This window comes from Syngnathus leptorhynchus, chromosome 1 (assembly GCF_054491065.1).
Source record: "Syngnathus leptorhynchus isolate UIUO chromosome 1, UIUO_Slep, whole genome shotgun sequence".
In the NCBI taxonomy this organism is placed as follows: Eukaryota; Metazoa; Chordata; class Actinopteri; order Syngnathiformes; family Syngnathidae; genus Syngnathus; species Syngnathus leptorhynchus.
Window position 1 is genome coordinate 18,175,859 of NC_141195.1, and position 142,148 is coordinate 18,318,006.

At 40.4% G+C, this 142,148-nt stretch overlaps 7 protein-coding genes across 12 annotated transcripts; 4 read left to right on the forward strand and 3 right to left on the reverse strand.

The window, feature by feature from the left end:
* Positions 1-253: 253 nt before the first annotated feature.
* On the reverse strand, positions 254-2,369 carry LOC147062463 (gametocyte-specific factor 1-like). Of its 3 annotated transcripts, none has more exons than XM_085916034.1 (7): positions 2,176-2,369; positions 1,556-1,652; positions 1,367-1,473; positions 994-1,120; positions 856-933; positions 562-625; positions 254-488 (listed from the first exon to the last, which is right to left on the reverse strand). In XM_085916034.1, exons 2-7 carry the CDS (start codon positions 1,635-1,637, stop codon positions 428-430), a joined length of 519 nt encoding a protein of 172 aa, XP_085772160.1. In that variant the 5' UTR covers positions 1,638-1,652; positions 2,176-2,369; the 3' UTR covers positions 254-427. The 3 variants fall into 3 exon arrangements, with proteins under 3 accessions (XP_085772160.1, XP_085772168.1, XP_085772153.1); XM_085916042.1 differs by having other exon boundaries at positions 1,556-1,668; XM_085916027.1 differs by having other exon boundaries at positions 1,556-1,708; positions 2,176-2,367.
* A 407-nt stretch (positions 2,370-2,776) lies between these two features.
* LOC147062464 (uncharacterized) lies at positions 2,777-12,293 on the reverse strand. Of its 3 annotated transcripts, XM_085919044.1 has the most exons (10): positions 12,083-12,293; positions 10,514-11,250; positions 9,434-9,658; positions 9,137-9,295; positions 7,770-7,841; positions 6,472-7,563; positions 6,047-6,139; positions 5,258-5,295; positions 3,673-4,798; positions 2,777-3,609 (listed from the first exon to the last, which is right to left on the reverse strand). In XM_085919044.1, exons 2-10 carry the CDS (start codon positions 11,141-11,143, stop codon positions 3,475-3,477), a joined length of 3,570 nt encoding a protein of 1,189 aa, XP_085775170.1. In that variant the 5' UTR covers positions 11,144-11,250; positions 12,083-12,293; the 3' UTR covers positions 2,777-3,474. The 3 variants fall into 3 exon arrangements, with proteins under 3 accessions (XP_085775170.1, XP_085775246.1, XP_085775326.1); XM_085919120.1 differs by lacking the exon at positions 12,083-12,293 and having other exon boundaries at positions 3,708-4,798; positions 10,514-11,614; XM_085919200.1 differs by lacking the exons at positions 10,514-11,250; positions 12,083-12,293 and adding an exon at positions 9,737-9,825.
* Positions 11,865-19,700, forward strand: LOC147062465 (oxysterol-binding protein-related protein 2-like). Its single transcript, XM_085919329.1, has 14 exons — positions 11,865-11,967; positions 12,201-12,336; positions 12,971-13,085; positions 13,213-13,288; positions 13,721-13,855; positions 14,321-14,418; positions 14,524-14,706; positions 14,921-15,028; positions 15,113-15,202; positions 15,286-15,412; positions 16,760-16,864; positions 16,935-17,058; positions 17,131-17,221; positions 17,534-19,700. Exons 2-14 carry the CDS (start codon positions 12,300-12,302, stop codon positions 17,634-17,636), a joined length of 1,392 nt encoding a protein of 463 aa, XP_085775455.1. The 5' UTR covers positions 11,865-11,967; positions 12,201-12,299; the 3' UTR covers positions 17,637-19,700.
* A 139-nt stretch (positions 19,701-19,839) lies between these two features.
* adrm1 (ADRM1 26S proteasome ubiquitin receptor) lies at positions 19,840-24,498 on the forward strand. Its single transcript, XM_085919452.1, has 10 exons — positions 19,840-19,948; positions 20,282-20,528; positions 20,713-20,829; positions 20,905-21,028; positions 21,222-21,308; positions 21,390-21,492; positions 21,584-21,843; positions 22,418-22,575; positions 23,372-23,474; positions 23,687-24,498. The coding sequence occupies exons 2-10, from the start codon at positions 20,319-20,321 to the stop codon at positions 23,788-23,790; spliced, it is 1,266 nt and encodes a 421-aa protein (XP_085775578.1). The 5' UTR covers positions 19,840-19,948; positions 20,282-20,318; the 3' UTR covers positions 23,791-24,498.
* A 419-nt stretch (positions 24,499-24,917) lies between these two features.
* Positions 24,918-67,837, forward strand: dock3 (dedicator of cytokinesis 3). 2 transcript variants are annotated; one of them, XM_085919558.1, is made up of 54 exons: positions 24,918-25,545; positions 32,996-33,079; positions 33,614-33,654; positions 35,441-35,496; positions 37,626-37,722; positions 40,668-40,816; positions 42,838-42,922; positions 44,355-44,396; positions 45,155-45,309; positions 45,370-45,451; positions 45,545-45,605; positions 45,885-46,032; positions 47,060-47,148; positions 48,425-48,550; positions 49,075-49,199; positions 49,318-49,480; positions 49,596-49,702; positions 49,875-50,046; positions 50,136-50,233; positions 51,352-51,435; positions 51,531-51,631; positions 51,702-51,783; positions 52,683-52,853; positions 53,404-53,596; positions 53,717-53,844; positions 54,590-54,736; positions 54,812-54,910; positions 54,982-55,076; positions 55,271-55,346; positions 55,424-55,524; positions 55,691-55,749; positions 55,832-55,980; positions 56,058-56,143; positions 57,057-57,083; positions 57,161-57,256; positions 57,624-57,684; positions 57,765-57,858; positions 58,304-58,452; positions 59,023-59,109; positions 59,199-59,303; positions 60,026-60,167; positions 60,397-60,563; positions 61,544-61,630; positions 61,747-61,926; positions 61,992-62,075; positions 62,421-62,537; positions 63,124-63,266; positions 63,862-64,003; positions 64,096-64,177; positions 64,339-64,454; positions 64,550-64,634; positions 64,701-64,823; positions 64,916-64,998; positions 65,375-67,837. In XM_085919558.1, exons 1-54 carry the CDS (start codon positions 25,509-25,511, stop codon positions 65,975-65,977), a joined length of 6,261 nt encoding a protein of 2,086 aa, XP_085775684.1. In that variant the 5' UTR covers positions 24,918-25,508; the 3' UTR covers positions 65,978-67,837. The 2 variants fall into 2 exon arrangements, with proteins under 2 accessions (XP_085775684.1, XP_085775693.1); XM_085919567.1 differs by having other exon boundaries at positions 63,142-63,266.
* A 1,015-nt stretch (positions 67,838-68,852) lies between these two features.
* Positions 68,853-97,462, reverse strand: pcbp4 (poly(rC) binding protein 4). Its single transcript, XM_085922077.1, has 14 exons — positions 97,407-97,462; positions 93,399-93,588; positions 92,101-92,124; positions 90,772-90,804; positions 88,800-88,916; positions 84,427-84,558; positions 82,960-83,088; positions 81,537-81,611; positions 79,595-79,666; positions 77,492-77,533; positions 77,346-77,421; positions 76,637-76,686; positions 71,616-71,785; positions 68,853-69,770 (listed from the first exon to the last, which is right to left on the reverse strand). The coding sequence occupies exons 2-14, from the start codon at positions 93,504-93,506 to the stop codon at positions 69,425-69,427; spliced, it is 1,374 nt and encodes a 457-aa protein (XP_085778203.1). The 5' UTR covers positions 93,507-93,588; positions 97,407-97,462; the 3' UTR covers positions 68,853-69,424.
* A 26,015-nt stretch (positions 97,463-123,477) lies between these two features.
* Positions 123,478-134,486, forward strand: LOC147062469 (dystroglycan 1-like). The gene is made up of 3 exons (XM_085913183.1): positions 123,478-123,843; positions 129,272-129,796; positions 131,645-134,486. The coding sequence occupies exons 2-3, from the start codon at positions 129,473-129,475 to the stop codon at positions 133,955-133,957; spliced, it is 2,637 nt and encodes an 878-aa protein (XP_085769309.1). The 5' UTR covers positions 123,478-123,843; positions 129,272-129,472; the 3' UTR covers positions 133,958-134,486.
* The last annotated feature ends 7,662 nt before the right edge of the window (positions 134,487-142,148 follow it).

Consider the following 142,148-nt stretch of genomic DNA (forward strand, 5'->3'; position numbering starts at 1 on the left):
CTGTAAGTCTGTTCCTGTTTTATTTAGATTTTTACCGATTTGAGTTTTAATCAATTGTTTTTAATGCTTTTAACTGTACCCTGATGCTTTTAATGTTGTTTTTTTAAATGCATTTCATGTTTTGTTCAAAGCACTTTGAACTACCTTGTTGTTGAAATGTGCTATACAAATACACTTGCCTTAGAATATTTTTTTGGCCCCCCTGTTATGGCAGCAATTAGCATCTGTACATAAACATCTCGTAGTCATTGAGCATTAATCAACAAATGCCATGCAAGATATTTATTTTGTGGAAAACGAACAAAACAAAAAACACAACACTTGTGCAAGAGAACAAAACTTTAAGAGCAAACACTTAAAATGAAAATGGAAACAAGGTGAAAAGTCCACCAACTGGTCTCAACAGAAACCGATAAAACATTTCAAACTACCACGGAAGGGAATAGGGTCCACGGAACTGGGATCCAAGAGCGTTGAAGGCTTGGGATCTGTTGGAGAGAGACGAATGACTGACAAATAGAAAGCACGATTTTCCCACAACCAGTCGTGCAAATGACTTACTCCTTGAGGGCACTGGCCACTGGAGTCACACCCCAAACAAATGGAATGGGTGCTTCCTCCACCTCTGCAAAACAATTAGGATAAAGTGAAAGTCTGAGTGAAGTAGCAGAGCATACGCAGAAAAGCAAAGATGGGCATTTATCCTTGTTGTAAAAGCCAATTACTTCCAAGTCTGGTCACTCTTACCTCGAGGCACCGCTCTAACTTGAAAAACTCTTAGGTTGGGGCGCTCTGTATGTCAGTCACAGTACAACTACAGTTTACAAACGTTATCGGAACTGGTTTCAATCTCACCCGCTTCCCAGTCTTCAGTTGTAGCAGCAGTGGTGAATTGGGGCCTGATGGGAACCTTCAACTTCTCATCAGCTCCAGCTGCAAGCAGAAAGGACATCAACTCAAGGCACAGATCAAAAGACACACTTGTCATCTTACCATCCTTGACACCCACTGAAATTCTGTTGGGACAGGTTTCAGTGTGGCTGGCCAGTTTATCCCTCGGGACCAGGTGGCAGGCATTGAAGGGGCAGGTTTTAAGTGTCTGGGCCAGTTGCGGATGGTTCTGCATCAGTAAAAGATAACTTGTACTTATGGATGCATTCAGGTTGATGGGGTAAAATAATCACGTTTGTTAAAACTGGATTTACAAAGCTCCGTTCAATTGTAAAGACCAAAAGAAATATCCATTTTTTTAGGCTCAACACAGATCGAGTGATGTGGCCAACTTTTCAGAGGACAACTAATGTCGATTTATCGGTGAAAATTAATCGAGCTTTAGTATTAAAAATAAAAATGAAGCAACACCCACCTTTTTGCATTTCAAAAGGTGATAGGAAAGGCGACAAGCTCGGATCTGGTGACTTTTATCAAATGGGCACTGGCAAAGTTTATCAGGATCAATGTTGCTTTTCTCATCTTGAAAACAAGACAACAAATGATAACATTAAGTCACCGTTCGCTGGGAATGACGCAGTCGAAGATGCGTTATGTTATTTACCATTGTCTATGTCCAAAGTTTTGATTGCAGAGCGGGCAAGCAGAGATGATTCGATGCTGCTCCCAAACTTGATGGTTGTCATTTTTTTACAGATGGCCTTGAAATTGTAACACCTCGTGCATGTCAAGTATTTTAAAGTCAAAGTCTGCTTTACTTCTCATGCCAAGACACACAAAGAGATCGAAATTGCGTTACCCACTATCCCACGGTGACAAGACACAAAACATCCAACAACAAAAAAAACAACACAAAAAGTAAAAACAAGAAGGCACATACAATGAATAAACAAGAACGATGAATAAAAAATAAATAAATAAATAAATAGCTAGCTAGCAAAAATGGAGCAAGTGTCCATACAGCACAGACAGAATATAGCGCGAGAGCAGTAATTGAACAACCGAGGTCAATTTATGCAATTACTTCAAATGAAGTGTTAAATGCATCTTAATACTTTTAAACTTATCATTTAATTTATGTCGTCATTCGCAAAATTGATTCGTGAGCAAAGTTTCACCAAATTGTGACGACTGCGAAATAGTACGAACCCGGCACATGACGTAGCTATTTCTCCGTAGTTAACCATTTTAAACTCTTGAAGTCGCTTAAGGTGCAATACTTACAATTTGGCTGAAGATGGGCGAATGCGGCCAGAGGACAAAGTTGACGCCTAACCCAACTATACGCGACGTCCTTGGTTTATTGTTGAAATAAATTATTTGAACAAAAGCAGCGTGGTCTAATTTGCAGGACGGAGAAGGTGCGACAGATGTATCCGCTGAATATTCATGAGCAAACGTGACGTCATTTGAGAGCAACCCCTTAGTTCTGCCTGTCTGTCACTATACGTCACCACTTGCATCGATAGATGGATGAAAATTGCAATATAATTTTTCAAACAATTCAGTGAAATTTAATATGTTCCCAGTGTAGTGTATGGACAGTAAAAAACAATCATCTTTGTTGTATTGTATATAGGATCTTATGGACTTAATGATTTTCAGGTATTGTAGTATATTTGATCATTAAAAAAAAACTTGTGCTGCATGTTTATGTGACAGATGAAGGAGTCAGGCAGCCATAAGAGGTTAAAGCGATTTGGTGTTAAGCAGGTCATATCCAATTAACTACTTAGCATTTGCTTTTTCTTTTTTTAACATGACACAACAAATTGGAGATTCCAGTGAGCTGATGATTGTGAAGCACAGACATATTTTCTCTTGTGTTTATTAAATAGAACAAATTGTTTCATCTCTACAAAAAACCCCAAAACAAAACAAAAATCACAGTGTGTATGTGCATTACACTTTGTGAATCCAAATATACGTTTTCAAAAGTGATTGACTCATTTGAATTGGCATTTAATAGTGTGCTTGAATTAGGTCAGCAGAAAACTGCCAGAGGTAGAAAAAAAAAAAGTAAGGAATCATTGCAAGTGTGATGGCTGCATTGCGGGAAAACAAATATATTTCTAAATGATTCACGTCCACTCCTTGCTACAGAAAAAAATGAAACAAAGCTCTCAGAAAGTACAATGAGCTTTTTTTCTGCTTACTTAAGAAGACAGTACTATAATTTGTCTCGTTCACTGATATTGTCTTCATTTGTATTTAGTTTTCACCATGTTTGATGGAAGCAAAATGGTGTCTGATGGTAGCCATCTCCGTTTCAAGTGTTTGAAGTGGTCTCACGAACGACTAAAATATTTGTTGATAAAATGGACTTTTTTAAAGTGTATTAAATTGCTCATCTAATAAAATAGCCCTCCTACTAAAAACTCATATTGGACCTCATTGGCCATTGTGAATCAAAAGACACAGTAGAAAGACTTGCACCACAAACCAAATCCACCTACACACACTCACATCAATTCCACCACTTCATCACTATTCTGTCCTCTTAGTTGTGCAGCTGATTGTCCTTCACTCACAATTGGGCTCCGCAGTTTGGCATCTTGTGACTTTGCTCCGGCTGGACGTTTCCTTCTGGTTGGATCGAAACGAACGAGCAAAGCAGAAGGTCAGGGTGCTGCCGGAGCTGCATTCGTAATTTCCATCCTGGTTCGAGACACGAAGAGAGCATTGAAGGAATGCAGTAAGGGACTATTGTGCTCAACTCACCTCTGCCACGGGAGTTCTCAGGCCGTATGACGCACCATTACTTCCGTTCTTCTGTTTCTCCTCCCTTTCGGCTCGGCTGACCTCCTCTCTCTGCCTCATGAACCTGTGGTTGACGATCCCGGTCACGCTGTCGTTCCTCGGCAACGAGGACGCGGGGGTCCTCACGGGAAGGCGTTCCAGACCGCTTTTCGGCTTCTGGGCCGACCCCGGTCTTTCCGCCCGACCGCTCACTCGGCGTAGAAACTCAGTGACCAAACCACCTGCAGATTTGTTTGGTGGCTTGAGATTCGGACCCGGAGGTTCTCGATGAGGGCTGAGGTTATGTCTCGCGGCAGATCTGTGAGTCGTTTGGCGAGAGGGGCTTTGGTGAGTCCACATCGTTCGATCGCGAGTGTTGGCTGTAGATGAGGAGCTCAAATTAGATGATGCAGCAGATGCAGATTGACTTCGATAAAGTTTCGGGGAGGAGGCTGTGAGTCTGGACCTCTCTGTTCTAGTTGTTAGTCTGTCTAGTGAGGTGGAGATGCAGCGAGAGCGGGAAGAGACCAGACAGGAGTTGACTGCCCGAGAGGAGCTGTTCTTCACTGCCACGGGGACTTCTGTCTGCACTCCAACACTCACCATCAGTGGCCTGATATGAGTTTGCGTACCACAGCAGGCCACATCCACTCCGCAGCCCGCTAATCTTCTTCTGTTCACCTGCGAGCCACCCTGTCTCCAACCGGCGGCCATCTCCTTCATATCATCGCTCAGGTTGGCCGAAGAGCCGACGCAAAGCATTGAAAAGGAGGTCGGCGGCGTCCACCACGGAGACTGCGTGTCCACAGATTCTCTGTCACTTTCGGGACTTTGCTTCAGCTGAGCCAGCCGGACTCTACGCTTGGACGGGGGGCTGTAGTAAATGCGCAGAGTTGACTTCTCTGGAGCAGTGTGGCTTCTCTCCATGAACATCTGCTCAAAGTCAAGATCGGGGAAGCTAAATGGCATGATTTGATGGTCCCATGTCTTAATCGGTGGTTCCTGGTCCAGTAGGGCAGCCTGCTGGCTCAGATAACACCAGTTCTTCCTCTTATAGGCGTGTGGAGAAAGTTGGTGCTGAAGTTTCTGCCTTATGGAGCTGCGTATTCTGCAAATACAGTCGGGACAACAAGTGTCTTCAAACTACTGCCCTCTGTCTGTTAAGAATCGCATTTGTTGTTTTAAAAAAATGGGTGTTGCGACTTGACTCATTTCTATTCATAACGCCTTGATGGAAAAAAGGATCATTTAGTTTGTTTACTCATCTTTCTACCCTAATGTCAAGATCTAAAAGATATCCAAATGAGGTAAATCCTCCTTTTATGACACTGTAAAGTTAATTCACAGATTTGTTTGTTTTATTTTCCCTTCACACTGAGTTTCACAGAAAGTGATGCTGTAAAATACAGTAGAAAACAAAAATCAATACATATTACAATTCTTTTGTATATCTTAACTGATGTGCTGCTTTTGTTTTATTAACAGTAATTGAAAACGCAAATGCCAAGTGGCCCTTTTTCTGTTCGCCACGATTTGGATATAAATGTACAAATCAAACACCACCAACCTGTCAGCGTCAGCGCGTCCCTCATCAGCGACAGCACACTGATGTTGAAGAGAAAAATACATCCGCATGAATGAAAATTGATACAATGTTTTTATCTGAGACAATTTGATTTCCACAGATGACACTTTTGCCACATACTGTCAGATTACAAATCATTTTGTTTTCATTTTTCATTGCATGTAGCATTCAAGCAGTAGAAGACACCAAAAGGGGTCATATTATGCAATACGTACAAAAATGGCAAAATTAAGCATTTGGATCAGTGCCTTGATTGACAGGACAACAAGGTCTCTTCTTTATTTATTCTTCTTTATCCTAAGAACCATGAGACCTTACGATATGACCTGAATTTGGTCTATAACTATGCTTGTATCTCAAATAATAAAATCAACGTGAATGCCATTCATCTATTTCATGTTACCCAAAAGCCCCTTAACATTTATTTTTTTTAAAGTTGAAGTAAGATCAAGAAGGGTAGATTTGTAGTGTGTTTTGTGCATGCTGCATACTGTTGAAACTCAAATGTTCCGATTACAAGTGCACAAACACAATAACAGGATATGTCAAAATGTAGGTTTCAACCTCCAGGAGTGTTTTTCCACAGAGCAGATTGTGTTCGAACTCTGCTGGCCTTTTTGGCTTCAGCCCCGACAGCTTAGCCCCAATACCCTGGCACCAGTTTGCTAATGGTTCCTGCTGTACTGTCTGTCAAGGGGGCGTGCAGCCAAACCCATGGATCATCAGCAGAGCTTCCCGCTGCATCCCACAAACGGAAGAACACGTTCTCACCTCACTTGCCTGGCTGTCGGGTGTTTCCTCCTGGATTTGGCCATCCATGCTTTGCAGCAAACCTCGCAACATAGTCATGTATTTGTCCTTGGCCTGAATCAAATGTAGGAGAGCTTTAGCTTATGCTGGACATTTTTAAAAAGGGATAAAAGCATTTCTTTTTTTAAAGCAAGGTATGTAATCAAAACATGATGCTCTAATTAATATTGCGTTTGTGGAATAAAAATTCAATCGAATATTTAATGAAAGGGCGACATGATGCTGGGTGAAATTATTCGGATGTGCACCATGCTCGCGACCTTGGTGAGGATGGTCGATTCCGAGAATGGATTGATGGATGCGCTTGGTAGATTCATGTCAATGGCGGGTAATAAAAAAGTTTGAATATTTTGATGGTGAACGCCATATTGAAAAAGCATACCAACCTCTTTTGCATCCTGTACAGAATCTTGACACCACAAATGAAGGATCCACAGAATTTGCATGGACAGCTGAACTCTCAGGTCCCATTTGGACAAAAGCCTTTGTGTTGTTTGTTTTGTTCTCTCATCCACATCGACGTAAAGAACTTGAACGCATTCCTGCTTTTTTGCCAATTCTATGAAACCTTGACTGATAGTATCCTGATCCACATATTCTCCACTGAGAGAGGAAAACACGTCACCTTCCTGGTGAGGGGAATTGTTGTCACTGAGAAGGACCTCCATCCTCATGATAAAAGCTTGCAGCATGGCCTGTAGAAGCTCCAGTGTCTCGTTCAAAGGCCCCGGCAAGAAGAATGACTTTGTTATACCATTTGTTGGGGAGGTGAGCACACCACTGGATGGAGAAGAGCAATGGCCGTTTTTGGGTGGTGTTTTCACAAGCTGGATGGCGGAACTCAAAATGTAGGAATGATCTCGGAGGGCGGCGAGACTTGCAAAATCCGTCTGAGTCATTTGTTTCGGGCTGCTGTCAGGTGAGCTCTTGCCAAGGCTCTCTGATGGGTCCCACTCACCCCCTACGGGACCTTCTCTTGTGACGTGACAAGAGGGAAGCTGCCCTTCGGTATCCACTGCCGCCTTTTCGTCATGCGAGGCGCTTGACATTTTGAAACCTCTTTCCTTTCTGTTCTTCCTCACAGTGGAAGGCGACAAGCGCTCGTCCAGAACGTTCCGATTCTTTTCCTCCTCCTCCTCCTCGTCTTCCCGTCCGCCATCTCTCTCTTTCAAGTCGTTCATTTCCGTTCGCAGCCCGCGATTCTCCACCTCCAGCTCCACGATGCGGCGGCTCAGAAGCATGGCCTCCTCTTCCACTAGTTTCAAGTGAACTTTGACCTCCGCCTCCCTGGCGAAGGCGGACTTTTGTTTACGATCAGACAATTGGGAGGCGTCGAGGTCGCCGTAAGCCGAATGGTAACCGGCCAGCTGCTCGTGCATGACTTCACTCTCGGAAACCATCTTGGTGAGCTTCTTGCACATGAGAGCCAACTCTTCTTTGGCAAAGTGGAGTTGGCACTTGAGATCGTTGTCATCCTGCTGTAAAGTCAAGGACCATGATGGAGGGTTAGCGAAATCTACCGTGGGTCAGTACATACCATAAATGGGCAAGATTTTAAAAATAATAATATACTGTCAATGTGAGGAAGAGGATAAAATATCAAAAGACATTGAGATGTGGCCTAACCCTAAACTGTCCTTGTATTTCCTGAATGTATTGAAAGAAGACAATAACAAAAACCAACCTCAAGCTGTTGAGACAGCCTCCGCTCAGTTTTACTGGTTGTCGATCTGGTACTTCGCTTCTTTAAAAAGCTCTAAGATATAAAATAAGACAGGGATGTGTTTTTATTATGATTATTTGATTGATAACATAAAAATAAGGTATTAGTTCACATTTTTAATTCTGCATTCCAAGTGATGCAAACCCTTCTCAGTGGCCTAATTCCTGTTACACCCATATACTTAATGTCTTGTCCATTCTCCAACGGTCTCAACTACTAAAGTTTGACTTATCAATAACAGTTTACGTCACATCCAACTGTCGTGAATTGACAAGTTAGCCAGCTCCGGTTGCTGGAATGAAACTCCCCACCCTGGTCCTATCTATTACATGGTGGAAGAGCAACTTCTCACATTCAATTATTTGCGAGCGATTTCTCTGCCCCCAGATCAGAAATCAGCCACGAGAAATGAACGAATCATCAATAAATGTATTCTATTAACGGCGTTTGCATAAAAATAGATATAAATGTTTACTGTCAGACAACAGCTCAATTGTCTCATTATGCCTGCGCTACTTTTGTATCTACAGTCAACTGACGACACGAATGTTGGAGTATATTTCAATTTACAGAAAAAATGTACCACATTGATTTCTTTCAAGACTTTTCATTTGGATGCTCATTATGATGTGACAAAAATGGTCACACACTATCAATCCAGGTGAAATGCGAGGGTTGCCAATGCTCAAACCGTGTTTTAGGCTTCTGGGTGAGCTAATCTAAGTGGATTCTCCCTGCATGCAGCTGCCCCAGACTGAGCTCAGGCTAAAGTACAGAATCCTGGATTAAAAGAAGACACGTGCCACAAGTGAATCATGTCTGCTAGCCTCGAGGATAACGTCAGAGTGAAAACTGTGACACTTTAAGGGTGTACCCCATCAGTTTTGGAACATTCTTTGATGGCTGTAGGTCACTGTGTCGGCACGGCATGCCAACTCCCGCCTTGCTGGATGCCATAATACATGCTGATCCTGATTTAGCCAGGCTTAATAGAAGCAGAAAAGCTTGGGTCTATTTTGGTAATCTCTCACTTGCTCGCACCCTCTGCTCGTTTTTCTCTGTCTTCTGGTTTGAGGATGTCAGCTGCCCAGGGAGGTCAGACTCCAGCATACCGGGAGGCTGCACCCAGGCAGCTGCCGGCCCGGCCCTTGAGCTCATATCAGGGTGTCGTCTCATGTGCTTTGAATGGGGAGGGGTGCAGCCGGCTGGGATGGGTTGCAGCTGTGAGGGGTCACCATGGGTTTGTGGTGGTGCTACTTTAGGACTTGGACTGTACACGTCCATCCAACGCATTGGTTTTGTTGTGTGAAAGGCAAAAAAGCTCTCACCTCTCGGGCTTTCTCCAACTCAGCCTGCAAGACGTGCTTGGCCACCTCCAGCTCTTGTGTCTTCTCGCGAAGCATCTCATTCTCCCAGTCCAACTGGCTGTTCTTCTTCTGCACCACCTCCAGCTCATTGTACAGTCGCAGAGACACACTCTTTGCAACCTGTGTGCAAAACCAATGAAGAAAGATTTGGTGCTCCATCAAATAGATACAATATATAGAAAAAAATTAAGCGCAGGTAGATCGGGGTCACCACTCCTTGTTGAGTGAGCCCCCCACCAGAACACACACAAAAATAACCTTAATATCATGCTCAAGTGTCCTGACCAGCTCCCCATCCACCTGCCCGGTCTGGGCCACTCTGATGCTACGTCGCTCGGCCTTGCGGAGACGGTACTGAAGGATGCGGCATGTCTTGTTGGCCTGCTCCAGCTGCTGCCGTAGATCCTGCACCTGGCGCATCTCCTCCTCCTGGAACATGTCACGCATCTCCAACATCTCACAGCGCAGCTCCTCTACCTCATCCTGGGATGTACATCACAGCGTGTTTATGAAGCTACAGTAATTGTTGAGAATTTGTCCTGTCAGAGTAGAAAAAATAACCTTTTTCTGTGAAAGATATGGTCCATTTTATATTCATCCAGAATCTTGAGTTTTTGTGAGGATATTAGAGCAATACTTCTTAATTGGTGGATTATGAACCATTGTAAACATTTTTAGAAAATATAAGATCCAACTTGTTAGAGGCTATTTTGAAACTATATATCATATTCTTTATTGTTCTTAACATCTGTAAAAGTGGGCTGCAACAAAAGGAACAAAATAAAATGCAACAAAAGGAAAATATTGCTCCTTGGATAACAACATTTGAGAACCACAGTATAAGAAGTGTAACAATTAATCGACAACTAATCGATTATCAAATTCATCTCTGACTATTTTGATAATCAATAAATCATTTAGAGACACTGTTTAACATAAAATTGTCCAACTCTTCAAAATTTCACCCTCTCATCAGTAAATGCTCGATAGGACATCTGGAGTCCTCGCAGAGTGATTCTCTTTGTGGTGAATTAAAATAAGAACATTGTAAAGCATCTGCTTTTACCTTGGAAAACAATGATCAACATTTTTACCAATTTTGTGGACAAAAACAATAAGTAAATCAAAATAAATTCATGTTTGAGCAATTCCTGGACTGTTTGGATTTGAAATACGTCTTGTCTTTGAATGCAGACAGACATCTAAAAAAAAAAAAAGGTGGCATTACTCGACTCATCAATCAATAATAAAAAATATCAACAACTAATTTGCAGCCCTTGAAAATATTGAAGTTGATTCAAGGCTGTCATTCAATTAAGCGGAACTGAAGAGCCTTACCCTCAAATACTCATTCTCCGACCTCAAATCTTCAACCTCCCTGACCAGGTCATCGGTTGTCTCTACCATCATGAGATCCATAAATGTCCCCGAGGAGTTGACCAAAGTGAGGGCTCGTTCAACAGCATCCAGCGGGGGAGAGCGAGCGCTGTGCGCTGCTTTCACGCGCTCTTTGCCGTCGTCTTTGCCTCCACCGACGGGTCCCTTGTAAGCTCTCCCGTCTGTCCATCTTAATTCATTGTCGCTAATGGGAGAGTCGCGCTTGTTGCCCTCCCACGTACAATCGGATATTTCCGAGCTGCTGTCAGAGGAGGGTTTCCCTGAAAAGCAACCGGAGTCTTTGCTCAGGTCCTCCGAAGTGTTGCTGGCGTCGGAGAGTTTCCTCTGGGCATCGGGTCGCCTCTGGCCTTCTGTCACGGCGCTCATCGTGCGTTTCCCCGTTGTTTTCGCCTCTTTCCCGGAGCCACGATGACCTGCCGCCGATGTTCCTCTTGTCTGGCTGCCGTTTTGGCTCTCTTTAGATGTAGACTCCTTTTTCCTTCTCTGTTGGGACACCATGGATGGCTTCTGGGTCTGGGGCGCACTCTTTACGCATCTGTCTCCTCTGTTCATTGTGCGAGCGTTTTCCATTTTTGTTTTGTTTTATATCAACAAGAGCAAACAATTTGGCTTCTTCACTCCAGGCTGACCATGACTTGTTTAGAAACATCTGTTGACCAAAATCCTTTACGACTCTTCTGTAGACAGATAGCACTGGATTTTTGACACCCAAAACTGGAACCCATAAGACATGCCGTTGTACATGAACAGTATTGGTCAAATCCGTTTCCGGTTATTGCTTCAAAATAAAACCCCAACCAATTTTAGCTTTTAACATAATGTATCATATATTTTTATATCGATTGACGACTGACTTTGCCCCCATGATAATCTGTGTTTAGCGCCCAGGAAGCGCCCAGGAGAGTGATTTGATTTATCGTTTTGTTTTCGGTTTTCTTTTCCACTGACTTCGACTACAAACTTGATGGCGCTGCAACTACCCAAGTACAAATAGTTTCATACAGTTTCATATTCTGGTGAAACTCATATGACACAGAGTGACTGAATTAAAAAATAAATAAAACGGAGGTCAATTTGTCGATAGTTGCTCCATCTATTATCAATATATTTAGGTTTTTTCTCAACTGTAATTATTAATGATATCATGAAATTTCCACTGTGTAGAGAATCTCATATATAAATTTTGACTTTTGAATCAAATAATTGATGTCAAGTTTTTTTACCTGTACAAAAATAACTCACATTTATGAGCGCTCAATCTGCGCACTGCGCTGTGATTGGCCATTGCACACGTCAATCATGGTGTCCTTGCCACCCACTTCCGCCTGTCAGCAGACGCTGAATTGAACTGTCCTCGATTGTTTACCTTAGTGGCACACTGATTGGCTTCCCAGGTATATTTCAGTAAACTCGTTTTACAATCAGATGTCAGCATCTCGATTGCTTTTTACCTGTTTGGTAGTGCGCTGCTAACGTTAGTTTATGTCTCGTGCGTACGTTTTAACTCACCAGCTAGCTTCGCTAAGTAATGTTCGCTAGCTTGTCCGCGTAACATGCAAGTGGCAGACAGCTGTCGCCCGCACGCCGTCGGTAACAAAAGCATCCTCATCCTTGCGTGTGTTTACAGTGCCGTGTTTTGGCTCCTTGCGATGGTTGGAGGGGATCCAGACTTGGGAGCTCGCTGCTTTCAACATGACTCTTGACTGACTGTCCCACACGACTCACGATGAACAGCGAGGAGGAGTTTTACGACGCCGAGACAGGTGAGGCAGGCTAAATGAACAGCTGTCGAGTCGTCAGGTGTCTTCAGCATTCTGCACGATGTAATGTTCGTAAATTTGAGGTGGCACATTTCATGTTGATTTGCACAAAATGGTTACAGTTCAAAAAAAGGTCATCGGATTATTTGTAGGGAAATCTTCATTTCATAACTTGAGGCTTTTAAATGTTCTATGTGTTGTGAAACTGAAAAGAGGATTTTAAATACGTTTTTAAAACAATGAAATGCCAGAGAATATTCAACAATGCCTTAATAATAATAAAAAAAACAATTATTCTTTTTGGCGTCTCAACTAATTCCATTAGACAGAATCGCTCTAAAGTCTTACTGTATTTCATTAAAAGAAACTAAATTGTGGGCCGAACACGAGAATTTAAGCAATTTAAATGATTTTAAAATCTAAAATAATAAAGAGCCCCGACATAAAAAATATTACTGTATTATGTACGTATGTATTACTGTATACTGTATGTATCTCCTCCACTGGCATTATTTTAGTTAATATTTCTTCCAATGTGCCAGCGAATTTGTTTTTGTGCAATCTTCCTGAATCAAATCTTGTGAGTGTATACAATATATCTTGACATGCTCAAATCAAAAGTATTCTTTTGACTCAGGGCTCGAGTCGGATGATTCCTTGGATGTTAGTTTCAAGGACGCTCTGGTGTTCGATAGCAGCAACCAGGTCACCGATGGCTCCGCTGCAGAGTACAATGGAGTGTGGCAGCGTAGGTGAGGAATCTCGCATCCGCTTCCTTATTGGTCATTTGGCAGATGTGATGGGGCCATTTGTTATGTATGTGATTTCCAATTAAAGGAAAACAAAGCAAAACGTTTTTTCTGTTGTTCTTTTTACCAGAAAAACCCTGCCTGCTGAAATGATCACCAGAAGCAATTTCAGTGTGACAAGCATACTGAAGAAATGCATCGGGATGGTGAGTCATAACGAATTTTCAAAAAAACAATTAAAAGTTGTCATGTTTTGAATTTTCAACAAGACCAACAGAATAACGGAACACATATTTTTAGGGTATCGTCAACAAGCAGTTCATTCATTTTGCGAAAAGCTGTCTCACAACCCAGCATATCAAACACATCGTTGATACATAATTAAATTTTATGTCCTCCAGTGACCTTGCAACTTTTTCTGATTTTGTTTCCTCTTGTTTGTATTGTTGCAAATGCCTCTTCTCCACTCACTTAGCTATATTTGGTTTGGCGATCACATTTTTGGATCATCACAAGACCCAAAATAACTCGAGTATAATTTCCAACTGCTCTTTTCTTGTTTGTGTTTTTTTTTCCCAATAACGTAGGCATCATTTCAAAATACTGTAATGTCAATGTTTTATGTTGTGTTGCTATAGGAGCTGTCCAAAATAGCCATGCCAATTGTGTTTAATGAGCCACTGAGCTTCCTCCAGAGACTCTCGGAGTACATGGAACATACTCATCTTATCCACAAAGCCTGCACTTTGCCTGATTCCATAGAGCGCATGCAGGTATGATCAACGAATGACTCTTGAGACTTTTAGTATGTCAACAGTGGTAGGAAAAAAACCAAAACAAAAACCACCTGAATTATTAATATGCCTTCAAATATGAGTGCCCCGACGTTTTTGTGATAGGAGTCGTTGAGGTGAGGCGTTTGGTGACGATGTACGCAATACAAGCCCGAGGACAGTTGTGATATTACTCTTGATGGACAGACATTTTATTATTGTTGTTGATCTGCTCTTATTTTTTTTTTTTAAATGAGGAAGGCCTTGTCTGAGTGAGGCAATAAAAAAAAAAAATGCTGCTTTCACTTGTGATTTCTGGTGTTAGGCACAAATATGTAAACAGAGGCCCTAGGAAGTCCATTGTGCCACTGGCTGTAAATTTCACACTATAGTGAGGGATGTCTGGTAGGGATGGGTTATTCTTTAAAATGAAGTGAAAATGATCTTTGCTTTTTTTCTTAACAGGTTGTTGCTGCTTTTGCTGTTTCAGCTGTAGCATCTCAATGGGAACGGACTGGAAAGCCATTTAATCCGTTACTGGGGGAGACTTTTGAACTCACAAGGTATTAAAGAATGTTGGTAAAGTCCATAAACAAATTTGTGTTAATTAGATTTTTGAAATCATTTGTCTTTCTTTTCTTTTTTTTTCTTTTTTTCTTTTCTTAAAGAGAGGAAGATGGCTACAGATTGATCTCAGAGCAGGTGAGCCATCACCCTCCCGTCAGTGCCTTCCATGCAGAGTCCCTGAAGCAAGAATTTGCATTCCATGGATCAGTCTACCCCAAACTCACATTCTGGGGCAAAAGTGTGGAGGCCGTACCAAAAGGCACTATGACGCTGGAGTTATTGAAGTGAGCCCTCGTTAAGATTTGGTTATACTGCTTTCAGAATGTTAGATGTAAGGATGGTCACCATTAATCAGCACAACACATTAAAATAATCAGAAAATTAGAGGGTTATACAACATGATGGACATTTTTTATAAAATACTACATATAGTGTTTGTCTTAGACTGGTTAGTCAAACTAACAAAGTAATCTTGATGATTTTTTCAATTTCTTTCAGACATAAAGAAGCATACACATGGACCAATCCAATGTGCTGCGTGCATAACGTTATCATAGGAAAGATTTGGATCGAGCAGTACGGAACAGTGGAGATTGTAAACCACAGGTACCGCGACAGATGTTTTTCTTGTCGCCGTGGAAGCATTTTAAATGATAGACGTCTGACATTGTGCTCACGGTGATACTTCAGCACAGGAGAAAAGTGTGTGTTGAACTTCAAACCAGGTGGAATGTTTGGAAAAGAGCTACACAAAGTGGAGGGACACATACAAGACAGCAGGTAAGAGCAGTGCAACGTAATCATCAGAAATACAATGCTAAATCTTTTACGGAATCAAGTTTACGTCTCTGCTGTTGAAACAGGAAGAAGAAACGTCGCGTGATTTATGGCAAGTGGACCGAGTGTATGTACAGCGTGGAGCCCAAGATTTATGAGGCATATAAGAAGTCTGATAAGAAGGCGGGAGCAGACTCAAAAAAGCTGAAGCAGGTGAGTCAATGATCTTTTTGCACATTCATCTTTTCAATATTTGAGGGTTTTCTTTGCCAAAACCCAGATCTTTTAGTTCCTGACATAGATTCAAGTTGGGTTACCCGTTGTTGTCGATATTCTTGATGTATTATCCATTTGCTCAAAAATATCCACAAATGATTAGGTTCCCATCACCATGTTTGACAGTAGGGCTGGTTTGTTCCTAGAATTGAAGGCTTTCTTTCCTTTTTTTTTTACACCAAGTGAAGGGTCATCAAACACAAACAATTCAGTTTTTCTTTCATCTGTCCAAATGAGCATTTACTGTACAAAGTGGGTTTAGTGTGCAAGTTGAGTCCTCTTTGGTCCTAGATTCACCAAGATGGAGTTCCTCCTTCGATTTTATTTTATTTTTTCCACCTCTCTCACCATCCTTCTGGACAGCAGTGGTGTTGCTTGTGATATTTTCTTTCCAGTCTCGTGTTTTTAAATAATACTTTACACTGTTGCCACTGGGACTTGAAAAGATTTACATCAGGCCTTATAGCCCTTTCCTGACTCGTGATCAGACACAATACACAGTCTTCATTTTGAGCATTTCACACACTAACTGCAGAAAGCTGCTGATTTTTCTATCTTTTGAAATCATTAAAACCTCTTTCCAGTCAACCAAGGTAATTGGGATGCTTTGGAACAGTTTAGACTATTAGAAATAGTGTAAAACTTTGGATTTTCCCATCGACTTCAAGAGTTTGCAAAGGGTTTGACTAATTTTGAACGTGACACTTTTTTGTTTTGTAAATCAAAATAGAAATATTCTAAAATAAATGTTGAAAAAAATAAATGTTTTGGTCATAATTTGCCAGCGGTATGCATCGCAAATATCCACACCTGTCCTGTTTTTCTCACCAGCTTCCTTTTTTTTGTATTATTATACTATAGCTACAGTGGCCAAGGAAATTTTCCGTTGTGTCTGACCGTATCGCTCGTGTAGTGTAGAACTTTGGGAGCCAATGACTGTCGCTTGGCTCCTCAAATGATAACATTACCAAAACACACATGTTTTTCAGTCTTCTACTATGACTTGTTTGTATTCATTTTTCTTTCCTTTCACAATAACAAGCAGTGGCATGCGTAGCAGGTAAGGTTAAACATTTGTATTTGGTATCTGTAGTGTGCTGCTCCAGCTGTTATGTCCAAAGTGTACTGTGCTCATTGCTAGCACTAATCTACAATGCCTTGCAAAGACCATGCATTGTTGCTTGAGATGTGTATAATTTGTGGCAAGTGGATGTCTGTGACTCTCCTGTTTGCATCAAGTTCAGTCCTCCCACGTACGATAGTGATGTGTGTGTGTTTGTGTAGGAACATAGTAGTGAAGATAAGAATGCTGTTCAAGAGACTGTGACTGTGATACCAGGAAGTGCCTTACTCTGGAGGATATCGCCACTGCCTGCTCACTCGGCACAGGTTAGCGTCACGCAAATGTTTACGCTATGTAGAGTTCGTGGCTCGTGCTAAGCCTCGTCGTCCTGTTCAGATGTACAACTTTACCAACTTTGCCGTGACGCTGAACGAGCTGGAGCCCGGCATGGAGCGACTATTGGCGCCGAGCGATTGCCGACAGAGGCCCGACATCCGAGCCATGGAGAGAGGAGACATAGGTAGCGACGGTCTAGAACATTGGCACGCTTGCGACTTCTCTTCTAGTCTCCTGATGTGGTCTACTTACACAGACATGGCAAGTGCAGAGAAAGAGCGCCTCGAGGAGAAACAGAGGACCGCACGCAGAGAGCGATCCAAGGATGAGGAGGAATGGTCGACCAGGTATAAAACCGTGTGCACTGTTTGCAAAGCCTGTTAGCTAATGGATTCTCAAACCAAGCAGATCGTTAATTATTTGGCATTCATTTAAAATGTGCTAATTTTGCACCTGTCCTTGCCATTTTGGGAACAAACTCAGAGGGCCGCCACTGCACAACAGTTTTTCATGATTGATAAATGCACCGTATTTATCAAGGCTTCCTCCATTGTCATCGTGTCTTAATCTGTAAATTCTCCCCCCCAAATAGCAGTAAATTGTGTCACCAGCCCCTCAACAAAAATAATTCCAAAACCTTTTTGCTCATGCCCCGTCAGGTGGTTCCAGCTCGGAGCCAACCCTCACACTGGCGCAGAGGATTGGCTATACAAGGGTGGATACTTTGACAGGAACTTTGCCGACTGTCCCGACATTTATTGACAATAAAAGAGGTTCGCTCTTGATTCCTCGCGGCATCTTAAAGATTGGTGTGACGTATAGGACACGTCTGTGGTAGCGTTTGAACTCATCAAATGAAAAATGCTGCCCATGGGAAAGGTTCTACTCCGTTTACTTACTCTAGATGTTGATCCTAATATGCTCTATCCTCACCTTTGATGTGCTTTACTAATATTCACAGTCTACACATATGGTCAGTGTTACATAGCTGGAAAAAGATTTAGATCACCCGTAAGAGCACAGTCTGGTCTCTGTTTAAGTTCAGGTGGTAACTCCAATGTTACATGTAGACAGGGTTCTAAACTACTTGAGTTTGATCACCAGCCACAGGCTACTTTCTAAAGAAATCATAATTTCCACTAGCCATTTTTTTTGAAAACTTTAGCTCTTTTTAAACTTAGGTAAGCAAATATTTGCAACCTTGATTGAACTCAGATGAGTACGCAATACTTGCTGCCTTCGAACATACTCCCAATTGGCTTTAAGCCCCTATTCCACTAAGTGGCCAACATGTTCTAAATTTCCTTGACAAAAGAAACTTCCCTAAAAGTGTTGGCGAAGGTTTTGCGATCATTCGACCTTGAATGAACCCTGACAAACTCCAACGCGAGCGCATTGTCTCTGTGGCTTGAGTTGCCAAACAAGGTTATTATCCCCCTACATATAAAAGCTCATTTCCAGTGTGTCTAGCTAGGTTTTCTCTTGGAAGTCTAAGAAAACCTGGCACCCTCTTGAACAAAAATCAACTGCCTTTTAAAAACCCTTCACAGATACCAGAATGACGCACGTTCACAACAACATTCATCAGGGGGAAATGCCAACACAATTGCAAATTGATACATGTATCACTGACCAAACTGGCTAGTCATTTTTCTATTGTCCGCACCTGTCAAGCTGAATTTCAACCCACTTTGCTGTTTTTGTGGGTGTAAATTTAAAACCCTGCCAAATTGTGTTCAAATATCAGGGTTTATTTAAAAGCTTTTTTTATTATACATAAAAGCCGACTAATCTGCTCTGAAGGCATTGTGTTTTCTCCCACTAGCAGCAAACATGCAAAAAAAAAAAAAAAGGCTGCTCTCCAACAAATTTACTTGCATAATAAAATGCTATTGTTGGGCCCCGATGTAGTCGCCAATGGGTACAATTTTTAGCAGGCATTCAAAGCTGATCTTTTACACACGTTAAAGCCATAAATTGTCTTCTGCGCTGAGGGGAAATGCTGTATATGTATTCAGACTGACGTTCAAAGCAAAGGATTCTGAGCATTTTCCGTTTAACCGAAAGCTGTGACTATATTCTAAACTTATGTACACACAAGAACTGTTAATTCCGATTTGAGCGTGAAGACTTTATCATTTTCTTCCAGCAACCAAAGTCCTGTGTCAGAACAGGGCCTGAACCTATGCAAGCTGATCCATACAGTCAACCCTTCTGAAATGTGAAAAATGTAAACATTTATTTCCTCTTGAGCTTTGCACCCAACTGAGTGAACGTGTATGGAATGTGATATAGCACGGTTATTGTTTATTTTATTTTATTATTATTATTATAAGCACTAACATTGCATCAAACTGCACAGTAGGCTCATTGTCCTGTGCACATACAGTTGGTTGGGTGAACAATGCCTACAAGTCAAGTCAAGTCAAGTTTATTTGTATAGCCCTAAATCACAAGCAGTCTCAAAGGGTTGCGAACTACTTGAGTTCCAAGCATTTTCAACCCTGCAGGCATTAAAGGTGCAGGATTCATTTTGCTTTTTGTTTATGATGTCGTCCTAGTTGAGTCGTGATATTGTCTGTTCAGTGATCATCCCTAACATGAGACACATCCACACACGAACCTGGTATACATTAAAATATGGACTATGAAAACATACTGGTCCTGTCACGTTATTTGATTACTCTGTAGTACCATAGAAAATCCTTAGATGAAAATGAGATACATTTATGAACCACTTAATGTTTTCAGGTACACATAATTTCACTTGACTTATATAAAACATTATATATCTGCACTTTGTTATCTAAGTGGTGTATTTATTGGAATACCTTACAATAAAACCGATACCATTTTGATTACGGTGCATTGATTGTGGCGACCTAAACTGTCCGCCTATCATGAAATGAGATGAGCAAAGCCAATCACAGTTAAGCACGTGACCATATTATCCAATCGCAATCGTTCTTGCTCAATGGCGTCTCCACCATTCACACTGAAGACCGTCTAAACCCAATCATAATCGAGCTTGTTCACAACTGCCACACTTCCGTTTTCGATAACGCACAAGAACCGTAAGTACAAATCTCTTACTTTTTAACGTTTAAAAAAAAAAAAAAATCATTTCCCCCTCTCAACAATGTCGTTTGTTACACTTTTTAGAATGTGACACGAATATCATACTTTACGTTGTAAACACTGAGCAGAGAACAGTCGTCTGGTTTCAAAGATGCAGCGTCATCCTGTAAGAGTAGACGACAATTAGCCAGAATATTGGAAAGCAAACGGGATATCAGTACAATATGTGGTAAAGAAAGGGAAATTACATTTATTTTTATTATCAATTATTTTTAATGTCATTTCTGATAACCACGTAAGAGCATTTTCCCGTCTTCTGTACCCCGCAGAAGTCGTCGTCTTGTCTTCAACATCACCATCATCATTATGGCTTCTGGAGCTTTGTTCCCCAGCATGGTGTCTGGCACTCGTGGCTCCTCCAGCAAGTACCTGGTGGAGTTTCGAGCTGGAAAGATGACCATGAAGGGCAGCACGGTGACGCCCGACAAGCGCAAAGGTCAAGTCTACATCCAGCAGACGGATGACTCCCTCATCCATTTCTGCTGGAAGGATCGCACTACCGGCAATGTGGACGATGTACGTAGGTGCTCTTTGGGAACATGTTTTCAAGATTTATCTTTCAATTTACTTTTACTGCTACTTGATCATCCACTGTAGTGAGCAACGGAAAGATTCACGTATACCAAACACCGCTTTTGAACGACTGTCTTCTGTTGTAGCTAATCCAGTAAAGGATTTTCATTTTGGTGTTCAAATGCAGGACCTGATCATCTTCCCCGATGACTGCGAGTTCAAACGGGTCAGCCAGTGCACCACCGGACGTGTCTACGTACTAAAGTTCAAAGCTGGCTCCAAAAGACTTTTCTTCTGGATGCAGGTATACTGCCTGGTGGTTTGAAGCCCCCCCCCCCCCCCCCCCAACACATTACATACAAGTCTGTTTGGATTTCAGGAGGCTAAGACTGACAAGGATGAGGAGTACTGTCGCAAAGTGAACGAGTATCTCAACAACCCGCCCATGCCTGGAGCACTGGGTAGCGGGAGCAGTGGAGGACATGATCTGTCCGCTCTTGGAGGTAACACACATGCATTAGCATGTTAACGTCATCTTTATTGTTGTGCAATGTCCAATTAAAAAAAATACTCATATAAAGTTGTAGGAGTGGGTGTTATGGCAAAAAAGGGAAAAAGATACATTTGATATCGTCAGGTCCTCATATATTTTGGCAGTTTAAAAACATTTGTGTCATTCTCTGCTCTTGTGTAAAGGCGAGGGAGGTCTGCAGAGCCTTCTGGGTAATATGAGCCACAACCAGCTCATGCAACTGATCGGACCAGCCGGACTCGGCGGTATCGGTACGTATGATGACGCTTGAGTGATGCCGGGAGTATTTTGTGATGTTAATTGACAAACGGCGCTGTCGGTCCCAATCGCAGGCGGCCTTGGCGCACTCGCCGGCCCAGGGTTAGCCAACCTCTTGGGCAGCAGCAGTAGCAGCAGCAGCAGTAGCGTTCCAGCTGCCAGCAACTCCTCCACGAGGTACCCAAACTTTATATCCAAATATATTTTTTAGAATGGGATTATGTGGATTAAAGGATGCTGAAAGACCTCTTTTTGCTCCATCTGGCAGCCAATCTACTGTGGTCACGCCCACCTCGACTTCCACCGCCAGTCGCCTCGGCTCCTCTCAGACATCTACCGTGCCTGTCAACCCGTCCGCCGCCACTGCAGCCTCCCCGCCTGCGAGCACCCCGCCCACGCCCACACCTGCTGCGTCGTCCTTGGCCGCAGCAGCGGGGGCTGCAGCAAGTAACCCCACGCAGCCCATCCAGCTGAGAGACCTGCAGAGCATCCTGGCGACCATGAATGTGCCTGCCGGTGGCACAGGAGGTAGGAAGGTCAACGTTGTACCTGAATTGCATCATGGCAGAGGGCGTGTGCGTATGCTGCAAAACCCCACTAATCAAACCCAAATTTGTTTTCATGAAATAAGAGATCAACTTTATTGCCCCAGTTGGGAAAACAATGTGATACGTTTGATTGTTGTTTAACTCTTTGACTGACATCCCTTTTCAAAGCAAAGGTCCCCTTGTTGTTTTAGATCGTTTTGACAGACACCATTTTTTTTCTTCTGTGACAATATAAGCACATATTCAGGCGAAAGAAGACACTCTTCTTTTACCTGAAATAATATTGTTACAAGTATTTTCTTCTCTTTTGTAATCTGCTGTAGAACATGGATTGGTTTCAGCAAAAACAGCAGTTTCTTACCAAACAAGCCGAGACAATACAATACGTTATTTATATCGTGCTTTCACAACAGCTGTCACCGTAACAAAGCGCTTTACAGAATATGTAAGGTAACAACACAATTCAAAAAAACAAGCTAGAAGATAGAAGAAATGCAAGTGGCCGTCAGACTGGGAAAGCCAATGCGATTCTAAGCCCAGATTGTTTCCCACAGTGGACCTAGCTACTGCCCTGACACCAGAGGTGATGGCTCCCATCCTGGCCAACCCTGAGGTGCAGCAGAGGTTGCTTCCCTTCCTCCCCAGTGGGGAGTCACTGCTCCAGAGCTCAGACGAGCTCCACAACACACTCAGCTCACCGCAGTTTCAGCAGGCAAGTTCACTTTATAATTTTGCTTTTAGAGTCTTACGCAGTTCAAGACCCACTTATAGGCATTTTAAGTTACACCTGAGCAATTTTAATCTTTTTAAACTGGGGACAATGCAAGCATCCAGTGGAACAACCTGCAAGCAAACTTTAATTGACAATGTGAACATTTTTACAAGAATTAAAGAAAAGCATTTTCATTTTGGTGTCTTTCAAATTTTAACAAAAGAAATATAACTATAATCGGACAGGTTGGTTGTAGTTGGTGGGAGGGGGGTGTTAACATTTTAAGGCCCACCAACTTGGCTTGTGCAATCACAAAACTTGAAAACAAAAAAAAATCCTAGCTTTGCACAAAATTGACAGCAGAGGGCAGTGTATCACTTTTCAGTTGGTCGACTCAATAGTGTCCCAAAAAGACCTACATTTGCTGGGAATACTCTGAGGTTCTTATTTGGAGACCGCCACATACTATGGCATTATGTTGAGACTTTCCAAACATTCTAAAGCTGAGCAGACGTTCTCCCTGGGGAAAACTTCTTTCACTTTCTTGCCGCGTCATAAATGAGAGGCTAACGGCAGAGTTTTCATAATTCATAATAATAAACATTTTAACTTCACTTACTAGAATTTACTATTCACATCCACTCCGGGTTGACGTTCACATTCAGTCTAAACGTAGTGTTTTTTTCCCTCTCCTTTATTAATTAAGAAATAGTTTTAAATAAATAATAAAGTTGTTAAATATCAGAATGAAAACCAAGTTAAATGGTCATGTCCTCTATGTATTTGTTTCCTTCAGGCCATGAGCATGTTTAGCAGTGCTCTGGCATCAGGGCAGTTGGGGCCACTGATGAACCAGTTCGGGTTACCCACAGAGGCTGTAGATGCTGCCAACAATGGAGGTCAGTGATTTACACGCACTTCACACTTGATCACTGCTAGGGATTAGTAGTAACACGCTTCCATCAGCAGTATTAACAGAGTGTAGTTAGGGAAGAAATATTTTTTTCCCCCCTCTCTTTAGAATAATACAGCCTTGACACTGTCAACCAAAAGGAACATTAGCAATTTAAACAGCATTTTTTGAAAATGTTGTCTTCTACCTTGTCTGCAGATCTGGAAGCATTTGCAAAAGCAATGGAGACAGAAACAAAGTCCGAGCAGGACGGAGACTCCAAAGACAAAAAGGATGACGATGAGGACATGAGCTTGGATTAAAAAAAATGATACTTATGTATTTATTTAGCTGATGGTATTAGAGTATTAGCTTCTTCAATACATTCAATAAAGATACTTACAAGGACTACAATCAGCGTTCTACTTTTATCCTACCCACAAAGCACAGGGTGGTGGGGGTGGTGCTAGTCAACTAGTCAACCAGTCAACCTACAAATTCTTTTGGTGGCATGTGCTAAGACATCCACAAAGTATTTTATGAAGCCTTTATTGAAGTGTTATTTGTTGTAACCCAATGGTGTCAGTAATGACTTATGAAGCCTTGCTGTTTCCTCAAGTGCTTTGTGTGCTTGTGTGATTAATGAAATGGATACTCGCAGAATTTGCAGAATTTGCCCGTTAGTTGACACTTTGCTATTGCCTGTGACCAATATGACGGTTTAGTTATAGTCATTTTTAGTTAAAAAAAAAAAAAAAAAAAGACCATCAACCAGTGCTGACAGACAGGTTCATATATATGCTTGTGAATTTACCAGTTAATCCACAGTATATTCCCACTAGGGCTGTCACTAACAAATATTTTTTGAAATGATTATCCTATCGATAAATATTGCATTGATTATTCTGTAATGGTTATTCAATGCTAGTTTATATGTAAAAAAAATAAAATAAAAAAAAAACAGCTATGGTTGTGACCAAAACAAGATTCTGTTACAAGTGAAATGAGTTTCTGTCATAGGGCACTGAAGCTTGGTCATCAGTTAAACCACTTCTCCTCTGCATCAAGAGGAGCCATATGAGGTGGCTCAGGCAATTTCATCAGGATGCCATTCTAGTGTGGCGTTCTGCCATATATTTACATATATATCACTTCCTTTATCTGTCTCTCTCTTTGCGCATGTATATGCTATTCAAAGATAGGAGTGAAGGTGCTTTGCACCAATGTCCAAATCACATTACAGCATGACAAAGCATTGTACTGATGGCACGTTGCAATGACTCAACTGGGAGGTAACCCCCCCCCACTCCATACACACATGAGCCTGGCATGTAGCACCCCAGGGGGGCCATGGAGTGGGCGGTGCATCTTGGCCTACGCACACTGGCAGCGGGGAGGCAGGGCAGGCAAGCGGGAGGAGGATTTTCAGTTTGTGAGAGAGGAAGGAAGGGAGAGACAGCACATTCGCCTCCGCTTGACACATCGGTGTTGACAAAACGAGTCACGTGACCCGCAGGAAGATGGCGCATCTTACGCTACATTGCAGCCTCCTCTCGATTCCTCTTGCGCCAAATCGGACCTATCTAAACTGCGACCTCGACGCAAATTAACATCTCATTTTTATTCCCTCTCGTCTCATCCGTGGACTGCAGAAGATTGTTTTTCTTTCTTGAGAAAAAAAAAACATACCGGATGAGTAGATTTTTAAAAGCTACCTGCGCTTGACTCGAAATGCGGCTGGAATAACACCTTTGTGGAGACTGCGAAGCGCGTGCACGTGTGCGCGTCCCCTCCAGCTGGTCACGGAGACTGCATCAGATTGGCGATACACGCCGGGAAATAATAATAATAATATTTGAAGACCAAAAGCAGTGATTTTTCATGCTCCTTCCTCCCGGCCACCATTACTGCGCACACCAACGTCAGAATTCCAGTGGAGTCATGTAGTCCGAACAACCCTCTCGTCCACTTCATCTCATTTTTTTTTTTCAAGCCGACATCATCTGATTTCATCGAAACAATGTGGCACAAATAACCAAATATGTGGATCCCTACCGAAGAGGAAAAAATCGGAGTTGGTGAGTCAACTGCATCTTTTTATTGTTCATTATAGCTAGCGTTTGTTGTTCTCTATTAGCCTCGGAATAAGGTAAACCCTTTTGACATAAATCAATCAGTCCATTTTAATCTATTGTGATCAAGAAACACATTAGACCCAATGAAAAACAACATCCACTTCTAATGGCTGCATAGCAGGGAGGAGGGGAGGGCGGACGGGTTGATGAGATTGCGTGGGATGATGCAGCCTCCAGCCCGAACCACCACCTCAGAGATGAGATCTCAGTGTGCTCAGGTGTTGATGGAATGAATCACACCTATACCCGCCGCAGAAATGGAAATGCGTCAATTTGGCATTTTCTACACTGTTCTAAGTGGAGGGTGATGGAGCTAGGGGGGAGGGGGGGGAGGCGATTGGCGTTGCAACAACCACCAGGGGGCACTCTGACCCCAACAGGTGTAAGCCGGGTCCACCTGTGGACTTCTCTGCATGGGGGGGGTCGGGGGGGCTTGCGCACATACACGTGTGTGAGAGGAAATACGGACTGCTACACGCACGCGCGCACACGCGCGCGCGCACACACACGCTTATATAGCGAGAGACAGATTGATAGATAGTTAGATAGATAGATAGATAGATAGATAGATAGATAGATAGATAGATAGATAGATAGATAGATAGATAGATAGATAGATAGATAGATAGATAGATAGATAGATAGATAGATAGATAGATAGATAGATAGATAGATAGATGGATGGATGGATGGATGGATGGATGGATGGATGGATGGATGGATGGATGGATGGATGGATATATCTCCACCCACACCCACCAATGCTTGCTCACTTTGTTTGAGCTCATTTTTAACTACAGTTGAAGTACATAAATAAATCGTCTTTCATATTTTTCCGTGCTTCATTTCCTTTTATTTTAGTGGAACCCTAACCTGCAAAGATCAAAACACTTATGAATAATAAATCAGTTTTTTATTATTGTAAAACAAATTAACATATTGCTTGAGTTTTTAAAAAAAATGCATGGAAAGGGGACCTTTAAAATCCATTTGCATATTAAATCTAAAATGCAATATTGAGGGAAAAATAGCAATTTGATTATTTTTCAAAATGTTTCAAACCTAAACTTAACATAACAGCCTTGAATTGCGTCCCCACAGACTTTTTACGTTGAACTTTTTTCACTGAAACAAGGCCGTGAATCAAATGGCTGCATACACTTTGTGGCTCTGCGCATGTGGTTCACGTGTCCGGTTATGTCATTGCACATTAAGTAATCAAGTCGACTAATGGTGCTAGGTCATCACAATTCGTAATGGACATTTCTAGGATCTGATGTAATCCAATGGCAGCTGCTGGTGATTCAATCGAGGGGAAACTCAAAACATCACATGACCGATGACAAACGAGGCCTTGGTTTTTGTGGAATATGTCATTGGTTCATTCCATGTTGCCGCATAACACTGGAAACCCCGCGCCACTTTGCAGGTGTTGTCGGCGTTCGTAGCGATTTTAACCTTAGTTGGCAAGTTAGAAAAGAATACTTTATTCTATTTTATTTATTATCTATTTGTTAAGAGTGCATTTGGTACAGTGGGTTCGAGGATTGGCTCGTTGTGATGTTAGAAACTTGTATTTATTCAGGGTGGTTCACAAACGATGTCAATTTTATTCCATATTTGCACTAGACACTTACTGCTAAAACTGGCAAGCTGTCACCCCTGAAATTTAACAACTGGGTCTTGCGCTTTGTTTTGCATTTCTAAAATACAAAACATCCAAATGTGTGGGTTAAATATTGCTGTCGATTACTAAATACCTACGTATGCGCAGATAGCAAATTTTTGGGTGACACAGCCGAGACTGACTTGTTTCTTTTGTTCAGACCGAAGCATTGTGATTTTTACTTTTTTTTGCCTTGACCCGTAGGTGCACGAGCATTTGATGCCATGAGAAATGAATCACTCCTCAACACATTTGCTTGAAATGCTTCAAGTGTGTTAAGAAGCTTCATCTCGCCATATGTAAAATTTTGCGCTTTGACTGATGTAAATAATTCGTTTCGTGCACTTGCAGGGGTAGGTAACTCTTTGGGAGCCTACCTGTTTTAAAAGTATCCCGACTCAACACAACTGATTAAAATGATCAGCTCTGTAGAAGCTTGCTAATGACCCTGATCATTTGAATCAGGTACGTATGTGAGCGAGGGAAAGTTTGAAAACAGGCAGGAGAGCGGCTCCCTAGAACCGGAATTGCCTACCCCTGGTTTGTCCAATCTAAAAATTTGAACTGTATGTAAAAGTAATTCTTAAGCGAAACAGACTTTCACATTTCTGGCATTGTTTGAATACAAACGGATCAGACGAGGACAGTGGAATGAAAGGAACCAAGAAAGAAATCAACTGGTTTCAATAATACACTTTGGGTGAAGACGTTGTAGGTAATGTCTTTTCAAATCAAATGTTCTCAAACCACAACATTCCATTTCTAAGCTCAAAAAGTTTTCAATGTTGTACGTGTAACTTTTTGATGATATCTCACCTTTCTCTGTATTCCTCCCTCGAGGGCTTTTGTACATTCAGGTAGGAATGTGCCTCATCGGTCCCTCAAACAAGGTCGTTCAGCCGCACGTGTTATATTTTCACGAGTAAGAGCTGGAAAGCATTTTCATGGCTCTCTCCTCTGATATATGCAATACAAAACAAATGGTAAACTTGCTCGATTCATGGATGAAGTGACGTACATACACTGTAAAGAGTTTAAGCGTAAAATAATCGTCAATGAATGGCAGCCGAGACGCCATTTCGATATCCAAGTAGCTGCACATTTACCACTCGGACATGCCGGGATTCGAACAGCACACACTTCAGTGGCTGGATGACCCGCTCTGTCTTCTGAACCACGGCCGCCAAAGTAGTTTAATGTCTCTTTTATATTTCTTGTGTACCTTCTTTTGTTTCTGGGCAGACAATATGACAAGCCCAACTGTAATGTGCCTGTCAAACTGTAAATAAGTGTTTGGTTAAAATGGCCCCTTTCGAAGTATTGATAAGGATTGATTATTCATGTCTGGTTTTTCCATCTTTAGGTTTAGACTGTCTGGCCAAAATAGAGCCCCCACGATCCCTGTGGTTAATATTAATGCAAGGCGATTTATGAAGAAAGGGTATTTGTATGTATTTACTGTCAAGCAGTCAAGATGGAAATGTGATGCCTAGCTTCACTGCTTGACAGAAAATAGCGTTTCATACTGTCAAATGACAGTTTATTTTTCTTACTCAAGCATTAACATGAATTTCCATGAGAGGATGAAGATCAATGGGAAATTAGTTATTTGTTGTTATTGTGAATTGACTGATTTATCTGTTCATTTACAGGCTATGGGTAAATATTCAAGAGTATTTAGAAGTAAAACAATATTTAGTGTATCAATACAGCACATGGTTTCTTGAGGCAGTACTGTGGAACACAAAACTGAAAAGTGTTCTCAGAGAAAGGCCAACATGGACCCATTAAGGTCCCGTAAGTTCAAATGCATACTAAATGTGACACGAAGAGATTTCAAACTTGCATTCATGTTGTTGTTTGCTAATGCGTCTCAGTTGCACGCTTGCTTAAAACTATGACGCACCTGGTGCAATATTCTTCTCAATTACCTGCAATCATCTCATAAAAGGCCCATTACAACACTGGGGTGTTTTTCGTCACTAATGGATTTGTATACCCAAAAGCAAACAAAACACACACACACACAACTGTGATTCTATTGAATTAAGCCTCTTTCTTGCGTCCAAGCAAGTTTCAAAATCACACGTCGTCCATTTTCGTAAGACTTTAATTCCTCTTGCTCGACATTTGATGGCTAAAATTGAAACATTTAGCAGGGACGTAGCCAGAATTTTTTTCTTGGGGTGGCCAATGTGACACAACACCTCAGTGAGGGGTGGCCGGGCATGCGTGTCTCATTCTTTATCATACCGTCCTGTTATCAGACACATTTTGGGACCTCGGAGACTTGACACTGATCGTCTCCCTGCGAAATTCTGTTTGCCTGAATAACATTCACTTGAATTTTTTATAAAAATCTTTCTTATTTATTTGCCTGACAGGAATTGCATACCTGATTTAGTCTCTGATTAGCTGAATGTCATCACCGACTGAGAGGGCTCTATTTTATTATGCACCATTTTCTTGCTGCTAAAAAAGGAAATAGCGACATAATCAGACTTTGAATCGATATATCAACGCAGTGTCAAAGTGTTCAAATGACACTTTTTCGTCTCTTAGCAATCGAGACAGTCAAACCAATTTAATTTCCATAGGACCAATTCATAACTCTACATCCCTCTACATATTAAGTCAAGAATACTACATTTACTTGGATACACATCCCTGTAAAATGAAAATGAATGTCTTCTACATCTGACAAACCACAGAGAAAAATATCGATTGGGCCCTATTTTGGTAGACTGGCGGCTAGTTTTCTGAAGCTGAGCTGTGATTGGTTGTGACCTAAGACCTGGGAGCTGTGATGTCATTTTCCGTTGACAGCAAGCGGCAAAATGGTACCCGCCTTGAGGTGGATAAAAACGGGTAAATTTTGCTGCATATCTCGCATTCCACAAATGGAATATCAAGACTCGTGTGGGCATATACAGCATATAATTGTAAATAATTTAATACGTTAATACCTAATACCTATACCAGAAAGTAATTCGAACGCAACGTGTTTTGTGCTGAGGGTGATAGAATGTCATATCCTTTTCAATCTTGCTTTTTCAAGCAAAATAAATCTCATAATGTTTGCCTATGATTATTGATTGTAAATTTGGAAAAAAGTTGATTTGTCTAGTGTGAACAGGTCGATCGATATAACACTGGAACGTAACCCCTGAAATAAATAAAGAATGACTAATTACTGTATTTGATCATCAACATTTAAATATAATGCAATAGAATTCCTATTATTGGACCAAATTTCTGGTTTAGTGATGAAATCCTGGTTGAACGCAACAGGATAGTCTGAACTAAATCTTTCAATGCTATTCACATACACATGACCATGCAAGTCAACTCAACACAACATTGTGTCATGTATTAAAAGCTATGTGGATTTGCTAACATTCTGCACTCCCAGCATCCTTTATTCAGCATGTTTTGCATGGGACCTTTAGTGGTCATGTTTAGAGGATATGCTAATGCACTGCAGCCTTAGACACAGTGAAAGCGTGTTTGCACAGAGTGTGAGTTTTCTGAGGTAGGACTCCGAAAACATGAATTTTTCATCCCTCTCCAACATGACAACTCCGCCCTCATTGATTTTCATCTTTTATAAATCAAACAAACCTGTAATTTAGGCATTTTTAAGGTTTTATTTTTTTCATAGGCCTACCTTTTTAAACATGACATGAAGTACTGGTATGGTCCATAGTGGTGCGCAGCAGCTGTTTGCTTGCCATTTTAAAATACAGTGCCCACATCCTCCAAGCAGTTACGGTGAAAAGAGTGCTGCAGTTTGTCGCTGGTCTGTTGCCATAGTAACCCTCACAGAGGAACTGAGCACCCGTTACTCCGAAACAAGCAGCAGATCCGAGCCAGAGCCCCCCCTTATTTTCCTCCCCCTCACTGGGTCCCATGGCTAGTTCATTAGCATAATGATTCACAGCAAGCGGACCTTCAAGGGCCACCATTTGTGGGTTTTTAACATTGTCAACGGAGTGCTGTCATTATTAAACAAGTTTGTTTTCACCGAAGACTGTCTTCTGTATGTAGCGTGCTTCCTTTTGCTTCTTTAATGTGGCAGTTGATCCCTGAAGAAAAAACATGCCCTTAATTTGGGTTGAGTCAAATACTGTATCATGTTGCACATTACAATCAGGTGACACGGAAGATGTATGCAAATGCCTACTTGCTATTAGGGATAGACCGATTTTTTTTTCAAGGCCGATCGATACCTGTACCGATTATTAGTGGTTGAGTAGGCCGATGTTTTAAGCCAATATTCGTTTGCAGTAAAAAGGAACATTTTGGCACCATTTTTAAAATTTGAATTCATTTAAATGCCAAAAGGGCATATGTTTATTCAACAAAAGTTTTTCAAATTTACATTGTTTTCTTCTTTTTTTTAAAAAGAACAAAAACAAAACAAATGACATCTTCATAAAAAAGAAATATAATATCCTATCATGTAAAAAGAATCAGGATCTGTCTTGGTGAGCCAAACTACAACAAATTTTCTCTTGATTAAAGTTTGAAAACTAAGTCTGGCATCGCTTAGAAAGTTAATTGAAAGTGAAACTATGTGAAAGTCAAATGTAAATATATATTTCTATATTTTAACAACTTGTGATAGCAAGGATTCTCTCATTCAAAACTAATATGCAGCATTAATTATATACTTCATATAAAAAAAGCACAATAGGCATAGGGGAAACTATTAATGTAATCCCTGACCCAGTTTTAAATTGATCACTTATCGGCCGTTGGATTAATAAAAAAGGCTGATTCCGATGATCAGCAAAATATCGCTTCAGATAATCGGCTCAGACATAATCGGCCCATTCACCTTTTTCTTCAGTCCCATGAGCCTTTGCGTGAATTATGGGTGCGACTTTCAGTATTATTAACTGGGAGTTTCTTTTATGGGAATAAATATCAACTCAACAAATGAAATATCTGTAGGAAGCGAAAGCCGTTGTAACAAATGGCTCACTGCTACTTCCGGTGTCTTTCAGGAACTTTGGCCTTCTGCATCAGAGCCCTCAGAAAAAAAAGTGAATAAAGCTGTTTGGCAACCCTCCCTGTGTGGGCTCCAATCCGCCAGCTCGAATTAGCTAAATATTGCTCACATTACAGGCTGCTTAAAGATTAATTAGTTATTAAAATGACAACCCACATTGGAGGTGAGGTGTGTGTGTGGAGTGTGGGGGGGGGGTGTAATACTTGCCTAAACTCTTAAAAGTATTTATTTATTTAAACCCTGTAAAGTGAAATCAAAGATTTATTTCTAAATACACTAAACATGTTTAAAGATAAATGCTGAAAAGACGACAAACTCTGTTGTACTCAGTTGTGGTGAAACATAAAACCCTATTTTAATTTTGCTAAATTGTATTTATTTTTTGGGTGTGGCCAAAACGGTGCTCGGTGACGGACGCGCTTGAGCGTCCAGCAGAAGTTTCCCCTATCCACTACGAAACCTGAGTCAAAAAAACAAAATGTCACAATTCACAATCAATAACTTTGAAAGGACTTCATTGCTTAGGCAAATCAATCACCGCCACTGAGTGGAGGACAGGTCAGGTGGGACTCGATGCTCCTCTTATGCTTCATTGTGTCTTTTTCAATCCCCCCTTCTCCGATCAGCTCAAGCACCCTCGTCACTGAGCTCTGTCACCTGACCTGAACGCAGCATTGCGGGCTCATTGTTTTGTTTTCTTCATTTGTGTACAGTTATCTGCAACTTCCGGTCACCAATATGTCAGGCCCTTGTCCTGGAGATTGGGGAGACAGTCCAGATTCTGGAGAAGAGTGAAGGTATGGTCTTTCCTAAACAATAGCTAAACTATTATTTTTGATTATACTGTAAATAGTAATGAATTTAATCATAGTGAGTATCCTAAGATGCTGAAAAAAAATCAACACACAGAAAAAATCAACACATTAACAGAATCCAAAAACTTTGGATTCTTCACATTATAAAACATTTGCTCACGTGCTTCTGGGAGACTTTGTGTACCGTTTGTCACCTTATAGTCTAGACAAGTGCGGGTATGGTAGATTCTTTACATAAAGGACACAAGCAGTAGTCGCCAGGAATTCCTGCAGCTGTATTGTTGCTGTTGTCATCTTCACAGCCTCTATCCCTGCTTTTCTTCTCACCAAGTCATATTTGAACAGCTAAACTTAATCAATATCACATTAAATGATGATGATGGCTGGAGTGTTTTTAGGGGTATTGCTATCCTATATCTTGAGAATCGATTATTCCATCAATTAATCGAGTAATTGGATAAACATTTGCTGTGATTTAACGTCAAAGATACAATTGTTGCTTTTGATGTCCTTTAGGTTGGTACAGAGGCTTTTCGAGCAAGAAGCCTTCAATCAAGGTAATGTAGTGTTTTGATGGTACACTTAGTCTTCTAACAAAACTGTCTTTATACATAAGCCATTTCATAGACATTGAAACCGAAATTATGAAGCCCAAATTTTGCTTAATTCATCATTTTCTGCAGTGACTTGTGCAATGGCTTAGCTTTGATCAGAGCCAAATCCGAAAGACGTTTCTTTTATACAGAGAACTCAATTCCGACATCATATTTTATTTCCCCATAGAAGCTTCTTTTTATGGAACATCATTATTAAAACTGAGAAATAGAAAGAAGTAGTAGACCAATAAAATATTATCACAGTGGACTGAAATCACTGTAATGCACTGCAGAAAATGCCCAAACCATACGATAGTGTTTTTGACAGATACAATACAGCACAATAGAATGGAAACAAGAATAACAAGTTGACACTTATATTGGAAGAGAGAGTTGGGTGCTTTTCAGACATATCCACACTGCTTTTAACATGGTCTAAAGTATTATGGGATGCAACATTTTTATTTTTTTTGAAAGCCAGCACAAGAGCTGTCCATTTCCTGTGAATGTGCTGTAGGTGTTCGTGACTGCATGTTGTCCCTTATCCAGCCAGTCCCATCAGCTATTTACAGTTCTTCCCAACAACCCACCATTTTGTTTCGCGCTCCGCTGCCCACACTGGTTCGCCCCCATATACTCTCTGAGTGCTCACAGACTTAATTTCACTGGCGGTGGCTAATTGTTCACATCTGGCAGATTGGAAAGACGAGCTACACAAGTGACATTTGGCACCCAAGCTCTCTGTGCTATGCTTCTGCATGTTCATCTTCTGCTTTATTACCACTTGAAATTGACAGGGAGCCTTATGAAAGGTTTCTAAATGGTTGATTAACAGTTTGTTGTGACCTAATAAACTCACATGACATAAGAGCGAGAGGGATCCCCTGATTGACATGGAACTCTGCTGCATGCTATTATTTGTACTTTTACCGATTAAATAAATGTTGACATGTTTTATATTTAACAGCAATTCTTCCTTTCTCTATTATAAATGGTCTCAATTTACTATACCAATCATAGGAACTGAGATTTAACAATAATACCACTCTCTTTGAAACTGTTGTGTAATATATAAGAGTTTACGTTTATTTAAAAGCAATTTGAAGAGTAGCTATATGGTTTTAATACATTAAAAAAATCCTCACTAGATTTTTTTAGTTAAACATATCACTTTTTTCTGTGTGGAAAGTGTGTTTAAGTTTTGATGTGATGATAGTATACTCTTTATTGTATTCACAATTATCAGGGCGAGACTGATTAATCGTCCGTACAATTTAACTGGCTGATACTAGCTCTATCAACATCAACATCAACAAAAAAAATCTGGCTATTTTGACTGATTGTTTAATTCTTCATTTTTTTTAAACGCAGCATAACAAAGTCCGAAATTATGACATTTAAACATTCTCAACCCCCACCCCCCCAAAAAACGACAATAAAAAGCAGCAGATTTTTTTTCCCCTCTTGTAAAGTCAAACATATACCAAAGGTCAAATGTTCTCCATGTAGTCATGTCTTTATCGGTGCAAACATTAAGGGACCAAAAAAAAGTTATTTAACTTCTAGCTTTTTTTTTAGTCCGATCCTGATTGTCACTATACATTCCCTATACATTTAATGCTTGGAACATTATATAATACCGTATAATATATTGCATGTAAATTTTAATGTGTTTAAAGCATATGGGAGAGGTCATTAACTCAATCCTGTCAGTGTGTAACATCTCTGTACCTGTGTCTGTCCTCAGGGTATTTTCCCAGTCAGCTACGTTCACTTGAAGAAATCTACAGTGACCAACAGAGGGTAAGCTGTATATATTATTATTTAGTATATATTATTTAACACGAGCAGCAAAATTCTACACACATGCGGTACCTAGTTGAGAATTAGTTGAAGTTTTGCTCAGTTTCATAAATTTAGCTTGAGTTTGGTGATCTGCCCCAAATATGTTATTACACCAACAATTGGACAAGAACTCAAAACAACAACAAGAGCAAAACAACGAGGACACAGCTGCTGGCATGCAAGTTATGATGAGAACCGGCCCGACCCAATGTGTTGCCCCAGGGAAGATTTTGCTCCCCCCTCCATTTTCAAGTTACATGCTGTATGTATGGCTACAAAATGAATTGAATAGGAAGTTAACATGTCACCGAGTATAAAATTTAAAACTTTATATATAGTAATTGAATTATTTCAATTTAAAATGTGAAAATGCCAAAATATGATGATGATGATTCTTTCGTATTGTTACTTTGGAATAATTATGACTCAAGTGATAGTAAAAAGTAGTCCTTCCAATAGTACATAGTTAAAAAGAATAATTGGTGTGTAAGTTTGGACTTCTTTTTTTTTTTTTAAATCAGACCATGAATGTCAAATAGATAAACATATAAAATAAGACCGTGTAGCTTCAATTATTTCCCAACAATATCATTCCAACTAAAACAAGTTTATAAAACAAGAATTTGTCTTACATTAACTTTATTTGTTTGAACCTATTATTGAATGTCGCAATACTCTCCCAAACTGCATTATTGGGACACAGAAACCAACAGCTTTAAGTTTATTTTGTAATACACGTCCTTGGGATTGGTGTATCTTGTGAGAGGATAAGTTTTTATTCTTTGGAAAAAATTAGATATGTTTTGAGACTGGTACATTGTTACAATGTTTGTCCAATAATTTTGTTTTATCAGTTGGTGTTGACAAAGCATGTTTTTAAACTAAGCCTTATTTCAAGGTATCTGTACTCGCGACGGTAGCCGATACTAATTTCAGTCACCCTCTTCCCTTTACAATCATGAACTTGAAATCGTAAATTGAAGACAAGAAAATCTCTATTGAGTTCATGGAATTCTAAGGAAATTGTAGTGGTATTGGCGCTTGGTATCGGTGACTACTCAACATTTCAGTATTCGCACTAGTATCTGTTGTAAAAAAAAGTGGTATTGATCATTCTTAGTTTAAATGTATTTGGATTATTTATAAAATGTGTACTGTGTGAAGACCTTAAAAATGCCGTGTGTGTGCTTGACAAAAGAGAGAGTATTTCAATATGGTGTTTCTATATCAGGAATTTCACTGATTGCATGGGTGGTCTAAAACATAATCCTGTGATGGAGGACTTAGTGTACCGCTGAACTATACTGTACAGATTCTTTCACATAATATGAAAAGCAGTGTGACACGAGAATAATGGGCAGTGGAGCGCTTTAGCTGCAAAAAATCGTGGAATTTACCAGGACTTCACCCACCAGCTGAGTTTCCTCATGTTCGCACTCAAACAATTAAAAAGTACGAACTTTGAAATCAACATGATTCTACTTCCTCGCTCCAGGAGCTGCAATCTGGGGACTCTCTTTTGCTCTCTTGTGGAGTTAATGATGTGATGCATCTATTGCATTTTCCCAAAGCGTTCCCTGCATTGACAACAACTTAGATTCATGGAGCGAGTGGCTTAATTCCTCCTTGTCATGACAGTAGTTGATACACAGGCAAGCTCCATACATTTTGCTGTTGCTGTTGTTACAGTGGAGCACTGCAAAAAGTTTCAAGTTCAAATCTCAAGCCTTGCTTTCTTGTTGTAGTCGAAATTCCGAGTTACTCCAGGATTACAACAACATATATGTTAGGTAATATTTTATGCAATCTTAACAGAACAGTATTCGTTACATTGCAAAGGTGGCGCAGCACTTTATAGACAGGCAAGTAGTCAGCAAGTCAAGCACAAGAAAAAAAAAAAAAAGATTCCCACCACTACTCCTTATAACCACAAACAGCACAAGTGAAATAGAAAACAAGATGGAAGATTTTGTGAGAGGGGAACAATCCCAATGCTTCTGTATTTAGTCTTAAATCACACTCATTCATAAATGTGTTTTCCGGTGATGTGCACTGCACCCTCGTGTTTATGCAAGTCTTTGTGCCAGGCTGTGCGAGACGGTGGTGCCCCTTGAGGACCCCATCATCACCGAGACCACCTCGACACTGCAGGAGTGGGGTGTCTTATGGAAGCAGCTTTATGTGGTGAGTAGCTCTCTATTCCAGCACACATTTTCACAAATAGGACAACAAATATCCTTCTGTTTGAAGTGGGTCCCAAAAATACAACTCAAAACTGGTCAGGCCGACAATCTGAAATATTAAACATGTTCAGCGGTTAGGACCGAGAAGCCTCTTCTCTCAATTTGTTCGACTCCGTGGAGTGGGATGTAGCCAATCAGAGAAGAGTCGGTAAATAAAACAAAATAAAACCCAATGTCTGCCTCAGAGGACCTTTTTTCAACATGGGTGGTGCAAAATAATCTCAAGGTGTGTGGTGCTCTCCCTTAAAATAATCGGAGCAGACCACACATAACAAGACCAAAACTGTCAGATGCTTGATTTATTATCTCTATGTGTAGGATCTATCACAGATAATCTTTTAAATTCTGAAAAGTCTTTACGCGTGTCGCAGGTCTTAGCGATAATCACCAGAGCGACTCTAACATTGCTGAGCTTTTCTGAGGTGACTTGAAAGCAGAACGGATGTTTCATTCGCATCCTCCCGAATGATTTAACGCTTTCCCATCATGGTTTTCCCCACGCACCAAATTCAACACACATTAACCAAACTCCTGGAAAAAAAAAAGATATAGCCTGAAAGTACAGTACACCTCATTTAGATCAGTCATGACTGTTGCCCTACTTTTTTCTTAGGCTATCTATGTGGGAGCAGAAATGGGTGCTGGACACAGATAATGGCCCACAGACCTGTCACACCCAATTTCATACTCTGTCTTTCAGCCCTTGATTGATTTTGACCTGCCTCTCTTTCTGTATCATCTTCACTTGCCGGGCAAAAGTGATTACTGGAAAGCCAAAAGCATTCTTAATCCAGCTCCAGGGTAGGCAAAGTGGGTTGAGTGGATATGTTGCTGGGCTGGCGTTGATTCTTGTTATTTATTTCTTTTTCATGTATTTATTTATTTTTAATGCATGTATTTATTTCTTTTTTTATTTTTACCTAAATTTCGCCGAGGGCTTCTCATACACTGAGCAACTCAGGGGTCCAACCTAAGGCATCACTGCAGTGACCTAACTTCCTGTGATGCTCGACTAATGTGAAGCAGTGGTTTAAAGGCGCTTGTTTGGGCGCTCACCTCCTGTGAGGTGATAACTTGCCGAGATAATAATAGGACTGAATGTTGATAGACTTTATCCCACTGTTGCCAGTTTGAATTCGCTACATTAGCTTCAGCAATGGGCTAAAGATAACTTTGGAGAATGGACATAATTAGACCTGCAGAATAAATGCCTGCAAAGGCTCATCAAGCTCGAACGAAATCCTCGATCCTTGAAGAACAAGGAGTGGATCATTTGTGTCTAGAAGAAAATATGTTTTTTTTGCAGTGTAAAATATAACTTAATATTTGTATAGCATTGGACATTTTCTTGGCTTTCTCGCCTTTATATCTTGTTCAACTTATTCCAAAAGTCACTGATGATTGATCAATTGAAGGGTATAAAATATTGAATAATATATACATAAAGAAAACAAGAATGTGTTGATTTCATGGTATTTATTGACTGGCCGTGTTGGACCAGTGTCCGCAATCTTCGGGTGTGCCTGACACAGTCACGTAGTCCGGGACATTGTTATCGTAGAACCCTGCAGGGTTATTGTGGCTCCACTTAATCTTTGCATTTATGTAAACAAACCAAAGAAGTACTGCGGCTGTTTCATATCATTAGGGACAACAGCGACTGTCTTTATATTTTGTGTTGTCCTTGGTCTGCAAGAAATTAGCGCAAGGAGCACAGAAATATTTGTGTTTCAACCTCCAGGCTGGAATCTTAATGGGAACACATGGCAAGATCTTGATAATGTGGTGCTTTTCTACCTTCAGGCTTCTGAGACCATTTGCACTTCTTACTCACACGAGGATTAGGTATGCTACTGACATGGAGGGGGAAAGTACGGAAATCAGATCATTCATCGGATGATGATGGAGAAATCGAACTGTGTACAATGAACAGTGTAAAAAATATTAGATGGCCCCCTCATAAACCATGGAGGCTCTTTGAAACAAAAAAAGGAGGGCAAAGTCGACACAAGCCTGCCAAATCATTTTGATTCATTGTATTGGCAATTATTCATTAGGGGCAAGTGGAGTATTTACTTACCAGATGCAGCAAATGGTTCTGTAGTGAAAAAAAGCATCTACATTCTTCGACTTGTGATATGTATTGGAATTTTATGATAGAGTATAAATAAATAATGTTACAAATCATGAATTTTCTCTTTTTAATTTAGTTCTGAAGTTCTTGTGGGAGCAGGGGAGCCCTTTGCCTCATATTTTCCCAGTAGATATTATTTTTTTATTTTTCTTTGGCTTTTGAATTCTGCTTAGCAACAAGTGGCCAAGCAAGCAGGAAAAAGAAGTTGGGTAAATTTGTTGCTATCAATTGTGCCTCACATGTGAAGTTTTATGCTGAATCGATAAGCAGTCCAAATTCTGCTAATGAAAACTTGTTTTGGTTTGTGACCTACTTTAGTACATGGTTCCCCAATGGATAATGAATGCATGCATCATGCATTTGGGTTGTTTTTCTTCACTTGAAACTGGTGCCTAAGGCACTCTGGAGAGAATTAAGAACTGTTTGAAATAGCAGTCAGCCATTTAACATTTTAGTTTTCTGCTGGAAAGCAAAAAAAGCAGGAAAAGCAACCATAGTTTTGAATGTGATTGGCTAAATGTGTGCAACAATGTTGTCTCGGTTGGATATTTTTACTTTCCCACGTAAAAAGATGAAGGAACAAAAGTTTAATTTATAGACCACATGGTGCAAAAAATGGCAAAATGATTTATCATGACCTGTTTTGTTTTTTTCATGACAAAACCTGGCTTTTGAACATTTAATATCTCCAGGCAACATATCAACGATTCTTGTAATGTGTGCTAATCAAGGATTTGTGGCTGATTTCACAGAAGCATAAGGTGGATCTGTTCCACAAGCTGCGTCATGTGATGAACGAGCTCATCGACTTACGTCGGCAGCTCATCCAAGGTCACCTCGCTCAGGACCAGACCCGTGAGATCAAGCGGCACATCACTGTACGCCTCGACTGGGGCAATGAGTGAGTTTCTCCTTTACTTAGTAGATGATTATCATATGTCTTACATCAATGGATACTTTAATCATCTCGTGAGGGAAATGACATTGTCACAGCAGCGATAGCCACAATTAGACCAATTATAAAAGCAGCCATCATAGAAGCGAGAGGGAGAAAAAAAGAAAACCACAGCAGGCTGACCGTAGGGCTGGAATCCTAAATTTTTGGCTCCTCAAAATCATAAAACATTATAATCAAAGAAAAACTACAAATGTGTATGCCCTCTGCAAGTTTGCTTTGAATTGTTTATTAACTCAATTAGAGCTGACTTTACACCTAAATACAAAAACAAAAAGATTTACACACAATTTATATATACAACATGTACTTTGTTTTACAGTTTATAGCATGGCAGCAACAGCAAGTATTTATTTATTGTTTTTTTTCTTTGCTATCGTTTTAATATATTATTGTACTTGTTACTAATTTATTTTCGGGTGGTTCTTTCAAGTTAGATTTGTGTTTTGGTAGTTGCATAAATACTAAGGTTTTCAAAAAAAAATCATCAATTGTGGTTTCAGGACCAATCAAAAATAATCATGATTATTATTTTGTTATATTGTTGCCCAGCCTTAACTGACAGTTTGTTGTTGTCCCAATTTTTTACAGATCTATATTACTGTGGTTCAGTGATTCAGTTTTAGGTTATTTAGAGAAGCAAGAATATGAAAAAGTGAAGATGATATATATGCATCATAGATGATTTCTTCTCCACTGTAATTATATTCATCATCTTGAAGTTATTCTCACACTCTGTGATGAAGAATTAGTCAGAGTACGTTTCGACTGATTTAGCATTTTCCTTACTGTCTGTCCAAGTACGTTTTCAAGTTGTGCTTGTTGATGAGTGTGTGTCAAGCGGATTCAAGTCACTGCACTCCTCCCTGGAGGAACTGTAAGGCCATATTCCCTCTGCTGCCACTTCTCAAATCTAACAGAGCAGTGACAGACATCCGTAGAGCAGATAAAGACAAAGTGCAGCTCGATTGAGGCGGAGCTTGATTTGCCAATGCTGGCATTACGATTTGCTACGTCGTAAAATAGAGACAATTTGAATTGTTAGTATGGATTTGGAAACATAAACTCGGTAATAAAACGAGCTAACTGGTTGTTGAGGTCAGTGCACTGCAGGGCGCACTTAGCATTTCATGGCCAACGTATCACAGCTGTTCTTTGAGGCTGTACATTATGTACAGAAAAGAGTCAGCGATGGTGTGGTGCATGCGCCACTGGCGTGGAGCATTTAAAGGCGGCAGTTTGCAATTGAAATAAATCATCCCCGTTTGCCACATTTTGGAAATAACTTGTAGTTAGCAAAAAGTAACAAAATAAATCAAACTAAAATTGAAGAAAAGGTAATGAAATAAAATCAAAATGAAATGTCTTTGAAAGAAACAATGAAAATTAACTGAAAATACATTTTAGGTTAATAAAGCAAACTTAACCTAACTACAATTATAGCAAAAATGTCCTTTATTTTCATCTTTGTAATTTAATTTATTATAAAAGCATTTGTGATTTATTATACAAGTAAATGCAATTCTTTTGGTGTTACTGCTTGGCCTATTTTTTTCTTTTTAAAAAAGAACTTGCACACAACAAATAGTTTATGAGACAGTATTTATATAAAAACCTAAAGTTAATATTGAAACTAAGAACTGAACTAAAAGAGTGCATTTTTGTAAAAATACAAAAACAGTCGTCTAATTTGATTATATTCATATGGAGTGACCAGAAAAACAAGCAATCAGTGACAGAAGCCTTGCAAGGTGTCATCATTTGTTGCATACTCGTGGGTAGACTCATGGCGGACACACACACACACACACACACACACACACACACACACACACACACACACACACACACACACACACACACACACACACACATGGGCTTACAAAGAATCAAACTTCAAAACGTTTGTCAGACGTGGTGGTTTCTTGTACTGCACAGCTTAACTTCAATCATTTTTCTCACACCAGGCACCTTGGCATAGACCTTGTACCCAGGAAAGAGTTTGAAATGGTGGACCCGGACCAGATCAGCATATCTGAGCTTTACAAATTGGTATGTTGCCCGCAATTATTCTTGAGCCATTGCATTCTCCACAAACCCACCCCATAAATTAGTGAATGCAATAAATTAAACATGTGAATTAGTGGTCTCTAAATTATAAAGTATTCCTTGCCTGTGGAATGTATGTAGTACTACATCTGCAGCAATAAAAGGGATTTTTGGCATGCTTGGAACTCTGTAGCCAGATTTTACTGTATGTGTTTGTTGGCTGTGTAAATAAGTGTACCAATTATCAAATCATCCGTAAGAAGGTGACTCACGAGACAGAGCACATTCTGCTTGCTGTTGGATCAGCCTGCTGTGATCTGTCCTGCATGGTCCTTCCACCGCCATATTGAGTGTGTCCTTTCACTTGCAGGCACGTGACCCTTGCAAGCCAGCAATGCAGATGTAATGTAAACTGACAGGTGATGGGAAAAGACTAGAGCTGAACCATTTGGAAATGCGAACATTTGTCATAGACATCCATTATTGCCATTGCTATTTAATAAGCCTTTTTTTTCCTCAAGGTCCTCTTCCTATATTGTTTCTTTAACAAACATATACAATACATTCATTAATAAACAATAGCAGATTTACTATGCAAAAACGTTTTGGTTTTAGAAATTAATATTGATGACAGTTTAGTTATCTACTTTAATTGGAGTTGCTAACTAAACACTTTGACTTGCGGTCTTGCGTTCACTATAACAACGTCACAAATTTCCATCAAACAAGGATGGCATAAATAGAAGTCAATAAGGCATAAATCGGATTACAACAATAATGCTCGTAAATCTGTGGTTTTATATGTAATCCTGTGGACTGCACTACTTAAGCACTCAATTTATCTTGACACTATAGAAATAAATACATGAAATATACATATACTGTATATGCAAATAAAGGTTACACACGAACCAAAAGGATCATGGGTTTTTGCTCGATTGTGTACATTATGTTGGATTTACAGTATCGGATTAAACAACGGAATAATAATGGAACAAAAAACCTTCCATGATGTTTCTTAGATTTTTTTTTCCACCTCACAAACTATTCATGAATCGCAAGGAGGTTTGCGGTTTGTCCCTGCAAAAAATGTACTTGATGAGCACAAGCTTGTTTTTGGCAGGGCTCCGGCTCTGGCACCTTTTCAGGTAGGTTGAGGAGAGGAGCTCTTTTGGGCTGCTGTGATGCGTGTGGGCGGTAGCGGCTTTGTCCTCGTCCTTCCCACGCGTGGCTCCTTTTAGTGCTTGTAGCCGCTCTGCACCATACGTAGGTGAAAGTGAAACGTTGTCCCATTTCGAGTATAGGCAAAGGCATGAGCTAGTGCTTGTCTGAAGCTACGCTGAGGTAAATAAGTTCAAAGCTTTTGTGGGAGGAGGCAGCAATGACTTGACTGGTCTCTCTTGTGACCTTCATGTTTTTTTTTCTTTTCTTTTAGCATGTTTCCAGCAGACACTGTGGTCAGCAAAGCACAACCCAGGTACATTTGACTCAACATTTTTTTCATTTGTTGTCCAGGATTCAGATAGATATAGCTGATTACATAATATATGGATGTTATGATTTTGATTTAGTCTTTCTGTCCGGGGTGGTCAAACTACGGCCTTGGGCCCATTTGCAATATTCAGGTCCCCCTTATTCAGGCAAACGACGCCACAATGTTCCAGTAATTTTAATTCTAATAATCAAGTTAATCATTGTTTTATTCTAATTTGAAGGTGTGTTTTTTTTTAAACCAGATTAAAAAGACAATATCACACAAAAGTGTTGCCTCAACAGTGCATTTTTCCTCCACAAAAAATAAATCTTTCCGGAACCCCTCATGTGATTCTCAAAACCAATGCCAACCAGATTTACCCTTTTGACAGACTGTCGTCATTTTTGTACATTCTTGTCACGTTGCTTCTTTAGTGTTTTTTAGTAAATCAATGTTGAAAAGTGTCAAAGCAGCCTTGGCATCGTTTTTTTTTCCTGGAGCCCCCAGCTTCATGTATATCTCATTTACATACTAGATCGGGATCACTAGTTGTCCAAACAGCTATACAAAGAACAAGTCAACTCTCCTTTTTTCATTGATGAAATTCCGGGATATTTCCCAAAATGACCTTGTAATGTTCAAACAAACAAAAAACAAAGAAACCTCCGCATCAAAATTGAATGGGCCCCCTCTGTTGATCGACTGTAACGCTGAATAATGAGTTTGAATTTGCCGGCAATTTTGGTTCCCTTCGCTGTTAGGCTGACAACGTGAGACCACGTCACGGCGACAGTTGCCGTGTCCCGGTGTCACACCATCTCTTCATCAATCTGAAGAGCTTCACTTACAACAGCATCAGCGAGGACGCTGACGTCTTCTTCTCCCTGTATGACACTCGAGAGGCCAAGCAGATCAGGTACACAAACACAGCCGAGACCGAGAGCAAGGCATATTGCTAAACGTTCTTGCTTTGCAGTGAAAAGTTCATGGTGAAACTCAACAAAAATGGAGGACCAAAGAATCCGGAGAAGGTTGATCGTCTTTGTGCTCTCTTCACGGTAACACATTCCACCTGTTGGATTAAATTGAGAGGTTTAGATGGGGACATGTTTTTTTTTTTTCCTTTCTAACTTGTCCATGTTGCTCTGCAGGACCTAAGCAGTAAAGACTTGAAGAGAGACCTGTACATTGTTGCACATGTCATGAGAACTGGTACGGTACTCACTGTGTGTTAGGGCTGCACAACTAAACCATTTTAATCATAATCATATTTTTGATAAATAAACCATAATTGTTAAAAAGTAGTGCAGTAAAAATAAATGTTTTGACTTAAATAATAAAGACTTAATAAAGAACTGTGATTGATAATCCTGATACCAGTATTGATCAAAAATAATTGTGAACATTGGTCAATTGTTTTCATTTTGACCGTGATGGTGCTGCCATGATGCGTCCTTTCAGTGAACTTGTCTCTTTTGTTTGTTTGTCCAGGCCGCATGCTTCTGAATGACTCAAAGAAAGGCCCACCTCACGTGATGTATCGAAGACCGTATGGCTGCGCCGTTCTTGCAATGAGTGATGTTTTCCATACCATCACTGACCTCAAAGAGGAGAAGGACTTTGTGCTCAAAGTTTATACGTGAGTCTTACAGCACACACACGTGCACGCACACACACACGCACACACACACACACACACACACACACACACACACACACACACACACACACACACACACACACACACACACACACACACACACACACACACACACACACACTGATATAATGTCCACCTGTTGCTGAACTTAACCCTTAATTCCGAAATATTAATAAATACATTATGTTACATAGTTACATATGACTTATTATTGTTATTTGATTATGATTATGATGATGATGATTATTATTATTATTGCTATTATTATTATGAAAACCTGATGCGCTAGATGAAAAAAGAGATGAGGGCAACTTTGGAATGAACCCAAAACAAAAAAAATCTGCTTGAAGCTCTCATTAAATTTTTTTTTTAAAATGTGTTGAACAGTGTCATGGAAAGTCCTTGACAGAGGGAAGAAAGACTAAGGCGAAGCACCGTATACAGATTGCTGTACAAAGCTAGAGTGTCAATCAAACATGATAAAAAACAGCTCAGCATTTTTTTTTTCAGTTCATCAACTGTGACAGCGTGGCCTCTTTCAGGCAGAGGTCACAGAGGCATCAGGGACATGGTTGCGTTTTCAGGGATTTTGCTTAGAAGAAAGCGCTCCAGAACAAAGAGCGCTTTTATGGGCCCTTCCGCTAAGGCAAAGAGTTCTTGGCTTGGAAAGAGGCAAGCCGTGATTCAATGCTGTGCTGCCTCCAAACTGTCGGCTCCTATAAGGCTATGCGTTTCCCCCCCATGCCTTTCCCAGGGGCCTTCAGACCCACAGTAATGAAAAAGACTGGTCGAGAGCCGGCTGTCAGCTTTGTTTAGCGCACAGAGCGCCGGTGCTGACGTGCTACTTGATAGCAACTCCCCCATGCTGCTACCTTTTCTCCAGGAGGAAATCAGTTTAGGGACACATGCTGTTCGCGCAGTCCCCATGTGTACGATTCCTCCTCGCCCATCTGTTCCGTTAATGGCTTTGCTGCCGACCGCCCTAGCTGCCTGTTTTTCTCTCCAGATGTAACAACGAGAACGAGTGGTACCAGGTCCACGAAAACATCATCCGCAAGTCTAACACCAAATACTCCGCTCCCAGCACCAATTATGGTAAACAGATTTAACGTCAGTCTTGCTTACAGAGGAGGGGATGTCATCACTCTGTTTTTTGCATCATATGGTTAAATTGTCGCCATGTTTTATTTTAAACCACAGTCACGAGTGGTTTAGGTCACTCTTTTTACTAGTCCAATTTCAGTTCAATTAATGAGATTAGGAATGCGTCCATACCATTTTTTTCAGACCAAGTATAAATCGTTACATTTTAGTACTGGTACAGATACATGAGAATACCCACAAAGTTTTGCAACTGTGGATCAAATGAACGTGCTACGTTTAAGATAATATCAGTGATTCCTATTTTTTGTGCCACATGGAGAAATTCTGCTTTAATTAAGTCATTTTTTAAAATTTGTTTAGTTTCAGTGCAGCAAATGTTTGACTTTGTTTTGAGTCATTTTGTTCCAAAAATATTGTAGTTTTATTCATTCCACTTGCTAGTTTTATCTTCTCATCTATTCTTTCATAATCTAAACGTTGTGGTTTGCCAAAAAGACTTCTGCCTTGAGACTCCTTTTCACATAATGTGGCAAGATTGGATTTCATTTTATTTCATAAAGATTAAATGTTTTGTTTCTGTCAGTGATATTATTGAACTATTATTATTACTGAATTTTCACGGTCCCATTTTATATTTTAGTCTTGTCAGTTTGGTAGAATATTAATTCAGAAGTTACTCATAATTTTCTCAGTACTTGAGTATTTTTCCCACTGAATACTGAAGTAATTATTTGGATGCCTCCTTTTTATTTTTAATTGACTTCTATAATTCTAAAGTAATAGCACTTTTAGTTGAGTACAATTCATGGCTACGCTACTTAGCTCTGCCCCCAGGCATCGAGAAGAGATCCTTAATCAGACAAAATGAAGTTGTGTTCTAGTTATTAATAGAATAATTTAGTCACACAGATCTCTTACTGTGCTCGCAATGCCTATTTGATAATAAGGCTGCAACAAACAGATAAGCTCATCAGTGCCCTCCATAGCTAGTTCTCACCGTAACGTCCGATTCACTCAAATCTGTCAACAATTGTTTGCAATGCCAACATTTTCCCTTTTCCTTATTGCAACATATTTCTCAGCCCGCTTCATCTCATCTGGTTGTTCGCATCTCATTTATCTATACCGCCCTTCTGTCTGTCATGTCCTCCCTCACACTCTGACTAATGTCCTTTAAATAACCCTCTGTCCTCCCTTCCTCTGCCCCCCCCCTTTATCCCACTGCCTCCCTCCTTCCACTTCTTCTCACAACCCACTTTGCTTTCAGGCCTCATCATTTCTCTGCAGCTGTTGAGGGGCGAGTTGGAGCAGATCAGACGGGAGAACCAGGCTGTGTTCAACCGAGCCTTGGCACTCACACGCAAACTGGGTTTTCCAGATGTTATCATGCCAGGTAAGTAGGCAAAGAGCAGTGGGCGTATTGAGCATGGAGCGGGCTTGGGACCAGAAGAGGAGGGCAGTGGAAGGTCGGGGATCAGTTTACACAGGATGCTGATGATAGAGGAGAAGGATGTGGAAAGGATGAAGAGGGGGAAGGAAGTGGAAATAGGAGAGGAGCATACAGCACGATGTCAATATGAACATCCATCCATTATCGATGGTCGCCAGCACGCTAGAGCTTACTTCGGGCAGTAGGCAGAGCAGTCAAGTCACACAAACAACTCACGCTCATAATGACACCGACGGACAATTCAGAGTGGTCAATTGGCCAACCGTGCATGTCTTTGGATTGTGAAAGGAAAACCCGAAATACTACCCACCCACCGTTTTTTGTAACTCATGCCCCAATAGAAGCCACTTAAATATACATGATTCAACTGACCTTTGCTATCCGCCCGGCTCTTCAATAGTCACCTGTAATGCAATGCACCTTTAGCTCATTGTATCATTTTTCTCTCTCCGTTTGGATTCTCATAGGTGACATTCGCAATGACTTGTACTTGACTCTGGAACGAGGCGAGTTTGAGCGGGGTGGCAAGAGCGTCCAGAAGAACATCGAAGTGACGCTCTATGTCCTCTACGCCGATGGGGATACTCTCAAAGTATGACACGTGTTAAATGTGATTCATTCAGCAGATTTCCATTTCATTAGTCATGATAAGTGCGTTAGTTCTCCCCTCTGCTTCCGCTCATTACTTGCTCTGCGTCTTTCCTTTGCAGGACTGCATCAGTTTGGGCAGCGGGGAGCCAAACATGACTGACTATCGCTCCTTTGTCCTCTACCACAACAACAGCCCTCGCTGGAGTGAGATGGTCAAACTTCCCATTCCCATAGATCGTTTCCGAGGGTCTCACCTCCGCTTCGAGTTCAGACACTGCTCCAGTGAGTCAGTCTCTGTAGGCCAGAGGCGGCCCGGTCCGGCCAGTCTCTCATTTCATGAGTCTGATTAGGTCAGAGTGGTTTATGAAGCATGTCGCTGACATCTATGTCATTTCAGCTAAAGACAAAGGGGAGAAGAAACTTTTCGGCTTTGCTTTCACTCCCCTGATGAGAGAGGATGGGACCACACTGTCGGACGAGAGCCACGAGCTGTACGTCTACAAGGTGAGATCCAGTTCCACAAAAAGCAGCTCTAGGAAAGGGTTGTAGACAGTTCCGGATCATTTCAGTTGTCCTGTTTTTCCATCACGTTCAAAGAAACCTAGGCTTCTCTTTGACACTTTTTGAAAGACCAACAGATTCCTGTCTGTCTGTCTGTCTGTCTGTCTGTCTGCAGTGTGATGAGAGCGCCACCTTCAGTAACCAAGGCCTGTACCTCAGCCTGCCTTGCTGCAAGGAGGACTTCAACAGTTGTCCCAACCTGCCGGCTAATCTGCCATTCCAGAGAAGCCCAAAAGAGACCTTTTGGGTCTCCACCATACTCTGCTCCACCAAACTCACACAGAATGGTAAAGATAGCTTGGTCTTATTAGAATATACTTTATGACCTGGTATTTCATACGTTTGACAGTTTGATTTGGTTGCGTCCTGCTTTTAGTGGACCTATTGGCCCTTCTGAATTGGAAGACCCACCCAGACAGGGTTCTGGACATCCTTGGTCGGTTGCGTCAGATCAGTGGAGAGGAGATTGTCAAGGTCAGTGCTGTCAAATATATTCATTACCTACTAAAGTCATAAGCAATTTGGCCTATGTAAAGCTGCAGGGTGTATTAATTACGTTTGACACACATATTCTGAGATATTAACCTTCAGCAGATGTGACATTTCATCTTATTCGGCCAATATTGAAGTATGACTTCACTAATTGTACACTTCATGATTAAATAGCAAGAGAATTAGACACAGTCGACCAATTGGCCTCGGTTGCATTATTAATATATATTTTTTTGTCAAAGCAGGAGTCTTGTTGATATTAGGAGATGTGCCTCAAGATTTTTGAGATGAATGAAGTCAAATCTTTATTCTCAAGTGACCTTCTTTAATAGATTTGTCTCCTACAGCATACATCCAATCAGTGACCTTGCAATGTATGAGTTGCTCAATATGCTGATAATTGTTTTGATTTGACAGACATTACAAAATAACTTTTGTGGAAGGCCAAATTGGAACACAGCCCACTCCATTCGTGCATCAAAATAAAAACGAAATACTAAATATCACACAAGAGAGATCAATGTTGTACACACCAAATTGTTTAAAACTGATTCATTTAGTTGTGCGGTTATTGTTTTGTCAAGTAAAAGCAGATATTTGCAAATGTCTTATTTTGATTAATCACAGAATTAATCTGTTTTTTCATGAATGACTACAGAAATTTTATTCTAAGGTAAAAAATGTCTTTCAGCGATTATGTGATTAATAAAATAGTTGTCAATTTTGACAGCTTTGGTTAAAAGTGAAAAAAAATCAACATAATTAAAAATTATGGTTATGATTTGGTAGTAAAAGCAATTAAGTAACACGTAAACTGTTTAAAACTGATTCAGTTAGTGGTGCGGTGATTGTTTTTCAAAGTAAAAGCAAATCTTTCCAAATGTTTTATTTTGATTAAACCCTTTTTTTCCTGAATGACTACAAAAATTTACTTCTAAGATAAAAAATATAGACTAAAATATACCAATAATAATAAAAAAGGGATTCCAATTCATTCCTCAAATATAGATTGAAATAAAATACAATTTATGCAAATGGTCCTGTTCTATTTTTAAATTGTTGCTGACTGTGCAGACATTTGATCCTTTTCATTCCCACAGTTCCTACGAGATGTCCTGGACACCCTCTTCTGTCTTTTAGATGACAACACTGATAAATATGGACCTCTGGTTTTTCAGTCTCTGGTAGGACAATTATAACAACAATATTATTATTTTACAATTGTTTATCTTTAGTATATGAATGATCAATAAAATATAAATCTCTCATCTTTGACCAGGTATTTATTATCAACTTGCTCAGGGACAGTCGTTTCTACCACTTCCGCCCTGTCATGGATTCTTATATCCAAAACCACTTTGCTGGAGCCTTGGCATACAAGTACGTAAACATTTGATTCCATCTCTTTGCTAAGTCTTCATAAACATGATTTATAACAATATGCTTGCAGGGAGCTTATTCGATGCCTGAAGTGGTACATGGACCGTTCGGCTGAGGTCGTCCGACAAGACCACATCCAAGAGGCCATGAGGGTAAAGATTACTGTATGCTACACTACTCGATGTGGTTCATTTTCAAGAAGGACCGAGGGCTCGATTTTGGTAGCTTGCGGAAAGGCTGACGTGTTCTGATTTCCGTGAAGATACCAGTTTAAGAATTTATCTGACCGTTCTGGGCAAAGGTGAATATTCAGGCGTAGCAACGGTGTGCCCGTTGACATGCATCTGGCGCTTCTGATAATGTGGTGGCAGAAAGTCATCTTGACTTTTGTGTGACATTTAAAGGGAATGAGAGAAGCTGCTTTGATTGGTAGCAAATTAAGTGGAATGTGCTCACACCCACAACGGCGCAAATGTGGCTTTCATGCATCTGCACTTACCAACACCTATTCTAACCTGCCTCTGCACTCCACGCAAGTCATGAAACTAAGAGCCCAGAGAATTTTTCATGATTCAATCAATTAATCAATTGATTAGTATGGAAGCAGGAAATGGTCAAAAGTAATGGCTTTACGAGATGCAATATGATGCCTCAGGAAGTGAATTTGCAAGATATTGTCTTGTGCCCGGTACAGCATTTCCATAGACTTGATATTTTTCATTCCAGAGGGCATTTGTGAGAATATTAGAATATGTATTCATTTACAAATCAAAAAGACAAAACAAGGTGATAAGCTTAAGTATTGAACAGTCATGCCTTATGTGACTCCACCTCTAAAATCAATTCTCTGTTGTTGTTTCTCTGTTTCTGTTTGCTTGTCTTATGATGATAAATGGCTGGCATTTGTTTTTTAATTTTCCAGAGGTGGATATTCCATACTAGCTGGCAAAGCTCTCGTAGCGAGTGCACACCAAATAATTGACGCCTCCTCAGGCTTTCAGATTATGTCAAGATGTTTATTAAAAAACCTTTTGTTCACTTCTTCCCTCAGGCTCTGGAGTACCTGTTCAAGTTCATCGTCCAGTCCAGAATTCTGTATGCGCGGGCCACTTGCGGGATGGAGGAAGAGCAGTTTCGAGCAAGCATCCAGGAGCTCTTTCAGTCCATCCGCTTTGTGCTGAGCCTGGACAGTCGCAGCTCAGAGAATCTGGTCTTCACGCAGGTTTGAATAGAAACCACCATTCGCTGTCTGTGTGCATACATTACCTTTTCTTTGGAAGTTTTATTTCTCATTGTTTACATTTGTATTTCTCATTGTTTACATTTGATCACTCACTCACTCACTCACTCACAGTTTACATTTGTTTCATGTATTCATTTTTGTGTTGTTTCTTTAAAAAAAAAAATGTTTTCTGTTTCATTTTGTCCATTATCCTATTTTGCACCTTTCTTGGCTTGATCTTGGAGGGGTGTGATCGGCTGCATGTCTCTGTGGTAACGCTCCAGGTCTGTCGTCACTCTCAGTAAGTCACAACATTATGCGCTGGTCCCACAACTGTTAGACATGAACTGCCGTTGAGGTTTATCCTCAACACCCTTTCTCCTGTTTTGACACTGACCGGAGTACTGTAAACCTAAAGTGACAGCTTGCTTTAGCAACTTTGTCAACCGGAATTCGAATAACTAGCTATTTTCTAACACCACAATGTTTTCCATGACTGAGTTTTCTGTATTGTGTTCAAACATTCTCCTTGTTTTTGTTCACCTCACAGGCGGCTCTGTTGAACAGCTTCCCTGATATCTTTGATGAGCTGCTGCAGATGTTCACGGTTCAGGAGGTGGCCGAATATGTCCGCGGAACCCTCGGAAGTATGCCCAGCACGGTTGACATTGGCCAGTCAATGGATGTTGTCAAACTGCAGTCGATCGCACGCACCGTTGAAAGCCGTCTGTTCTTCTTTCCTGGTGAGAACCTTTCTGTGAAAATGAGATCATAGTTCAATGTACAATATCCGTGTATTTGAGATTTTTACTGTAGAGATCATTCAAAGTGCATTCCTCCCCGTTTTCTTGTGTTTTCCTCAGAGTCTCGAAGCATTTTACTTCCAGTTGTTCTGCACCACATTCACTTGCACTTGCGCCAGCAGAGGGAGCTGCTTATCTGTTCTGGGATCCTTAGCAGCATTTTTTCCATCATCAAAAGCAGCTCTATGGTATGGTGCATTGTCACGCAAACAATAGGGGCTATTCTTTCAATCAAATTGAGCAGACAGTTGTCCTCCAATTGACTTGTCTAGACGGTTGTTCTCTATGCCAAGTACAAACTCCCAAAATACTTGCTCTCCAAGTATCATCATAATGACGAAAATTAAAATACAGATGTGTAGTAGGCCCAAGCGTTCATGTACAATGTGATCTAAACAATGCTGGATATATTCAAATACTCCTGGAAATACTCTGAAATGCATAGAAACATTACTAAAAATCATCTAAATATTGCGCAATCAACTTGATGACACAGATAACACAGGATCAGGATTGATTTGGGAGCGGGTTCAGTGTATCCAAATATATTCAAAGTAATCTTAATTCTACAAAGTACTATAAAATTAAGTTTACAAAATGCTCATCAATTTAAATATAACAAAATAACAACTGTATTTAAATAATTATTCAAAATGTATTGCAAATACCAATTACAGATACAGATTATGCCTGAATAAAAGTTTGAAAGCAAACAATTCAAAGTGATGAACTACAAATGTATTCTACTCCAACAGGAAATATAACTGGACTAGAGTTTGTCGTTTAATTAAGTAATTTCTTTCTGTACCACTAGAGGGAGCCCACATATCTTCGGTGGTACTCGTAACACACTTTGAGAATCACTTTATCTCGGATGTTAGCGGTTTATATTCAAAATGCATTAAAGTGACACTTTAACTCACCTACCCTCAGGAGTCGTCTGTTCAGGAGGAAGTGGAGATGATGGTGGAGAGCCTCTTGGACGTGTTGCTCCAGACTCTCTTATCAATCATGAGCAAGTCTCACTCTGTGGAGACATCCAGAGGACAACGCTGCCCTCAGTGTACCGCTGAGATCACGGTAGGTCAAATCAACCCTTCTCATGCGTAAACAAAACCATTAGCAAACTTAGATGTGTAATTTGGTCTCCTCTAGGGGGAGTACGTGTCCTGTCTTCTTTCTCTGCTCCGACAGATGACGGAGATCCACTTTCACCATCTACTTAACAACTTCCATAGCAAGGAGGAACTCAAAGTGGGAAAACCTGACTAACAATTTGAAATTTGCTTGCCTTATCCCGAAATGACATTATGTATCATCTCAAGGAGTTCCTGTTAAAGATCTTCTGTGTATTCCGCAACCTGATGAAACTGACAATCTTCCCTCGAGATTGGAGTGTCATGAGACTTCTTACCAGTCAGTGAGTCAAACGTCTTTCTTCGTGATGTGCAGTCCTCGTGCCATTGATAGTTCAGAAACATAAGCTGCCATTTGATCAAGACTTTCTTCAAATGACTTTGCTGTGAAGGTTACACTTATGCTACGATCCTCGTCATCTATTTTCGGTATCTACCTTTGTTTCGGAAATGACAATGACCGTTTTATGTTCCGCAGCATCATCGTTGTGACAACGCAACTTCTTTCCCCGGCGCTGCACAAGAACTTTTCCGAGGCCGATTTCGATTTCAAGGTGCGTCAGGTGTAATTGCGCGAAACCTCTGACAATACATGTCCATGACGCGCATGGTCTTTGTTTTCCTTTGTTAGGTGTGGAACTCCTTTTTTAGCCTGACCGTGCTCTACATCAATCAGCCCAGTCTGCAGCTCGAGGCGCTTGGGCTCACCAAGAGAAAGAAAGTTCTGGACAAGTAAGCAACTCGCATGTAGTTTGCAGCGTTTCCTATTGCATATGGATGACTATCACTATTTAAAAAAATGTGATGTCCTCGTCAGAATCAAAGCCAATCGACCTTTTGATGATATTTGCTCATGGGACACGTAAGTTAATAATGTTTGACTTGTCTCTTTTTGCAGGTATGGAGATATGAGAGTACTGATGGCGTATGAGCTCTTCAGCATGTGGCAAAAATTAGGTTGGACTCATACTGTATGACATGACGAAGCTTAAAATCACAGCATATGATACTAAATGATGGTTTTGTGTTTTTCATTCAGGTGACAACAAACCTCACTTCATTCCAGGAATGATGGGCCCCTTTCTGGGAGTCACCCTGGTCCCTCAGACTGAAGTTCGAAACATAATGATTCCAATTTTCCATGACATGATGGATTGGGAGCAGAGGAAAAATGGAAACTTCAAACAGGTCACCTTGACATTTGTTGCAGTTTTCGACTCATAGCAAAGAAACGATTTACCTGATTGCGGCTGTGTTGTCGGTAGGTGGAAGCGGAACTGATGGATAAGCTGGACAGTATGGTGTCGGATGGCAAAGGCGACGATAACCACAGGGAGCTCTTCAGTCTTTTGTGAGTGTCAAAATTGCTTGATGACATTCAAGATGTTGTGATGTTTAAAAGGTCATCCAAAAACCATCCATGTTTTTGTTTCCTTTCACGTATTGTCTACCGTCACCCACTGTCGCGGTTTCCTATGGAGCTACATTTGCCCTGGCTGATTTGTTGGTTGCCTTCCACCTCAGCTTGGTTCCTAGTTGATGATGTGTGTAGCTGCACAGCAAAAAAAAAAGATCCCCTCTTTTTCCCAAGCTCCCTCACTCTGCCTCTTTTTCAAATGGACCATGTTAGAAACGGAAACGGGCACCAACATTCTGCAATTGTGTTTGCATCTGAATTTCATTTCTTTTGTATAACGCAATAAATGTGATTGCTTTATTAAGCTACCACATAATTTGGTTTGGTAAATATTATCAGTAAGAAATTACATAACTGTTATATTTTATAATCAGTAACATTAAAATGACCCATCTATTCATCCTAATATATTAAATCACTATTGAATTAAAAATATGTGCATTGTTTATAGTATTTTTGTCAGTATCTTAATATATTAAATCACTATTGAATTAAAAATACGTACATTGTTCATAGTATTTTTGTCAGTATTTCAAAGTGAACTGACAATATACGGAACACAAACAACAAGTCATTGTGAGGACGTCTAAATCATTAAAAGCAAAAATGAGGACCACAGTTGCTGTGAATTGAAAAATAGTACCTAGAATAGTTGGAAAAGTCCAAGGACAGGTTTTCTTGCTCTTTGCGCATACTGCCAACACAATTGCATATCAAAAAGTTTAATTTTGCCTCTGTCACCTTGCGCTTTCTAATGTGGGGTTCAGTTGGTCTTTTAATAAGTGAAGACTGTGCTTTTCGATCTGCTCAGTTGAATATAATTGTCTTTTTGTCTCTTTTACCCTAGGACCCAGCTGTTCGGACCTTACCCTAGGTGAGTTACACAGCTACCACAATTAAAATATTGACTTGCATCCTCACTAAGAACATGTGACCGTTGTTTGTGTTCAGTCTACTGGAGAAGATAGAGCAAGAGACCTGGAGAGAGACGGGCATTTCCTTTGTCACATCGGTCACAAGACTTGTCGAACGACTGCTGGACTACAGGTGAACTAAAAGAGTCACGGTGACTACATGGGCAAAAGTATTGGGACACCTGGTCAGAAAAAAAACGGCAGTAACAATAGATGAAACAACAGTGTTGCGCTTTTAGGAGTTTTCACTCTTGTTTGAACGGGTTAGACATCCATCTCCCATTGCGTGCCTGAATGTGTGCAGTGTGCAATAAAAACTGAATTCCCACTTGAGGGTTTTTCAATCTGCTCGTAAAAAAATGGTGGGTGTCTACGGGACTTTTTGTTCATTCATCCAGAAGATCGTTTGTTTCAATTGTGAAGCTTAGTTGTGTTTGATCATTTCAGTCTGCTTCGAATAGTGTCATTAATTAATAACACTATTCGTTTTGTTTCTTTAGGGACTGCATGAAAGGAGATGAAGCCGAGAATAAAAAAATGACCGGCTCTGTCAACTTTACGGTAAGACATCATTTTAATAGCGTTACAGTGCCTACGCGTCAATGGACGTTTTCAAAGGAACTTTCTGAACTCGAATTAAGAATTTCTACAAATCGGAAGTCAACAAGGAGGACATGTACATCCGTTACATCCATAAGCTGTGTGACCTGCACCTCCAAGCAGAAGACTTCACAGGTATCGGAAATACTTCCTCAATTCATGCCAGATTTGTGAAATTTCCTCTGAGTAACATATTTTACTAAGAATATATAAACGTGAAAAAGTAAAACAAAGATCCCAACTTGACCATAATGTTAAATGGATACTGTCAGTTAATTAAAAAAAAGTGCAGTGTGTTGTAAAACAAGTGTGACAAAGTACAGAAGCTGTTGGCCACAGAGCGGACAGATCTAATTTCATTTGTGAGGCTGAACTTTGCTCCTCTGGCCATTAATTCAGCCAAAGACAGTTGCTACGTTCCAGGCGGCTTCTGACATCTGTTCACAAAAATATGGGCCAGTATGTCTACCAGGTTCCGACACGCTCTGGCGGCCAGACTGTGCAAACTCTCTGACATGTATTGCGGCCCAACAGATGTGACAACATTTTCTCACCCTGAACTGCGTGTCATTGCTGACAGAGGCCGCGTTCACCTTGCTACTGTACTGGGAGCTGCTCCATTGGGAGGACCGGCCTCTGAGGGATTTTCTCCACTACCCTTGCCAGAGCGAGTGGCAACGCAAGGAGAACCTGAGTCGAAAAATTCTTCACTACTTCAACAAGGGCAAGGTAAGACAACCTTGAGTTTTAGCACGTAGACAATGAAACTTGGAATTCCTTTCTGACATGTATCGACCTCAAGAGACAACGACTAAATGGGACAAGAAAACCCGAATTTGAAGAAAATTTGAGTACAACAGTCATCCATCATCATTACTTTCCACTGTTTGGGTCAAAGCTCGGTGCTACTTACGTGAATAAGAAACACTTCTGCCAAGTATCGTTCTCATCACCATACTGACTGCTAACGTATTGTAAAATGCAATTGCATCTGAAACATAACCATCATGGTGGAGCTGTTCCCTTCAATCTCTCCTTCCTAGCCAGTATTCATCCACAAAATATAAATATTTTCAAGGGTTCTGCATTAAACAAAATCTCTCAGGAGCAACTTAGAAGAAAATTATGGCAAGACCTAACCAACCGCTGTGCTGCCATCTGGATAAATTAGATCAAGTCCATTTCTTACTAGTTAGCGATATGGTTTCGAAGAAATTGCCTTCATAGCTTTTACAGCTTTTTGTGCTCAGCGATACCGTTTCTAAAAGTATTTGAATTTCCTTGTTTGTGGTCCCGCAGTGTTGGGAATACGGCATCTCTCTGTGTCGAGAGTTGGCTTTCCAGTATGAGACGTTATATGATTACCAGAGCCTCAGCTGGATACGGGTAAGTCAAGTCTGTACGCTTCCTACTTGTGCAGAAGTATTTGGCCTCTGATGACCACATGTGACTTTTCCATTTGCATCCCGTGTCAGAAAATGGAGGCGGCCTACTATGACAACATTATTGAGCAGCAACGCATTGAACCAGAGTTTTTCCGAATGGGCTTCTATGGCAGGAAGTTTCCCTTCTTCCTCAGGGTGAGTCTTTCTGACGATGAGATAATGTCACTAAATGTGAGGGAATGGAAGACATATATTTACAGCTTTAATTAAATATTTTCTCACATTTTTTTTTAGATGGGTGTGTGTCATTTTCTTGTACAGAAATTAGTACTAAAACATTCAAGTAGAATGTGTCAAAATATTACCCTTTTTGTTTTTAAATGTAGAAAAACAGTTGAATGAAAATTCATCAGACAGTTTTTTTTTTATTTATATTTATGATTAAATTAATGTAAAAAAAAGGTTTGTAGTGGCCCCTCTTCTTCTACAATGGTACAAGGTACAGTATAACATTTTGATGATTAGATAAATATTAATTATACAAATTTTAAATGCAATTTTTTAATGATTTTTTTATTATTTTCATTTAAAACAATTAGATATGACACTGACATTAAGTCTTTTTTTTTTTTTTTTTTAAATAAAGTATGTTTAACTCCTTCCCACATGTTGACCTGCAGCCTATTCACATATTTATAGCACAAAGTGACGTGGCCCCTCTTCTTCTATCCATTTGTGGCACCTGAGTTAAATACATTTGGACAACCCCGCTTGAAACGAAAAGAACATTTTGCATTTGTATCTTAAAATATATTTTTTTTAATATTTATGAGCTCATGGATGCTGTTAAAGATGTTCCTCTTCTTCCTCAAGTTGAGCCGTGTGTCACTCTCGACAATTGCTTTACCTCTTTACAGAACAAAGAGTTTGTCTGTCGTGGCTATGACTACGAACGGCTGGAGGACTTCCAGCAAAGGATGCTGGGAGAATTTCCGCAAGCCATCGCCATGCAGCATCCCAACCAACCCGACGACACCATTCTGCAGAGCGATGCACAGTGTATCCCACTCACTGTACTGTGGCCTTGTGTTTGTCAGACAGTGACTCATAGAAGTAATGTCATAACAGTATAACAAAAAAGAATTCCAATATATAAGATGATATTTGCCTGAAGTCGAATGATGAGAACGGTTTCCATGTTGCAATATTTATAGATGTCTTAAGTGGACAAGTAATAATGTAATGTACTTCCTGCCTGTCAGCGTGTTCCTTGACACTCAGCTTGTAGATTTGCAGATCTATGCGGTGACACCAGTGTCAGATATCTCAGATGTGCCTCAACTGGAACGTGTGCCCGAGAGGATCAAGAGCTTTTACCGCATAAACAATGTCAGCCGCTTCCACTATGACAGGCCTTTCCACAAGGGCCCCAAGGACCGCGAAAATGAGTTCAGGGTACGGTGAGGTTGTCGTGCTCAGAATTTAGATGTAGTGCTACTTGAAACAGAGAATGCTCTCGCTCTTTTGAGTGAGGCCCAGTTGCTTCAAAAGTAAGAAGTGACACCTCTCTGTGGTCACCAATGCAAACTGCAGCGCCAGGGCCTGACCGTGAAGAAGTGCTGTGCTCAGCAAAAATGACTACCGCACAGTACATCATCTCCTTTGATATGCAAGAAGGCTTTAATCCATTTGTCAGAGAAGACAAACACAATCGATTTGGAAATGTTGATGATGATTAAACTCACATAAAAGAAGAATGTGAATCACAACATCACGACTAAAACATCGATTTTTGCTATTTTAATTTGAGAGAGACAACAGATTGTGAGAACACATTTTCATTCGCAATGCTGATCTAAAATAAAGCAGGAGAGATTTTTTCAAAACAGAAATAGTGTGTATTTGAGATTAGTCATAAAATTACAAAATTAAAGTCAATTATGACCAATATTTCAGCAGCGTTTGTGGTATTTTAATCATGTTGAGTGAAGATGCAGTCACTTTTGGCATCAATTGCAGTGCTGCAATGTAGTGAGAAAATTATTATAGCTGGGAAATTCAGACATCTGTAGTTTTGGACAAAAGGTCAAATACAAAAAAGACCTACAGTCAGTAGGCTATCATGTAAATAACATTTTATCAGCATTCAAGAAAAGAAAGCACAATTGCTAAATGATCATTCAGACTTTTGATTCAATTTGGATACCAATTTAGGATCATTTCAATATTTATTGTTTTCCTTTGGGTTGCTCGCGTTTCCTACCTTGAAGTTCAGAAACTACATGTTTTTTTGGAGAACACATGGCACAGTGACCTAATTATGAATCCAAAAGCGCATGCTGGCCAACTGACGTGGGGTGCTCAACAGGACTGCTGCCCATTTCTCCACGATTACAATACCATAAACAATAACCCAATTCTGCTTGTTCCAACAGAGCCTGTGGATTGAGAGAACAACGCTAATCCTCTCCCGCCCTCTCCCGGGCATCTCCCGCTGGGCCGAGGTGGAAAGGAGAGAAGTGGTGAGCTACGCGTGTCGCATTTACTTGAACTATCCAATCTTGAGGCTCAATAATCATTATTCTTCTGCTCCTCAACTAAAATAAATGGAAAAAAAAAAATATCCCTGTACTTGCAGGTGGAGGTGAGCCCTCTGGAGAATGCTATCTACGTGGTGGAAAATAAAACCCAGGAGTTGCGCACTCTGATCAGCCAGTACCAGCACAGACAGCATCACGGCAACATCAACCCGCTCAGCATGTGCCTCAATGGGGTCATAGACGCCGCGGTGAACGGAGGCATCGCCAGATACCAAGAGGTAGATACGGAGCACTGGCTCATGCGTGGAATTCTCCTGACCATTGACACCTGCCTCTTCAACAGGCATTCTTCGACAAGGACTACATCAGCAGTCACCCTGAGGACACGGAGAGGATCACCCACCTCAAGGACCTGATGCAGGAGCAGGTCAGAATTTATAATGTCAAGTAATGCCTAATCTAAATTTGCTAGTTTTCAAAATGATGTAGGAGAGTCACTTTTGTTACAGGCTCATTTTTTTCCAAATTCTGTTTCAATAACAGGTGCAGAAAAAAAAACCCAATGCCAAACATGAAACAGAATTTAGATAGAATGCTACTCTTTTGTCTAAAATGAATAAGATAACTGTTATTTTCAGGTACAATGAATAACTTTAAACATGCGTTTTGTTACTTGTTGTCCACTGAAAATGACATCACTGTTGCCCAGAACTCAGGTCACGACCAATCAGCAATGAGTGAAGTATCCCATTAAATATCTTTCTTGCTGCAGGTGCACATTCTTGGAGTGGGTCTGGCTGTTCATGAGAAGCTGGTCCACCCGGAGATGCGTCCACTGCACAAAAAGCTGGTGGACCAATTCCACATGATGAGGACTGGCTTGCACCATGTGAGTTACAGTTGGAACAAGTTGACACCTTGCTTTTTCTTGCCGTTATACAATATTGGCTTCTCATAGGGCTGCGCAATTAATCCGTTTTAAATCATGATCATGATTTTGGCTGCTAAAATGAATTTACCCCAATCGTCGGTGGTGTTTATGCTGAACAAGCCAGTCATGTCAAAAGAAGAAAATAACTGCAAAAAAATTGGAGCTCAGGAGCATAGACAGGAGTTAGTGTTTCATTGTCTGGACTTGTTTCAGATTCAGAAATAACATTAAATAAGCTAACTGCATATTTGTTCAATTAGCCCTTGTTTTATTTCAGCATTTATTCTAAAGTTCATTTTTAACTGAAAACTCTATCCATTTTATTTTTGAAAAATTGTTCAGCAAAACTGTGGATGTTTTCCTTAACATGAATAATTATGAATAATGATCTTGATTACAACATTGAACAAAAAAACAAACAAATTATGGTTATCATTTTGGCCATTATTGTGAAGCTTTATAGCGAATTAACACATTAAAAAAGAAAAACTCTCTAATTGGCATGTTGACACTAGCACGTGAGCAGTATAAATATTCAGAGTAGTATATTTTTGGGACACAGCAGGGTATGCCCGGCGTGGATCGATTTGGCCCTGCTGGCTGCTCCGGGGTCAATTCTCCAAGAGGCGTCCTGTCCTCCCACAGCCACATGAGCCCCGAGAGTCTGCGGCTCATACACAGACACAGGTCAGTTGCCTAACAACACGTACACACACAATTAAGTCTCTCCCGGTATTCGGATGAAAGGTTTCAGAACATTTCACTGACCCTTAAAATGGAATACAGTCGTCCCTCGCTATATCACGGTTCATGTTTTTCTGATTTTGTGCATGGTGGGATTTTGCTTTGATTATTTTTTCCACACGCACTGTTGCCGCTGAATCATGTAAGCAATAAGTGGGAGCAAGAAGGAAAGAGTGTGTAAAAGGCAGAGAATGTCCAATGTTTGGGATTATTTCACACTTGATAAAAGAAGCTCAAGTGCAATGTAATTTTTGCAAAGGACAAGTGGCTTAATTTCAAGGTTGAGCAGCTTACTTTTTGAATTCCGATACAGTCACTATTACAAATTGTCAGTATGCAATGTAATCATTGCAAAGTACCATAATATTCAAGTAATGTAATGCATTTTGTTTAGTTTTAATTCCATTTTGCAAATATACTAATTAAGACAAAATCAATTCAATTAACCATCAATAAAATCCAATGTATTTATAGGACAGCTGTCTATAGAACAGAATTTAAGTCCCAGATTTTCTCTTTAACCAACTTTCTCCTGCAGCCCTCTGAACTTGCAGGGTTTGATTCGTCACTCGTCCTCCTCTCTGTCCTCTCACACTTCGAGCGAGACAGGACCGGTAAACCTCGCCATAATGACAGAGGGTCTCATGGGGGAGCATCCTGAGGAGTCCATACACATGCAGGTAATGCGACAAAATGACTTTGACTACACTTTCAATTGTACAATTTCATTTTGAAAAACATATCCCGTGTTATTCTCATCCGTGCTTCACAGCCGAGCCCTTCGTCCTCAAGCCTGAGCTCGATACGTTCCAACTCCTCCCAAATTATAAACTCTGCTCCCTCGAGTGCTAGAGGTATGTATGGTTGTAAACGATTGTGGCTTTGTGATAGCTTTGCATGATATAATAGTGTATTGTCTGACATTTCACAATGGGAACAAATAAACTTAAAAGTGGAACTTTTCTGGTCTAGCTGCAATACGCTTTGGTAGCCTTAACGTTTTTGTATTTTGCAGGCTCGCCGTCCTTGCCTGACAAGGCCAAACACAACCGGGAAGTGATGATCCTGCTGCCATCTCATCGTGAGCGGGCCAACAACTCTCTGTACTACAACTTGGCGGAAAACGGACAGGTAGGACGCAATGAGTCCAGATCACATGAGGGACAAACAGCAGACCATTGAGAAAATAGCACAGCCTCTGACACAATATTTGTCATCTTGGATAGAATAACCACGTGCAGCGTGCCTTACTGCAACAAGTCAGCCCCTGCAAGCCGTGTACGGATCCTCACATGACTCTGCCGGAGAAAGGTGCTGGCGAAATATTTGTGCTTTGTGTTATTTGCAAGCAAGATGACGCCTTTCTACTGCCTACAGTGTTTCCCAATGCTCCCGGCAGCTGGAACCTGGATGGAGAGAACAGGGACCATGTGTCCTACATGCCAACTTCGACTGGAGGTGTAATTATGCCGCCCATCCCTCCAAGATCTTTCCCTTCAGGTACGTGTCCCATTTACAGCAGAGATTGTGCTTAATCTTGAAAAAGATGCTTTATCACGTCCGATCTTTTTTTTTTTTTTTTCTTCTTCTAGGACACTTCCTGATGCAATGTGACACGTTTAACCCCCAAAACAGCGACCCTCCACCTGCCCTGCCCGTGCGTTCACTTCGAAAGGTACAAACCTGGGATGAGCATTATGCATATATTCATTCTCTACAAAATTATACAAATATTTGTGTGTGTCTGGAATACGTTAATTGGATTTAAGTTATTTCATATGATTGGTTTTAGCATTTTTGGAGTGAATTCATTATGAACAGTACAATCAGATTTTTATGATGTATATATATATATATATATATATATTTTTTTTTTTTACATTAAACAAGGTAAAAGTTTTGACATGGTTTACCTTGGTGTCTTATTTGAATCACAAAAAGCTATTTCCATCCTAATCGATACACCTTTGACATCAGTCGCAATTATAAAGTCGTGGTGGCGCTCCAGGGTTGAGTTCTTAACACGTGCTTGTTTGTCTCTCTCCCTCCAGTCGCCCCTCCACCCAATTCCCGGTTCCCCCACCAGCCCTCAGTCAGCTTTAGGGGGCAGTAACTCTACCCTGTCCGGCAGCGCCAGCAGCGGCGTTTCCTCCCTGAGCGAGAGTAACTTCAGCGGCCAGTATCCCGATCCTGGCCCCATCAGGAATGACGCCTTGGAGCCCCTCCCCAGTCACCTGTGGTCGCCCCCCGACGAGTACCTGGCCTCTTCCTACCTGCACATTCACTACGGCACCCCGGAAATGGAGTCGGTGGACCCGGTCCGCCCTTTCCACTACCGTAGCCCCGCCTCGCACCCTCACTCCCACCCTCACACCCACGCTCACTCTGGGCTTGACGGCCACTCCCACGGGCCGGCGCCTCATCATCACCCACCCGTCCACGGGCCTCATCACATCCCCTATCGCAGGCCCCAGCCCCCTGCCATCCCACCCAAACCTTACCTGCGGGAGGGCTGCATCCCGGAAGAGGATCTGCAGCCTCAGCCCATTCCGCTGCCCCGCAGGATCTTCCACTCCCCCCACGGGCACAGGGACGAGCAGGGAAAGCATCCCTGGGAGCAATGCATCAGTGAGGAGCACGAGGAGGCGCAGTGATCCCCATCTTCCCTTCATGCGCACTGCGTGGAAGTAGCGGGGAAACGTCCGACATGAAAGCATGTTCCTCGCTGTGTTTTTAACTCAGTGCGCACGGGGGGCGAGGGCGGGGCCGCGGGGCTCGTTTAAAAAAAAAAAAAAAGAACAGGAGCCGCTGACTAACGGGCCAGCGAAAACATCTTGATTGTACACAGTTGTACAACTTGTCTGTGAGCATGTTTTCCATTTGAGAATAATTCGACAAGCGTTTTGTGAAGTCTAGCGACCATGATCATGCCAGTACAAGATGAACTCACAACGCAGCGTTAGGTGGTTGGCTATTCACAGTGAAGTGACTTCTGCTTTCAATGCTTCACATCCAGGAATTCTTATTTTGATAAATTTGCTACACGATAGTGTTTTCAAAGGCTTCATATTGTACATCCATTACACTGTTAAGTGCTCCTTAATAGTGACTCATGACTGGAATGACGCTCTCTTTTCCGATAAGATGTCGAGCAGGTTGCGAAGATCGGACCGCCATCTCAAGGGACTGACTACTCTCCATCCATACCGTGCGTATGGAAACCCACAGTGAATGTAATTCCAGATGATCAACTTGTACACGTTGCAGACCTGATGATTCCGATTTTTCTTTTTTTTTGTCAAAGTGCTTTGATTTGAATCTTTGTGGTGGACCTAAAACGATACGTGGAGAGGAACGGCTATGGGCTGACAGGTTGCCTGGAATGAATCACTCCCAAAACTGTCAATGTGACTTGTTCTCAGTGAATGAAGGCTGGAAGGACTCTCCACTTCACACCTCTTGTCTGTCACGCTTTCTGCTCCCCCTCTCCTTTACTCTATCAGATCCTGTTAAACAGTGAGGGCTAAACCTGGATGATGACACTGTCAAGCCCCTGATCCACTCAGAAAGTGTTGCAATCGCCTACTTGCCTTAAGCGCAGTCACATACAGTTTGACCTTTCATCTGGACTCTAAGCTCTTCTCTGTGTTCACTCCCTTGACGGAAAAAAATAAATCCGCTTAGTGATGTTTTTCTTTTTTTTTTTGCTTTGGTTTCCGGTTGTGGTTTTGTTCGTAGTGCTGATATTTCTTATCCTACCTGCGGTTCTTCTCTTCTCGGTCACGGCCTGTTACGTACGAACCGATAGCGTATCAAACAGAGAACAAGCGTTTGTTTCAATGCAATGGTTAAGGAAGGTGTTGAACTTTTTCTTTTTTTTGTTTTTCCTCCCTCGGTGTTTTATTTGGCAGGTGGAGGCTTCGTGTTACTGTACATTGCATCTCCAGCTGACTAGACAACATCTATTTTTGTATGTGAGATCATCAGTGGTGTGAGCTTCTTTACAAAGGGCCCCTCGTACTGCACGCCTTGCTGTACTTTGTATGGAAATGAGCCTGAGGTTAGATATAGACACCGTGCGAGTATCGACGAAGGAGGAGAACTACGGAACGAGTCGATACTCAAACCATCGGAACAATTCCGATTTTCCAATGTAAATTCTGTTACTGTACATACAGCGGTATTGTGAGATATTTTTGAGAATTATTGCAGACACCTGGGAAAAAGATTTATTGTTGTTTTCGTGTATATACATGTACTCCAGAGATCAATGTAATTGATAAATATCTATAATCAGTGTTTGAAAAAGGAAGAATCCATTAGACTGTGGGTGTCTCCACCGTTCTTGACTATGAGTCTCATATAAATAATTTATACACTTTTCAATGTGCTTTCCTGTACATATGGTGTTAGCATGATCGGACAGTGTTTGGTTGTAAAAGTGGTTTTCCTACTCCCATAACTGCTGTGGTATGGAATTCATTCACAATACCAAACAATAAAGACAATCTTTTATCAGCATCACCAACTGGCACCCACTTTGTCTTTGCATGGCTACGAGAAGTAGCCTGGCCTCACCAGTAGTATTGTTCAAATACTTTTGAGTACTAGATTAGATGGGTTGTAATTTATATCGGTTCGATGAATTAAATCTGAAAGTCTATAATTCACTCATTGTCACATCAACTAATAGGTAGAAATCCTTCAGTCAAAATATCCACTAGTCCCTCTCCAGAGCTGCAGGGGGCAGAGATAAAACAGGCACATCACAATTCACCAAATGTCTTGTCAGATGCCAGGGACGGACGGACGGCCATATTGCCTACAGACCAGCATGTGAGCTGGGTGAACAAACCAGGGAAAGCCTGTGAGTGAAAGAAAGAAAAAGCTTCACAGAGAAAGCAAAGACAAAAAAAAAACCCCAAAGAGACTCCTCAGTTCCTCATCACATGCAACTGGTAGGAAATATTGTTCTAAATTTGGTTGATGCTTAGTTTGTTTGAAATGTTTGGTTTGAGCTACAAGCTGTGTTTTTCTGACCTTTGAGTGGCTCAATCGATTTGAAGTATTCACAAAGGCAAAGTGGATGTTTATGTTTGGCATATGTCTGCTTATGTTTAAAGACTCAGTTAAGTTGGTTATTTACTTTTACTTAGTTACTTAGGCTTCATAGTTTCCTGGTCACCTCAATGAAAAATGGATTTGGTCAGGATGGTGAAGCCAATGAATGAACTGTCAACATAGTGAATAAAATGACTAATGTAGATATTGAAATCAATGGCTTGATGGACCAAAATGATTTTATGTTGCGGATTGCTACTTTTGTCAACTTCCGCCTCTGTTAGCGTTGTCTCAAGTGATTCCCAAACAAGTGACATTTTAGAAGATTTCTAAAATGTTCTTTTCACAGTTTTTGTGATGCTGTTAACCTAGGAGGTGAAGATAATGTTGAATGCATCCTGTGCAACAAGGACAAAAACGGACAAAAAAAAACACATCAGGAAAAAGAGACTTTTAATACATGTAACAATGCTAATAAATAAAGATTAAACGAGTGCACAATCAAAATAAAATCCAACCAAATGAACAAAATACTGAACGGTCAAGTACGGTACCTCAAAAAGAAAATCCCCCCAGACATTTACAAATTTTCTTAAAAACTTCCAGAGGCAAACATAGACATTGTATAAAAGCATCTTACAGTAGAGCATTTTGTCATTTGATTATAGTACTTTACAAATTATTGAAGGATAAATACTTATGGCTGACCTCCAACATGAGACGCACATGTGAAAAGGTGTTTCCACATGTGTCTCTCAGATGAGCTTCAAGCCCTTGTACACGTTTGAAAAGATCGATAACAGTGAAGTGACGACGATGACGGCGGCCCACCAATTGACGTGAAACTCACATTTGACTTATATATCTGTAAATGATTTTGAAAAGCTTTACTCTGTTGGTCTCTTCTCTGTTGGTGCATCGCAGAATCAAAGTCAAGGGCGTGTCTGCCCAAGGATATGGCTACATCAGGCGTTTGCGGGAAGAACACTCAACTTCCGTCCTTCCGTCGGCCCCACGGGTGCGGAGGCGCAGAAGCGTCATCAGTAGGGCGCAAACTTCTGTCTCTCTGGCTTTTTGATGCAGTTGGCTGAGGAGATTTTGGCCGTGTAGGCCGCCAGAGTGGTGTGGGACGGCGCCGCCGTAACCGCCACGGCCGGGGCGGGGCCGGACAGAGTCAGAAAGGGGATGGACTTCATCCCCAGCAGGCCAGAGAGGGGCACGGCTCCGTACGGGGTGCCCATCATGTGAGCCGGGGTCAAGGCGCCCACGGTGGCCAGGGTAGGAGCGGGCGAGGCGGCCGGGGACGCCGGCTGAGTGAAGGCCATGTTGAGGTCGACGGGAGACGACATGGTGGAAGCCTGGGCTGTGGATTTGGCCGTTTCTAAACTGCGAGGGCAGAAGGGAGGGAAAATGAAGACATGCGGCGGTCTGCATTTGAAATGTATACATCATTGACCATCGTGTTAAGTTCATCATGCCATTGCTATCACGAGAAGAAACTGATTCATTGTGCAGCCCTTGTTGATTGAAATGAAAAATATGTGAAGGCCCCAAAAGTAAAACTGAAAAAGTGGCGCCTTAAGTGTTTAATTTGATCTCTCACCACACTCAAATTCTTCCCCATTGTTTTCCCATTGCAATGAAATGCCTCGAATCTGTTCCGGCCTCTCTAAAAACTAAAAATAGTATGATGTTAATGTGATTTTTCACAGAAACGCCTTTTTTTAAAGCATAGATAATTGAATACAAATAAAAAGTCTGTCATACTCTCTTTAGTTCTGCTGCTCATTCTGGTGTTTGAGCCTTGGCCACTTGCGGGCAGTATAAAACAGACAGCATTGTACTAACTAGAGGATCAGCTTCTCAGTGTGGCAGAAAAATTGGGTGTTCTTCTCAGAGGATAAAGAATATATGCCTGTTGATATCGTTACATGGTGTGTCAACATGTTTCAGCACTGTGTTGCTTAAACAGCATGGCCGCCAAACAGATGCTAACTGTTAGCCCGTGTCGCTATGAAGTTTCCCATTGTATGTTAGCATTCAGGAAGCAGAGGCTAGGCAGGTACTTGAAATAAAAGACTATTTGAGTCCTAACAAGCAAATTGTACCCGACGAGAAAACAAACTAACAAAAAAAAAAAAAAAAATCTGAGATAATTTATCCAATTTTTTTTTTTATGCTTTGAATTATCACCAGACATATGGGTGGGCAGGCTGATGATCTTGGCAGATTTCACATGCTGCGTGCATCTCAAGCTGAGGGAATGCTCTAGATTTTTTTTTCTCTCTCTATCAAAGTGGTAGAGAGGCATGCAAGAGTGCCAGCATCTCCCCATCAGTGTTCATTAGTCAGGAAATTGCGAGAAAATGCATTTATAATCTTGCTACACACCATGCCATGTCTTCAAGGCTTTCATTGAAGTGCCAAACTTTTTATTTATTTATTTCCTACCAGATACAAAACAACATACTATTTCCAGTACTGTAGTCTGGAGTCGCACATGTTTTATCAGGGTATTATTATGTTATTTGATCTAGTAGGTATTATTCTGTACAGAAGTGTATTTCTATTACACCCACAATTTTTTTTCTTCACATTATTGTGACATGATGAATGTCATGTTTGTGATAAGTATCGTTTTTCACATAATACCTTCACATTTTTATGTGTTAATATGTATTAATAATAAGTTTGATTTCTGCATTTGGCTAAACAAAACAAAGCAGCCCCTTTTGGTTCAGGTCAGAGCCACTATGTAGGTATGCATATCTTCTTTTTACAATCTTTACAAACGCTTGACCTTTTTGTAATTTCTATTTTTTTACAGAAGAGCAGCACAGTTATGTACATAGTTACTTTACTACCCAACCTTCCCTAGTAAAATAAGATATTGGACTTTTTCTTTTATGATGTGGCAACATTATGAATCCATACCTTTGTTTTTGTAAAGTTTCATTCTTTTTTATTTCTTTTTTTAGTCACACATCTTACAGGGCTTTGTGATCTCAAGTCATGGTTGACTAACTGAGCTAGATGTGAGCTACATTCTAATATTTCTTTCCATCAAAAACCGCAATCAGTTAGCGCTTCCCCTGGGGGTCAATTACCGGTTACACCAGGACGTAAGCTCATTATCACTTATGACTACAGCATGACCTTTGACCCTTTTAAAGAGATGCATTTCCTCCCAGGCTTTCCCTGCGATTCATTCAATTACGTGCTAGCTCTTACCAGGACGTTATGAGGTACTGAGCCAAGTTGATGCTGACTGGGGTTCCTGTGATGGTGACATGGCGGTCACTTGTCCCGTCCAGTTGGCTGCCGATCTTGATCTGGGCCCCCGACACCTGCCTGATCTCATTGATCTTAGTGCCCTGACGGCCGATGATGGAGCCGATCAGCTAAGAGAGAAGAAACAGAACGGGGAATTGGCACGGAGGACGTTAGTACAATCATAAATGAATTCTTTGTTCATTGGCTCAATGACGAGGATGGCAACAAGCGTAGAAAAAAAAATAATAGGAGTAAAATGTCACTCTCTAATGTTCTACTTTATAAAAACATCCAGTAATAACATAATAAAATAGAATGTAAAGAATTAAACAGTTGGTGCAGCATGATTATTTCATTGCAGCTTCTTCTATTTGGCCACCAGGGTGCAGTACAATAAAGTCATGGAGACACAAACCAAGAGTTTTACAATTGCTTTTATGTGACCCTGTAAAAAGTAATATTCGTTCCTTTCACAAAGGGTAAAGAATATATACCTGTGTATATTGATAAATTGCTTGTTCATCTGTTTGCATTGATCAAAGGGTTATAACGACAGTACTTGACCGATTAATCGGCCAGCCATTTTAATTGATTTACTGTTTTGATGTTCGAGATATGTTGAAATAAGATGTGAATCTTTGCTATAACAGTCAAATACTATGCCTGTAATTCATATCTATCTTTATATCTGTAAGTGTTCAGGGACCAGAAAGAGTTATTTTATTCATTGTATTTTCATATCGTCCAATTAATTGGTTATCTGAATTTCTTTTTGTCGATTATTGGAATCGGCTTAAAAAAAAAAAATCTGCTTCGGTCGGGCCAGAGTCATAACATCGCAACCCAAATGTTATTTGTTAGCCCATCAAATGGAGTTTTCAATTATTTGTTAGCATTAACCTAAAGTGATTTAATAAAGTTAGGTTGCTTTAAATGCACAACGTGTACTTCTTTTTGTTTGATGTTTAGTTTGACACTTTAACCAGAAGTTGGATTAAAGATCTCAAAGTCAATTTATTATTATTATTTTATATCTGCCAGACTGCTACTCGTTGTGAAGTCTGTGGAGTTGAGCTCACTGCCACCATACAGCGCTTGTGTCTCAAATCTACAGAACAACGGTTCGTATTGTTAGAAATGTAAATTGGGTCATATGAAGGCGCCATTCTACTGATTCTAGTTCCACAATGATCTGTGTATCCATGGTGGACAAAGACTGTAAATCCAACAAATCCCAGTTGAAACCTTTGATGATAAATCAAATTGGCAGACAAAAGAAAAACCACTTCAGGTATTGCAATAACATTGTTTGTCCTCAAGTGAGTTGCTCATCTATCCATCAATCATTCATGTCGAAAGCATTCTTTTTTTTTTTTACTCTTCCGGGACTTGGCTTAATTGCCTCTGAGTGTACATGGGTGAAAGAGAAGACAGAAGGCACATTTGCCTCTCATTAATCTGAGTAGCTAAAAGGTTATTGATTTCTCCAAGTGGCGGCGACTTCCCAAACAAATGCCAGAGAGACGCATCTCCACACTAATGGAAAACATGATGGAAAAACAACTCAAATATCTATTAGATGTTTCCCCTTAGTCGGAGAAGACAACTTGAGACTGAAATTGCGTCGACCTCCAAAATACAAGTGCGCATGTGCTGCGTTTCACCCAAAGCGGAGCCTGGCTTACGACTAACAATAGAAATTCAACAGAGGGTGTGTATCAGCTCAAGTGCAGGGTCTCAGAGCTCAGTGGCAGATATACAGCCGGGTGGGGGGGGGGGGAGCATAGGGTGTGTGTGTCTGCACGTGTGTGTGCATGTGTGTGTGTGTGTGTGCGGCTGGTTGTGGGGTAGACAGTGATGGAGTACTTGTAGTATGTGTGTGTGTTGGCAGCTTAGCGGCGGCTGACGCAGAGGCTGAAATACACAAACACACGCGCCGCCCATGCCGCTCTTGTTCCTGCGTTTGGCATTCCTTTCGAGAGAGGTAAGCGGCCTGTCGGGCAAAGTCTGATTTGTCACATAGAGGCCGGCTTGATCTGTCTCTCTGGCTATTTTGGGCTGGTGTGGCTACACAGACCATAGGCTGCCTAAAAAGAGTCACTCTGGAGACAATGGCCAGCACAAAGTAACACAGCTAACACCTCCACCCACTGAGACTCGCAATCTTCTCTGGCAGCTGTCAATAGATGCCAGCTGTCATCAGGTTCGGTGCAAATGACGGTGGCATTCTTTGGAAAAGCTCAAGAGCAGCAATGGGCAACTGGCAGCTCGCGCTCCGAGTGGCCCTCGATTAATTTTTGAAAATGTATAGATTTTTTTTTTTACTGTAGCACAGCAGTTTAAGTTGTAATACCGGTGTTCACAACTAGATGGCAGACATCGCACACCAGCTCCTCCAACCCAAATCTGTCAAGAACAAAGCACAAACAACAGCCCCTACCCAATAACCATTGACAGCTTGTTTGAAGTACATGAGGACAATTGAATAAATTTGTATCCTCCAGAAACCCGGATATATTATTCAATGATTGACGGTGTTACAATGATGGGTTGGAGACGCGGCTGTTGTGACAGATGGCCGGTCGACTGACTCACCATGTAGAAGGACGCTTTGGGGACAAACTTTACTGCCCTATACTGCAACGTGTTCATACAGCCGGTTGATTCATTTGAGGATGACACCAAGGACATTCAGTATGATATTAAATACCGTTAAGATCTATGAGTTGATTTGATGTGAAAATGTGCATAAAAATAAATTGACATGCACATGTAGTATTTTGTCCCTATTTCATTTTTCTCACACATCTGGTTTGGAAGTGTGGAGAACGTTGTAATCCCCGCACCAGAGGCACTGATGGAAAAACGGTGGCCCATTCCGGCATTTAACTTTCCCAGTCCTGCTCGAGAGCGTACAATATGCTTGCCGTAAGCATATTGCTGTCGTATACAGTGTGTCATCCGCTTCCTGCTGAGCTAGTCATCGGAGGGGATGCAGGAAGAAGGATGCGATGGCGGTGTGCGCAGCCGTTTCTCTTCTGGCAAACTCTTTGTAGTGCTTAAGTACGCTATCCTGTTCACCATGTGTAAGCACTTTCTCAGTGCATCGGTGTTCATTGCACGGAGCAAATTGTGCGTGATGGGGGCGGGGGTGCACGGGGGCGCCATCCTCCCTATAAGTCCTCTCTTCTGGAACAATGGGAGCTTACAGCTGTCCCTGTCACATAGAGAACTAGTATCCCTCATTCCACCGATGCATTGTTTCGCTCACTGTGGGGATTTACTCCCAAAAAAACTAAAAATAAAAAAAACCTTTAGACTATTTTAGAAATGTTGCTGATGGTCTGAAGGTTTGCAACTGTACTCTGCAAAACAGTGCAACCAGGAGTCATCAATCTTGTGATTGTTTTTCCTCTTCTTCTTTGGACAGTGAACAAAATGATCTTTTTTTTTTTTTTTATAGAAACATGTGGAAGGTTAAATGGATGTAGGCTAGAATTTACAGAGCTTTTCAGGGGGAAACTTTGGCTAGCTAAACAGAGATGCCTTGAGATACAAATAGAATTATTTAAAACACTATGTTAAATGAGATTTCCCTTTTGAAATGGAAGAAAATGACATTGCAGGCCTCACCCTTTCCCAAAACCCCCAAATTGTAATGTCTATTTTAATGAGGCCAAAACAGCACTCTGTAGTGTTGTATTTACAGTCATGACACAATTAAATAGGATCAAAAAGCATGAAACAGTTTTTGTCACAACGCATCAATTGAATGGGGCTACATCTGGTGTGCTTGCCTTGGCCATCTGGGGGCAGTATAGGACAGACGGCTTAACATGACCTCCACTGAGACATTTACGGTATTATAAATCCAATTTGAGTTCCAAGCAGTCCTGCCTGGATGCGGCAGCCAATCATATTGCAGCGGGGAGTGCCTTTCATAGTCACGCTTCCACACAAGCGTAAAGAATACACTGCATAAAGGAGATTACTGTTATTGTCTGTCTATGTGTTCTTGCTGTACCGTTTGTGTTCGGTCTGTTGCTTCAAGGGTTAAAGCGCGACAATATAGATGCTACAGTATTTCTGTTAGTGGCTTTCAGTTGTATTAAACATTTGTTTTAGGTATATAAAATATATATATATATATATATATATATATATATATATATATATATATATATATATATATATATATATATATATATATATATATACACACAAGTGCAAATAATCCCTAATTCTTCACTTAAAAATATCCCCAGTGACCTCCCAGTTTGCATCTGCCAAAAAGTAAACTCTTACCCTTTGAAGCTACTTATTTGTGACCCAATTTCCAAAGATTTATTTCCTCAGATGAGATGGAGGGAGCTTGCAGCAGAGGATAGTCGGAGAACGAGTGATGCGGCAGCACAATGTTAGGTTTGATCCTTTCATGGCATTGTAAATTTAAAGAAACCAAGAAGACTCCTTCTTTAATCTTTAATCCCCAAAAATTGTGACCAAGATTATGGTCTTCTTCTCACGTTGGATAATGTGGCAGGTTAGGATTAAATTTACAAACTGAGATTTTTTTTTCAACATTTATTATTCTGAATAAATTATGAAGTATATCAAAGGTTTGTAATTTGTGCGCTCAGATTGGCTAACTAAAGAGGGAAAGGATGTTTGTCTGCTTCCTTATTGGCTGTTTTGATAGCAGACAGTTTCTAAGTAGGTCAGGGAACATGAGAGGATTTACACGGCACTCGCAGGAGCCACTGGAAGACACTGCAATGCAGCCCAGACAATCACGCAAAAGGATCCGTATCAACTCTAATCCCTTTAACCTTGGGTTAGTCTGAGGTTAAAATAATGATCATAATTAGGAAGGAGCCTTGCGTGTGTTTTAAAGTCGCACCAGTCAGCAGGGAGTGGAAGTAGTGTTTTACGGTCAAATGTGAAATAATCATAAGAAAAAGAAAAAAGAGGTTGCTTACATCATTGGGAATAAGCAGCTCCTGAGATGTCTGAGCGTTTGCTTCCATCCCTAATGAGAGAATGCACAAGAATTAACTCGACAATAAAGGCACAGATTAAATAATTATTCCTAATTCATATTAGAGGAGCCAAAATTAGACAATTAATCAATCCTCAAATTAATCGACGACATTCTGATATTCAATTAATCACTTCGGGCTATTATTGTTCATCTTGTCTAAATCCTCTGATTCCAGCTGCTGTGCAACAATTCAAAGATCGATTGTACAATTCAAGCTCTTTTAATAATTGATGAGTTGTCCAGAGTCATTGTTAAGGCTCAAACGGATTTTAGTCTCTCAACAGTAAATATTCTGATTTCTGTAGACCTTCATGGAAGCACACTGATTATATTTGTGTCAAATCATAATAAGACATTTGCAAGCTGCTTTTACCTTGAAAAACGATGCTAAATATGTTTTTTCCCTGACAATTTATAGACTAAAGCTGATAAAAACAGCAATAATAATAACAATAGTAATAATAATAATAATAATGATAATAATAATCATAATCCATCATGTGGAATAATGGTAAAATCTGTATTGCCCAAGTTTTTATAGGATGAACTTAATCACAAAAATAAAAATATCTAATATGAAATTAAGCCATTTGAAGGCAGTTTTGAAAACTAAAGATCCAGTTGCTAGGCGATGCTGTTGTCCATACCGGGGATGATAGTCGAAGCGGGCTGGGCCACCTGATTGAGACTTTGCTGCATGGAGAGTTGATGGAGTTTGGCCAACTGCAAATTGAATACAAAGAGCATTGTCATGTGCGCACTAGTCTCTACTCAGCGTATTGCATCCACTCACCTCCGAGTGTGGAATGCCGTATTGGTTTTGCAAAGTGTAGGCCTGCAAGAGAGCATCATCCTGCATTAAATAGATTGCAGCAATAAAAGGCAGCAGGCGGGCAATGACTGCGCACTCTCTTACTGGAAGAGCCTCGCTGCTCAAAAGACACCAAAGTTGTCTTTTTTCCTTCCTGAGATTTTGCAACCTTTTGATTACATTACCGTGAGACATTTCAAACCACAAAATATATTTATTATCTCATCCACTGGCGTACTGTGCTTCACACATTTGAGTCTAGCTTTATTTAGCACACTCGTCTTTAAAAGATTTTGCTTGTGGTGCCAAAGGTCTCTTGCCAGTTAGTTCAAGCTGTACGTATGAAAAGGTGCAGTAATGTGGAATGTTGTTATTATTTATTTTGTTGTTGGATGAAAGGAAAGTCAAAATGATAGAATCTTTTCAGCTCATTGTGTGGGAAAATTCTACCATCGGGATACATTGACGGTCAGAAAAAGGATGGTCATCATGAAGCAATTCATATTTTTTAATTAACCAATCAATATATTGTGTTTCGCAAGAGTTTAGAAACAAAAAGTTCCAAGATGCTTCAAATATCCTGTACAGGATTTACAAAGGTAACAGTCCCTTTTGATTGACACTGTTGACGGTCCTTTAATTACAGTGTTGCCTTGAGATATGTATTTCCTTTGTTCCTGGACCATTTTCAGAACTCCCAAAACCAGAATCTGAAATCATCTTTCCCATTGAAATAAATGGAAATTACTTTAGGAATCCATTCCAGCTTCTCAAAGGGAAAGAACAAAGCGTGTGTGTGTGTGTCCAAAAACCTTCCAAACTGTTTTTGAGGAAGACTCGAATGGATTTTTGGCATTTCCATTCATTTTGATGAGCAAAGCTGACTTGAATGCATGCCATGATAAGGCATGAAATGTAAAGCCCCAAAAGAGAACCCCATGTTGTCCCAGTCCATCCATCAGCCCCCATGCTGACCCCTCCCTACTTTGCCGTGTAATTAGTGAGGCCGGTGTCTATGCAGGCCTGCATCAATATATTTCTGGTCAGAGCAGACAGCACTCAGCTTAACTCAATTCTGCCTGACGCCAGCAGTCTGCTTGCTATCAAGAGTCCATCCATGGCCATAAAGTGGAGATAAGAGCTTGCATCATTCATACCGCCTCTCAAGTACGAAACAATAAGTATGGCAATAATCTTGCTCTTTAACGTGCTATATTTACTCCCAAAACTTTTGTAACTTTTGGTGGGTAATAGCCATTGTTGGGCATCTCAGTCCATCTGTTATGATTCTGTCATTGTTTCAGGCCAGCCCATGTGGGCCAAGTCAGTCCATTGTCAACGATAGCCAATTGGCTACTAGAATGTATTTACTACGTCAAGTGGATGCGGCACCGGTTAGTTCCGGTTAGGTTTTTAGCGCTGATTGGTTGTTGCCGACGACTTGGACTGACTGGGCTGGTTGGTCTAAGACAATGATGGAATGATGTGCCCATCACTACTACTAAAATTTCACATCAACTTTGTTAAATCTAGTTAAGTGAGTAACTATTTTTATTAAGAGCAAATGCTACATTTATTCTGTTACATGAAGCTACAATAAAATGTGAATTTTTATTTGTATGTATAAGTAATGGTCTTTGACGAATGCACCGGTCTGGTTGAAAAACGCTCGACCATTATGCTCAATTTTCCCAATTATTGCCCATTTCAAAGTGTTAATGGTTAAACAAACATGCTATTTTAGCAAAGTGATGATTTTGGAGGTACAAGGACACCCGCGGTTTCCTACTGTCATAGAAGAGGCATATTTCTCTGTAAGCTACATGAGCAGGAAGGCTGGACTAAAATAAAAGTGGCGGCATCACGTTTCAGGAGGCTTTATAGCTCTTATGACAGGCTGGAACAATAGCTGCAGCTTCCACTCAGCTGTTGTTTTTAATACCACATACCAGAGGATGGACCGTTTAAATTTGGACCCGCCACCCGAGCTCCTCCGCAGCCCCCCAACTTTTGGAGACGTGGGCTTGCTTGTCGCGAGATTGTTTGATACTGAAACAACAAGAATTATTCTTAGACTTGACGTACCTGCTGCAGGTCAAGCCCACCCTGGGTGACTGAGTACAGAGGGTGGGGTGTGAAATCGGATGCTTCAAACACCTTGAAATACATGAGGGAAAGCAAGAAAATTCATTACCACGAATAATTATTCTTCTGATTGTGCATTACCAAAAAGTGTTACTCCAAATAGATACCTGCATGCCGGGTGCAATGCGTGTATCAAATTTGGTGGGCTCTTGAAGCTACACTTCTGAGTTTTGAACACACCTAACAGGCTTATGAGGAATGACTCATCCACAGAGCCTTCCTTCCCATCTCCTCTCCATTCTTCCCCCCCCGACAAGTAATACAAACATCAATTATCACTGTGCGGCCGTTATTAAAGCCATCTCTCACTGACCTCCCGGGTTTAATTTGAAAGCCTATTATGCGGGATATCACAAACATAACACCATTCCGGAAAGAGAAGAACCGTGTCAGAACTGCTGACAGCTATGCCGAGTATCTGGACTCCGCTGCGGCCTGAGGAGACGGCAGGTCTTCGGTCTCCCTTGCTAATCTTGTGACTCACCCCATGTAATGGCAGGGTGGTTGGATCAGCCCTCTGCAAGAGCTGCATTTGAGCATGTACACGCACACACACACACGCACACACGCTTCTCCGCCCCCCCGCAAAGGTGCGCCTTGCCCTTAGCTTGTTTGCGTGGCTCCTGGAGTCAAATATCCTATTTTAGTTTAGGCTACGTGTGTGTTGTATTTCTACTGAAAAAACAACTCGTGTAAATTGTTCAAAATGTAAAACTATTAGTGCTTGATTATTATTACTGTTATTAGAACAGAATATCACAGAACAAAAACAAACAGAACTGAATCTAATCAAATCGAATCAAATCAAAATGCCTTTTTTTGTCATTCTACAAAAGGCGTATTCATTTTCACATTGTAGGAACTTTGAGGGTAAGACAACGGTCGACATGATTGATCAAGAATCGTGTACCCTGCCAAGTTTCTATTATTGTTGAAATAAATTATAGTGTCTTTCTCATGAGTTCAACATTTCAGAACAGAAGATAAGTCTTGGATCAAAAACCAGCAGGAAGGCGAGCCGTTTAGATTTCATTGTCTGAATATTTCTATTATCATTCAATCCATGTATTCCTTTTCTGCCCTGCTTATCCTCACTTGGATACCCAACTTGTAATATTTATTCATTTTAATCAAATACATTTGGAAGGTGTAAAGCAACAATGCTATGACATCACCTCAGTTCCCATCACACTTACTAAGCAGCCAGTCAGATTGCTCTGATTACATCTTTAGTCTGCTTACATTGGGTTATAATCTCTCGTGGGCGTAAATCAGAAAAAGCATCCTGCTGTGCGCTTTTCTGCCTGTGCGCATTCTCCTGTCTAGTCAAATCTGTCATTTATACGCACCCTCAGGCCAGACAAGAACTCTGGATGGAACAACCCCATAATTTGGGTGTTACCGCCGACATTTACCAGTATTATACATCTTTTCTTTTTTTTTTTTTTTTTGTAATGCAGGGCCCCCACTACCACAACAATTAATGGTGAGGATTGACCTTTAATCATTTGCTTTTATTCACTTGTATGGGAGTCATTTTTGACTTTTCCAGTGACACGTGGGCTACGTAATGCCATATTTAAGAGGTACTAAAAAAAAAAAAAAAAAATATTCACAAGTTTTAAGAAAACTCGCTGCTCCATGATTTACAACCTGACTCAAATTTCAATGTAAAATCCCTGAACGGGATTATATGAGCCATATCTAGCAGTGTCTTCAATTCATTCTTGCCCTCAGTATTCAGGCAAAATTCAAGAGGAATATCTCATAGTTTCCCAATTGAGCATCACATCCCGTCATTGTGTTCATTAACATTCGGGATGGCTGCTGAAATAAATCTGCTCAAGTGTGACTGCAAGTCAATGTCAGTGTTCCTACTCACCTGGTTGCCTGCGATGAGAAGGGCGGCCGGCGACGGGCTCGGCCGATAGGGGATGGTGGCGCCCTTCGGGGGGGACTGAGGAGCCAAAAGAGAGGCCAAAGTATAAACCTTTAAGGTGAGGCTATATGCTGCCAAGCAAAGAGGTTTTGAGAAACGATGTTATGTGCCGCGCCACATTAAAGCACAATAACAATTAATGATGTTCTAAACTGCTAATGAGCTTTTTCCCGGGTTCTTGTTTTTATTCTGTTCAAATTGGTCATTCGTTGAATAACAGGAACTCTGCAGAGGATGATAGCGTGGAGCTTTACTTCGTCTTTGTGGGGAAATCTAGCATCCCCTCACGGGGGAAACGTTTTGAGATAAAACTCTTCAAAGGCCGACGAGAAAAGGAGTTTATACATTGTGCGCGACACGGTTTAATGTAGATATCTTATCGAGTTAACCACAGTGTTGATGGTGCTGTTTTAGAGGGGGGAGGGGCTTTCCAAATGTGGAGCATCTTTTCTGCTGGAGCAGCCACAGCCAATTCTTTGTATAATTTTTGCATAATTTAAATCTCAGAGCCCAAAGCACGGAGTCTCTAGTACTGAATCCCAATGCAGCTTGCTTTGAAGAAAGCCACTGAAAACTGGATCAAACTAGCAATTAGTCAGTCGGGTCCAGCTGTAATACCGGAACAAAAAGGACTTGTGCGCTCCCATGAAGGCACAGGAGGGAAACTGTGCTCGGGGTTGTTTTTTCTTTTTTTTTTTTTCCCCCTTATCTCCTTTGCCGCTTCCTCAAGAGAGCTGTTGAGCTGGCGTCTAAAGGTGGACAGACTTTGCTGTGGGCCACTTTCTTCTGCAGAGTCACAACCCCCAGCTCTGACACGAGACAAAAACCTTTTGACTTCTTGTGACTCACCACATTTCCCTAATGTGCGAAGGATTCATAGCAAACTTGAACAACTTTAAGAGTCTCCGTGGCCTTTGAAAGAGATCGATAAATCGGAGAGCAAATTGAGATTGATAGTGAAACAAACGACAAAAACAATCCCCAAATGTGAATCTAATCTACATTACTACTGGAAAGTGGGCAGCCAAGAGACACATTATGAAATGAATAGAATTGTTAAAAATGAATGAACACAATTTCATGTGAATTGGAAATGGAGGTCAGTGCTTTGGATAGTGCTAGAAGGCCTTTCTGTCACTGACGTCATACCACAGCTTTGATACCTTTTTTTAAGGATATCTATTTTTTTATTTTTTACAGTGTTTCCTCAGACAGAGCCGTCTTCACTGCGATGGGTCATGGTCACGGTTACGCCATGTTCCTTCCCCATGCCTCCATGTTTTTATATAAAGAGTCAGTTTGATTGATAGACGCACCCCCTTCTCATCAGACGAATAAAGCATATGAGATAAGTGGTGTTTCCTACCTCCAGGATCACCGCACAGATGAGTTTGACGCACTGGATTACAGAGTCCTGATTGCCAGATATCGTCACTCCCCGCTCAGTGGAGTTGGGTAGCAAATCCCCCGCCACTTGTATCTGCGCTCCGGTGGTCTGCAAACGATAGGGGTGTTTCAAAGAAAGATTAGGCTGATGAGACAAGTTGTAATTACACAAGCCCAGCTTCTCTATGCCAGATGACCTTCCACATTGCTGATAAAGGTCCATGTTGCAGAATGTTTGGGGGAAATGAAGCGCATTGCTCTTAATGACTGAGGCCAAAACTATACATTTATCATGTAGCTGATGTCACGATCAGACTGTGGGTTATTTAAAAGGCACAAAGAACTGTAGAAAATTTTGGAAGGCGCTGCCAAGATCTTAATTGTCCTTGACAATAGATGTTCATTCGATTCAAAAGTTTCATACGGGCCTAAAATGTTGTCATGTTTAACCTCCTGCCGCCTAATGCGCTTCATTGAATCGAGATTCTGGTTGTAATTATCGGAGGCGCTAATGAGGCGCACTCCAAAGACGAGCTCAAAGGCTAATTCTTCCATCATGGTTACATTTGCTTGTACTTTATCGACAATCTATCATGCCTTCTGATTTTTTTTTATTTATTTTTTTTGCTGTGCTATTTATAAACTCCCATGACTTGTTCCCCAACCGTGCTGGCTTGTTTCACAGTTGGACGGGCAAACCTTGAAACATTCCATACTCACCCGAGGATAAAAACTTGACTCATCCAGTGTCATCGTCAGTTCAAAATGTTCTGTTGATTAATACCTTGAAAACTAATGAGCTTCCCATCAGGCACAGTTGTACTTAATTAAAGAACGGTACCATGCTATTGTGAACACGGCGATATCTGCCAAGCAAGCACAGATCAGTGTTTCAGTTAAACTCAGAAACTTTTTGAAGTGCAGGACCAGGCTGGAATTCCCGCAGAAAAACCACACGAAGCAAGAACGTGAGTGAAGATCTCCAGAGTGTGATACATTTTCATGAATGAGGCCATATTTACTAAATTGACAATGACCCACATGCATCACATTTGCTTAAAATGAAATATGAAAAGTAATTCCGTATCAATGTCGAGTCATTTATCTTGATCATCTCACACTGCAGGTTTGGTGCAATCTCATTACAGCAACACACCGACTGACCACAACATTGTGTCGCATTGCACAGTCGGATGAGAGCTGTTTTAAAACGTCTGCCTTTTTAGACACAGTAATGTTGAGCTTAAATTTCGATTCGCTAAAACCACAATGATAGTGTTCAAAAATACGTCTTTGACAATGTTTATTTATTTATTTTATTTTTTTTACATCTCTTGTATTGAATTAGTTCTCCTTATTGTAATGCAGTGGATTTGGGACTTGGACAGGAGAATATCCATTTGTATTCCTCGGCTCAATCATTCCATCGACTGGGAGGATGCTTTACCTCTCTGATCTCCTTTATCTTTGCCCCTCCTTTCCCAATAAGAGAGCCACACTGGCTGGCAGGGATGACCAGCCGCAGGGTGACTGGTGGCTTGGAGCTGATGGTGCCGTTGGCCACCAGCGCTGTCAGATCCTGTCAGAGACACAAAGTAACTGTCAAAAGGATAAAGAGAAAGCGCAGGAGAGACAGCCCAGGGGAAAAATAAAAGCCATCCAAGGAGAAGCATGCAGGGAGAGGGACTAAACCACTCAAGGTTGATACGGGGCTTTGACTTGAACGGGACTTTTTTTATTGGTTACGTTGGGCTTGGCTTGTTGAGCATTTTATTTTATATTAGATGTGTGGTGTGTTGCCCCACCATTTATGTTCAACTATAACTTGCTAAAAGGTTTCTAAAGTATCGATGCCAAGTTTGGCTTAGTAGATACAAATGCATATAGCAAATATGCTTGCATTAAGGTAAACTCGTGTTGATTTTTAGTTGGACAGTAATCTTCAACTGAGAGCAACAGTAAACTGAAAAAACAACAACAATCGGCCCAACGGCCACACTCTTTCGAAAAACTTTAAGTTGGGTCGGAAAGTCATTTGAGATCCTTTCTATAAGAGAATCCAAAAAGGAACTCATGAGTCATCGTTTGCACTTGCGAACATCTTCTCTACTGTATATTAATCCAAACATAAAGGATAGCTCAAAAATGGGCTAGAGTATGTAAGGGTATATATTTGAAAGAAATACGACTGTGACATTTGTAAGGTTGCCAACTTGTCATTCAAGCAAAAGATCTTTCAAACAGAACCTTTCCCACAGAACCTCAAGTGACAAAATGCCACATAATACAAAAAGTGTCAACGTGAAGGGAGTTTTACCACTTCATCACCATGCAAGTTGAAATTATCTTTGGAAATTTGAATGAAGAATCAGTGTTTAATGAGCGTGCCTTCATTTGTGATGTCACACTCCATCTGATGCCGGTCGAGAGCAATCAAGCTCTCAACTGCGATTTATACTAGAGTGATGCAAAAGGAACACAACCATTCAAAATCAAATCCCCAAACATCATCTTCCTAAATAGAGCATATCTGCATATGCATATAGTTTGGCTTTCTCAGAGAATACATTTTCAGGGATTGCTAATGACTGTATATTTTTGAGAGGGGATATCCTTATTCACATTGGATGATTCATGAAACAATGCATTCGATTTGGTAGGGTTTTTTTTTTCTCCAGCAAAACCAGCAAACATTATAAGTGGTAGGAAAGGCAGCTTTTAATAGATAAATTTAAAATGTAAACATTTTCTGCTGTCTCACTTCCGCTCATCAACGCCTAGCTAATGTGCAACAACGCTAAATGTGCGAGGACCATTTGGCAATAAAACTAGTTTATCTTGCGATGTGTGTATTCATATTTCCTAAAAGCAACTTGAAAATAATTTCCCGACCACTGAACTTTAAAGTAGCACTTTATGATGTGTTTCTTTGCATCTATTTTCAGCCTCTCCGACAGGGCGTTCTGACGTCGACTCTCGTTAGAAGAGCACTCGGCTTGTCTGTGGAGTCAAAACACTTTCTTGATTTGATCTAAAAATAGGAGGCACATAATAACTTTGAACATTCAACAATTTCCCTTCACTCCTGTGGTAGAATATAACCAAGTACAAATATGTTTTTTCTGTACTTATATTGTTTTTTTTCTGGTAGCAGACCTTTACTTGAGTAAAGTATCTATTTTCTTCTCACTATGAGTATTTTACAAATTCATTAAACCTCAAACCTAAAGAGGGAGGTCTCAATGTTTGAAAAAAAAAAAAAAAAAAAAAAAAAGAACATTTTCCATATTTGTATAAATTGCTAGTGAACCTGACTGAAGGACATTTGTTTTGTTGGGCTTTGGGACATTTCTCCGGTTGGCAACAAAAGTTCAAAAGACAGAATTGGATCAGATGAAGCTGTGGGAGAGGCCATGGGCAGGATTCATAACAAATACCGGGATTTATTTGGTAAAAGAGTAATGCTTGCTGGTTTTGTTTTCCAATTTGGCAAACCAGATTCCACCAAGCTAGGCAGGCCAGTGCTTTCACCATGTCAAAAATCTAATGCAAGACTCTTATTGGCCATTAGTGATTTGACCACTCCCACAGCGGCGCAGCCTTCCCTCAAAATCCAGATCTGCTGGCCCGGCACTCATCTACAAATTGGCCAACATCAGATCTTTTTCGCCGCACAGGATTTCAAACTTGAGCTCATAGTGTCTTGCTAGCAAGCTCACTGTTTAGGCTGGTTTAAAGAAAGAACACAAGTTGAAACAAAGACAATCCATTATTAATACTTCTATTTCTTCCACAAGTATCTTTACTTGTACCCAAGTAGAGTGTGAGTATATTTGCCACCTCTTCATTAATTTTCACCCAACAACAAACAATGCGCACTCACACACAACTGTTGCGGGGTTTAATCCCTGCAATGTGTTGGCTTGCGGGCAGGTAAGTAGCTCCGATAACAAAAGATTCCATTGCTTCCATGACACCTGAGAAAAAACAAACATGTGCTACTCTGGCGTTATTAGTGCAATTGTAGTTTGAGATTGCATGAGCGCACCATACAAGCCCTCTTGTGTATTTTTACAATGCACAAAAGAGGCATCTGTGCTCCTTTGCTTAATGAAAGTGTGCAGATGAGACTCCAGACGATTGGAACGCTCGGCGACCAGCAAACACATTATTCCCTTTGTTTTATTTGTGCTAAGGTCGAGCGTGGTGGCACACAGTGTGTCAGTTAATATGTTGCCATGGAAACTGAAGTATATCTCCTGAACACAACTTTGAATAGAGGAGAGGAAGAATCTTTGAGTAGATTACCGCTCCTGTTTTGTCATCATTTTCTACTGTGACATCGTTTTAATTAGAGGTGGAGGCCGGTGCTTGATCACCATGGAGACAATTCCCATTCTATTACTCATTGATAAACAACAAGATGCATTAGGTTGTATACACGGCTTGTTAGGACTGATTGATTTAGCCAACATTAAGAATTTCTATGGAAATTGAGTGTCGATTCATCTCGAAGTAATTGTGGCTAGATGGATTGCACGACTTGAATACAAGCAGCAGAGGCGCTGGTAAATAAAAGTCTGGACGCTCTTTGAATTCACCGTATTGCTACATTGGTCATGAATGCAAAACACATCAATCAATGGACTTATTACTTTTAAAGGGCAAACTCTTGCAAATAACATTCAATGATGTTTCATGTCACTAATGTGATTTAAAAACGGATCCTCGTCTTGAGTCGCTTATACATCTATTCAACAAGTGCGTTTCACCTATTTGAAAGCACATTCAATTGTGGAGAAAATAATATTCACCCTATATTACTTGTGTTGGGAGGCTAATCGAACATGCTGAGAGCACATTAGTGACGCTGTTGAGATGATGCTTGGGAAATGATTTTTGTATCATGTGGAGAAACAGCTTTGAGTTCTGTTGTTTCCCCCTCCATCCATTACAAGCAAATGATTTCATTTAATCCAGTCCGTTGCTTGACAACTTTACAAGCCTGTTTTAATACTTGCACCCAGAAGAAATGGTACAAACAAACAATATAATACGCTTATTTTGGTTTGGACAACACGGAAGTCAATCTACAAAAATACAGAGAAGTGTAAATGCTTTGAAATGTTACATAAAAAACCTGCAGTTATGTTATGTGGATTGTTGCAAGAGTTTTAAAAGATCTGATTATCTGTGACACCCTGAAGGTGTTTGTGATTTTTACATGGATGAGTGAGTCAGAGGGTGTAGGAAAAGGATGAGGACTACAAAAATGCAACCTTGATATTTTTCTGGCGACATTAACCTTTCATGCTTACATAAAAGAGGTTAATGACTGAACACATGGCTTCTTTTTCTGGCAGGACACAATATTATTGTTTGTCTTTTTACTGTTACAGGAAGGTGGCTAATATGATCTCACACTGTTCGGGAGCTAGCGTTAGCGATTACCTTTTCAATAGGCTGTGCATAGTGCTTGTGCTTTGGTATTTTTTGAGGATAGACTTTAATATTTTGGTGTAGTGATCGTGCTACCAGTCTCATGAGGCACCGCTGCAAAACACCATCTGTTTATTTCGGGCAGGCATGTTGTTGCCAAACCTGTGATTAGCCATTAATCGACCGCAAGCAATAATTGGCATTCCAAAGTGGTAAAGTCAAGTATTTGGAAAAAAAACAATGGAATTTAAGAAGATATCTTAGCTCCGATTTACTAATAATTCAAATAAACATATTAAGATGTGAGTCTCAAGACTTTTGTCCATAAGTATATGATGGTTAGCCGATTATTCATCTCAGTTAATCAGAATGTAGCGCTACCTCTTCTAGTTTGTATGTGATCATGGTGAAGGCTCTGAAAACGCTTTCTGTTGATCCAGTGATGGTGATGATCCTCTCTGGACAGGAACCTTCCGAGATGTTAACTCGAGCGCTGCTCTGTAGGGACAGAAGTCAAAAGTTTTCATTTTCAGTCTTCACATTCAAACACTAAATGTTCCCAAATAATTTTTACACTTCCATTTGTATCGTCATATAGAGTATACTGTATACGATTAGCTACCATAAAGTGGTTCAATTTCACATTTTGCAATGCTATCGTCCTCGTTATCCTAGTGAAGCATAACGGCTGATAAAGAACCAAAGAGACGACTGAAAGACAGACCATCTAACGTGGCCTCTGCTCTGGGAATGGTTACTGCATTATAAATCTTCTGCCTTCATCTGCTCTCATTCAGCGTCCTTGATTTCAAGGTTTCAGTCACATGAGCAGTGACAGCACAGTGCTGTATCCTCAGGGCCATTTTTTCCAGTCACTCCAGTGAGTCATGATCCCACTGTGACAGTGCGACTCACTGGGGGGCGGGGAGGAGGATGACGGCATGATATTCATACAGTTAGTAACGCAAGCCGAAAGTGGCTGGCTGGATGATGGCATAGTCGGATGACGACCCCGGGCGAATGTTCAGTCCAGCGGCTTTATCGCATGACCTCACATGCAGTTCTTCGGTTTATTCATGCGCCTTGTAAAAAAAGACAAACATAAAACCTTTGCAACTAGAGAGAAAATCAAATGTACCTCCGCAGCGTCGGACTAATTACTCTGTAATACGAGTCGATACAGCACATTCGATAAGCTTGCGCCCTTGAGATTGGTGAAAAGCGATTCAAAGGGTAAGATGCTGTTGTTGAACATGAAACGACAGATTGGCGATACGGTGAGTGAGCACATTGATGAGAGACTCATAAAGATAGTTTGAAGTGAAAAGCACATAGATACTGAAATTGGTGTTCAAAGTTGCTGTGTCTATCTATTTGATCATTTTTAGGCCATTTCCTGACCTGAGAGGAAAACTGAGAGACATTGAGATAAATCCTAGGGAGAGATTATTCATGAATCTTGCAAGTCTTCCCCCATTTTATCGTGGTTCTTTGTTTCTATATAAAATTTTTCATTTAGATTTAATGGACTTTCACAGAATGCAGGCAATTCTGAATTCAGAGTTACATCAGCGTATAGTATCGCATTATGTCATAACATGCCAGGCAGCACTGAGCTCCACTGAAAGCGATGCAGGGTAATTAAAAGGGAACTGAACCCAATATACCACAAAGTTCCATCATATTTTCAATGTTCATATCTTCAGCAAAAGCTGGTTAAAGAGCTGGGAGAAGAAGCAAGAGATTTAGTCACAGCTCTTTACTTCTGAGCGGAATCCAACACTGATGACATTTTCAAAATGGCCGACAGGATAGAACAGGATTTATTTATTTTTCTAAATGATCCTTTTAATACGTATTTATGATAGGAACGGGGAAATATTTTGAACAGTTTGAAAATTCAACTAGGTTCATTACTTTGTGACACACGTACACATAGGCGGGCCAACACTTTTAAGTTGTGTTACAGTACCTGCCAGTTTTATCCTGAACTTAACTGTTCGTGACAGATAAAGCCCTTTGTCTTATTTGGTGAACCATCCATGTAAGAAACTATGAACAGGCACTGATGAGTAGCTAATTTAGACATTTTGTGATAGACAGGGATTTTTTTACTAAAAAGATATGACAATTGTGACAAAGTGAAATATTCTCTTTTCAACAGTGCCTGTTCATGCATTGTATTTTGCTGAAGTAACAAAGTTCCAATTTAATTGATGTCGTTATAAAAATCGTTGATTGCACACATGAGAAACATGAGAGCAGATATTGAGTCAAGAATAGAGTTAATCTGTCATCATTGGCGCCGCTGATGAAATGTGGTGATTGCAGCTGTAAGTGGTGCATACCGTACCTCCTCACGTATTCGTTTCACAGTCTCTCCTTTCTGGAAAAACGAAACAAAACAAAGGACAGCTTTAAAGCACTTTTATACGTGTTTCAAAAAGCAACAACTTCACAGTCTCCTTTACTTTGTGTTGTGTCTCGCTATTCAGAAGCAATTAAAATCAAGCCTTATTGGAATTCAGCATGATGTCGTATTGCGCTGTTCTGATGCAATAGTGTGTCACACAAAGCTGTATCAGATACATTTGTGCGAGAAGAGGACGTTTAACTGCAGTAATTGATGTCTATCTAATGAAAGTGGGGATTGAGGACTTTCTACAAGTTCAAAGTTGGTCAGAATTCTTCGATCGATTCATACAAGCCTCCATTTTCTTCTCACTAGTGTCACTCTTCTGTTTTTACTTTTGTGCACCACCTAAGCATCTCCTTCTTACATCTTAAAAATGATGGGCGCTCATTTGGAATGACACGCGGTTCTTTGTGATTCTGCTATCATGCTTGCTATTGAAGGGGAAGGCTTGTCTCATGGAGAGCTGGTTTGAGTTCAAGTGGCGGAGAGCAAGTGTCTCTTCACGCTAAATCCGTCTCTTAATTCCTCTTACCTTCCCCGCAATATGAATAAGATGAAATCATTTTTTCATTTCACCCTTGGATACAAATTAAGGGCAATATTTTAAATTGAATGACAATTTGGTTTTGCTTGTAACATGACAGAAAATAGGCAAAACTATTAATTGTTGTCTTAAGTCGCATCATTTGTATCTCAATGCAACACCGAACACATTTTTAAGCGTAAAAACGAACTTATAGCATATTGCAGCATTCGTCATTCCTTTGGGCACCCTTAATATTGGTGCAAATCTATTTTTTGTCCCTCTACCTTCTATTGATGCAGGTGTTTTATTACAAGGCAGCTGTGCCCCAGCAAACTGACACCACGAGTGCCCACCAGGGGCCAACGGGAAAGCATCTGTGGAGTTTAGTTTCAATCGTAGTCTTGCAGTCAATACACTAATGTTTTTTTTCTCTCTCTCTCTCTCTCTCTCTCTGTGTTTTGATTGATTGCTGTGTTGCATTAGGGGTAATGGGGGTGGTTTGAGGCAATTACATTTAGGCTGAGGGTATTCCAACCATCAAGCTTTCTGCTGACTTCCAATAAAAGTAGGCAAGAAGAGAATGCGGTATGCTGCTAAAAAGGTTTGTGAATCATAAAATGCATCAATGCGGGCTATGACTGAGATTAATAGCCGCATATCGAAACGCAAATTGCCCGAAACTGAAATGAATGCTATGAAATTAAACTCATGCTTTTTAAAAAGACAAAACGGAAACTCACCTTCCCTATGATGCTGCCAACCTCCTGTAATACAAACATAAATATAAATTCAGCACATCAAGCGAAGCAAAAACATGTCCGCAGTACGTGGCAATTGCGTGCATTGTCATTGACACTACCAAGTAAAGGTCGAGGGGTCACCCAGACAATTTAGTGTGTTCCATGAAAACACACAAGGCTTTTCTAATCATCCATTAGCCTTCAATGAGCAAACACAATGAACACTAAAAGGGTGGTTGCTGGAAATGGGCCTTTATACACCGATGTAGATATTGCATTAAAAACTCATGATTGAAAAATACCAATTTTATTTTATAAATGAGGACATTTCCAAGTGACCCCAAACTTTTGAATGGTAGTGTACATTCAGTACATATCAGTAAATCAGATGCAATGTCACGTGTACTATATTAGTGAGGGTTTCCGTACTTGTCGCATTGGTTGTACTAGTGCACAAGGCAAGTTTCAAACAGCCGAATGGGCGTGGCATCTATTTTTTATTGGTCTATGAATCAATTATGACTGAAGCAGATGAATTCTACCTAGCAACTAAAGCACCAAGCAAAATGGGAATAATCCAACCAGCATGTTGTTGTGCACTACTGAATATGCCCCACAGCTGACACTCTATCCCACTTGGGAGCAAGATAATTAAAGTTAATGAAAACAAACAAAAATTGAAACATAATTTTGTAAACCGAGTTCAATAAAAATGAGCTTTTGTTGGTGTTTTTTTTTAGTAACTGAAACTATTGTATAGGTTTTAAGTTTAGAAAACCTTATAGTGAACATGTTCTTTTCGCCTTTGTCAAATAATTTTATACATGAGGTATTAGAGTTGAATCTAAATGTATTTATTTCAGTATTCTGCAAGGAAGAAGGAAGGTTGAATAGTCATTTGCGAATTAGTAGTTTAGTGCGCAACACTGACAATGTTTTCATCTTGCATTTGACAAACTGCACATAGACCATAAATCCCCTAAAATTAATAACTAATCCAAAACAGAGCATTTTTGAAAAGATATAAACTAATAAAAACTAACACACCTGCTCTCATAAAAAATTGAGACTCAGGGAAATTGAAAAAGGAAATGAAACTATAATGAGAAATCCCCAAATATCATAACCCCGCTTTTGTAACGACTGTGGAATGATTTTGATCATCTTTGGGTGCTCGGTGGCCTGATTTCCCCCATAAAGACTCAAGACAGTACAACAATTTAGTTACACATCATTTCTTGCACCGGTGTGAATAATTCATGAGGCAAATGCAAATTGTGCAGCGAAGGCCTTTTTACCTTTCCATGCATGAGCAGTCGTAATGTGAGGGTCACTCCCAAGCCCCCGTCTCCAAAGTCCTGCTCACAGTTCATAGTGATGTGGGAGTGGCACGCAGGGAGACGCATGAACAAGGCTCATCCGCTGGTCACGCACTCAAACCAAGGCCGGCGTTGGTTCGCTGGCTCTCTGAGGTCCTTCGGTGCTGCTCTGAAAGAGGAGGAAAATTCATTCAACATTCGTCCAATCAGAATGCTGGCAAAAACATTTGCATGTATCCACTTTATTTGAAAAGATCGAAAATCTATTTTTCATGTATTCATGAATGAATTCATTATTTTGACATTTGTTTCAAAAGAGAATCGAATTCGACAGGTAGTGACGATTTAAATTTTAGGCCACGATAGGAAGGACAACTGAGAGATGATTTTGAGACAGTCCAATGCAAATGTCATCTGAAAAATACGGTTTCATATATGTACGGAAAAAATCACTTTTCTATACAATACGAAATGGTGGTGTATCAAAGAAAAAACGGTAAAGAAAAACTGTAACGTTAAAGATATACCCAGCTCCATCGTAACCATGTAAGTTGCACAATTTAGCTGCATTGCTCACACACACACACACACGAGCACGCACACAGGCACGGTGGGTCTCAAAATCTGTCTTCCTTTCTATCTCCGTTCATTAGTTTGACCGATACAGATGGCGATCCGTAACAGAGTCATAATGAAGACCCTGGTGTGTACAGGATATTGAGCTGGAGGATTGGCAGTGTGTTGTTTGAGCATTTGTCTTTTCATTGCAATCAAATGGCCTACAGCATACATACATGTACACAGGCTTGTTGTGGGAATAGCTCACCAGTGATGGGACATTGTGATTTCCTAGGAACATTGTAGGATTTGGACATGTAAAACCCTAGAACAGAATTTTAGAACTAATATTCCATATTGAAGATTACAGTCTGTAATCACAGTCTGTTCTCACATATTGTGAGAAATCATTCACATGATTTGGCATAAATCTCCCAAATCAAGTCTGGTCTGTGAATTTTGTTGTTTAGATGAAATAGTGCATTCATCTCTTATTTGTCTTTATTTTTAAGGTCTGAAATTTAAAAACATTCTTTGTTTTTTCAATAGGACTTTTGGCAAGGCCTTTTTAACATGGGAAACATTCACACATATAAACAAACATAAGGTGACAAAAATAAATCCAACAAGAGAGAATAAAATTACACAAGTGCCTTTACCGTTATCCATTGAATTAGAGGAAAAAGATTATTACTAATTGCTGATTGAAGACTCTAAATTGTCCCTAGGTATGAGTGCGAGTGCGGATGGTTGTTTGTCTCTGTGTGCCCTGCGATTGGCTGGCAACCGGTTCAGGGTGTCCCCCGCCTACTGCTCGATGACGGCTGGGATAGGCTCTAGCATGCCAGCGACCCCCGTGGGGACAAAGCGATTCGGAAAATGAATGGATGGATGGAAGATTTTTTCAGGAATCTGAAAAGTTGTTAAAGAGCGCATTTGTAAAAACGGTCTGACCCGATCTTGTACCTTGAATACGGTTCTTTGCTAAAACGAACACGTCAGCGCCAATTGAAAAGTGCCTCTTTAATAAAAAGCATACAAAATGTGCACAATACAGACTTGTTTGTAACAACTGTCGGTGACATTGTTTCTTTATTCTGTCAGTGCAGCCGTATTCTAATGGCTCGGGGGAAGAAATTTAAAGAAGGGTTTGTCCTTTGGGAATATAGTATGTCTGTACTCCATTTCAAGGCAATCCATTCAATAGCACTAAAATGAGAAGCACTGGATTTTATTGGCAATTTAATGACACTCTGTAACAGTAAGCTGTCTTCTTGGACTAATCAAGGTCACTTGTTCGCCTAGCAAAATGTTTCTTTGCTGACTTTGCCGGACATGCTCATGTGTGTGCTTTTCATAAATCTGCATTGCCGTCAGTAGAAGCAGTGAGCTATGTGAGGAGATCATGTTTAATAAATGGGTATTATTTTAGATGAGATCCAACTCCCGGGAGATGTGTTGTAGGCCGCTTTATTGCTTTTGCTTAGTGCACAAGGCCATTACTGCTTCGTTGGTTTATTTATGCACTAGAAGCTCGCGGAGACATGCTCAGATGCCCGCGCACATCCCTCTTAAGATGTCATAAAGCTCCTCTGCCTCTATGTGTTTATTCCTTCACGGGACAGCGTGGCATCCTAATTTATCAGTAAGCAGTAAATGCAGCAAAGAGTCGTTTGGACAGATTAAATCGCAGCAAATCAATCGCGATGTGCTTTTTTTTTTTTTTGAGGGAGATGCTCGGACTGGTGAGTCAAAAGTCCATCCCCGTGTAATTTCAATTTATTTCAAAATAAAGTCAAGAGTTTGATGGGAATATTTGCCGGCTGTCAGCTATAAATAGAAAAGCCAGTGATTATGAATTTAATTTTGGGTCATATGTGTTCAACACACGTGTTCCCATCAAGCGTATTTTTGCAATACTTGCTGAAACTTCATGATGCCGAGGCACCAAAAGGCCAATGCATAACTGACATGAAGACTAATGGTCGCAGGAATCAGAATGCACAATTCCGGGGGTTGATAACAAGGCGTGTGCTTTGTGTCCGGGCGAGGGCGGCGAGCATCTGAACTCCTCATTTACAGAATCTCAAGCAGCAGCAGCATTCCAGGATGAACAGAGCCTTTTTCTTCTCAATTAGAAAAGAGAATTACCAAAGCTGAGACTGTAGCGCTACTGTCACAAGTCACCACCAATGCACCCTGACATATTCCAGACCTGAGGAGAAACCAAATGCAGCTTTCAGAAAACAACATCGCTTCATATCAGCAATGAAGATGACATATAGCCTGTCGGCCTCCATTTGTTGTGCATGTCATGTGAGCTACTTTTAGGGAAGCACAACAGCAAAGATTTGAATTAGAATTATGAATAAGCATCCTATATTTAACAATAACTTTAGGGCAGTGACTCAGAATATTTTCTCATCAAGTGGCACTTCACCACAGTAGCTGTCCAAATAGCCCAAAATAATAAAAAAAAAAAAAACAATAGTGTAGTAGGAATAAGTGTTAATAATAAACCCATACTGAGATTTCGTGTCTAATAAATAATTTCTTAAAACATCAACATTGCTCTTTTGGGGGAAAGAAAACAAAAGTGTGTACTTTTTTTGGACTGGTCTGAAGACTGAAAACATTTCTTTACATAAAAAAAGAACTAGCTACAGTGTGTGTTATGGATTTGATTTGAACACGTCTTTCATTCATACTAGCTTTCATCACTCGGTGCGTGTTACCTGAGGCACGTTTGTTAGAATTAACACGAGAAATAACTTGGATTGCTAGTGTTGCTAAAGCATTTATACTCCTAGAAGTGCATAATTTGATCTCGCTTAAAGAGTAAACAGACAATCGGCCGCATCAAAGTTATCCCGGCTCAAAGCATCTAGAGCACGCATCTCTAAGGCCGGAAGAAAGATGTGCCGTCCCATTTTTGTCCAAAACATCAACACCAGAGAAACTGCCGAGATAAAAAGGAACTTTTACAACTGGCTTGTCTGGGGAGTCCACAGCCCACACCTGTTCCGAGATAAACACGTCCCTGGCGTCACAGAGACGACCGAGCGGGCAGGCTTATACCACTTGTGCACTCCTGACACGTATTGTGAAAGACACGCTTAGGGTTTCCCCCTCTGCATATAGAACATAAAGGAGCTCGGCTATATAGTGTTTGCTCGCTAAACAAACGGGGTGTCCCAAGGGTGTGGGCACATAAAGAGCATTACGTGACAGGGTGTCAAGCTGAGTACACGTGCAATGGCGACGGCACGAGGTGGGACGCCATTCGCACACATGCCCCGCATAAATCCCGAAACCCTCGCACACACAAACAAAGTGAACACGTTCAGCTGTTGAGATGAAAGAAGCCAACAATTCACACACTACGACGCAACACAGGAAGCGGCTAGTTGAAATACAAAAGGGGAGAACCTTTGATCCTTTAGAAAGTCGTGCTTGTCGGCTGTATTTTGTTAATAGCGGGCATGAGCAGCTTTGGTCGTGGAGCGCCTCTGTCTTGCCTATTTTACATTCCTCCCTCGTCCACCACGGCTGATTCAAATGATCGACTCATCAGCAAGCTCTAAATGAGCCCTGATTATTTGAATCAAGTGTGTAAACAAAGCGGCCCTTGACGTCCGGAGCTGGACACCGCTGGCCTAAAATTTGATCTTATTTATCTCTATTTTTTGTAATCAAAACATAAACTTTTGGAAATCTATTCCCCAGCAGCGTGGGTCAATATTTCAAATACCTCCGATTGTGTTCGATGGCATACATTCTTTTTTTATTGATTTCTTTTGATGTGGTTAGCTGCAACGCTTTTATTAGTCCACTGGTAAGGTAAAAAACGGTGGAGCAAACTTAGCACATGTCTTTTACGCAAATAGTCATGTAAAAATAGGACACGCGCTCACCATAGCAGACAGCAGGCTATGTTTATTCTCTCTGCTATGACGATCAATATTTTTGAGATATTTTCATGTTCAAGAACCATTGTATGTTTCATTGAGACTAAAATCGAGTATCTGATAACTGTCTTTTTCCTTCTGCTTTCAAGTGATACATGCCCAGTATGTAATCGTTATAAAGTAATAGAATAAAAATGTAATTAAATCGAATGTAAGGAATTAAACAATACAATTGAATCTGCTGCTCCTTATGGTGCTTCTCTTTTGGATGATAGTAGACTCAAATGAAGAATAGTTTCATATCTACGTAGGACAATAAGTATTCTTTCCCCTTGAGGATAAAAAAAATGAATGCCTGGGAGTATTAGTGTATTATCTGTCTGCATGTGTTATTCCAATATTTGTCTTCAAATATGTAAATTGGCATTGCTTGTTAGCATGAAAGTAAGCAGACTTTCTGTGATTGTTTGAAATACACATATGATCATTCTACAAATTGCTACGTGAAGTGAAGTTGATTTGAGTTCACTGCCACCATACGCCGCCCATATCTCGAGTTTGTACTCTGGAATTAAAGCAAAAATAAAAAAATGTCTCACGGCGACACTTTACAACAGAAGGTATTGTATCGGTATCAGTATCGGTTCTCAAAAATGGCCTCCGATACTTTATACGCTGATACCGCATCACTAGTTTGACGTCTACCTTCCGAGTAGGAGTCCCCGTTAGCTCTGTGAGTGGAGATGCTTGAATGATACGGGTGACAACACTTAAAGGCAACTGCAAATTATGCTCTGCAAAAAGGGCGGTGAAATTGTCAAACGCCGAACTGAGTTTTACAAAACCCCGTCGCTCACTCCTCTCCGCATGCACAGTGTGTTTGTGCTTTGACAGGCCAGAAGAGCTGATAATTAAGTGTTGGTTTTCTTTTTGTTTTGTGCTGATAAAAGTTTTGGTTAATTATTTTGAGGCCAAACTGCAATCCGTGTCACCTTTGAGGTGACATCATGCAAATGATGAAACTTTTGGGGTGTTGGGCTAATTTGCAGTTGTTGTGCAGATGTAAGATGTAATTTTGTTTGTTCTATGTTATTTTTAACCCCCTTGTCATGTAATTAAAGCTGGCTTGCTGTTGAATGCGACCGGCATTTAATTTAGTTAACACATGCCATATGATGATGGTTAAAATAAATAAATAATTTTCTTTGGTTTATTTTGTTTGGAAATTTAGGATTTATTTTGTGTGTGTTGTCATGTACTTACAAAATCATACAAAGACAAGTTCAAGAAAAGTTTGATTTTGAAGAATATTTGATGAAAATGAAGCAAACTTCCATCATGATGGTAAGATGTCCATGGCATTATCAGTGGTAATTCTTATTTTTTTCCTGTTTACGGGGTTTTGATGTTACTACAAACATGCGAGAGGAATAACCTAAAATGGTGCCTCTTGAAAACATGTGTAAATAAATTTTTGGGTGCATTTGAGATGAACAAATTTTCTGCTGGTTTGGCACGCAAACTTCAGAATTATGCTGACGTTTTGCCATGATAAAGTTTTCTGAAAACTTTTGTGTTGCTCCAGCCTAAAACTATGTTTGCGTACGTAAAATGACACATTGAGAGCATCTACCCCTGAGACATCAACAGTGATGAAGACACAAACAACCACAAAAGGGGGACAAAAATGAGTATCCCATTAGTACTTTATGCTCGCGTTCACTGGCGGACAGTTATTTGCTGTTGTCTTGCTCAAATTTAAATGAGATCCTCCGGGTGCAAATGCGCACGCACACCCTTCAACACACAAAGATACACACACGTAAACAAACTTGACTGGCATTTGCAAGTCCCACATGCCGCTCATGGCGGACTTGTCTGAAATGCTGACAGGTTCAACTTCATACAGACGCTACATGATTAAATGAGCAAGATCTTCTTTTGATGAACATTCTTGGATATGCTGGAATCATGTGGCGGCTACAAAGTGAGCTTCGATTCATCCACAAGATTGAAGACGAGCGTGCAGCATTTTTATGAGACCTATCTCAAAACTCCTATTTTATACCTGCCTGGTATTAAATGGCGTGCAGGATATGTCTCTCATTGAAATGTAATATACTTGCAGAAAAACATATTTGGCTTTAGATTGAACTTCAGTATATTCATGAATTTTATTTGGAACTTGTAATTCAAACCAGAAAAGGAATGTCAACGTATAGCCATTATACGCTAAATCTCCCCAAGATTCATACATGCATACATACGTGACTGAACTTAATTTGAACATGCAATACAAAACTGAAAAGAAATGAAAAATCTGCAATGTGAATATCCCATTCTGAATCACAATCATCTACTGCGGGTCGGAAAAGCGACGTGAAGAACCTCTCTCCTATCTACTGCTTCTCTTTTTTACTGAAGATGAGTTCTCCATCAACAAGTGCGATCCAAAATACATAGTCTACACACACATATTGAATACTAACTTTTTGTAATTTGGAAAAATTCGACCAAAATAAATCAGTTCCAAACTTTTTTCTTACGTATGTCACCTACAATCAGTGCAAGTATTGTTTTTTTTTAAGGGGGGGAAATAAAACTAAAGTACTGATACAATGACATTGCAAAAGTGTGCACACCCTCTTGTAATTGGGGATTTTCTGTGTTCAGATTTGACAAATTGCATTTAAAGTGCCTTTCATTTCTAAACAAAGTTCAGAAATTCTATTAAGTTTTGACTGGCTTCTTTTTTCTTTCAATCAAATCCTGAAGGTTTTCTGCTAACACTAAGTGCTATTTGCAATTGTTCATAATTGTTCAATGCGTAAGGACCAAGTTCCACTGAAGGACAACATGATGTTGCCACCACACAACGCTTTATTGTAGGTTGGGTGTTCTTTGAGGGGAAAAGCAGAAACTGCAAAAACCTCCTCAACAGAGTTGGAAAAACATGTTACGGTACAATGAAACAACATTAAGTTTATAGATCACAAAATGGTGGATTTTTTTTAAAAATAGCATATATTTGATCTCATACGCACACAATGTGTAATATTTTCCCATTTATCCAAATAATCCATGTGCAATCATTATATGTCAAATCTTGCCAGTTTTCGAAATGGATAAATTCTATAATCTCTCCAACGCGCCGGGAGGCAAAGAGTGGAGCTGTGAAACGAGAGATGCTTGAAATGAAATGAGCAGTGCTTCATCTCTCAGCGTGTCTGTCTCAGCTATGTCACATGTAATGGGAGGGGTCAGTCCTTGGCGAGCAGGGGCCCGTCCTACCGATCAGACCTTGGCTTCATTTAGAGTTGAAGCATAACCATGTCACAGCCAACGGCTTGTCAGCCACAAGGCCCTCCGGAGACCCTGTGACTGCTTGCTGCTCCCTGCGCCTGATGCCTTTTGAAACACACTCTGTGTAATATTACCTGCAGCAACAGCAGGGGAGCTTGATATATAACATCTTGTCGCTGATTTGATATTATTCAACTAAATGAGCCTCTTATGTTTGAATGAATGAAAGGGCTAATTTGTACAAGCGCTGTAGCAAGGTTATTATAATGACCAAACTTGAACAAACTAGCTAAATCTAAAATCGAGACACATTTTCATTGACAAAGTGAAATAAAAACAAGAGTATGGCAAAAATGTCCTTCGTTGTCACTTTCAGGGTTTATTTTAAATGTACGGTATTTATTTTGGTATTGCTGTAAGTCCGTACAAAAGAAGGAGGGTCAAACAGTTCTTTGAGAGTTTAATTAATTACGCAACAATTGATGACCTTTATTTTATCTTTCACTTGACAAATGACCAAATAAAAAAAAAAAGAAAATAATAAAATCTCAACTAATGTATTGTACAAGAAAACTATATGTTGATGTACTTGATTAAAAAAAACAAACATTTAAGACATAGTATGACCGCACCATTTGTGAATTTAATTCAGTGATTCTGTTGTGTACCACTAGAGGGAACCCACGTACCAATAGTGGTACTCGTATCCCACATTGACAATCTATTTAAAACAATGTTCTTTCAGATGGTGTGAATTTATACAAAATAGACATCTGATCACATCCCCTATAGTAAAACTGTGCTGGAGCTTATAAATATAGAGCACTGTCAAGTTAGATAAGCTCCTCAATTTCGCCTTCATGCCCTCAACTCTTTTATCTAGACAAGAAAAGATTTCTCACCGTTGTTGCGACTGTCGTTCCTTTTTTTAGCAGCGTGTTGACAGCCCAGAAGCTACAGAATCTGCAAATGACTGCATTTGCAAAGACTGCTTTATCTCCGCGTTGGGCGGATCAATACTTCCTTCCTGTCATTGATGACCTCGTCGTCGCGTCAGGCTGTCTTCGACGCGGCCCGACCTCTGCTTGGGCTCAATCTGCATACTTAGGAGTGAGTGGATCCAATATGGCTAATGAACAGCACGATAATGGACACGCTAAATGGCAGTCAATCCTAATATTTTGATGTGAATATCCTTGAGTGGCTACTCTGCATGAATCCCTCATTCATCAAGAGTTTATGCAGTCACTTTCAAATGTCTTCTCATTAGTTAAATCCGTTTCTTCCTTCGCCTGTCCTGGTGAAATGACACAAATGTGCAGATAACAAACCTTATGGGTTATTCTGGGATGTCATTCGTTATCTCTTGAGTATTTCCAGACCCACAGTCGGCAGCGTGCTCTGAGCCTTAGACCTGGTACACACGTAAAGACAGACTGTTTTTGTCCCTTTCCAACCAAGGACATCAAATGCCCGACTCCAGTGATTGTCCTCAGAGGTTATCCTTCTGTCTGAAGTGTGTCAAGACTGTACTATATATCCCGATTAAAGATGTTCAGTATTTATGACCAAAAATCTTCACACGTGTGGGGAAAACCAACTACGGTGGATTCAATTGACTCCGTGAACTGTGACATGCACGTGTAGCCAATATGTATATATTTATGGATGGATGGATGGATGGATGGATGGATGGATGGATGGATAGATGGAAAGATGGAAAGATGGATAGATGGAAAGATGGAAAGATGGAAAGATGGATAGATAGATAGATAGAGCCTTTGCTGTTCATTTGGCTTTTCTTTGACCAAATATAGCATGAGCTTTCTTATTTGAAGGCTTCTCTTATACTGTATATCCTTCTGAATGGTTGTTGTAATTTGGCAAGAGGAGAATACACTTTATCAGGATATTGACTTTGGGCTTTTAGCCCATGGCTTTCACTAGATGAAGGTCACACGGTATCTGCAAAATGACTTTCCTCGCTATAGCTCGCTTTCATCCCTGCTTCCCTCCCATCCTCCACAGCAGAACATGAGTCAGAGAATCTGACACCTCGCAGGGCACAGGAGAGAGGAGATGGGAGGAGGTCGCAAAGGGAGAATGGAAGCAAATTGAGAACGATAGACGGGCAATCGGGACGGCTGCAAGCAGGGAGCGAGGAGTGGATCGATATGTCACCGAGCGGTAACCCGAGACATTGCCGCTTCTTCCTGCAGCGCTGTATAAAAATGGCAATTAAATGAATCCACGCTCAAATGGTGCTCCCAGTCGTTGCTCTGACTGCACCATAAATCACAGGTGAAGACATTCTTTCTACACAGGCGCTTAATTATCATGTTTACGGCATCGCAGGTTGTCGGCGTATCATCTGGACTTGAGCAGTAGCGTGCACTTTGGTATTACATAAGCTCCAAAACAAACTGAGCACAAACCCAAAAATAGTGTGGTCCCCGCTAAATATTTCAAGCACTCAGCAGCTGAAGGGGGTGATAAAAAGCTTCTATCGTCATTGGCCCCTTACACAAAGAGCCACTGATGCAGATGGCCGCTAGAATAGAAGCTTTGTAATGAAGGCAAACTGGAAATACTGTCATAAAGGTCATCTTTTGGCTTGACGCTTTATTTTATGCACTTTCTGTATACTAACCGACTCCATAAAAGTAGCTCCTTGAGGGGAGGAAATCAAATCGTGAATCTCGTGAGGCAAAAAAAAAAAAAAAAAAAAGGTGACAAGGAGTATCATGCGGACTGCTGGGTCAAAACAGTAGCTCTTAAAACAGCATCATCCTTTGATGGCCAGGCTGGCTCGCAGCGCTGTCAGCCACCGGGTCAGGCTTAAGAACAGCAGCGAGGGGTCACGATGCCTCTTTCAAATAAAGACTCCCTTCATTGCTAAACAACTCGCACCGTCACAAAATGATCCGCACTGTTCGCCAGCGCTGCCAGATGACAAACCAGCGTTCATGTGACCAAATTCCGTGCACGCCCTTCTTGTACAACAGAGCCCATTTCATGCTGTGACACACAGATAAGGAGCGTAGTATAAAGATCGCTTTCAATCGACCAAGCGGACCCGGAGCATCTAGAGTCAGACGTTATTAGATAGCAACAAGCACAGGTTAATTGCTCCAAGGCAAGTTAATCGCTACCTGTGATTCATCACAGCGATATTAGAGGAAATTAATTTGTATGGTAACAAAGCACGAAAGATTTTTTCATTAAATCCTCCCAATCACATTTCATACAGACAATCACTTTTTAGCACTATTTTGAGGGTACTTACATCCAAATCAGTTCAACTGATCAATGTAGGAAAGATAACAGTTGATAGATTGGCCTCTCAATTTTTAAGGGACCAAAATAAATGGGACCAGCAAAAAAAAATCACAAATCAAACTTTCACTTTTGAATGCTTAATTGAGTCAGGAATAATTGATGAATTTACAACTAGTGTGATCATTAAATTAATCCACAATTATTTTAATGTGATCATCGAGGTATTGTTTAGAGCCCTTGATTTACGTAAAATTGTCGAAATCTTCTGATTTGAGCCTTTCAACAGTAATTATAATATGATTGAATTCCATAGCGCTTCGGTAGAATGGATCTTTTTTTTTATGTTTCGACCTTTTGCAAACATCTGCTTTTATTTGGAAAACAATGAGCAAACGTGTCACTGAATCAGATTCAAAGCAGTTGGTGACCACATTGATCCCTTTTGTGTCATATGCCTTAATTGTTATTTAGTTGTTGTTTTTTGAATCACCAAACAACACCAAAACAACAGTTGCTTAATAAATAGGAGCTGGGAACACTCTTATATGAAATGAAATTTGATCCAATTATTCGATTTATCGATGTGATGATGAATAGAGCGATTCTAAAAATATTTGATAGTGAGGGCCCGAGTTGCAGATCATTCACAGTCATTCAAAGCCTAAAAGTCTGCAACGTATCAATGACAATAGCAGATGCTGAAATTCATCTCTCGTGATGCTTAGCCAAGACCTCTATTGAATTTGTCTTCCATTTCCGCTTGTTTGTTGCTTGTAGGGCGTTTCCCCTTCATTTTTCTTCAGCAAGAGAAATGCATGCTCAATTGGAAACAGGGCCAGTGATTAACTTGGCCAATGCAAAACACATCACGTTTTGCCTTCACAAACTCTTTGGTTGTTTTCACAGTATGCTTCAGGTTATTTTGCATTTGGGCTGTGAAGCACCGTCCAATAATTTCTAATTTCTGATCAGATTTGGCTTCAGATAATTATCCTGCTGTGTTTGTCGCAAAATTCATAACCAGAAGACAACCAGTTTCATTGGCAGCACTACATGGAACAGCTAAGCAGCCAATATTACTTTTGCTCCTTTAAAAAGTGGGAGGCACAATTAAATACTGATGTACTTCCAACAATGTTCACCTGATTTGAATGTAAATACCCTCAAACGAAAAGCTGAAATGAAATGAAAATCACATCATCTTTGTTTCTTTTCATATCCATTGTGGTGATGTTAAGAGTCCAAATAATTGGGATCGTACCCATGCTCTATTATTTATGAATGTGACCATATGGCTCAAGCAATTTGGCAATCAGTTGATATTGATTAGATCTAAGACGCCAGTTGTATGAATGAAGCTACAGTCTATGTATTTCGGACTAAATAATATTTGTCTGCACACTCATCAGTGAAGCGCAATCTCTCTCTCTCTCGCTCTCTTTCTCTCTGCAGAATTCCTAAATGGAAAAAAGCTGCAGTACCAGAAAAAAAAGGATGAAATTAAACAGCTTGAAGGCTCTTTTTGGCAGAATTTTGAAATCACTTCCATCTTCCCTCACACAGTGCTCGTATTTCAAGTCTGTGATCTGTCAAACGACAGCCTGTACCTCGAAAAACATTTAAACTGGGTCACTCAAGGCACCACTGTATTTGATTTGAACCAACAATAATTTTCAGACTAAAGAAGTCAAATTGCACAATTTCCCGCAGCACCCCTAATGATCTCTCACGCCACCCGGGAAAGAGATTAGAGAATCACCGTTTTTGGAAGATGAGGGGGATTATAGGCAGCTTCCAGCTGCTGGAGCGTCACGTGACAGATCTGGCTTGTGTTATTTATGAAGCCTGTCGGTCCCTGCCCTCACTCTGCGGCACAGATGCAGGTGGGGTTTCATTATTGAAGATGCTCTTCCACTTCTTATTAGATCTCCCTCTCTCAGAGTGCATTACGGAATTACATTTGGACGGAGAGTGGGCATTGCACCGGGGTCTGTCTTTGTAGCCCTGGAATGGATCCTAATGACGTGTTTGCATCATAAGACAACAGACTTTAAGGAAGAAAAAAAAAATCAAGCAAACATAGTATGTGTGAATTTAAAATCAAACCTATATTTACCAAGTGTGGATGTGAAGATGTGTGTTGAGGTCTTAAAAGAAACATACTCAACCCAAATGTTAAAGCCATAAAATGCTTACAGTGCCAGACTGCACAATTCTTCAGTTGTGTCCTACTTCTTTCCACTTTTGTTTGAGTGCACTTGCTGCAGGCTGGCGGGGCATTTGCAAGATTCATGAAGCATCTCCAGGCTGTGAGAACGATGATTCTCTGCATTAATCAAATGGTGCACTCCCAGCTGTTTATTGATTTTGTATTACAGACTGAAGAGCAGTGCTACGCTTAATCTAAAAAAAAAAAACAACCCACAAAAGTATCATCTTAGTATGCAACGTCAGATGTTAGCGAGTGAAAATAATAATGTACAGTATTATTTTGCTGTTCCTGTTGACTTTAGGCAGGCGCAGGGTTACACCCTAAACTGGTCGCCAGCCAATCACGGGTCAAAAATAGAAAAATAACCATTCACACTCACAGTTTTAGCCAATTTAGAGTCTTTAACTAAGCTATTATTCATGTTTTTGAAACTGGAGCACCAGGAGTAAACCTACCCATGCACAAGGAGAACATGCTAACTCGACAGGATTTGAACGGTTAAACCAAGGTGCTAACCATATGGCAACAGGATATGAACTTTGGTCAGCCTCTTGATGAAAAGTCAAAGTCAAGCCATCTATCACAACAATTGTTCAAACAACGAATAACAGCAACATGCCTCCAATGTGCTGCAAAGGCCATCTTCAAAATTGGAGCGTAACAAAGCAGTGATCCCCATGGATTATTTGGTCCTAAAAATGGCTACCCGCATAAGCGCGTAGACATGCTGTTTTAAATGTTGTTGTTGTTGTTTGACTAAATACTATGTAGCAAAGCAGTAGAAAAACAAATTAATTTAATATTTAAAATATAAGTAAGGTTTCACATTTTGGGAATAGTCTCCCTTTAAAAAAAAAAAGCTACAATATACAATATACATGCTGTAGACCAGGGTCTTTGTGGAACTGAGAACTTCTTGGGTATCGGTTAATGCGGAATGCTACCAATTAGATAAACAAGATAAGGAACACATTACAGTAATTGCTATTTTTCAATAAAAGTAACTAATATTTCTAATTTTGTCCACCAGAGGGCACATTGATAGCCAGTTAAATAAAAGTGGCTGCTACTCAGCATTTGACACGTGATATTGATGCATTTGTGAAGGCTCAGAGATGCCAAGTCTCAAGCTTACGTCATACAAAATGCTGAGCCATTTTGTCCTGTGAAGAATGCAGTTCTGTAAAAATCTCTTGCCGAAATATTTTAAGAGACTGAAAATTGCAAAAATGTCAGTCGACAACTTCGGTTCACAAGAGGTTGCTCGGCTGGAACCCCTCTATTTTTCAACAGCTTGTATATATTTTTACGTATACATTTACAAGGCAATTGCAGCCTCTTTCTTGATAGTTCCCTCTTTAGTTTGTAAGGCACTGTTAGTTAGTTGAGAATGTTAAGATTGGCAGATGGATGTGTCAATTTGTGAAATCATTTCTAGCTCCTGGCAAGTTCATTTATAAATAGCGATTGCATAAACAAGGTTGAAATTTTAAATTGCTCATAATTTCCAACAGGACAATCAATAATTGTGAATATTTTCTTGATGTCTGTATTATTATCAAAATATTTTTTTTCAGTTGTCGTTTATTATAGCATATACCCATAAAGTCACATATATAATGGATGTCACTATGGAATATTTTTAGAATCAATGATTCTATTGATTATTAAATCATTTGGATCTTTTATTTTGCACAAAGTGTATTGTAATAATAATAATAATAATAATAATAATAATAATAATAATAATGATGATAATGATAATGATAATGATAATGAAAATAATAATAATGCTGCATTGGATTTATTTTTAATCTGTTTCTTTTCATGAATGATTGGAAATTAATGAATTACTGTTGAGAAGCTGACAATACAGGATTTGGACAATTCTGTTGTAAGAAAAAAAGGCTCTAAAAAAGTACTTGATTAATAAAATAGTTGAGGATTAATTTGATAATCAATTACCTGTCAGTTAATCATTTAATTTTGACAGCCCTAATAATGATCGGCGACTTGAGAACAAATTAGGGTGAATGTGGCCTGAGAACTGATGAGTTTGACACCCTTACTCTAAACGATCAAAAGCAAAATTACGACTTTACTTACACTAAATTATACCCGTCAGAGAATTTTTCACTTAATGTTTACACAACAAGAGGAAATGGAAGTTAAAAAATTTTTGAAAGCACCTTGCAGCCCTCTTAAAAACTACAACTACAGGATTGTCATCAAAAGTGACTTTCGGTATGCTTGAGTGTTTTTCTTCTGATCAAGGCTGCTTTCCCAACCAGATGCAGCACTAATGCAATTGGGCATCTTGGTGAATAATGGTGCTGTCACACAAGTCGCTGCCTCAGCACCAGGCGGGCGGGCGGGCGGTCGGGCGCCCACACGAGCAGACTTGAGCAGAAAGATCTTTGTGTTTGGAACCGGTAGCCCCCCCCCCCCCCCCCCCTTCATTATCATCAAATTGTCCTTGCACAACACACCGATTGTGTCCGGCCTGTGTTTGACACTCACTCACTCACTCACTCACTCACTCACTCACTCACTCACTCACTCACTCACTCACTCACTCACTCACTCACTCACTCACTCACTCACTCACTCACTCACTCACTCACTCACTGCATGTGTGCTCTAACACTTCACAGCTTCATTAATTGAGCAAGCATGCATAATAATTGGTTGGAATACTCCAGTTGAAAATCCCCGATTGCCGCGTGAAATGCATCACAAGGTGTCAAGTTGGACAACACAAAACGCGTCATCTCCGTTATACCTGTTCGGATGCAATCGGCCGAAGGCTCCAGTTAAAGAATCGCCATTGGTTGGAATTCCTCCGTGTTTGTATCCACATTAGATTCCACGACCGCGGAGCTGTACGACTGAGTGGACGAGGAGGAGCAGCGAGAACGCGACCAGTCCGTTCACAGTGATGGAGAGAGACTGAGGCAGGCGGTCCGCGGTTGAGGAGGAGGGGGGGGCACCATGCCCTTCCCACCCACCCCCACCACGCTGGCTTGCACACTGCTCCTCCTATCCTCACAGGACCTCTGCTGGACCTCCAGCTATCTTGATATTATTGCAACCATTGTAAACATTTTTTCCGGGGTTCACATTCCTATTAACTTCCAAGATCGGTTGTTGTGGGGACACATTGATTCATTGCTCGGAGATTATAGGGATAGTTTATATGAAATAAACTTGCATATTTAATAAAACTAATAATAATAATAATACCAATAATTAATATAGAATTCATAGATGGATGGATGGATGGATTCTTTATACAGAACTATGCAAAGAACTATGCAGGACCACGAGCGCCTTTGAAGTTTTGATAATTCGGAAACAGGTGAACTTGCGCCATCTGTTGGATTTTTTCTAGCATTGCAACTTTTGTGTTACATTGCAAAAACAATCCCAACAGAATATTGTAATGATTTATTTATAATGAGAAAAACAGCAATCTACTGTATATTATAGTGTGATGTGCTATTATTACAGTTACATTTTTAAAGAGGAACTAAAGGCAAAACGTTTCATTGAAATAATATATTCTGAGTGCCCACCGCTCCCACTAGTCTAAATAGGATATTGCGGATAATGGAATAAAATGAATCCATCTGTTTTCAATCATTTCAGGGCACTGCCATTTTATTCTACGTTGCCCTCTGTCCTGTCTAGAGTAAAAAGATAAATAGAATATATTATTGCAAAGAAAATGTTTGTCTTAAGTTGTCTTTTAAACAGTTTTTATCACACTTCTTCTTCCATTTGTATTGCTTATTTTGGTGCTCTTGCTTTGGCCATCTTTACAGATGTCTATTAGAGACATCTATACACTATACTATGGGGTCAGCTCCCTTCTCGGCTTCACAGTATGGCACAGCAGTCACTTTAGTCACTTTTCGCGAGCATTCATGTCACGGTGGTTACGTGGGTGCTTGGCATACACAATGTGCAATAAAATGCTTGAAGCCTCTTTATTTAAGCATATTTACCAATAATATCTGCAAAACTGCAACTTATTCTAAATTGATTTGAGTCACTTGGGACCATAGTGTATTTGTACTCCAAGTTTTCGCACTAAGATAAAGCAAAAAAAACTAATTCATATAACTCACGCTTATCCAAAGTGCAAGTATAATTTCCAAGACTGATTTATTCTCTTTGCATGTCCTCCCAAGGCCTATCTATGTCTGTTTTCTCTCAGCAATTCCACATCCACAGATGAAGTTACTTTAACAGTTTAAAGCTACATGAAGATGATGTACAATTTGCATTTTCCAGATGAAAAGGGCAATACATCTCCTACTCTACATGTACGTCCTGTAATACCTAGCAAATGTTCCTTTGAGATACACTGTAGATGTTGTTTATAATCAGCAGAGGGCGCTGTGTACTTTCATAGCCTTTCTGCAGGGACATCTAACGCAAAGGCATGCAGAGGACCGACTTGATGGATGCTAATTGTGTTTGAGTCTAGCAACGTATTTAGCATAAATATTCAAGCATAGAAAGGCAATCCAAAACATAAATAACCCAAAATTCAAGAGGAATTGATGTGAAGGGTGATAGACTGAAGTAAAACTTAGTAGAATGATTTGAAGTAATGGTGTTAAGTGGAATAATATTGAATGACATAGAGAGAAAAACAAAAAATGTCATTTTTGCCTTTTATTTAGAAATATTAGAATCATTTTGTAAGCATTTTGTGGTCAGAACAGTCGTAAAATGTGAAAATTAGAGGGAAAAATATTGTAATTTGGGGTCTTTTGGCGCACTTGTGCAATTTACGACGCTTCCTTGATTTGGAGGCATTTTCTGTTAACTTTGGGACACTGAAATAGCACTTCCTGTTGAATTTTGGGTACGCTAGTGTGGAGCTTTATAATCCCATAATCGTTTATAAACTTTGTTTAATTTAGATTTGTCCAAATTCTTATAATTTCAACCTATTACCAGTAAATAAGATTAGATTTTTGTAGTCCTCTATGAAAGCAATCTTGTATGTATGTATGTATATATATATATATATATATATATATATATATATATATATATATATATATATATATATATATATATATATATATATATATATATATATATATATATATATATATATATATATATATATAATAGCAAAATAATATATAAAAGATATAAAGTCCAAGATATTTTTTTCTTCATTAAATTACACAGTACAATCTTTTATTCCCCCGTGAAGTCCTGGAACAGATTAATGGCATTTGCATAGCATTTCAGATACGTGCTTTGAATTACAAGTAATAGAATAAATTAAACTCATAACTCAAGACACTACTTTACTACAAGCAATTAATTATTTTTAATGCTACCTTAAATGAAGAGAGGCTGCATATTTTTATTTTCAACCTTTCTCCATTAACACAAAACGTGAACCGGTAAAATTACAAAATTGACACTTGCAGTGAAATGTGAGTACAGCTCTACTCCTCCCAACCCATTTTTTTTTTTTTTTTGGCAGACACATTGAACACCATCCCTGCTCGTACAGGAGAATCCAAGCTTTATAAACGTCTCTCGTTAGAAAAATGAGAGACGACACCAGGCCAACAACTATTATCACTGAGCCGTGGGATGTCTCTTTTCCACTTGGAAACTGTCACGCACAAACGAACATGGTTTCACATTGTCTCCATGGAATTACCTGCTATTCCTCCTGACGTGGCAGTGGAAGACATAATGGGGAACGCAAACTGATCACAAAGGCGGTCGACCCAACCCCGCGACTCTAGTTTTCAAAAGAAAGATTTTCACAATACGGATGTTGTAAGAAATTGGTGGTATGGTGTCAAATATACAAATTAAGAGGGGCACAGATGAAATGCTTACCCCAACAAAAGCCGTGTATATTTAAGTCGTGCATTTCAATGCAAGCTGCTGGTGTATATGAAAAAGCACATTTCCATAATCTTTTGAAGATATATGGCTTCTCTCTCAAGCAAATGTAGTCGTTTGAACAATGGAGGTGAAGGAGACATTTGTACGGAATGGAGATGGAATACGAATGAGAGATTTAGATTTAGAATAGATTACACAACACAGTTCATGCCAGCGTGTTTTTCTGTTTGTTTGGGATTTCTTTCTGTGTGGATTTCAATCTCATTCATGTAAGACAAATAACAAACTACCGCCATTCCAAATTTTCATTTGCTTTGTCAAATCTTTCTTAAGGAAGAAATGTTTAGCTTTTAATGCAGTCCACTGATTCTTTTCAATCTTCAAGTTACAGCAGAATTTATGGCATGTTTGTATGAAATCAATCATTGAAATTTAAACACAAATTTAAACACATTTGTTTCAGTCTCATCTTGTCAAGGAAATCTCGCACGTCTCGTCATCAATTAGTCATTGGTGCCATTATTAGCTTCACCCCGTCACGTTACCGTCACGAACACGGACAATTGGCATTAACAGTCAGAAACACAAAACAGGACTAGTATTATGACAGGTTCATTCATACGTAAACATTGGCCAATCAATAAGTGGTTAGAAAAAAAGTAACACGTTTTATTGCTACAGCACCCTCTGCTGGGTGTGACATCTGTTTATTTATTCATAACACTAGACTGCTTGTTTTTCTCGATTTCAGTTTTTTTTTTTTATGTCTCAAACTTCAATAGCAATGCTATTCCGAATAATATTGAGACAGCATTGATGCTATATATGTCACCACGATCATCTTTCATAACCGAGTCCAAAGTGACACGTGACATGTTGGAAATGATGACAAGATGACATACATATACAGCGCTCGCCTGCCAACATAATCTCCTTTCGGCCTTGCAACATCTGATTCCGGGGGAGAAGTAATGATCGACTTGCAAGTTACTTGGGTCAGTCGCGGCAAACCAGATTGTAAATTATAGGCCGCAACATGAATGACAAAAATGTTTCCACTTGGCTGTCAGTGCAAACAACTACAAAAATACAGCACATTTCAAGCAACAAAAGCATACTTTAAATGAGAACGTTGTGATTTGACATAAATTCACCAATTCTCATGAGTTGAATGCGTTGTGTTGCAACAGGGAGACATGGAAAACAGACAAGATGGCACAGGACAACTCTTACTTAGAACAAAACAAACACATTTCAAGCCTGTAATTTACGGGCACCTGACGTGATTTGAGGACAAAGATCAATAGTTCATCTGTGATATTTCAGTCAGAATAATCCCTCCGGGCATCTGATGTCATTTCAACATCAGTATGACGTGGAAAGCCGACCGGGGTCGATCTCGAGCAGCGGCTAGAAAATTATACTCATCCTGGTTTTCAATGCCAGGTTTTGGGGATATAAAAAAAGAACATGAAAGAAAACTTTTACCACCATTAACGTAGCCAATAACCTGTATAATGTATTGTAAGAAAATGAGAACAACTGAACTATATTTTGGATTTTTCAGTCACTTTTAAATGTTGGCAGTTTTGTGCTGACTCGGATTTTCCATGACTCAATGTGAATGGTCGATTCTGAACACGTCTCAACTTTAGGAGGAAGGGCAAACTTACTTCAGTTGTTTCTTCCGCTGATGAAAAGAATGATCTTTTTCAAATGATTTATACAAGTCAAAAGTCACATTCAAAGTAGAAAATGTTTTCAAAGGAATTAACGTAGTCTAATTTTCACCAAATGCCTGTTATTTGAACAAGACTTTTTCAACCCACTACAGGTTTGTTCCAACTATGAATTTGCTCAGTGGAAACATTTTACAGCGTTTCATGTCAGAGTGTGCCGCTGTTAAACATTTCAAGGAAGTCTTCTTCCAGGGCAGATGAGATCATGGCAGATGTGAGACACAGCTCTTCTTCAGGCTTCAGGCTACATCATCAAAGGAGCCCAATGATAGCGTGTCACCTAAAGGTGCAGACACATGGAGCGAGGGCAACATTATGAAGGCCTGACTGCTAGTCTTGTGGTGGGAAAGTGCCTGCAGGCAGCAACCTAATCTGAAAAGTATAGTGGAAGGTGTGCGAAAAGATGGCATTCCTTTCACAGAGGTGCAAAACCAGGACCATAAAAATGAACAGAAAGTAAAACTGGGTAAATACCACTACAAGGATCAGTCACCATGAAAATGTCACAGAAAAATAAAACTCTTATCATACGTGGGCAAGCATTTGCACACAAACCAGTACATTAATAAGTCTCCTAAAATATGTTTATGTCAATTCATATTATTCCGCCACTAAATGTGTGACTGACATCCTACAGTGTGTGTGTGTGTGTGTGTGTGTGTGTGTGTGTGTGTGTGTGTGTGTGTGTGTGTGTGTGTGTGTGTGTGTGTGTGTGTGTGTGTGTGTGTGTGTGTGTGTGTGTGTGTGTGTGTGTAAAAAGTGGTTAAATCATATATATTTCTTTAATGGTGTAATTTTCAACAAGTTATTTGATTAAAAGCCTTTATGAATGAGTTTTTATTGTTTTTAATGACTTGACGACCAGCATTTTGATTCCTTCAATAGAGGCTGAAAAAAATATTTAAACTTAAGTTTTGTAATTGACATCACAATTATGTGTGAAATTTGTTGTTAGCATGTCCACACTGTCTATAGAGAAATATCCATTAATACTATGACATGTTTTTATATTTATGTTAAACAGAACACAGTCAACTTGCTAACTGAACCACGTGTGCTCAATAAACATTAAATTATCTCAAAAATGGCCACCCTGTCTGTTAGCAAGCGCACATATTTCACTTTTGTAAAGCCATGTGAATATATTTAAAATTTGGGGGCTTAACTCATTTGACATGTACCTAAAACGAGGTTCATTAAAGTGGAAAATCTGAAGTGGGAGGCTATCTCAAAGCTACCTTATTGACATATTGTACCTTAAGTTAGCTTTGCATGGATTTGATTTGACCCATCTGAATAGAAAAGTTTTGGGCAAAGTCAAATAGAGCCTAATGATATACTAGTTTTCTATGTTAGGACAACATGAAAGGCTGAGTCTCAAGTATCAGTGTACCTTCAAAACGCGTCTGATCTTAAAAGGGCAAACAAGTCATGAGATTTGCCCTAGAGCACAATACAGTGCTTGTGCACTTGAGCACATTTACATACCCACAAATCTTTTTGAAAAAAAATTGACGGTTGCTTTTAGTCTCTTGCAGATCAAAGACTCCTGCAATAAATCTTGAAATACGTAATTAAACTCATTCAATCCCAGGGACCTATTATTTTTTTTTCTTTTATGAATCCAGACATTAAAAAGTTAAAGGTTATAAAAATGGCAGGCATTGACTCAAGTGACACGATTCAATCCTATTACAATATACACCAAAATGTAAAAGAAACACTTCAAATGAAGGAGATGCAAACGTGCATTACATTTTGCCTGGTTGCCCAGTTGGCTGTTTTAAATGAACTAATTATAGAAGCATCATTAGTCATTCTTTTGATCATATGCACTCATTCAGTAACAAGCATTCATATCGGATGCTAACTAACATAGCGAATGAACAACAATGCAGATTGGGGCTTGTGATATATCTCTAGCGGGTGCAGCCGCGTGGAAAAGTATTATTCGTTGCTATGGAATGGAATATTTTTTCAGATTTTCTCCTGTTATCGTTTGATAGAGTCGTTGCGATAGGCCTATTTGCTGCCTGATAATGTATTTTATCTCAGGCGAGATGCAAAAAGTATGTGGAGTAGTTGAAAAGGGGTGATCTACTCCATTAGACTCCTGTTTCCCAAATAATTGCCTGTCATCTCAATACATTGTGTGTATGAATTAACAGCAGCAATTTATTTTCCTGTAATTTCTCGAGAACGTATTTTTTTCGCTAATAAAAAAATCATCCAAAATCAATCAATTGCACGAGTACACGGAAATTTATGAAAATTCATTGCATGTAATGTGTATGTTGTGAAAGAGGTATTTTTTTTTCCTTTCAGTATGATGTGTACTTTGTAATGTCTACTGTTAATAGTGTGTACATACAATATTATCATAATTTTTACATGATGGTCCGTCACCAAATAGGTCGGAGTGAGGAACAGAAAAACAGCTGTAAATCAAAACAAAAACGTTGTTTTGCTTGAAAATAGTTTCGCCAGGTGATGAGTATTTCCAAACAAAGCCTCCCTTTGGGAGCCAAAAACCTCTCTTTACACAATAAAGTGCGAGTCTGAACAGAAGAAATGCTAAGCTGATAACACTTCACATTTTTTAGCGTAGATAAACACAAAGGAGCACAAAAGACTACCAAGAAAAAGCTGATTTTGAAGTGTGATTTTGGGGGGGTAAATATTTTACACCACGTGTGTATTATTCCTGAGAAATTAAGGTCATATAAATTAATGAAAGACCTTTTGACCGTTATTATTTGGGAACCTCAAAGCACAAAAACAAAATACCCTCAGGGTTTTGTTTGCCCACACATGCCTACACACATTCCTGGAATGTAGATAATGGTGCACAAGCAACAAGCATGGCCTTGTATGAGTGGCTTCCTCCCCTGCCCACAGTGTAGATTAGGCCCTTATCTGTTAAATGAGACTGTGCGAATGGATTTGGTCGAACAGGACTTGAGCTTGGAGGCCACACACTCTCTGCTTTGAGAACCGGGCTTCATCACAGGGTCTCACGGATCCAAAGTGAAGACGAGGAGACAACCTTGGAGCGGCTTGTGGGCGGATAGACTGAGTTATACAATGGGCAGCTTCGGATGCCGCTGTTTGGGCCGCCTTCGGTGTTGATCATTTTTTTTCTCTGGGTCAGCTATTGTCACAGTTATGAGTGGGACTAGGAATTTTAAACCAGACTTGACATCTGCTTTCAATTCACACCTTCCCACATGCAGTAGCACTGAGATGCATGTGAGGTTGCCGGGGCATCGGACAGCCTTGGCTCATTCTTTACCAGTCCAGTCGCGTACATAGTGAGAATAGCTCTTCAACAAGGGAGACAGAAATACTTCCTTGACCTTTGGCTCGTGGTTTTATCTGACTCGAAATGAGAGGCAGAGGTGCCTGGAACCTAACATTAGTCAGTCCTCACTGCTGTATTTAGTGCGAGGGAATGTACCCAGTGTGGTTTAAAAGAGACGCACATTCCTGACAGACATCTTCCCTGATTAATGAATATGGTACCAAACAGAGCAAGGTGACGATTATGTTCATTACAGCTGAACGCTAACTACCATTCTACAAAAGAAAAAGTTGGACTTTGAGTAGTTAAAATCTAGTGAGTGGAAGCACAAAAATGGATGCTGCCATGGGGGAGGAAGCCACTTTGGATGCTCGCTGTCAATGCTATATTGTGTTTTTATGGGTTCAGTGCAACTGTGGGTTGCGTCATTATCTTGCTCAAGAACACTTTGAGAAGGACACAATGGCTGGGGATCAACCCCTCCCCACACCCACCTTGGAGTTGGGAGACAACTGAGCCACCTTGACCCGTATTATACGTATCATAATACAATGAAAAATAGTAATTCATAATAATTCTATATCATGATTATATCATAATACAATGAAAAAAATAGTAATTCATAATAATTCTGTAAATATTTTAAGTTAACTGTACAAGACATAATTGAGTTTTTTAAGAATCAATACATACAGGCTGAAAACAAAATTTAAATCGAAACATACATTTTGCTAACTGTTCCGTCCCTAGTACACAACCGCTTGTGCAATTTCAACTAATTTATTGAACCAGCACTAAAAAAAAAAAAAAAAAAATACGGTAAGCACAAGCATATCCTTCAATGACCTGCTGATAGATGGCCTCAACTTCACATCAAAGTGGCTAACATGCCTAACATCGTCACAAAAATGGCATGTGTATAGTATTGGTATTCTTCATAAGTCTTTTTTTTTTTTAATTATTGCACATTTTTCCCATTTTGTTTTCCTTTTGCAAACTAATGGCACCCACTTTATCCAAGAGTCCAAGTGCGCCTCTGATACATTGTTTCTGTTCCCCACCCCAGAGCTTTGGAGACACATTGTTTCTTTCTCTCTGCTGCAGGGTCAGCCTGTGGACACTGATGTTTTTTTTAAACCTACTGATGTCCTCTTAATATGTTTGAGAGTCATTAGACCTGTTTGTTCCTGATAGCAACACTATTACCCTTGTCACACAGGTCATTAGGGGCCTTTCTTTAGACTCAGCATGAGGTGGTCTTAAGAGCCACATGTTTCGCTTAAAATAATTTAATCTAACTCTGGTCAATGATACATGACAATGACCAACCCCATGGAATTACCTTTGAGGTCTCTGAGGTCGATATATGTACGGGTATTTCCAAAAACAAATCTCTGAAATCACTTTCTAGGGTCTTGAACATGAAGAGGATGCAGGCTTCTGTCCAATAATCGCTGTCTGAGTAAACATGCACAGGTGATGGCGCCGCTAGGAATATCTTATTTGTGCTGAGCTGCTGGAACAGATGACCCGTGGCAAGCGCAAACATGAGCGACAAAGCAAATCCGTCTTCCTGCCCTTTTATCAGCTCAACATAACAAGGGAGTGAAAACAAAACAGACAGCGCGCAAAAACAAATCTTCCAACAACCAAATAATAGACTTCCATCTCATTTAACTGCTCCTCTGGGTGGAGTGACATCTGTACACCACCGAGGTCATCTCTATGTGCATGGGGCATCTTATTATAAATCCTACCCAGGGACAAAAGTAAAGTGGAATGTGACAAGTAAAAAGTGGTTATTTTCATTGTGTTGTTAAGTGAAGCCGAAGAAGAGTTGTCCAAAGTCATATACCATTACGGGGGAGAAATTTCCTCTAGTGAGGGTCTCACTACTCCTCCAAGCACCCTCCAGCGGTGCAACGGACCGCTCAGAATAACCTTTCTAATAAGTCACTTGGAAGAAAATGTGGGGAGTCAGCTGATTCCTAATCTGCTCTCATTCCGCGCTCAGTGCTGCTCATACATCAAGAGTCAAATTGTGCAACGGCCTGAAAAGCTCGTCTGCGCTGGAGCAATCATGGTCTAGCGGACCTGCAGGTGTTTTTGTGCATGAGTGTTTTGGCTAAATGAGATCTAGCTGAGACATTCATGAGGGAAAACAGCCTGCATGTATTATAGTGAAAATTAGGGAATACTCGTTGTTACCTTCTTGGTTGATGCGTTTTGATCCACAAGAGATTTGTTTATGCACATGTGCTCAACAACTACAGCCTTAGCAGCTTGTCCACAACAGACTTTGGACCAAACACGCCAAGTATGAAAGTGAGCCACAGATGCCCATGTAGTGACAGATTCCGGGCAATAATTGAGAAACAAAACGTCATAATTAACACGCTTGTTATACACATCCCAAAAATTGCCCTTCAAAAGCGAATTGTCCTCATGTATTCATGCTCAAAATAGAAAATGTGAAAGTTGTGGTTGTGAAAAATGTGTATTTTTTATTCCATTATGATATTTAATGTCTTATGTCTCAAAATTATATGTAGACATTTAAAATTGAAGGGTTACAAATTGGACCGACCCAGGAATTTGGGTCAATGTGATCCAACTTTGGATTGTTTTGCAAAAGACACACCCTAATTTGTTTTGTACAAAAAATGGGTTGTATTGAATCATTTCTTTCACCAAATTGGGTTGCTTTTAACCCATACAGTGCTGAATCGTAAGTTTAATGCAAAATCCTAATTCTATCTGTATATTTCGTCAACGGCGCCCGTTCATTTGAAATCGATACGTACAACTGAAAATCAATTCTCTGTAGTCTATATGTGAATACGAAACGCTGGCTCTCCACTTCATCCTGTCTTCTCGCAGGGGTGAACAAAGAGTCAGAGGGATTCCGATGATTGGCAGGTTTGTGAACGACAACAGACAAGCTCTGTTTCTCCATCTTGAAATCCTAATCATGTTTGCCAAGGATTTTTATTACTGTACCAAAGCCTTTTCTTTGCTGCCATGAATTCAGTTTGTCGGAATGGATGATGATGCCATCACATAAACGGCACCACATATTCTTCTGCGGAATAAGCAGCATCTAATCATTTGCTTGCGCATAAGCACATAATGAGAAGGACCATTTGCACTGTATTTGTCACCCTAATGACATTTGTGGTTCATTTTAAGGTTTTAATGCGGCGCTTTGCCTCTTCTTCAGTGCCGCCTGTCAGTCTTTTCAACTTCCTTTTCTCGAGCATCGTTCCCGATGGAGCTCGTGTTCCATTTAAACCCATTACAATGCAGCATATTACAAGCAGTCATGCGTAAGCTCACAGAGCCTCCAACAAGAAAACATCTCCTTCTTTGGATGTTTTTCTTCGAACTTAAAAGAGAAAAAAAAAAAGACAAGTCGTCAGGGTGGTGAAAATTACACACAAGGAATGTTTTGCAACATGATGATAGAAAGCAGTGATGTGAAGCACCACTAATCAAGTTATTTTAATCAAGACGAAGGAGATGATGGAGTTTGGTGTTGTTCTGCAGTGTTATTTAGCTGTGCCTTAAGTTGTAAAATTACTACATGATGTTGTTAAGATTCACGCTGCATCATTCGGGCGGCCGCCATCTTGGAAACATTAGGCTGTAAGCACTGCGCTGAACAATACGAAACAGGAGCTAATTCGAGGGAGATTTTTCCAATGGATAAAGGTAGCAGACTGCAGAAAAGCTCATCTAAATGTACGACAGACCCGCGGGCATACAGGAAAGGACTTGGATCACGAGAAGGAGCCAGATAATTGGACACATTACAGCTTATTGATGGTGCAGAGTTGTCCGCCTCTACCTAGCTACACGACCATATTGACGTTTGTTGAAAATGGTCAAATACTGCTGTGTTTTCGGATGTACCAATGGGCCTGACTAACGTTCGACTTTATCCAGACTATCAAGTTATCAAAGATCAGAGAGAAGAATGCTGAAGATTATCAGAGGAAAGGATCACCTGTTTCAGCTGAAGCCAGCCGGAAAAGAAAAGGACAACAGACAGCAAAAAAGGACTTTACAAAGAAACATACATGATATTTGGAATGAAATCAGAAATTGATGCTGGAATGTTTTATTGGGGAATCACATATTTGTCTGTTTTGCACATGCAGGGGAAGAAGAAATGTCATAATCCAAATATGCCTCTTCAAACAAATATAACCTTTAGACCTCAAATGGTCCTTGACTGCACAGAATGGCCCTGATAGCAGTGAACGTGGAAGACACAATACAACATTTCACAGCCCATTTTACAGTTGTTACCTTGAAAAGTCTACAGCATATGCCCAACAAGTCAAAAATGGCATTGAAAGCAGTTACGTCAGTGACATTTATCAACGTTATATATTTAGATACGCATTTGAGTGTCTGTGAGAGTGAACACAACAGTCACTTGAGAAGTAGTATTTTGTTGGAATTAATGCACAAGTAGTAAGTTAAAAGATGTCAGAGAAGGTTGTTATGGTATTTTGCATTAGCGTTTCTGCTTTGCAGCTTTTCAGGCTTTTCACAGCATAACATCTCACAGATCTTTTTATTCAGAACATATCTTCTGTAAGATACCATAAACAGACTTTTTCTAAAATCCCTTTCATATGTACCCGTGATGAAAGTAAATAATCGAATAAAAGAAATGAAAAAAAAAGTAAGAGCACACTTGCTTAAGATTCAGACCTTGAGTGTCAATCAACATTATTTGTGTGTGGCAATAATGTGAAATTGTGTCTATAAGGACACTTCATTAAAATGTATCGAATGGATTTGATGACTAGGTTGATGGGGGGGGGACACAAAAGCTATGCTTCTTGAGTACTTTGAATTTAGTTTTGGATAAAATCATTCTCTCTTTTCAAGTGGCCGCTGTACCATTTATTTCAAAATATAATATTTTGTATTGTTGGTCAAATGTCTCTAGGTTCAGCAAATTTAAGTGGAAATTTGGTTTCAGACATTTTGAGGTTGCAGACAAAAAAAAAAAAAATCTAATAATCATGACTCATTTCATGCTTTTTTTGAGCTCCTTTTTGTGTGTCTGTTTCATTGGGTTATTGTATCTGTCTGACCTCCCTAATTTTACCCAATCAGCTCCCTCGAAGACTTTGTGTTGTCTCATCAGTTTGTTTGTATTTAGTTTGCTGTTTTCTTTCGGCCCTTAACGGTTCATTGTCCCTGCTACGTCGTCTAATTCTCGTTTGTTTATCGCTCCATGTTCAAGCTAAGGCAAACAGTTTTCCTATAGTCTTTGTTCAGTCACTTTGTTCATGATGATTTGGGACTTTTGATTATTAAAGTACCTTGCTTTGGTTTCTTTAAAATAAATTACTTTGATTGAACTCCAAACTCACCACCCTGTTAATTTCCCTATTTTTGGGTCCAATATTACTGTTATATTAGTTTGAAATTCTCATGTATAACAGAAATACTGCCTACTCAGAATCAGCACAAAAACTTTATGTAACATTTACTTGCATTTTAGATTTATTTATTTTTTTCAAGTGAAAATTTGTTGACCAGTGTTACTGAAGGCAGTGGAGCATTAATTATTATTGTTGGTTTATTTTCACCTTCCAAAAATTATGACCCAAGACATTTTATTTTTATTCTTTTTTTTTTTATTTTTTAGAAAAGATGAAAAACTGAATCATATAACTTGGGTGATGATCATTTTAGGACGGTGAAGGTTCCTCTCATTTTATAGTTCTTGTGCTAAAACAGCTTCTTTTGTAAAATTAACCAGGTCATTGTCTGTGACTACTGATGCCGTAAGGGAAACAGTGAAAGTGTGAAATGTTAGAAGTGAGTTTCACCTGAATTGTTCAAGTTACCTTCAGAGAGGGAGGAGCCACTGCCGCCTGGCTCCTCAGTGGCCTCCTCAACATGCCTGGTGCCCAGTAGGAGGACTGACGAACCGGGGGGAGGCAGGCAGCCAGGCAGCCAGGGAGGGGTTGCCATCGACCTCATCACGATACATAGCGGTGGGCCGTCTATTTATGAACCGAAGCGCGCACACATCATCAGCTGCTTCGCTGAGCCCACACATCATTGTGACCGCATACTGTCTATTCGTTTGCGGGCTAAAGCTCACTTTTGATGGCCATTTGGAAACCTCAGCGGCTCTTCGTGCAGGCTCGATCGGGGAGTAGACATTACGGCGCGAGGTAGCTAACGTTAGCTCGCTAACAAGGTCAGTACATATTTTGCTTGTGCTACTCTTTTGCACGTCACACCTTGGAAAGACAAATGCACACTTGTGGTCGTGTTTATTGCATTTTGTTATCACGCTTAACAAAGCGCATTCTTCATCAAACGGGACGGATAAACGTGACATTGATCACAGTAATTCTTCTCTCGGTGTTAGCCTGCTAGTTAGCAACACTCGCGAGACAACGACCGCTCAGTTCGCTCCGCTCCACTTTGATGACGCTACCTCGGCCTTTTCTCCCCCACATTGCCCACGGACATGTATGTGAGAGGCAAAGCGGCACATTCGGCCGGCGCCTGGATCCGTTTGTGCAACGATGCCGAGGTCCTGGAAGCCTAAAACGGATGAAGGCAGCAGCGGCTCGCTGCTCTGCTCGCACCTCATCCGCTTAGAATAAAAACAGGTGCACGTCTGCTAGCTTCGGCCAGCTGCGGAACATATTTTGTAAAAGCGTTGGACCGCGCTCGCATTTTTTGCCCCGATTTGGACTGGATAATAACGTTCGCTCAAATAATGACGCATATGCAGCAGGTCACAACCGCATCAGAAACTCAAATTTGGACATCTGATTTATAAGAGGCCCAAAATAAGATTGTAGTCGGACCGAGGGCAAACGACATGGGCCTAGTATGAACACACTCTTGAGCCGGCATGCAATAAAGGCAAACAATTGAACCGATCTAACTGGAATGACTAAAAAAAAGAAGTCAGAATACAAAGCAGAATCACGCATATTTCGAAAATCAACTCAAAAACAGCGTTTGTTTTTACTAACCACTGGACCTCCTTAGATATTATTACACGTTGAGGGATCATATTGTGAATTTTCTTTATAGCTGTCCTGATTTTTCTGAAGGTGTTCTTAATTCTCATGTTTGTATCTCCAAAGAGCCCGTTTGGGTCTGCTAGCTGCAGTTTGGGGCTTTAAGCTAGTTAACTGGATGATTCATAATCACAGCTAGTTTTCAGATGAATGTTTAAAAGGATTTCCCAGGATTTTGCCAGGCTGCGCATATTCCCATAATATTCTTCTTATCGCCAAGCACTAGTGGTTTATATTTCTTTTTTCTTTTTTAACCTCATGCTCTATTACTTTGCTGGACAGTGTGGAGGAGCATGCGGGCTTGTCTTGTGGATGTTTGTTATTCAGCTCAGGCTCTTTGGAGAGGCTGCTGCATGTGCCACGTCAATTCAATTGGCCCTGAGCGCCAACTGTGCATCCGAGATTTAATTATTTGTGATAGTTTTTAATTTTTAACTACCCTTTGAACGACATACAGCAAGAATGCCGCTGTGGTGTAACTGATTTGCTTCACCCCCCCATCACACTCCCACTCGAGCAGGTCTTAAACCTAGAAGCTAATCTGCCACTGTTGTGTTTACCATACATCAAACTTGTCTGATGTTTAAAATGAGATTTTAATAAGCGTAGAATAAGACGTCAATATTCATGTGAGCTTTAGCTTTTCCCTGGGGACATTTTGGGCAACACTGCTAGCATGTTTTAATGCTGTTTTGCATCACAGGTCCAGAGCTAAACATTGTCATGGTGATAATAAGGCACTTTCCTACTATAATTGTTTTAATGACCTCATACAGGACTGTGCAATTATGACCAAAATGATAATTTTGATTACTTTTCTTAGTATTTTGTAACTACTAGATTTTATGCTGATTTAAGTTGTTCTAACAGATTAGCTATTTTTGTTGTTGTTTTAAACTCGCTGATCAGTGAGCTGGATTCTGTAAAGCCTTGTAACCACTGTTTTTAATCACAATTAGGTTTGATGCATCACATCCATTAATGTGTTTGTTTTCTCCTCTATAGCCTTCTTTACATAATTGTAAGCATAACAAATTCAAGTACTTGCATGTTGAATGCATGTGGCAAGTCCAGTACAGCTAGGGACAATCTTGATATCCTTTCCGTGCAACTTTCTCAGATGGATACAGATCAGATCTTGAAGTGTTCCACTTGTACTCTTGTACCTATTTCTAATCCAAGCTTCTTACTCTTAACAGTATCTGTGACAGGGTCATAGTCAGATCTGTACAATAGATCAATAGTTGTATACATGAGTCCACAAAAGAGTGCCCTTGCTTTCGGGGTGAGCGAGTTGAGGGCAAGGGTCTGCCCCATAGCCTCACTCTTAAGGTGACAGTTAGTGAACTTCAATTCCCCAGATGACTTATTGAGTCTCATTGTGCTGCATGGCACACCAGCAGCCATAAAACTGGTTATGCCTGAATGAATGCATGGAAGGGGGGAAAGACCCGGAAAGTTTCGTTATCAAATAAACTGACAAAGACAACAGTGAAGGACATTTTTGTGTAAATGTCATTTCAATTAGCTATGGTTTATTGGAAAAAAAAAAAACCATATATTTTTTTCAATGTTAATTTTCAATCCATTCTTTTTTAACCGTACAACCTTGCTTTGCTCTGATGGCAATTGTGAGTGCCAAATAGTGGAAAATGTCTGCCATTTACGCCAATTATTAGGGCTCTTTCATTACATGGTTCAGCTGTATTAACACTTCAATGTAATGTTGTGTCCATGGGACACCAGGCAATAGTTATCAGTCCATCTGTTTCATTTACATTTTGTTCTATGACACATTAGAATATAAAGTTATAAAAGTGCAAATCAGCACTGCAAAATTGGGTGTGAGGATTTGTGGATTGCGGTGGCTATTGCTCACTGTGAGTTAACAGGATGGAATCTAGGCCACATTGTGGAGCGCTTACTTTGATGCTCAGATTGTTTGCTGTGTGTGTTAATGGCCCGAGGTGAGGCGTAGTGCTCATTCGTAAAACCAAGCCTATGGGCAAAACCTATTTTTATGCAAATGTATTTGACACGAAAGAAAGAATTCAGACATGAATTCAACTAGAGGTTTAGATTCAGAACAAGCTTTGACGATTGGTCATTATATGTGTGGAAGAATGTCTTTTCTTTTGTGTGTGTGTACATAATGACGGTGAATTTCCCTGAACTTGCTGTGGAGAATGCCATGACTGTGCTGTGCAACTTGCTGTGACATGCAAGGTTTTCCGGTTGTAGACCTGTTTGGACATGAGCAGAAAATGGTGGTCTCTCTGTTCAGCCCTTCAAAGAATGTGGGCATTGTTTACTCCCCCCCCTCCATAGAAATAAATGAAATGCAATTTTTTTTTTATCTCACACTATACAATCAATGTTGACTGCCAAAACAAATGTCTGATTATTATTTTTTTTTTTGTATTAGGTTGACCATTGCCTTATTCGCTCCTCTTAGAACCTCAGGGTAACAAGTCTTTGTAATTTGATCGATGACAAATGCCACACCTTGGCTTAACAGCCAAATTGACATTCCAAATGCCCTAAATGTATATCCTTGCTCAAGGAGAGAAGATTGTTTAACTTTGTGGAATTGTTGGCACACTGATATACCTCCATTATTAGGATTTATTGAAAAAAAAAAAAAAAAAGCTTATACTTTTTTTTTTTTTTCTAGTGTTGGGTGGAAATAAAATCTCATTAAAATGCCATTTCCAGTTTTAATTTATTCCCCCCCCTTCACTTCACTCAAAGCAAATGATTGATGACCTTATCCAAAGCAATTTTTGTTTTTACTTTTACCTTCTGGAATTTGCTTTATTTTTTATTATAGATTTTTTCCCCCAAGAATTAAGGTGTATTAACTTCCACAAGAAAATGAATGTTTTTTTTTGGGAGGGGGGGGGGGACAACTCGACAATGCAAAATTACTGCTGTAATAATGTGGATATGCTTCTAGGAATGATTAGCCTAGCAAGCCAGACCCAATGCTGTACCAGTGATTAGGTCAGCTCGTCTCAAAATGTGCTCAACATCATACTCTTTGGCAGAGAAATCCTATCCTCACAACATTCAAAATAGTGTGTTAGGGATGGTAGTTTGTTTAATTCAACTTTACACTCTGTTTTAAATAACCCTATAACACATAGGGCCTTCTTTTTGTTCTGAGCGCAAGTCTAGCGCAGAGTGCAGTCTAACTGTCCACATGGGTGGAGTTTTTTTTTTCTTTTAGTATATTGCTAGAAGGAACATGAGTAGTTATGGGTGTTGTCTGCCTTTCCCTGGGATAGATTCCAGCCAGGGTCTGACCTGAAACTTTTTTGAGTGGTTCCCCGGTCAGAAGCGGTCCTACAAGAATTTTTTCAAACAAGCTGTAAATCCCCCCCAAAAAATAAACACCCGATCGGGTCTGGAATTTATTTTCCCCGTATTAGTGGTTGGGATATCAAACGTGACATATTCAATGAGATTATTTACTGCCCAAAAAGAAATGTTGCATGCAAGGACACCAACTACGCAGCAGTTGAGTATTTTCCATGGCCCACGCCAACGTAATGACATCACGTCACCCACTCAAACACGCTTTCTCACACGCTCTAAAAATACATTTCCGGGTTGACCGCATGTGCGTCGACTCACCGCCAGACCTTACAAATGGAGTATACAAAGTATATTGAAACAATTGCGAAGCAGCACGATTCTCAGCATGCTTTGATTCCACATTGGGCGATAGATTTTTTTTTTTTTGGTGCTGGCGCCGGGCAGTAATGGGCGATAAGCCCAGGTTCCCCGCACTGATGGCTGTGACGGAGGATGCCGTGGCTGGCAACACTCCTTGCTCTCAGCCATCGGTTTGGGAGTTAATACTTAACCATATTTATTATATATATGACTGTGGTCGAAACTACGAATTTATATGGCCCAAATCTATTGACTGGTATGTACCCCGTTGGAGATGTTCAAGTGATTCATTTAATCCCAATTATTCTCTTTTTTTTTTTTTTTTATTCAAGTTTGAACTACTCATGTGGCGTGTAGCAGACCAATGTTCTTGGAAAAAACACATCTTTTTTGTATTCCTGTGCAGTTTTGTTTATTGTTTAGTGCAGTCCATTAAAAAATAACTTTGCTTCATTCACACTTTATGTACTTTATTTGTAAAGTTAAGTTATAAAATTATGTTATACCTTTTTTGTATACTCCATAATTTTTTGCTCACTTTAGATTCATGCTTTTTTATTCGCGTTTAGATATAAAAAAAAAAGTAAATGTTGAATTTAGGTTTTTATTTTTTTAATTTTATTTTTTTAGAGATTTTATTGTCAACAAACTACCACCAAAAACTCTCGCACGCACGGATGCACAAAGGACCCCAAAACAGGTGTGGTAGACAGATATGATGTATGGATTCCCTGGTACTGGGAATTGGTATTGCACCGGTTCAAATGTGCAAGCTATTCATCCCTAATTATTTGCATATTATAATGATGTCGTCATGTTCATATGTTTGCGCCAATGTTTTATTTTCATGTTTTTTTTGTTTTTTTTCCATTCCTCCGCAAAGTCATGTTTGTTTGTCTTGTCTTGTAGCTGCCTGGCATGGCCACCTAACCAGCTGCCATAGACCTCTCTTGATGGATCCCAGAGGACAACAAAAGGAAGAACACAAGCAGTGAGCACAGCCAATAACAAGGGAATCTGACCCAAAGCGTATCATCTGACTGACTTCAGTGCATGTGGCCTCTTAAGTGGTTCCTAGGCATCTGTTAGGCAGCTCAAGGGCCTACTGTTATGCACTATAAAATGGGCGGTGGGAAAGCCGGGATGTGCAGGACCACCTCGTTGGTAATAGGGCTTCTGATAGCCGCGGTCCTGGGTGCTGCATCGGAAGAGCGGGACGCACTGGTGGAGAGGTTCACCATTGAACTGGAGGCTTCCATGCAGTCTTCCGTGCTCCCCGAACTCCAGTTCACTGCCGCAGCCATGGCAACGCCGGAGTCCTCTGTGAATGACGGAGGTGTACAGACGGGCATCCCAGACTCCTCAGCCATTGTGGGCCAGGTGTTCCATCTGAAGATTCCAGCGGTACCTGAAAACGCCAGCTGTGATCTCCACGTAAGTGCACAGAGTAGAAATTCACTCTTATTTAGACTTTGACTGATATGTTTTGGTCAGGAACAATACCAATTATTAGTGAAGGAGACTAATGACCAATTTTTGCAAGAAAGATATGGTACAAAGGATTGAAAATTGTGAAAATTACAAGCTCATTAAACAGCTTTTCAGATCTTGAGCAATAGAAATCTGTAATATTATAAAAAATGCTGAGAACATCCTAGTCAACAATCGATTTTGGAGGAGAATCTCTGTTACAATACTGTAAATCAGTGGTGAGCCGCAGAGTACAACAATTATGAAAGCAAATCTGTGGCTTTACCATTTCAACATATCCAAATGAATGTTTCATGAAACATTACATGTGGACTGCACTTCTTAAACTCATCTAAATTAATAAATAAAATATACGTATATAAAAAATTAAACACCGATCTCCAGTCAGTAAATCTAGGTAAAATAAGATTATACTTCTTATGACGAATCAACAAGCATTACCAGCGGCAGCGAAGACGCCTCGTCAGTTACATGAAGAACATCATTTCATCTGTCTTGAATTTCATTCATGCACTCGGACAACGCAACATGATCCCGTAGACGTATTAATCCTGTTAATATGCGACGGCTGACTATTTAGCAGGGTGCTTCTATTATCAAACCATTTGACTGGAGGAAGTGTTTGATTGGTCACAGCTCCACTTATGTCCCTGTGTGTTCACAAACATCAGAGAAGCGTGACTCAAAGTCATCCCATTTATTTGACATGGGAGCTACTCATCAGTCATGGTGGCTCACACATGACAGGTCTTCAGCCATGACACTATTTATCAGCCACACTGCTACGTGCAACAACATATGATGGCAGCCTGAACAACACAAAATACACAACACAGTGATTTTTTTTTTTTTTTAAACTATTAACCATGTTAGATACTTCCCTCAATCTTTCATGGACGGAAAACCCATTGAAAATCATGTCCCCCTACCCGGGCAGACTTTAATTACGGTGCTCTGAACTCCCAATGGCCAGTCAAATTGTTGCCTTTGCGATGAACAAATTGCCTTTTATCAAATCGCAATTATATTGCAAATGTAATAATGATTCATCCCTACTCTAGATTAAAATTTGTCATAACAATACGCTAGCTCTGCACAGTGAAATTCATTCACAGTTAGTCACCCTATCAGAGCCAAAACGTCAAAACTGATCTCTTATCGGCTGCCGGATTAAAGAAAAAGGCCAAGATGCGTCAAAATTACTGCTATTGGGGCTTTTAATTGCAAACGCAGCAATTATTCAGATTTAATTTTGAAGTTGTGGAATAAAAATTACGATTATTTATTGTATTTACATTATTCTCAGGGCAACTCCACATTATCCAATAGCGCTCTTTTCTGTCACCTGGAAATGACGTCAGTGAATATGCTCATCTGTTTTCAGGGTTTGGTCATGACGTTCAATTTCAGTCCACAGTTAACAGACAGAACAGGCCGAAATGGAATTGATGCAAATGTCTCCCGCTATTGCCATGATTATATTTCCCTCGCCATCTACTTTTGACAAACGTTTGCAAGTTTTGTATGTGTATAAGAATAGTGTGTTGACTGTGATGTAATTTGTTCCAAGCCACATAACATCGCGTATTAACCTAAATTAAAGCACAGTAGCATGCCTTGAGGCTTTTGCCACATTTGATCAATACAGTAAGTGATAAAAGCATAACTCTTACCCTGTGTCACATTGGTGAATAAGAAAATCGAGTATTTGTGTCTCCCCATATGAAAAGTGGAATTAGCGCAATCATCGATCAGTTGAGTAATTGCATTGACTTTTTCTTTTTTCTTCAGCTTACTGAGATGGGGCAGACAGCGTTACCGCAATGGCTCTATTGGGACAAAGAGAGCTGCATTCTTAGAGGCCTAGCCCTTGAGCTAGATAAAGGTGTGTACCACATTGCAGTGTCTGGGCAAGACACAAACGAGAAGACTGGCGGCCGAGAGTCTCCCACTACGGTCTTTTCGATTGAAGTTTACCCCGAGGAGCGAGCAGACACCGAGCCGTCCCTGCTCGCGCTGCAGTCTGATCTGAGCGGCTCGCAGCCTTTCACTTGTGGGCCCGAGGAGCCTGTCACGGTCCTCACTGTCATACTTGATGCCGACTTGACAAAGATGGTTGCAGAGCAGAGGGTCACTTTACTGACTGTTATGAGAAGATTCTCACATGTTCCCGTTGAGCACATGAGGGTCGTCCCTGTTGTCAACAACCGCTTATTTGACATGTCAGCCTTCATGGCGGGACCCGGGAATGCTAAGAAAGTGGTGGAGAATGGAGTTCTGCTGTCATGGAAACTCGGCTGTGCCCTTGACCAAGGCAACATTCCAGACATCAGCATTGTCCAGTCCTCGGCAAAGGACGGAACCATGTCGGGCAGGCTGGCGTACCCGGTGGTTGGTTGGCACATCGCCAACAAAAAGCCTCACTCGGTGAAACGCGTCAAACGACAGTTGTACAACACCCCCACTCCGGTGCCCTCCCTGCTCCCTCCCACCACTTACCCAGAACCCCCGGTTCGCGTCGTCCCCAGCCCCACTTCACCCTCGATCGCCCCCGCAACAGACAACTCTGCGCCACCTGTCCGCGGTCCTTTACCCCTTCCCGTCAAGCCCACCATGAGAGTCCGAGATCAGATAGCTCACACGCCCATATTGGGTCCGCCTCTTCCCACCAGGGCTTTGGGATCGTCAAGCACCATCCTCATCCAACCGACCATGACCAGACCTACATTTGTGGAAGCCACCGCTTTACCAACGCTACCAAGCACCACCAAAAAGCCCAAACCTTCGAGCACAAGGAAGCCCAAGAAGCCCAAAACGTCCACCCCGGCTCCCCGGGAACCCAAATCCACCACAGCAAAACCACCAAAGCGTACCACCTCGCTCCCCTTGGCTCCAGACCTCAATACTATGCCAGAGATCCGCAACCCCATTGACCAGGTCAACGCGTGGGTGGGCACGTACTTTGAGCTGAAGATTCCTCCCGATACGTTCTTCGACAAAGAAGACGGCACAACCGACAAGCTGCGTTTGACTTTGAAGCATCCCCCCAAAGAGGCAGTCGGTGAAACCTCCTGGATTCAATTCAACAGCACCATCCAGCTTTTGTATGGACTTCCCGAGGAGCAGCACAAGGGCAAACACGAGTATTTCATGTTGGCTACTGATAAAGGCGGGAGGAGTGTAATGGATGCCTTTGAGGTTCAGGTCAACCACTGGTCAACGAACCATAAACCCTCAGTGGTTTTCGTCGCCCGTTTTCACGGCGACCCCAAAACCCTAAGCGGCGATATCCATAAAAAGATTCTTCTGACCAAAAAGTTAGCATATGCTCTCGGTGATCGCAATAGCAGCACAGTGACCCTCCAAAACATCACCAAGGGCTCCATCGTGGTTGAATGGACCAACAACAGCCTCCCGCAGGGTTATTGTCCAAAGGAGCAGATCGCAGCTCTCAGCAACAACATTGCAGATCCGCAAGGGGCACCCAAACCAGCTTTTATCAAGGCTATGGAGCCCGAATTTAAACCCATTAACATCTCCGTTCGCGGTGCCAACAAATGTCATAGCTTCACCTTCATCCCACCGGGAGAGGTCCCGCCAATCCCCGATGTCCCTCCCGTGACACCTTCACCTGGGACGGGGCGTAGAAGCAGCGACGACGTCTACCTGCACACGGTCATCCCCGCGGTGGTGGTGGCGGCCCTGCTTTTAATTGCCGGCATCATCGCCATGGTGTGCTACCGGAAGAAGCGCAGAGGGAAGATGACCATGGAGGAACAGGCCACCTTCATCAAAAAAGGAGTGCCTATCATATTTGCCGACGAGCTGGATGATTCCAAGTCCCCGCCGTCCTCCAGCATCCCTCTCATCCTTCAGGAGGAAAAGCCGCCGCTGCCTCCCCCGGAGTACCCCAACATGGCAGGTCCCCACAGCACGCTGCTAAACCAGGATTTGTTGGAAGAGTATTCGGTGTACCAAGATGACGATCCCAACGCGCCTCCTTACCAGCCGCCGCCACCTTTCACCGTCCCCATCGAAGGCAAAGGATCCCGCCCTAAGAACATGACCTCCTACAGGTCACCGCCCCCTTACGTGCCTCCCTAACGTTGACTGGAGCTGCCCGTTTGGAATTCAGGTGCACCGTAGGGATGCTTGTTCAAAACTACTGCGGACGTAACTCCACACACGGATTTCAATGAAATGCAGACAACCATGCGTATATTTTGACCATCATGAATAAGAATTCAGCGTTCTCCTTCTGGAACAGGCAAAATAGACACTTTGGAATTTCATTACTCTAGCTCACTCTCTTTACGTTTGTCGCTTTTGACTGTTTCCAAATGCTTTGTTTTGCCGAGAAGAGTCAATTTTGTCTCAACGATGTACTATTTCTATTGTATAGAAAATACTAGAGCAGGAGAGACTGAGGCCCATTGGGCCTTGAAGCAGACCTGTGGCTCTCCCTTGGCGTGTTGTTTGAGAGCTGAAATCACTCGTATGTGTCCTCAGTTTGGTTTGCCAAGATTTTGGAGGGGAATTTAACATCACAAGCTAAACTGAAAGGACACACACACACACACACACACACACACACACACACACACACACACACACACACACACACACACACACACACACGTACGCACACACAATAATCAACCAATCCCTTTTCATTCTTGCTTTTATTGACAGTAATGACTTCTTGCACCACACTTCAAAATTGACCAGTCAAGTCAAATAAGAAACAAATTGTATTTCTAATGAGTTTTCTAAATTAGTCACGAAATAATTACACGTTATTTTTCTTAGTATTGTTTTTGTGCCACTTAACTTGCCGTCTGAGATGTTTTGTGTTGTTGCCATGGTGACGACCTGCTGTCGGGTCAACAATGAATGCTTCGTTGCAGGGTAACACGAGCATGTTACACTCCATAGAAGAAATTTGTTTGGCTTAACACAATACCATTCTTTTTGTTTAGTTTTAAACACGTTTTTTTGGGGGGCATTAATTAGCTTAGGTGTTTTGAGTTGCACCAAATATTTTTGCAAGTAGAAGAGTTCAACGTAAAATGCGAGTGTTGCTTGTGAGTCGTTAACCCTCCATGGCGATGACGTGTCAAAGTTGGGCGTACAGTGTGAAACGTGATAACTGGACTTGTGTGGAGTGGACACTTGCATTCAGTTGACGAGGAGCAGAGAGCACCGCTGTGCTCTGGTTTTCCTCTCGGTGTCGCACATGGGGATGTAAATAATTGTGTGCCTGTGAAATTAAAGAACTCCATCATGTCCGTGTTTTTACCAGTCAACCTAGTTGGGAAGCGAAGGGTCACAGTGGGGAAATGATTTTATTTTTTAATTGTATGCTTAGATTTATGATCACTATCATCATAATGAACTTTATAGTGTGCAAAAACGTTTACCTGCCCATCACAAAGAAATAGTATCATCTGAATATGATCGCAACATATGTGAATTATGTACAATTCATATCTGATAGCACCATTAGAAAAAAAATCTAATGTTTTTACTGAGTTTTTGATACAGTCTTAAACTTGTTTTATGAAGGTATATTAATAAAATGTAATACAATTTGTAAAGCCTCAAAATTGTCTACTGTCACTCTTTCTGGATGTTATTTTTCCTTTTGTTGAATCGTACAGATTTTCACTGCATTCATGACGTCAAAGCATGACGACTTCTTTCCAGACTACAGTCAAGCCCCAAATTATTCATACCCAATAATTTTGGTCCTGACTGCCTATCCGGAAGATAAAATAACAGCTCGACTGTTCACTTCTCCTGCAGACGCCTCAACAAGATTAATACGTGCTCATCAGCCTGCTTGTTAAATGAGCTTACCTACAGCCCCCTTGGTACATCCACCAGCCAATTTGAGTTTTCTATTTTTTGCCAGTTGACTGAGTAATTATGTGATCTTTTCTGCTCTCATTTGCCCGGCTCTTATTATTACACCTGGATATTGCCCTGGCTAATTAGTAATTATAAGGTGGGTTGGTTTTCGTATTGAATAGTCTGCAATTATGTATAAATTGGACACCAAACGGGCTGTGGGCTAGGGGCTTATTTACAAATGATGACACTGGATGCAAGTGGTAATGGATGCAAATAGACAAAATGATTGGCCTTTCACCCCTTTGTGCACAACATGGCCCTTAATTGGCTCAATGCTATTTAAATGTGTTAACGTTCATGATCAAAGTGCAGCAGCCAGTAATTAACTGGTAGAATGAATTCCAATACACAGTGGATGTTTATATATTTGTCTGGGTTGGCCCGTAAATTGCAAAAATTTGCCTGAAATTTATGCCCTTTAAAAATGCATTGATTTATATTTATTTTAACCCCCAACATTTTTGAATAAGCAGGCATATATCGTCAAGCATTTTCTACGAAAAATAAAAAGAAAACAGTTGGGTGAAAGGGAAAAAAAAAAGGGAGTACAAATATTTTGAAAAATATGGGTGAAGCAGTGGTTGTCAAACCTAAAACCACGCGTATGCCAGTTTCTAGTGATGTGACTTGTGAAAAACAAACAATCATTTAACTTTTTTTTTTTGCTGATCACAAAATTTGTAGTCTGTACAAGTGAACTCAACACACTTTAGTGGGTTCCAGCGGATCCTTAGTCAAAAGGCATTGAATCGCTGGATGGCATTAAAACGTTCTAAATCTCTTTTTGAAAAATACAAGTGAGGAACCCAATTTGATTAAAACTGTGGCGAGCATATATCAGATTATGTACCATATTATGGGTGCCAAAGAGCTTTAAAAACGCCTAACATTCTCTCCAGTCTAAAATTTCTTAATTTACTGCATTGTAGCCAAGTGTAGAATCAACACTGAGATTTCATAATACACAATAATAAACATTTCAACTTCATTAGGTGGCCAAATTACCATTCACATCCACCTAATTTATGAGCACCACTTCAGTTGATATTTTTTTTTTTGCGTAGTGAAAACTTCATTTGATGATGACTTAGTAAGACAGCAACACAAAAAGACCACCAGATATATTACAAGATATGGTTGACAGTGTAAGTGGAAAGAGTCGATTTTATTTCGGTCAATAATATCGCTCATAAATAAGATTTAAAAAAAATCACTTTACTTCACTAAAGTCTTGTGTTGCCCCCTCCTGCATGTCGAAATAAATCAATTTTTCTTTATAACAATCACTTTCGTTTTGAACATATGGATTACACATGCGCGGCAAAGCGAACACAGACTTTTTTGGCATACTTCCATGACAGTGTGCGATAGGGGTTTTATAAAAGGATTAAACCAAAGATTTCAATGTGTAGACCGGTAATATGGAGTAACAGTACTCAGTCACCTCTATGTCTTTGTGTAGAAGGACTAGCAGTGCCGTACTGATGAGCTCTGAGAGTAATTGGAATGGGATGAATCACATTTGCATCCTAGACTGGATGTGCATTGTGATTATCTGTCGCAGAGACGAGGACTGCCTACAACTCAAGTGGGAAATATAACATAATACTTCAATCAACAATACCGAATATGCACGTATCTGGAACAGATGAATGCTATTACCATTCATTTCAATGAGAAACTATTTGAGATATGAATGTTCTGCGTTATGAGCATAATCACAGAAAACAATTAACTCCATCCCAATGTGCAGTTTGTTGTTGCAGTCAGAAAGCACTCCCAAAACGATATGAGCTACCAGACGGTTTCTATTGCGGATCCTCGGTCAACTCAAATAGCAGTTTATGTTCAATCTTCTGCAACATAGATATTATTTAGCATTAATCTAGAAGACTGAACTTGAATCTATGTGGTTTTAAGAACGTAAGGTGTAATTCTCTTTGTTTTTTTGTTTAGTTCGCCAGCAAAGTAAGGTCACGGTATCTCAAGGCACAAAGTGTACCTTTGATCAGCTGTGACAAACCAAAACGAACAACTTTTATATGTACAACATTTGATGGAGCTCTTCTAATAGATCCCATTATCTTGTCCAAGTGGTCAATGTAGTGGCTGGTCAGTGTATATTATTAGTGACTATTTATACTCTGGACAAAGACTGTCTAATTGCTGCTGAGTCCACAAATGGAGTTGAACGAATCGATATGTGTGGCTGATAGTAGGTAATGAGGTTGTGTCAAGGTATAGATTCAAGGCTATTTTATGCCATGCCACTCTCCCCATCACCCTAACTAGCAATGCACTTGTTAATAAATAATGCATCACAAGTGAAAGTTAATGTACCTGATAATAAATTCATGAAGAAGCTGCGGTGGTGGATGTGTTGATGCTGACGTGGTGCTATTTTCACTGACAATCTCATTCAGTTGAGGCAAACCAGAGCTGGACAAGAGACTTTGTGTTTCGCAATGGAATAAAACTGAGGACAGATGCAATTACTGTATTTTATTATTAGCCTTAGCAATACTGGAGATTAATTCAAGACTACACCATTCAAGTGGTTTTTTGAGAACACATCCTAATTAGGCCCACAGCTTGCAGAACTCTCAGCGTGAACACTTTCTTCAACACAGGAATATTGACAAAAACTTTTTTTTGGCTTAATTTAAGAAAAAGACTCATTTCGTGGAGTGCAGTGAGCAGTGGTAATGCGATGCGCAACTCTGCGGTGCAAATAGCAGAGCTGCGTGATGGTGGGCGGCACCGCATGGTATGGACACTCGCATAATAGGCCTCATTAGATGCCTGAAGCTCGGGAAATACGACTCGATTTCCCATTAAGCTGAGAGCACAATAGGACTCAAAGTGCCGAATGATGAATGTTAATTGGCCAACAAGTTGTTTCAGACTATGATAGTTGAAGGCCTCATGGAAAATAGCTCAGCCAATATGAATCATGCATCCTTGGTTGCTAATGCTCCTGGGGCAGAGGTAGCACCATCTAAACGGTTTGTTTTAATATAATTTGATCAATAACAGTAAAGACACTCCAGTGAATTTCATTTTAAAAATCAATTATACCGATATGAGTAATAAAATGATGGCTAGTTGTTATCATTCAAACGGTATCATTGTTTCTTAGTCGAAGGGATCATCTTAAATATTTAATTGCCAAAAGGTCTTTCTTTACCTTGTGTCCCAAAGTAAAGCCGCACCACCCCATCTTTGTTTCTCAAGCTGTCTACCATGAATGCGACAGGAGGTATATTGGCCTTTATACACAACAAATTGTTGGAAAACTCATTATAAAATCAGACATTATGGAATATAGTTGGTAAAGTTAATGTAACAAGGATTTTAGTAACAAAAAATCATATATATATATATATTATATTATATATATATTTATTTTTTTATTTTTTCCATCGACCATTCAGTTTTCTTTCTTTTTGAACACGTGTCTTTACCATTATTAATAGAATTATATGAAAGTAAGTGAACATTTGAATAATTCAGCAAAAAAAAGCCCCCAAGCTGTTGCCACTCCCACACAAACATGACTTTAAATTTTAATATTAAACAGCTCTTTTCTTTGCCTCAAGATTCTCAAGCCACTGGGTGGCAGTAGCAGCACACCCACTGTGCCAAAAGTCAGCCGTTGGTTTCCAGACAAATAACAAGTAGCTCCAAGCAGTGGTAAACAAAAATCCAAACCTGCCATTACCGTTTATCAGCTGTGAGACATCAACAGCCTAAACAAACATGGGTTTATTTTGATGAGAGTAATATGCACAAGTAATAAAGGTATCGTTAATATTTGCTATTCAATCAACTCTTGAAATGATTTATTTTCATGTTCAAGTAAAGAACCCAAAGGGAGTCTCCGAAGACGCCCTCATAATTAGACAATGTGGGGAACAACAGTGAATTTCTACATTTAGATTGAGTAAGCCTGCACTAATTGCATTTTGGCTCTTATCTCATAAACTGGATTCATTCCAAAGCCTTGATGGAAATCCTCCTCTTCACTTTGTGCAAAGAACAAACATGTCAGAAGGGCTTCTTCACTGCTGCCATGTTCGGATGAGAATGTGAATGTGTTAACATGCTTCCATGAGCGGGCGTCACAGCTGGGAGGAGACATAGCTGTACTGAGGTCAGCTCACCTCCCGATACCCCTACGCTTTGGAAACATCATCCTCACGACTCCTGAAGATCACAGCGCAATCCACGTGTTTCTTGCAGTCAACTTGTGTCTGATGGCAGCACGATTCCGTCAGGTCGTCGTGCTGAGTCCAGATAACGCTCATCTCCAAACAAAGCGTGAAGGTGACGCACACTGTGGCTGCCTTGCATATTTTCAGCCTTTTAGAAGCTTTCTGTCATTTGCCAGTTTTGTGTTGGTGCACAATGCAGCTGACCTGTTGACCATTTGAATCAATGGGACTAGTAGGTGTTCAAGGTTTTTTTTTTTTTTTGCTTTCCGTGAAAGGCAGCTCATGGAATCAAAAGCCCAGAGGGTGGATGTGCTCACGTTGCAGCAGTGTTTTGTTATTCTGCAATTACATTACGAGTTGTTCTTCAATGAAGATAAAGAATGTTCTCCCTGGGAGTACTCGAATTTGTTATGACAGGGGCGTGCGGGGTTGCCGTGAATTCTTTTCATGATGTATAATCATATTCAGTATAAGTTATACGACATGCATATCAAATGCGTGTTCTATAAATGAACGCCGTGTAATTCTCTTTGGTTTATGTTTCATTTCAGGCAATCCACAATTTGAAACTTCTTGTTTGAGGAATTGCTCACCATTGGCCAACGTTGAGTTGAGTTCACAGCCACCATGCAGTGCTCGTATATCTCAAGTCTGCGCTCGCAAGTAAAAGCAAATAACTGCCCGGAAAACTCCCGAGTCTGGTCACTTGTATGTCAAGTCATCACTGCATACTAACCAATGTTCAGAGAGTAGGAAAAAGTGTTTTATTGCTTTACAGAGGAACATAGAGGGGAAAAAAAAATTCATTTAACAAGCAGAGCGACTCTTCATTGTAGGCAATGTGTGAAGTGGGATTTTTCTTGTCATGTCATGTGGAAATGTAGTCAGGTCATCTTCAGCTGTTATTACAGTCCATTAACTCCTTTGTGAAGATACATAATTGATGCAGCCTTTGGGTAGAGTTAAATCTAATAGAGAGGTCTTTATATTGCGCTGCCAGCTAAAAACGACACACACAATCCGCAGTGGCGTTTGAGTGCAGCTCCACAAAATTGAGACGTACCGTATGATGCCAAAAAGTCCACTTTCACGTCATGGTTCTGTTGGAGCTATTCGACAAGATAGAAAAGGAACAATGTGGAGAGATGTCCTATTGGTTTCCATTTGCATCTCCCAAGGCGTTGTGTGAGGGCTGCTGGCGGGATTGAGAAGAGTCATTGTTGCAGCAATGCTCCTTAAAATCAGGGTTTTAAATTTCACAGCTTGTGTGAAATTGTCAACCGCTATTTAAGCCACATTCGATGTGCCTCGGTTTAAACACAGTTGACTTCTGCTTCTGCCTTAAACCCAAACCGTGATTTGATTTTGCAAAGTGAGCCACTCGAAATCTGCTCGGCTCGAGGGGAGCCAAGCCGGCTGGCCTAGTGAGCAAGGGAGGACATTTCAAAGGGCACCACAGACAGACAAGATTTACTTCCAATGATATTTAGTTATTTGACGTTTATCTATATAGGTTGGTCCCATTGAAATTAAGAACCTCTTTTTCAAGAGAGACCTGAATGTACAGTCCAATTACAAGTCATTGTTCAATTTATTTCTTTGCTTTGGCTTGCTGGCAAGAAAATTAGACAAGATCGGGAACAATTCTTCAAAAATAGGGGTTAGCTTCAAGACAGAACAGAACTAAACAAAAAACAAAGAGAACACAAAATGGGAAATCCATAGATCAATGAACAAAAGTTCTTGAACTCATTCAGATTTTGGATGAACGTCAACTGAACGTAGCTCATTTTTGCTTTGTGAACGTTTTTGCGAACACGCCAATGAACGGTTTTGAACGGCAGTTCACTTTCATTCAAGGATGCCAGGTTTTCTTAGATTACAAAATAAAACCCCGCTAAACACATTGTCAACAGATCTTAATTTGGCGGGAGTAAAGGGATTCGACAACCCTGACCACAAACAGTATCACGGCTCGAGCGTCATCAAAACGCCTTGTGTTTATGGAGTCGACATAAACCAACTTTGAAATAGTTCATGTAGAAAATGAATTTTCCCAACACTGCCTTTTAACCAGTACACATTTGAACACAAATGGTGGAGTAGACCAAATAAACAGTTAATATAAAAAATACTCATATCATTATGAAGAATAATGTGGAGCTGAG

Bases quoted from the DNA above. Each gene is read 5' to 3' on its own strand.
- LOC147062465 (XM_085919329.1), top strand. From the start codon at position 12,300: ATGAACAGCGAGGAGGAGTTTTACGACGCCGAGACAG. The intron at 13,086-13,212 runs GTGAGGAATCTC...TCTTTTTACCAG, and splicing joins AATGGAGTGTGGCAGCGTAG to AAAAACCCTGCCTGCTGAAA. The intron at 13,289-13,720 runs GTGAGTCATAAC...GTGTTGCTATAG, and splicing joins TGAAGAAATGCATCGGGATG to GAGCTGTCCAAAATAGCCAT.
- dock3 (XM_085919558.1), top strand. From the start codon at position 25,509: ATGTGGATCCCTACCGAAGAGGAAAAAATCGGAGTTG. The intron at 47,149-48,424 runs GTAAACAGATTT...CTTTGCTTTCAG, and splicing joins CGCTCCCAGCACCAATTATG to GCCTCATCATTTCTCTGCAG. The intron at 52,854-53,403 runs GTTTGAATAGAA...TTCACCTCACAG, and splicing joins AGAATCTGGTCTTCACGCAG to GCGGCTCTGTTGAACAGCTT.
- adrm1 (XM_085919452.1), top strand. From the start codon at position 20,319: ATGGCTTCTGGAGCTTTGTTCCCCAGCATGGTGTCTGGCACTCGTGGC. The intron at 20,529-20,712 runs GTACGTAGGTGC...GTTCAAATGCAG, and splicing joins CTACCGGCAATGTGGACGAT to GACCTGATCATCTTCCCCGA. The intron at 22,576-23,371 runs GCAAGTTCACTT...TGTTTCCTTCAG, and splicing joins GCTCACCGCAGTTTCAGCAG to GCCATGAGCATGTTTAGCAG.
- LOC147062464 (XM_085919044.1), bottom strand. From the start codon at position 11,143: ATGGAAAACGCTCGCACAATGAACAGAGGAGACAGATGCGTAAAGAGT. The intron at 6,140-6,471 runs GTTGGTATGCTT...CATTTGATTCAG, and splicing joins CTGTACAGGATGCAAAAGAG to GCCAAGGACAAATACATGAC. The intron at 3,610-3,672 runs GTGAGTTGAGCA...GTCTCGAACCAG, and splicing joins TGAGAACTCCCGTGGCAGAG to GATGGAAATTACGAATGCAG.
- LOC147062469 (XM_085913183.1), top strand. From the start codon at position 129,473: ATGCACTATAAAATGGGCGGTGGGAAAGCCGGGATGTGCAGGACCACC. The intron at 129,797-131,644 runs GTAAGTGCACAG...TTTTTTCTTCAG, and splicing joins ACGCCAGCTGTGATCTCCAC to CTTACTGAGATGGGGCAGAC.
- LOC147062463 (XM_085916034.1), bottom strand. From the start codon at position 1,637: ATGACAACCATCAAGTTTGGGAGCAGCATCGAATCATCTCTGCTTGCC. The intron at 626-855 runs GTGAGATTGAAA...ATTGTTTTGCAG, and splicing joins AACTGAAGACTGGGAAGCGG to AGGTGGAGGAAGCACCCATT. The intron at 489-561 runs GTAAGTCATTTG...TCTCTCCAACAG, and splicing joins GTGGCCAGTGCCCTCAAGGA to ATCCCAAGCCTTCAACGCTC.
- pcbp4 (XM_085922077.1), bottom strand. From the start codon at position 93,506: ATGCGTCTCCCTGCGTGCCACTCCCACATCACTATGAACTGTGAGCAG. The intron at 84,559-88,799 runs GTAGCGCTACAT...TGTCTCTGACAG, and splicing joins TCACATACAAACTAGAAGAG to GATCTGACAGCGCTGGTGGC. The intron at 77,534-79,594 runs GTACGTCAAGTC...GCTCTCTTGCAG, and splicing joins GTGGGCTTGACCTGCAGCAG to GCCTACACTTTGCAAAACCA.